This window comes from Homalodisca vitripennis, chromosome 4 (assembly GCF_021130785.1).
Source record: "Homalodisca vitripennis isolate AUS2020 chromosome 4, UT_GWSS_2.1, whole genome shotgun sequence".
NCBI lineage: Eukaryota > Metazoa > Arthropoda > Insecta > Hemiptera > Cicadellidae > Homalodisca > Homalodisca vitripennis.
In genome coordinates this window covers 42,332,816-42,476,994 of record NC_060210.1, presented here as the reverse complement: position 1 = coordinate 42,476,994, position 144,179 = coordinate 42,332,816, and the positions used below count along the sequence as shown (strand labels likewise).

The window sequence follows — 144,179 nt, the reverse complement described above, 5'->3', positions numbered from 1 at the left end:
AACCTTCTACAGATCAAGACGAACAAATTTAAAAAAAAATTAGGCGAATCCGTCCAGCCGTTTGTGAGTGATGCTGTTACACACGAACAGTTTCATTTTTATTTTGTATTCTATTATTTTGTATCAAAATGTTTGGTCAAATTTTCAAACATTTGTATCTGGTTTGAAAATTTTTAAATTTTGAAAATAAAGTTTACTGTGCTGTTGGTAGAACACTTTTGCAAAAAGAGTTACGGGACAATGTTTATATGCGGCTTGATAAAAATACAAATACAATTTATAGGGAGATAAGAACTTTCCCAAAATAAAAGCATTTGCCTTATTATTTACAAAGATAATTATATTAATCTTTTAAATGTACATAAGTTTTCGAGTTTTATATAACTTCGTTACAAAAATACTTTCTGAAATGGCAGTTGAATTGAAATATGGCGATATTCAGAGATACACTGACATTGCGAGTGACATTGGAGTACTCAAAATAATTTAGTATATTGAAGGTAAAGGTTAGCAACTTGTAAAGGCGTGCCTTTGATCCGATTGTTTGCTTTATATGAGGAATATTAATAAACTATCAGAAACACTCTACAACTAATGATATAATGCTCGGTGGCTCACACTGGATTTAAAATTGTAACATAAAAATCTAAAAATACAGACTGAAGGTCGTTCGGACTAGCGTGCGTTCGGATTACTGTGGACACGGATTCAAAGTGGACAGTTATTGAACGTTTAAAATGTTGATTGTGGGTGACACCATAGTGTGTACTGGCTAGCGATAGTAACTAAAGATTATTTAGCAAGCAATTGGTATAAAGGTGCTAAAATTAACAGGATAGTCAACTTCTTAATTTTTTATTGTTGACATCAGTAACTATGGTTATGGAAAGTGAAACGTAATTTCATTCAAAATTTAAAGTCAGACCAAGCTACTGTAATAATTTCAAAACTGCACTTCAATAATCATCATTTTAAATAAAAACAGTGGATCAATGTATTATCAAGTAAAATTTCATGCCTACAACTTTAAATCTTGTTTAAACAAGAATGTCATTCTCAATAGTCATAATCTTCAGTAGGAAACAAAACTATGATTAAATCCGTACCGGCTGCCACAATGCCTTCCAAGGACCAAGTCATCAGTGGGAACAGAAGTTTTGAAGGATAAAATTCTCCGAATCCTTGTCGGTGACCAGGATATCTTCCTAAGTACCTGAAACCGTAAGTTTAAATAACGTTTTCTGAAAACTAATAGTTGAATTATTTTGCTAGCTGTCTGGATTTCATTACAAGAACCTAAACTCAAAAGTATGAAAAATTTTAGTGGAAGAAAATAGTTGTTGTGGATTGTCACAGCAAAATTCCTGGTTGACGGTCTTAGATCTCAAGCTGGACCTGAAATTCTCCGAGGCGGAACAACTCTGATGGACTGCTACAGCAAAATTCTTGTCGACAGTCTAGATGTCAAGTCTGGACTTGAAATTCTCCGAGGCGGAACAACTCTGATGGACTGCCACAGCAAAAATTCCTTGTCGGCGGTCTAGATGTCAAGCTGGAACCTGAAATTCTCCGGGGCGGAACAACTCTGATGGACTGCCACAGCAAAATTCCTTGCCGACGGTCTAGATGTCAAGCCTGGACTCTGAAATTCTCCGAGGCGGAACAATTGTGATGGACTGTCACAGCAAAATTCCTTGTCGACGGTCTAGATGTCAAGCCTGGACCTGAAATTCTCCGAGGCGGAACAACCCTGATGGACTGCTACAGCAAAAATTCCTTGTCGACGGTCTAGATGTCAAGCCTGGACCTTGAAATTCTCCGAGGCGGAACAACCCTGATGGGACTGCCACAGCAAAATTCCTTGTCGACAGTCTAGATGTCAAGTCTGGACCTGAAATTCTCCGAGGCGGAACAACTCTGATGGACTGCCACAGCAAAATTCCTTGTCGGCGGTCTAGATGTCAAGTCTGGACCTGAAATTCTCCGGGGCGGAACAACTCTGATGGACTGCCACAGCAAAATTCCTTGTCGAGCGGTCTAGATGTCAAGCCTGGACCTGAATTCTCCGTGGCGGAACAACTCTGATGGACTGCCACAGCAAAATTCCTTGTCGGCGGTCTAGATGTCAAGTCTGGACCTGAAATTCTCCGAGGCGGAACAACCCTGATGGACTGCTACAGCAAAATTCCTTGTCGACAGTCTAGATGTCAAGTCTGGACCTTGAAATTCTCCGAGGCGGAACAACTCTGATGGACTGCCACAGCAAAATTTCCTTGTCGACAGTCTAGATGTCAAGTCTGGACCTGAAATTCTCCGAGGCGGAACAACTCTGATGGACTGCCACAGCAAAATTCCTTGTCGGCGGTCTAGATGTCACGCCTGGACCTGAAATTCTCCGGGGCGGAACAACTCCTGATGGACTGCCACAGCAAAATTCCTTGCCGACGGTCTAGATGTCAAGTCTGGACCTGAAATTCTCCGAGGCGGAACAACCCTGATGGACTGCTACAGCAAAATTCCTTGTCGACAGTCTAGATGTCAAGTCTGGACTTGAAATTCTCCGAGGCGGAACAACTCTGATGGACTGCCACAGCAAAAAATTCCTTGCCGACGGTCTAGATGTCAAGCCTGGACCTGAAATTCTCCGAGGCGGAACAACCCTGATGGACTGCTACAGCAAAATTCCTTGTCGACAGTCTAGATGTCAAGTCTGGACTTGAAATATTCTCCGAGGCGGAACAACTCTGATGGACTGCCACAGCAAAAATTTCCTTGTCGACAGTCTAGATGTCAAGTCTGGACCTGAAATTCTCCGAGGCGGAACAACTCTGATGGACTGCCACAGCAAAAATTCCTTGTCGGCGGTCTAGATGTCAAGCCTGGACCTGAAATTCTCCGGGGCGGAACAACTCTGATGGACTGCCACAGCAAAATTCCTTGTCGGCGGTCTAGATTTCAAGCCTGGACCTGAAATTCTCCGAGGCGGAACAACTCTGATGGACTGCCACAGCAAAATTCCTTGTCGGCGGTCTAGATGTCAAGCCTGGACCTGAAATTCTCCGAGGCAGAACAACTCTGATGGACTGCCACAGCAAAATTCCTTGTCGGCGGTCTAGATGTCAAGCCTGGACCTAAAATTCTCCGAGGCGGAACCACTCTGATGGATTTCCACTGCAAAATTCCTTGTCGACCACAATTTCTTATCAAAGATCTAGATGAGTAGCCTGGACATTAAAGATCTCAGTGGAAGAAATCAAATTTTACGGATTGCAACAACACAGTTCCCTGTCAACGGTCGAGATGGCAAGCCATGACCTGAAATTACTAGTTGAAGAAAATAATTCTTATAAATAGAAATACCGCCATTCCTTCTTATTGGCTTGAATGCCATTGTAGGATCTGACATTTCTCTTGAATTTATGAATTGATCCAACTTACAGTAGTTACAAATTCTATAACAGCTTAGTAGTCTCAGGTACTGTCTGTACTTGGGGGGGGTGGCGGAGGGTCAATTGTGAAATAAAGTTGTAAATGAATATGAAAATATTTCTTTTTATTTCAATGAACGATAAAAATCCTTAGTAATAGTTTAAAAAGATAACACACTATTGTGAATGAGCTGGTTTTAATGTTCAATAAAACTTACAAAACATTCTTATTCTGGCTGCTTTTCACAAAGCTAAAATTGGCTGCATCTTATAATTTTGTCTTTTAGGAGACTTAAAAAACTCTATTGCACTTAAAGAAATACTGTAAAATATATAATCTCCTTTTCACCTATAACAAAAATTATGCAGTGTTCAATAATATTTATCGTCACTGTGTTAAATAGAAGAAAAGAAATAAAAGAACCATTTTTCACTTTTATATTTCAGGGGATTTAATACCGTCTTCAGGAAGTTTTAAATTAAGTTAATACAAATCTGTAAAACGTAAACAAGAATCATGAAATGATAAATTTAAACACAGTGCATAACATTTGATAAAGTCCAGCTGACGTAAAATTTTTCTTATTTAATCTTGTTTCGAACAGTTGATTTTTAGAAAGGATGGAATAAAACTTTTAATTTTTGACAAATTTTTAATCTTTAACAATAATTTAAATTTATGTCTTTAAAAATTTGTATTAAATTTAGACCAAATGGGTTTTTTTTTGTCTTCAACATGATTTAATGAGTTTGCTCTACGTGCTTTTAGTTTTAATCTGTTGTAATTTTCATCAGGGAATGGTGGTAGTTGGTGTATTCCTTTTAATGTAAAACACTCTTGTTTATGTTCTAGACCATGTCTTGCTAATGGTTTTTCTTTATTTTTTATGGAATATATCAAAACCTATGCCCTGTCATACGGATTCATAAATGGTTAGATGTTTGGCCAATGTATTGTATGGAGCATTTACTTGCAATTTATTTGGTATATTAGATTTTTAGAATTACAGTCATTGTTGTCAATTATAGGATGGCTTTATATGAAAAAATATATATCAAAGGGAGATGTTGCGGCAAGCCAATCAACCTTTTCACCAAAACTACTTCCTTTTAATATTAGTATTTTTAAATAATTTGTTTAACTATTTTGCTACCAGGCAAACTTATTTATAGAAAGGTGTGTCTCTGATGTTAAATTTCCAAAAATATACATGTACGTATATTTTATATACGTAAACTCGAGACCGGTTGCAATAAAACTATTGCATTGTCTGCTAACGACACCATTTTGAGGAAGGAACACCTCACCCCGAGCCTTTACCTGAGACTACCTCACTGTTGTTTCTGTAGTTGTAGTTAGAATATTTAAGTTTCATTCCATTGATATTTGACCATAGATTTAATTTAAACTGTTTAAAACTATCCAATGCAAACAAAACCTCTTTTAACAACTTATACATGTAATTAACAAATCGATTACATGGTATAGTTGATACGCTAAATATTCTACAGTTACACGATGGGATTAGCTACTGAGTGGTAAGAAAGAAAGTTTTGATATCAGATGATGTATATAGTGTCGACTACAGTAACTCACCTAGACTTATAAATGAACTCAATCAGATATAATACAAATAACATACGGGTAGTGGAGCGCACAGAATTTCAAGTACGTATATGTTACAATATACCTAATATATTACGCTCAGCCGAAAAAATGAGTATACATGCGCCCAAAATGGAGCTCCTTCTTGTCTATGTATAAATAAAGATTCATATAAAATTTAAAGCACACAAAAAAGACATTTTAAGAAATATCTTGCGGATGGATAGGGTACTTTTGTGTTACCATGCCACATCTAAAAAATGTCATATGACTGTACACAGTGTTTGCTTACAAATTTATTTCTTCTGCGATTTTCCCGTCACTGTACGGTTAACCGCAATAGCAATTTTAAAAGTGATCACTATAAATCAGTAACCATATATAAGTCAATTCGTTTTCGATATATTGTGCGGTCATACAGACATACAGAAATTAAATCTTTCGTCCTTCTCAGATGAGTGGCTTCGGCACTGTCAATCAAATTCCTCATAGTGCATGTTTGGAGTTGTAGTTGTCAAAATTTAGTATTAGTGTTTTCATTTGTTTGCAATGTTTTCATTTTAACTTTAATTTGAACGTTGGGTACTGTTTGATTAACCATTTAATAATAATTAGAAACCTCAACCTGTTTCCGACAGAAGTAGAAATATGAATGACAGTTACATTATTTCAGTTTATGTACATGAGTGAAATATATTTTAATACATAAACAAGAAATGGGAATCATAACTAGAAATGTATGTCTTAAAAATATTTCTTATATTTTATAAATACAACTGTTTACCAGACTTTAAATCTAGTTCAATAATATATACGTATAATAAACAAAAATATTTAGATATAATACTTATACAAAGTATTTACCCTTATATCAGATGTTAGGACTAAACTCGGCACAGACGCAGCGCCTTCATGCCTACCGGGCTAGGAGTTGACTGATTGACCCTGTTTCGTTTGAAAGTGCTTGTTTGGGACGGAGGGGCGTTGAGACAACGATCAGTTGAGTTAAACGCCCTAGATGTCTTATTTGAGGTTAGATGCATTATAGGGTCTTTGAGTCAACGACCCCTTAATACATATATTTCAACTTATTCTGAAACTAGGTTGTTGATTCTACGAACCTTTTTCTACTTTTCAACTTTTAATTTATATTTGGGCCGTTGATACAAAGATCCGTAGTGTAAACGGCCCAATTTAATGAATTAGATAAAAAATATAGAAAAAGGGTCGTTGTGTCAACGAAACCACTTGTAGTTCTATTCTTATATTCGGTATATGGGTCGTTGTGACAAAGAACCATTGGATTGAACTTTTAGTTTTCTTAGTAAATCAGGTCGTTGTCACAACGCTTCGTAGAGTAAAAGACCCTCTGTTATTTGTTATTTTTTCAGAAAGGGTCGTTGAGTCAAACGATTAGTAGTGTAAAAGACCCAACACTGATATTGCAAATATAAAAATAGGGTCGTTGAGACAACGATTCGTAGAGTAAAAGAGCTGCCCCCCTTAGAATGCCCATTGATCACGGATGATAGAACATGCGTTTAAGACATTTAGCCTTTGTTGCAATACAGAGAAGAGATTGTATAGAATGGACTCGTATCTAAATCACACTTCTATTGGTTTTAGTCCATATTGTTTGGTTTCAGGGCTACAATCACAGTCTTTCATTGAATTTTCACACTGGCTATTTTCATATGGATTGTATGGACTAGTTCTGCTTGTAGCAACACTATTTGATACTAGAAACATTTTCAGCTCAAATAATATGAATGACCAACCTATATAAGAATACATTCACTCAGCAGGTGTACCAAACAGTGTGAATGGGTCTTGAGATGTCTGATGACAGTTTGTGTTGAAATATCTGTAAAGAGGAAGATGAAGATAGATAGAGATGAAGATAGAGATGAAGATAGAGAATGCATCTTTGTAGTTAGTGCTCTCAGCAATGTTGCAGTAGACATTTAGAGCTTCATGATTTCTTGAAATGATTTTAATAAAATCAAACATACTTAATAATTGAAGTTGGAAACAGTGTCATCAAAGGTGAATTTTAAGACGTGTAAAGGCAATAAGGCCAAAATGTTTCATTCTTAGGAATTCAAGAAAGCATATCTCTTAATATTCCACAGTGCATGGATCCCTCCCTGATATTACTTTTGAACATACTTCGTTAAAATGGTCATTTCAGGCCAGACCTAATCAATGTGTACCTGTATTCCCGAAAATGTAGTGGTTTCTGCATCTTTAAAAACTACAATGTCCCCAAATTTATGTTTCGTCATATTTGATTAAGAAAGAATTTATTTGGCGATATTCGATTTTGAAATCAAAACTAGCACGAGGCTAGTTTTGATACTGATACGAGGCTAAGATGTACTAACTTTGATTGATATTCCAGTGAACTGAACACTGTGGTCTTTGTCTTGCAAATAAGACAAGAGCCATCTGTGTGGCACACCATGTATATTATTCTAATTAGAGGAGCAGTTTTTTCATGATACACACAGATAAAAGCTTTAGCCAAGTCATATTTCATAACGTCTTAGGTCCAACCATTTATTAAAAAAATCATGACTATGTAGTTCCTGAAATTTGTGAGTAGGCTTAATACACTATAAGCTTTTCACTGCATTATAATGCAGTAAAAAGCTTATATCTACATTATTTATTGCTCGATTTTTATTATCTAGATATTAAAATGTCTGTACTTTAATTTAGAAACTACGGTATAACAATATATTATATCAAAATAGTAATGATTTATTATTACAGGATTTACATGTAACCAATATCTTAAAAACCATTCAAGATACTACACTATTATTTATTATTTATTTATTTATTTATTTATTTATTTATTCAAACAATTTTACATGACAGCTACAGAAACATGTTCCAAAACAGCTATCTTAACTAAGTTACAATATATAGACATAAATAGTAATGTACAAGTTATAATGAAAATAATATTCTGACAGTCACGTTAAAAAATAACCAAAAGCATATTTTTATCTAAACTTAAACTAATTCTATGAATAACTCTAAACTCAATTAGTTAAACTAAACAGGAATATCAATATAACTAATCTAAATCAAAAAGGTTGCTACATTTCATTAAAAATACACTTAACTTATCATTAAAAACATCTAGATCGGAAGCATAACAATTTAATAATCTCAATATTTTGTATAAAGGAAAGTTAAAATGTGACAGTGTTTTACACCTTGGTAAGGAAAACAAATTAAATGTTCTTATACTTCGTCCAGGTACATATAAATGAATGTTCTCTAATAAAAACCTGCTATCGATAGAACCATTTAAAACTTTGTGTGTTAAGGATGCTAATGAAAGTTTTCTTCTCAGAGACAGTTTAGGGGCAGCAAAAATGTTTCTCAAATCGGAAGTAGGAAAATCAAAGGGACATGAACGAGAAAATCTTTTGAAATATAAATATCTTAGAAATTTGTTCTGGAGAATTTCTATTTTATCACAATCAGACTTGGTTATTGAATCCCACACTACCGCACAGTATTCCAATTTGCTTCTGATTAAAGTTTGGTACAACCTTATTATGGCTTCTGTATCTTGGAAAGACCTAGTATTTCTTTTAACAAACCCTAACAGCTTATAAGATTCAGCTATCAAGCTATATACGTGATCATTAAAAGTAAGAGTGGAATCAAAGATTATGCCCAAGTCCTTTATTGTATTGACTGACTTTAACGGAGTACTTCCAATATGATATAAATTATTGATAGAAACATTTCTCCGAGAGTATGACATAGCAAAACATTTCTGGACATTGAGATATAATTTATTAAATAAACACCAGGAACTAAGTTGATCAATTGAGATTTGTAACAGTTGTGTATCTAATGTACTGTTTATTGGTTTGAATATTTTTAAATCGTCAGCAAACAACAAACACTTGCAGTCAGAGAAGCAGTCTGGTAGATCATTAATAAAAATTAAGAAAAGAAGAGGCCCCAAATTTGAGCCCTGGGGCACACCCGAAGAACTGTGAAATATTGAAGATCTAGTACCAGAAATTGAGACATACTAAGGTCGATTTTTTAGATATGAAGCCATCAAACTGCAAGCCCTCATTGAGAACCCCAAATTTAATAATTTATTTAACAGAATATCATGGTTAACTTTGTCAAATGCCTTAGAAAAATCTGTATATATTACATCCAGCCTACCCCCAACATCGAGTTCAGAAGAAATATTAAAAGAAAATTCTATTAGATTAGTCGCGGAAGACCGTTTAGGAAGAAAACCATGTTGCTCAGGGCGAATTTTACTCCTAATCGCATTGAAAATTTGTTTAAATAAAAGTAGTTCATAGACCTTAGCAAATGAATTTAATAAAGAGATAGGCCTATAATTTTCTATTTTATCTTTATCGCCAGATTTAAAAATAGGAGTCACCTTTGCTTCCTTCCATCTGTGCGGAAATACACAGGACGAAAGCGATAAATTAAACAAAAAACATAAAGGTTCAGCTAATACTTCACCACAACCCTTTACAACATACGCTGGTATACCGTCAGGTCCCGATGACTTTTTTGATTTCATTTCTTTTATTGCAATACGTACTTCTGATGGAGTAAAAGGTGATATTTGAAAGTTATCCACAGATGAAGACTCACAACTTAACTGGTATTTGGAAGGAGAACTATCATACACAGAAGAAAAATAACCTGAAAATGCATTTGGAATTTCCTTATTACTGATAGTATTACCCTCACAAGTCATACTCTTAAGTGTACCAATATCAAAGCCACTTCTGCTATTTATTGTCTTAAAATAATTCCAAAAATTTTTAACATTAGTTTTAATGCTATTTTCAACGTTACGTATATAATTTCTATGGGCAAGTCTAATATTTTCTTTAATACGTTTCCTTAATTGCTTAAATAATTCGTCATGATACTTTGAGTACTTTCTCTTTTTGGATAATTTATTTTTCATTTTTAAGTCATGTTTAATTTCAGACGTAAACCAAACTGGATATTTACTTTTTACTACAAAGCTTTTCTGGGGACAGTACTATCGACACAAGAGAAGAAAACTTTATAGAAAAAATCTAAACAGTCATCCACACAAGTAAGACTATACATTTCAAACCAATTAATGTCTCTCAGTCTACAATACAAGTCAAAAAAATTCGCATCCTTAAAAACATAATATTTCTTTGGCAGACAAACATTTGTAAATTTAAATTGGCTACAATCACTCATAAAAGATATAGATAGTGGAGGGTGATAAGTATCTGGTGCCAACAGGGGAGACTCACTTTTTTCAACTTTAACATCCTTTAAGTTACTTAAAACTAAATCTAATGTAAAATTATCACAATTACGTATGTTATTAAAGGAGTTCAAATTATATTCACACAGGAGTGTATTAATTACTCCGGCTGAGGATCTAGCAACAGAGAAGTCAAAATTTGTACCGTTTATTCTAGGAATATTAAAATCACCCAGAATTATGAAACCATCATATTTAATATTCAAATTATCATATGAATTACAATAGTTAGTGTAAAGATGAGCTGAGCGACCGGGAGGAATATACAGTAAGCTCACAAGAACCGTGCCTTGCGGCGGCGGCAGTGTCAGCCGAACCAAGAGCAAGTCAAGGTCGTCCGCTATCAGTGGGTGAGTCATCAACACAGCTGAGACGCGCCGGTGCACTGCCAACAATACTCCTCCTCCCCGCTCTTTGCCTGTCGCCATCTGATCCCTATCCTTACAAAAAACTTCATATCTTGCATCAAAGATTTCAGAACTACTTATACCGGGTTCGAGCCATGTTTCAGTTAATGCTATTAAGTCAAAATCCTCACCTAGTATAGATTCATAAAACTCAAAAGTTTTCGTTCTCATGCCACGCACATTTTGATAGTAAATATTTAAACTATGCTGATTTTCCATTTGTAATCAAATAAAACTAAATATGCCTTCATTACTATTAAATTAGAATAATAATCAATGACGAAAAAATTAAATAAACTCAAAGTACTGTTGTATAGTAGATCAAACCGTACAGACTTACGTACATTAACTTTAAATTTACAAACATATATATATTTTATTGAAATTATATATATATATATATATATATATATAAATTAAACTACAAACAAGTAACATTAACAAAGCGAAACAATATATTTTGACAGAGTAAAATTCAGATTAACCCACAAACAAATCTAAGACCCCTTTGCCTCCCTACCAACCAGTCCAGCCAGCTCGTCCTCATTGTTAATCACAATCACCCTACTAGCCTTATCATCCGATTTTCTGACTTTCACCCGACCAGCCCTATCCACCCAAACATATTTATAACTAAAGTCATTTTTTAACTTACGGGCCTTCGCAAATAGTACCCTTCTTGCTGGTGCCAAGGACAGGTTGATGTACACTGGAGAGTCCTGCTGATAGCCAGACAGGTGTCTGGTGGAGAAAAGTTGAGAAAATGTCACTAGCATTCCAGAACAATTTTTCCTTCTCAACAATAAATCCTTAATCATTGAATTTAAAAATTTCAACAGCCATCATTTTAGAACGAAATGGCGTACCCAGCTGACTAATGGAAGTGTCGAAGATATTATTTATAATATTCATTTTTGTTCCAAGTCTGAACATGTTTCAGTATTTTATTTTCCAGTTCTTGGTAATATACACGCTATATATATGTAATTTCAATAAACATTGAATCGCAAAAAGTACTTGCTCCACCGGAACTCGGATCTCTCACTTGCCAGGTGAATGTGCTACCATTATACCACAGAGCCCTCACTTTTTACGATTCAATTATTTTGTATTTGGCCGTATCTGTCACATATGCGTTTAAATAACCAAACTAACATATGATCGGAAGACCAAATACCTGTCAAATGACTTTTATTTACATTAAATTTGTATAAATGGCAATAGCCTTATTTAATTTCAATAAACATTGAATCGCAAAAAGTACCATATGTATATGTATATATATATATATGGGGTCACCAAAATGATGGGAATCTGCTGATATTCAATTTTACATTGAACTTTTCTGTTAATTCCATAACAGCTATGCTATTGAACAATTTAAAACATTATTTTGTAATATTTTAAAAATTTTCATACGACATAAAAAGAGGTTTGAATACAGAGAATACAAATATTTAAGCATCCTCGAACCTGAAAAAACATTATTTGGCTTGAAAACTGTTTTTTTCTATTAAACAACATAAATCATAAAAAAACTTTAAAGGTTACCAAAAAAGCTCACATGTCACTTTGGAATGTTTATTTTAACAAAATGTGAATAAATGCACATTGACAAATTTACAAGTTCTAGTTAAGTCACTCATGGCCATATGTTTCTACTTTTATATATTTTGGTAGTTGTATTGCACCATTAAAAGACTACAGGTATAATCAAAGTTGAATACTTACACTTAACTTAAGCAGAGAAAGAAATCACAATTTTTAACATAGAGGTATTACTATAATATTTATGATAAATCTACATTATTAACTAAGACAATATGGAAGACATTTTTCAGTCGTGCATTTGAAAAGTGTTAGTAATTTATAATGATTCAAATAAAATATTTGCTGTTTTGTGTAATGAACTTGCATATGAGAAAAGTGTATTAAAATTTAATGAACATTGTATTAATATTTACAAATACATATTTAGAAATACATTGTGAGGGTTAAGAAATAATTCACAATTGTCCATGAATATCCAGCCTTTGTTAAATAACTTTTTAATTAGTGTAATAAATTTGTGTAGGAACATATTTTCTTGAACATTAGGATTCAAAGCCAGGAACTTGTATAAAATAAAAAACAAATACAATTATTATCATAATTTAAATGCATCTTGTTCAAAGAGTCAGCCAGTTTCTAAAACATATTTTGTTTACAACAATTTGTGAAATAAGAAAAAAAATGTAGTAAATTATATGGCACATTTATTAATGAATAATGAATAAAGTGAATAATGTACCACTAAATAGCTACATTATCTTGTATGAACGACCTGCTTCCCTTTTTTTCCTGTTATACAATACAGTTAATATTTTTTTTAAATACATATGTGAGCAAAGAGTGCCAGTAGACCATTTGGCTAGGGTATCTATCACCTTAGTCTGGAGCCTATTCCAATATTATTACTCCTTTTGAGGAACACGTTGATAACCATGACACTCAAAAGTGTAACAAAGTATATCTAGTAGGTAAATTTTATGGTGACTATATAACAGATTGATAACATAAGCAATAATTATGGTACATTCAAAAATACAACAATAGCACCGAGAATGAAATAATTGCAATGTAACGAAAACTATTATTTTGCTAGTTACCACTTTAATTCAGTTTATATTTTTCACATCTGGTACACAACATAAGAAAAACTATTTTTATAACAAATGTGATTGCTTCATAACAAAACGTGATGCTTAAATACGTAAAAGTGCTGTTTTCTTCAATAATCTAATTTATAAATCATTACTAGGAGCAGAAAAATGCAGTTTATAAAACCATGCATACAAATGAAAATAAATGCATATAAGTTAAATCAATTATTTATAGAAACATAATACATATATACACGATTTTATATAAATAAGCATCAAAACTATTGCACGTAATCAATGATTAATGTATCATTGTATATTACATTTCTTAAATTTAAAAATGTTACGATTTGTAATAGTCATAATTTATTATTCAAAGCTGTCCAGAAAATACATTCTGTTTCGCATTATTTCCTAATATGTTGTTTAACAGAAATTTATTGTTAATGAAATAAAATTGTCTACAGTAAAACTGCTTTCACGAATGTTGAAAACTTGATGAGCAGTTGTTTTTTTTTATCTAGTTTTATTAAAATTTATTAACACTGTGCAAAATGTTCATAAAATTTCAATACAGTATTTGAATCATACACTGCCCAACTAATCAAATGCTTCTATACATCTCAAAGCCCTAATTGTGCTTTTGAATTCAGGCGTAGCAGCAATACAGGCAGTTCTTATTTTAACAACATATTTTGCACACATTATGCTATAAACTCAAAGATATATGATCCTACGACAGCAAGTTCTCATGGTGTGATGAAGTTTACACAACATGGCTGATCAGCTTTCCTATTCCGCTTATCTCACTCTCAATCACATCTCCAGGCTAAACACAACAAACAATTGTCAACAAATATTAAAAAATTCAATTTATTACTAAGACAGGTTGAATAAAAGTGTATGTGCATTTTTATTCACATTACTCTCCCTATATTGTAAAACACAGCAAACACGATTTAATTCAGTATCTAGCACTGACTATTAAGTTCACTATTATTACTTACAGTAGCAAATTATTAATTAAGCATATTGACTACAGATCTCAAGTGAAACTAATCATGTGATCCATGTTATTGCTTTTTGAAGTCTTGGTTACTTACCATTTATATCATCATAGTACGAGATCACCATTAGCAATGTCAAATCTTCATTATTTTGTTTTAAAAAATAAAGTAAACTAAAACCTCAAGACTTTTGATTTTGATTAGCTAAATTATAAGTTGTACAAAAACTAAGTGTACATTATTATGTTACATATTGTAAACTAAATTCAAATATTTCAGAAAATTTCAATATTTTTAGAAAACCATCTCATTTGAAACTTGTTGCCTCAAAAACTGCTGTTCCTTTGGAGCTAGAATAACTAATATCAATGGATATTATGTTTTCCTCAAAGAACATTGTTTGTGTAAAATTTGACGGTTTCAGCTCTTAATTCTTGGTTTATGCACTCAGTAAATAATGCCGTTTGGACAAATGAACAAAACAACAGAAGCCATATTTTGTGAACACCAATTGTAGTAGAAGCTTTGTTTATTTTTATCAATAAGGAAATTGTCAATACATTGTTAGTAACGTACTGGTAAGTCTCTTTTTCACTAAAAAAGTCATACCAGTCTCCTTATCCTCTGGATATACTCTTCCTCACGATATATTTTTTCTCATTAAGGTGTTTAGGGTATTTAGATATAAAAAATAAGAAAAACTTCAGTTATGAAAATGACACACATGCCATATGACTTTTAACGTGTTTGGTGAATATTTATTCAATTCAAGTCACATGAACATGTGTATACATAGCCTATGCCAGATATCCGGTGATGCCAATTACATAATATTCTCTCTCCCTGTAAAAACAATGAATTGACACATCTAGGGTTAAATAATTATTTCAAAATATCTCTCTGTATAAATTCTAAGGTAAATAATATTTTCAAAGCATACAAATATGAATCTAAAAAAACTGTGTGATGGTTTGAAGACAAAAATAGATTTTGAATAGCAAAACCATAAAAAGGAAACTAACCGCCAAAAATTGCTGAGGGTTGCTGTAGAGCCCCACACCTCCAGGTGTTCCTGTCAATATCAGATCTCCTGGCAACAGTGTCACACAGCTGCAACACATTTTCAGTACATCACAAAAGCTCTCAACATCATTCAAATAAAACAGTGTCACAATTTAAAAAAATCAATCTAATTGATCAAATATCGTATTATTTGAACGGTAACAAAAATTCATCAAAGTGAGACATCAACCTTGAAAGTAAATTTTCAAACCTATTACTTGTAAATGAAAACTTTTCAATCTTTTCCTTAGTCAAATGAGTTCTAAACTATTAATATTATTAACTATTCTTAAATTGAAAGATATTATTATTATTCTAACTTAATAACAACATTACTGTCTGCACACTACAGTGTACTACAGCAGTGTATAGTAGCAGCATGCTTTTATTTTTAAGGTGTTCAAATCACTCTTTGAAATACTCTTTAAGTCTTAAAACATTTTTGAATTTCTTTGCTATCAGTAAATTTATGTATATCAAACACTTTAATAAATTTACAATTCTTAACATAAGTGTTATGTTTAACTATAGGCATTTAAAATATAATATCAAAACTAACTGTATTTATTTTTATTTAAAATTAATCGTAGTTTTAGATTTTTAAATTACAAAACATAAAACGTTTCGAAACGATCTATGTTAATAATTACTGTTTATTTTTATCATTTAATGCGGTAAATGTGTAACATTTTGTTATTAAATGTTTAAAGACTTCCTAAATAAATAGAAAAATTGTCATTTAATACATGAATTACAATGTTGAAAAATTATTGTTGAGAGAGAGGGGGAAGAGGTAGGGAAGGAAGGTTATGAGGGTGAGAGGGGGGAGGGAGGGAGAGTTTCTGAAGACACTATTAACAAGATTATTATACGCCTAGGAAAGAATAGTGAAGATGAATCATCGTATAGATAATGGCAGTTCATCAGATAAAGAGAGACCAATTCGTCTTGAGATAGCTGGTGACATGGAAGAAGATGACACCGACTTAGTTCAGTCGGTATTTGAGGATGACAACTAAGTTAGGTAAACTGTTAATAGCATAATGACTGATATAGTCCCAAAAATATCATTTATGAAAGTTTATCAGTTTTCCTAAGTGTTTAAAAATAAAGGCAATTGATATTTATTGTCTGTTAATTTTATTTGCTTATATTTTTACTACTTTTAGCAATCTATAAAATAAAAACGTGAGCGGTTTCCATACAAAACTAAATTCTTTGCATTTTATCCCACATTTTAAACATTTATAGTATGATATTTTACTGTGTCTTTTTTAAACGACAAATCAGTGTATAGATACAATATCTATAAACAGAAATTATTTTCAGTTCAGTGGCTATTCAGTCGTGATAGTGAGAGGTTACTGTCGCTGTTGTTGTACAATAGTAGTTTTAAAATATGTGACTCAATTAAAAATCCTTTGGGTTGTGAAGTGCGGTCAGTAATATGGATTTTGTTGGCTAGGCAAAATAAACCAATTGGAATTTATCGCCAACCCTGTGAACTTTATGGGAACTATGTGATTACTGAAGGTGGAGCGTGTCATTAATACATTAGGTTTAAAAATGGGTGAATTAATGTGTATGAAGACGAAAAAAATGGACGGTTAAGCATTGTGACCGATGAAATTGTTTATAAAATAAATGAGAAGATTAAAGAAGACACCTGATTTACAGTAACAGAACTCTCACTTAGTTTTCCTCAAATTTTGCGCAAGATGGGTACCAACCACACATGGCAAATTGGCCCTTAGAAGTCCAGGATGCTTTTAAGTGGGAGGTCTTTCCACATCCCCCTTACAGTACAGATCTTGCACCCAGTGACTACTGTTTCCAGCAATGAAGACCTGGCTTGCGACGCAGCGCTTGGATAACAACGTGGAACTGCGAGAGGGTGTGACTACCTAGTTGAAGTCTTAGGCGCCAGAATTTTATAACACTGGAATTTCAAAACTAGTTTACCGCTATAATAAGTGCCTAAAATTGTATAAAAACTGTTTTGAAAAATAGTATTTTAGTGTTGTTACTCTCAAATATACAATTTTCTTCTTGTAGTACTTTATTTTTTGTTTATATCAAAACGTAATCTACTTTCTGGATAGCCCTTTATGGATGGCAAATATGTGTAATACTATAAAAAATTATTCTTGTCACAAATAAATATTAAACAGTAAGATATTTTTTTAGTAGTTGAACAAATTTATAACTTTAGTGAGTTTAGTGTTTGTAGTAAAATATAAACTTATATACATGAATATGAAAGGCTATTGTATGAGTATATACAGGGTGTATATTATGTCTGGAAACACCCAAATATATCCTTTAATAATTTAAATATAAATTTGAAAACCTCTTACAATCGTGATAGAGATTGGGCATCTACTTTTTGGAACAATGTTTTGTTATGTCACACCAACGGGGGACGTCCTGCCGAGGGTATCGTGAATATTCTTAATGGAAGCCTATACCTTGTTGATACATAATTTTAAAGGCAATAGCTTACTGAATTGAATGCCACAAACCGCATCTCAAAGGAATTATTCTATCAGAAAATAGAGCATTTTTAGTATTGAAAATTTACTGATGTTCAACAATGTAATTTTAACATGGTTCTTGCCACAAAATGTGTTACACTAATTTTTTAGCATTTTTTTTAAATGTTCAATTAAATAAAACAAAAATTTCATTTTAAGCTGGTTCTATTAGCACAAATTTGCCAGTTTTTATTACAGTACAATTATGGAAATACTTATGTTTTGATTTCTTATTACAAATAAAAAATAATGTATGCTGTTAGAAAGTCTTACAACAAACGTTTTACCTGCATTTGGTGTCAAAGCAATTGTTCGAACTGTGTTCCTTCTACGGTTTGACAATGAGCCAATCTTGTGTAAAATGATTCGACAGAGTTGCCTAACATTTCTTCAGTTATCAAAGCAATCTCCCTCTATAATCCTGTTTCTTAGGTCTTCCAAATTATGAGGCTTTCTTCTATAAACATTGCAATTTAAATGACCCCATAGGAAATAATCGATTGGTGACAAATCCGGAGATCTTGGGGGCCATTCGATTTCTCCTCTTCGGCCAATCCATTTATGAGGAAACCTTAAATCCAAATACTCTCTTACCTGTCTCCCATAATGGGGTGGAGCACCATCCTGCTGAAACCATACATTATCAAAGTATTCTCCTGATGCAATTTGAATAGCTGGGATTATTTCATTTTGGAGCATATTGTAGTAAAGTTCGGCATTTAAATTTCCATTGATGAAAAAAGGGTCCAACAATTTTGTTACCTAAAATTCCACACCATAACGTTCAGTTTTTGTGGTTGCTGTGAATGGGACTCAGTAATCCAATGTGGGTTTTTCACTAGCCCAGTAACGGCAATTGTGCCTGTTAACATTGCCATTTAGGAAAAAAGTTGCCTCATCAGAAAATAGTATGTTGGTCAGAAAAATCTCTATTGTCATTACATTTGCGCATCACAAGTTCACAAAACTCAACTCTTCTGTCGTAATCATCCTCACTTAACTGTTGGACTAAATGAACTTTAAATGGTTTGTATTTATTAATTTTCAAAATCTTACTCACAGACATAGGGTGCATATCATGTTGCTGTGCAGCTTTTCTGAGCGATGTATGTGGGTGTTCAATAAATGTTTTGCAAAACATCTAGTGGCATGTTCTTCATCTGTTGCAGATTGTATCCTACCCGACTTTGGCCGATTACGTACACTCCCTGTCATTTCAAAACGCTCAATAGTTTTTGATATTGTTGAAACACTTATGGGATTCCTTTCTGGGAAAGTGTCATTAAACAAATTACAAACTTCCCGATAAGATCTTTGACGATCGCCATATCCTCGCATCATCAAACAGAGTAATTCGTTCTCTTTCAGACAATTCCATTAAAATGCCAAATAAAAACTGAACTACTGTAATTAGATAACTTGTTGACAGCAATGCTTCAGAGACACTGATTAACTCGACAGGAATGATATGACCTTTGTCCATTTGTAATTCCCAAGCTTAGACCTGTCTAGTGAAAGCTCCATGCTCAACAAACTGAAACCTGTAGACCAGATGATTAATAAACACAATAATGTTTCTCATAGGCTAGTGACCTTTGTCTCTTTAAACCTTCCTGCTGACTGGAAAACACACCAAGTACAGATTCATAAGTAATCAGAGAAAGTGACTCATAAGTTTATATTCATTGTAATAAAAACTGGTAAATTTGTACTAATGAAACCAGCTTAAAAATAAATTGTTTATTTTATTTTAATTGAACATTTAAAAAATGCTAAAAAATTAGTGTAACACATTTTGTGGCAAGAACCATGTTAAAATTACATTGTTGAACATCAGTAAATTTTCAATACTAAAAATGCTCTATTTTCTGATAGAATAATTCCTTTGAGATGCGGTTTGTGGCATTCAATTCAGTAAGCTATTACCTTTAAAATTATGTATCACAAGGTATAGGCTTCCATTAAGAATATTCACGATACCCTCGGCAGGACGTCCCCCGTTGGTGTGACATAACAAAACATTGTTTCCAAAAAGTAGATGCCCAATCTCTATCACGATTGTAAGAGGTTTCAAATTTATATTTAAATTATTAAAGGATATATTTGGGTGTTTCCAGACATAATATACACCCTGTATATTAAAAGCACTATAAAAGCATCAATGACATTTTTATCTTATCAAAAAGAACATTTTAAGCACTGTTTAAGCATGTACTCACTGAGACAAGTAGGCTATGAGATCCTCCACAGAATGGATAAGATCATTGGTGTTGGAATTCTGCTTGACACTCCCATTGATGGAGCACTTGATAGTTTTGTCATTGGGAGCTCCAAACGCTTCCTTGACAACCACTGCAGGGCCCAGTGGACAGAAAGTGTCCATGCTTTTGGCAAATAACCACTGGCCATTGTTCTTCTTGGGTGTCTGCCAGTCCCTTGCTGAGATATCCTGGGCGATGGTATAGCCGAACACGTACTTAAGTGCATCACTTGCCTGGACATTGCGGCACTTTTGCCCGATCACTACAGTAAGCTCTACTTCCCAGTCCAGTTTCTGAAAATAATATTATATAGTGATTAAAATTGTTTAAACTTTTTGAGAAGATTTGCAAGCAAGCAGAATAAAAAAAATACTTCATTTTTTAATGTGAAACAATATATATTTATATAAACTTCAATTTACCTTATATACAATATGTGTATGGTGTGTAATCTCATTCAGTACCTTGAAGAAAAATATAATGCGAATTTCAGGACAATATAAAAGAGCAAAGTAGTGGTAACATGCACACACAGCAAGTGAGAGACCCGGGTTCAAGTCCCGGCGGAGGAAGTACTTTTGTGATTCAATCTTTATTGAAAATTATATCAGGCTATATCTGCTTATACAAATTGTAATGAATGTTAAAAGTTGTTTGACAGGTATTTAGATTTCTGATCATATGTTAGTTTACTTATTTAAACACATATATGACAGAAACTGTCAAATACAAAATAATTGAATCGTAAAAAGTAAGGGCTCTGTGGTGCAATGGTAACATGGTCGCCCGGCAAGTGAGATACCCAATTTTGAGTCCCGACTGAGCAAATACTTTTTGTGATTCAATCTTACATATATATCAAATTCAGATTTCTCACTTGTTGTAGGAGCATTTTAATACTACCAGTCTCTTTTTTATTGCATTAAAATTCACAATACATTTTTCTTCAAGGGACTGTGAATGAGATTACACACCATTCATATATTGTATACAGGGTAAATTTAAAGTTTTCTTTCACTATTTAGGATGTTTTATATTGTAGCTTTACTCTCTCCAAATACCATGTACCTGTAAATCCCATTGCAAAAGTGTAGATTTTGTTATACTTACAATATCAATAAATTGCATATTGAATTTGTAATAAAACCGTTACATTATGAGTTTTAATCTTGCTGGCTAATCTGAACAGCACAGTCATTTTTTTAAATTTTGGATAAAGTATATTATGTTAATTTTTTATCTATTTAAAATTATTTAAAAATACAAACCAATGTGGAGATGTGTAATTTGTATAACTAGCATATGAAATGTAGGTGTAGTGCAACACACAAACCATTTTAGTTGTTATGCATAACTGCAAAAATCTGTAAAACACAACTTGACTAATTATTTCCATCTTTTAAGTTAGTAAATAATTACTGTTGCCCTACAACTAATATTAATAAAACAATCAAAACAAACATATTTTAAGTTATTTTTCAAAATGGGGGCTTTGGAGGTAGAGATAAAACTGTGCAAAATAGAAATTCACATAAAATGATTTTTAATATGCACAAGAATCAGTGATAATAAATACTTCTTTAAGCATATAGCCTGTTTTGGTGCCCAATTCCATAAATTTTTGTTCATTAAATTATTTATTATTTTTTAATAATATAAATGATCTTTATTGTGAAAGGAATTACTGTCTTCTGGTGTAACTTCTTTAGGAAATAACTACTAAGCAACTATAGACAGTTTTTCATGAGGAAGTGATACCCTCATTAATTATTAGGCTTAGTGATGTCCTACACAGAGAGGCCAGCTATCAGTGCAATGACATTAACATGTTATCTTATCAAGGCACTGTCATAGCCCTAGTCAACACCACTGAAAACTTGCAGTAGTACATGCTAACAGAAAGAATTTATATTGTCTTTATTGTAGTATGATGAAAATATGTTTACATAACACTGCTCTAAGTGATCCTGTCAAAACAAAATAAAATGTCTTTTACTTATGAATGAGTATACTCTTCTATTATATAAAAATGAAACTGTTCGTGTGTAACAGCATCACTCACAAACGGCTGGACGGATTCGCCTAATTTTTTTTTTAATTTGTTCGTCTTGATCTGTAGAAGGTTATAGGATACTTTTTATCCCTTTCCCGATTCAGGATTCCGCCCCACTGGTTACAGAAATACCCGTAAGAAATGCATTGCAGCAAACATATGTTATTAAGTGAAAGAGTCTTTTCAAATTTTTAATCAGCTGTTCTTTGTAAACATATATAATGCGACAAAAAATATATTTATATATAATTTAATTACTACACTTATAGTTTTAAAGCATAGAGTAAGCTTAAGAGAAACGACAAATTTTGTTTAAACTGTTTCTGCAATCACTGTTAAACATAGACTTTACTATCCAGATAATACAATTCAAATTTGACGTAAAAATTCACCTTTAACTGCAATATTTATTTAATATAAACCATGCTCATGCTTGATCAGAAGAGCAATGCAGATATCATAATTACTATCTTACGTTGGCTACAAATATAAAGAATGTTATAAAATCAACCTTAGTTGTTTTTTTTTGACAGAAGTATCAGGAATGTGGTACATACCTTCATAATGCGCCCAAGAAGCTCACGAAGGAACGACTATCAATTATCTCAGCAATGTTTAGAATGTGATAGAAAATGAATAAGTGAATATAGTGTACTGTTTTCAACGGGAAATTGCGTGCGAAGCCGCGGGAAACTTATTGAAATGCGCAGCGAAGCGCGCCAGGTCCGCTAGTATTACTTATTTTCAATTAGGTAGTCCAGTGTTTTGTAACCATTGGTTGATCAGATTGATTTAAATCTTTATAATTTATAATTTCGTTTATAAAATTGGAGGAGAAACTCAAACTAAGAGACTCAATTCTAAAATATAACAAAAACACAATTAAATTTATATAGCTTGTAAAAAAGCTTTAGAATACATCAACATACAAAAATTAACCTTAGAATACTTTACTACAACATTTTGAGGTTGAATTTGACATACATATGGACATAAACAATTTAAATCTTCAATATTGGTTATAAAAGACAGATTTTCTAGTGAGATAAATTAAAAAATCTTCAGGTTTTGATTGGCAACACATCTTATGTTTCCTCAAGGTACGTCAATGGAGATTATTCATTTTATGTTGTTTTTGTTTCAATGACACAGGACACCTCCTGTGGCACGACCTATATCTTCTTAATCAACTGTTATTACCTGGTCAAATTGTTGTAGACATGCTTTAACAATAATCGTACAGTTGTACTAAGTGATTTGATTAATAATAAATAGAACAAAGAAAAACAACTTAGAAAAGTAATAAAAATCCAATACAAACAGCCGACAGGAAAAAATGAGTATTGTTTCTAAGTAAGAAATATTATGATAAGGAAAGTATCACAACAGCATAGTTAAGTCTGTGTAAAACTCGTAACTACTACACGCTTTGAATTTTAGCTTAGTTTATTATTGACTGTAACAAATGAGTACACATTTCTATTCTTTGTAGTAACAATGAACAGGACCTAAATCAACACACATGACACATATTTATTATTGCACTACCTTTCCATTACCTTTCCACTTTTAAATGATCCACTAAATACCACAGTGAACATTTAATTTAAAACACTTTTATATAAATTAACTTTAAGTTGAAAATGGTTCCTAATCTTAAGGGTGTTTCTGTACTGGCAATAATGTAAAAACAACAAAAAATCATTCTCTTGGTTAAGGTTTTAGGTGGAAATTGTCGGGATCAGTGATTTTTTTATATAAGTGTACCAGACCCATTTTCATTTTTTGTCTTCACTATTTTAAAAAAATCACTTGATTTATGTTTATTTTATGCTCTATGAGGCATTTATTATTGAATAGCTTTAAAGAGTTAAAAAATCATTTATACTACAATAACACTCAAATTGTAATATGCATAAGTCCCTACTCATGGCGGGAAAAAATGAGTCGTAAATTACGCTTTGCCACTTTTAGGATTAAAGTCGCACTACAACAGAAAAAAAAAACAAACAAGATGGTGTCATGTTTAACTAAAAACCTATTCATATAATGAGGCCCGACAAGTAATGTGTATAATGCACTACATATAATTCCACAAACTACAGAGGAAAGAAAGCAAGATTTAAACATTATCCAAATAAACGCAGCCATTGACAATAAAACATTATCTCTACACAACATGGCAAGGGCAGACATACCTCCCACTAAAATAACACACTATTTCAAAACCTCAATAAACTGCATCTGCACTAATCTGAATATATGAGGATTGTTTGGACAGTATGTTGCAAAGGCATTGGATCGCCGAAAAGCTGGAAATGAGGTGCGATCTAAGTGGCGCTGTGTGGCTAAGTTCAGTGCGTATCTGGCAGTATCAAGTGAAGGTTATACCACTTGCTATAAACAAGTGTTAAAAATGGCTACAGCAATAAACTCTCACTCTAACTGTGAAGTAGATAACGTCATGAAATGTGACTGAGAAACTTGGGCACCTTAAATTTTGTGCCTGACAGTTACTCTTGACTGAAGAACTCAAAACAAAGAGAATAAGACGAATCCAAAATTTTTTATCTGGTACTATGAATTAGTTACACATTTCTTACCCACATAGTCACTTATGAAGGATGAAACCTGGATTTCTTATGTATATGTCAAACAAAAAGACAACCAATGTAGTAGGGTCACACCTCATAGCAACAAAACTGCTATGGTCAAACCTACAATGAAATATATACACCTAGACATTGTTAAAAATTGTGACCAGATGGTTTTTGGCCAAAATGTATACCCATTTTTTCTATACATTCGTTATATAAAATTGTTTCCATGTGTATTACTGTACACATGCAAAGGCAGCAGAATTTTATTCAATAAGTATTGAAAGGCTTATACCTAGATATGATAAGGGCTTAAATGTAAATTGTAACAATGTTGAAAAAAGTTTAAGAGTTGTTCTTTAAGTGTACATAAAAAAAGCTATAAAAGATAAATTTATTTTATTTATCAAACTTATTTTCCAAACGACCTTTGTATTACTAAAATGTAATAAAAACTGTAATGTCAAACTAAACAGCCAAATCATGTAAAATTCCACTTCCAGACCAATATTAAGAGTCTCAAGTGCTTCATATGTACTCCAATCACAAAAACCTACAAGAAAAAAGCGTCACTTCATTCAGGAAGAGGACTGGGGACATGTCATTTATGAAACACAATTAATAGAAGAATATTATAATATATTATGAACAAATAACAATACAATACTGTATGTTCTACGAAAAACAAGCCTTAAACGAAAACACTTTCTAGAAGCTATACTGTTAAAATTTCAGGGACTAAAATGATTGTATTTGATACAGTTCAGATTGTTAAGGGAAAATGCAATGTTAAGAATGTCATATAATAATAATTACTATCACTAAAAAAGTAATAACATTTCTTTCAATCTCAATTTTTTTTAACACTATAGTTTGAATTCGCAACATTTTAAGTAGACAAATATACAGTACCATATTTATTAATTACATTTTATTTAATGAAAGGAAAAAGAAATATGAAAACAAGTAAATAAAACAGGAATAAAATTATGATAACATTTCAATAAACTAAATGGTTTCAATTTTTTATTTATGGTTTACCATGTTTAAAACTATACACCATTATGATTTAAGAACTAAATTTGGAAATGTGTTAGTCCAAGATAACTTTTGGAGAATAATATTTTTATAAATTATGATTATGTCCTTTGCGAGAACTTTCTCTATTTTTATTGGGTTTTCATATTTACAAATTATTAGTACTATACAATAAAACAGTATATATTGTTTTAAAACTAAACATTTTTTTTAATTAGCAGCATTGGTTGAATCAAACACTAACATTAATAATCTGGTAGAGATAAATAGAAACTTTTTGCAGCTGCTTAGTTCTTATCACTCTAGTTTTTTTACTGATAATAGAAATATATCACTTTGTTTACTCTATTAAGTTTCATTTAGAATTCTGTAAGATTACTAAACTCTCCTCAGTTGAAATGAAGACGGAGTTTGGAATTATATTTAGGAATATATTTAATTTTATTAATGAGAAAACAAAGTCACATGAAAAAGACAATAATCTAAGACACATATGGAACACATTTGATGGATAACCTGAATAATTTATGAACATAAGTTGTATGACATACGAGATTGTATTACAACGTAATACTTAGTCTTAAGAAATTTTATATTTCTGAATCTGCAAATAAATTTCTAAATTTGTAAAAATTTACATTAATAGGGTACAAAAATTATTTCTATTTTTTCACTGCACTTGCTCTTGAAATTTCTAACTTGTTTAATACAAAAATTGTTATACAATCATATCATGTAATAACTAATTACGTTTGTAAATTCTAGGTAACTCTAGAAAAATAATGTTACAGTAATACATATTGGAAAAATGTGATATAACGAATGTATAGAAAAAAATGTATACCCAATGTCCAAAAATCATCTGGTAACAATTTTTAACATTGTCTAGGTATATATATTTCATTGTAGGGTTAAAATTACTATTTATAGCTGTTAAGTAACTTTTTTAAATTCAACATATGTCTTATTATTTTACACCTGAAAAAAGGATACATTACAATACTCAAATATTATGTTCTTTTTAACAATGGCAAATGTCTGAAATTCTTTTATTCTTTCAAATAATACATCATTATTATAAAATGTTATCAAAAACAAAGAAAATGTGATTATTTAACTCCTTAATGGTTATTTTAGGTACCTTAAATAATGTTGTTTTGTTGAATTTTATTTTTACTGAGATATGTTTAGAGAGTTTAGATATATACTATTAAATTTTTAGAAAAATTTTTGTTTCTTTTTTCAAATTTTTCAATTGTTTATATAATGTTCCATTGTTATTTTCACTATATGTGTCTATGTAATCATCATGTACACAAAGCCAGTCTATTTGTCCATTAGATATTTCCAAGATACAATAAATACTAGAAATAAAACCATAAAATACTCCAGAATGGGTGACATGCAACAACACATGGTAGCTGTCTGTGGTAGCTGTCTTCACTGTGTGAGTACAGTAAAATCACCAAGGTGCGAACACTCATGACAGAGCTGCAAGAATTGCTGACATCTAATAGAAAACATCAGAACTACATGCACAACGTACGGATGTCATGGAAAAGCTTCTTGCGTAGTATTACGGCAGACAACAGAATAAAAAAGAAACAATAAAGCATTGCGTATTATTATGTCAGTAGCACAATTTAACACAATCGCTATGAACATAATATTATACCTTAAAGGATAAAACATGGTATAAAAACTATGATTGTTTTCAGAAAAATCTTTAAAATAATAATTGTGTATTATTTAGTTTACATAATAAAACTAATATTTAATCATCTATTTGATCGCCATAACATTTGTTAAAGTTTTGAAAATTTTCATCAATTTATACCAGCATAATTATATGCATGAATGACAAAGGAGCAATAAAACAGAATGTACGTACATATTTGAATTACTTTTTATCTATTTAACTTAAAAATGTGAATCTGCTCATTAATTAGGACTTAGAGATCTACTTTTCTGTGCTATTACTCATTTTCTGAGGGAGAGCAGAGTTTATGAAAAGTTTTAAAAGCATAGTTTAACTGCCAAATCATTTTACATCATAAAATCATTATATACCAAATATATACAGCTTTTAAAGAATTGCAGCCATTTAAAGTTCTTTGTTTGAAGTTTATTTTTGACGATGGAAGGATTGTGAAGGAAACAGGATTTTTTCGGACATTTGCCATCGTTCAGTGAAACAAAAAATCAGTAACACTACATTTCGAGATCTGCAATCTGATCTCTTCTTCAGGTAAATAACTAACCTAATACATAAATACAAACATTGTTAAAATAAACAAATCATATCAAAGCGTTGTGGCACGCCTGAGTCAGGAATCACAACCACCCTGTTGTGTGTCAACTTCACTAACTCTAAAACAAGCACTTAATACAAAACTATACACAACATTATTCATTAAAACTGAGCTACAGAATACATGTCACAATATGTTTGCATTCGTCTACCAACCACCTACAACTGACTTAGGCATCCCACAACGCTTTGGTATGATTTTTAAGCGGCCCATACACTAGACGTGCATTGCACGCCGTGCAGTTTTTTATACTGGCACGCCGTGCTTGGCATGGCACTTTGTGCCTCACACACTGACAGTTTAGTCAGTCCCGTGACGTGCTAGAAGTTGGTTGTGGTATTGTGATATTGTGTAGTATTGTCGTGCTGTGATATTTTACTACTATGCCTCTTATATTTTACTACTAAACATAAAGCGTTAACAGTATTGTTGATTGGTGCGATTCATGACGATAGCAAAGTGAAGAAGAGAAGAAGACAATTATGGACGAAAAATTGGTTAAAAGAGAGAGAAATGTATTCTGATATGAGACTACTGAAAGACTTACGTGAAAATCATAAAAATGATTACAGGATCTACTTGCGAATGGATGACGAAACATTTAGTTATGTGTTGAAAAGGTTAGGCCACGCATCGAAAGACAAGACACTAGATCTGAGAAAAGCTATAACGGCGAAACAACGGTTAGTTGCCACGAAAAATTTTTGTGTCAGCAGTCGACGTGATAAATATAGGAGAGTATTTGCCGCGAGAGAACGAAAAATAACCTCAAAAGACACTACACTCTGAGCACGTAGCGCGGGACTGGTCCACACACTTGCAGGATGGCACGGCAGCAGGTGGCACGGCACGCCGAAAATCAAACCGATCTTGATTGCCATCGTGCCATGCAATGCACGGCGTGCTTAGCACGGAGACCTCCACACACTGGCACGTTTCTTCCAATTTTGGCACGGCGTGCATTGCACGTCTAGTGTATGGGCCGCTTTAGAGATGAACAATATAGCATAATAGAATCATCAAGTTATATTTGGTTCAAACTTACCAGAAAAGTGAATTAAAATTGAACTTTGTCAATAACTTTAATTGAAATTTGGAAATTTTTAAATTTTTAAATTAAGTTATTAATTAATTGGAACTGTTTTATTGTGAATTGTTAATTGGTAATTAATTGAACTTTAATAATTGTTTGAGAGAGTTGTAATCTGAATTGCAGAGACTTGAAAGTTAAGGTTCAACTAGTGAAAAGAAGTTTAAATTTTTATTTTTGAATTTTGAGTGAACTTAGAAGTGAACATTTTTATTTTAGTTATTTCCAAGTGGTATTTGATTTTTATTTTAAACTGTATTATTTTATTTTAGAAGAGAGCTCTGATTTTAGTTTGATATATTGTATTAATATTTTTATTTCTTGCCAAAGGAACTTTTAAATTTACCAAACGGTTTGTCAATTCTTTGTGGAAAATAGAGTGATGAAAATTCTGAAACTTTGGACTTATTAATTTGCCAGTTTAAAACAAATCCATTATTTTAATTTAGAACTGTGATTTTTATTTAAGACAAACCAGATAATATTTAATAGTTTAAAAATCTAGTAATAAATTGTACTGAATATTCACTCGGAGCTTACAAATAAAAAAATATTTTATATCGTCTTGGATGTCTAAATATTAATATCTACAATCAAAGTCGTTATAGTTGCTAAATTTTAAGTACAACTCTCAACTAAGCCGTGCATGAATTAAAAAAAAAAATTCATTTACATGATTGAAACTGTACTGGAGCGAGTGGTATTTATAAAAAATAAAACTTGACTAAAAACATGTGTAGAATCCATTTTTCAAAGTCAATTATGAGTACAAGGAAAGAAAATAAAAGCTGTAGCAAAAATCTAATGATGAAACACTCTTAACACCTTATGTAATTATAAATATTTCACCATTTTTATGTTATCATACAGAATATAGTACAAAATATTAGATTGGTTATAAAATGTAATTTTAGTTTTCAATGGAAATACCAATTTTTCAGAAACATAATTATTTTTTACAATGTTCATATGTACACAATACGTATATTTACGTGGAGTATATTAGTGTAAACTTAGGGCATAACCAAATAAACAGACCAATTTCAAGAAAATGAGACATACTGAACACACTGATATGGTTTTTTTTAATTGCAGTAATTTTATTTCCTACTTAAAACCATATTTCTGCAAAAACCAAACATAAAAAACTCGCTTCATAATTTAATTTGTTTTACATTATTTTTATCCCACTTAATGTTACTTTTATGGCTAAAGTAGTGCACTACCTTATAAACTGTAAACATTAACTTGAATACTACGAAAAAGATCTCAAAGTAACTAAAAATATAAGTAGATTTCACTAGCCATAAAACTGAATGTATACAAAACTGAAATTAGCATGACAATATGTTAATGAAAATCATAAAAAGATTAGCTGAAATAGTAAGTGTTGCGCACTGTCCACGGTCCTTTAGGTGTAGACAAACTGCAAACATTCTTCTACATTATGAAAGACAAATTTTAACTTTGAGTCAAATAAACAGAGTCAAATAAAAAATTACTGCAATTCAAACAACCATTATCCTTCATGAGTTGAAGTCTTGTAAAGAAGAAATAAAGAACTTGAACACTGTCATAAACAGTACTGGAACAAGATAAATGAAACTTTACAATACAAAGTAGCTGATTTACAAGCTCAAAGTTTCCAGATGCTTAAACTGTTATCCAGTCCTTAAAAAATACTACAGGTAACAAAATGGCAGCAGAAAGTGCATAAAACCCAACATTATAAGTCAAGCAACATACAAATATTAAACAAGGTAATAAGAGAGCCTGACTTCATCTCCGAGAATCGTTACAAGCTGTTGCAAAATGACTGTGCATCTGACGACTCTGAAATTGAGGATTTTACTGATAAACCTAGTACTCCACTTAACTCTAAATTGAGACAAGCTTCCAACTTAGAGAAGCAAGAAACTAAAAGAATTCTCTGAAATAAAGGAAAAAACTCTCCATAGTCATAAAAGGACAGAAACTAAAAAAAAGCCTAAAATGCTCATATGTGCTGACAGTCATGGTCGTGACTTAGCTTTTCATTTGAACAAATGTCAAGATTCATTTGAAAGCGGTTGGTTTTTGTGAGGCCTGGAGGTTTTGGCTGGGCAAGTATTAAACTACAAAAACATTGACGGAGAGGACCTGAGTTCTGAGGATGTTCTTGTTATTGCATGTGGGTCTAACGACATAGCTCATAATGAAGCTGAGAAATCAATAACTTTGATCAATGAATCTTTAAATAAATATAAAAAAAAACAGAATAGTCTTAGTTGATTTTCCTGTTAGATATGACTTGAAAGATTGGTCCCTGCATAAACCAAGAAATTAAATCATCTAACGAATCACTGGAGGCTTTGAGTAAAAAATATTCTAGTGTGTCTTTGGTGAAAATTAGTACAGCTAACAGACAATTACACACTCAGCACGGTTTTTACATTTAAATTACAGGGGGAAACAATGGCTAGCTAGAAGTATCTACAAAGTACTACATGAAAGCACTGAGCCTCAAGTCCCGTTGACCAGAAGTGCATGCAACACTCCGGTGGACAGAGTTGAAATCACCTTCAACACAAAATGAAAGTAAAGGTTATGTAGAGCACCCACTGCTGCACGATGTATCTGACTCCATCGAGATGACCTGTGTCACTGTCCTTACTCCAAGCTCAGAGTCACTGGAAGGTGTAGTAATGAAACAGAAATCACAGAGTGAGTTTTTCCAGTGTACTTATTGATGGTGAATCCAGTTCTTTAAACCGGGAGGTTTTGACCCCTTTAATACAGAAATGACTCAACGGCTTAGTTTTGTAGATGTTGATAACGTAGCTTCAGCCAGTGCAAACAAGTTCCGAAGTAAAATTCAACACAATCTACCGAGGTTACCTGGTAACGTTATAAATTAACAGGCCTAATTTTTAAACTATTATTTTGGAATGTTTGCAGTATTTCCAACAAGCTTCCTTTTATTGACATTCTAAATAACCAATACATGACTGATGTACTTTGTATTGCGGAACACTGGTTATCCTCATCAGACATGAAGAGCTTGGTGATACCTGGATATGAAGTTGCTGATTTCTTTGCAAGAGAGAAACATTCTCACGGTGGGGATTTTTTATTGTGTGTTAAAAGTGTACTGAAGTCATCAAATTTGACAAATTATCTTGTTTCTCGGAAGAACTTACCTGTGAGTTAGCAGCGATTGTATTGCCTACTTTCAACACAGTAGTGGTAGCTTTTTATAGATCTCCAGCAAGTAGCTTTTGTCTATTTTATGATAAACTCCATGATATTTTTTCCCTACTGAATTGGCAAAAAAATGAACCTAATTATTGCTGGTGATTTTAATGTAAACTTTCTCAGTAACCATGTGGAAACAAAAGAACTCCTCAACTTGATCAATAGCTTTGGACTTAATATCACTGTCTCCAGAAATAACTAGACCAGGGCTTGGTGATAGTGAAACCTTGGGTAGCTGTATAGACAATCTACTGACTACTGTTCACCCAGACAGAGTACACTCGTCCAGTAATTCACACGCTGGCTTCCGATCATCTGGCCATCCTCTTCGAGGCGTTCTTGGAGTATAAAATGCCACAGACTGTCTCAGAAAAGTCAATAATTAGACCCATTTGTGCCATTGGTACCTCATTTTTTTGTTATCATATCTTAAGCTTATAAATTGGAATGATGTATAAAACCGTTTGAATCTGATATAAATTCTAAGTTCAAGCTCTTTTCTAGATCTGTTTATGTGGGCACTAAACTGTTCTATGCCTCTTAAGACTAAAAAACTTAAAAGTAAGAATATTAATGTTTCCTGGTACCATGATAGCCTAGTTAAAATAAAATCTGAATTAGATAAGCTACATTATATAATTAATAACACCAACTCAGAGAGTAACATTGAATTCAAAACTAGGTACAAGAAACTTAAAACAGTGTATAAGAATGAAATCCGAAAGGCCAAACTTAATTATAATAATGGTGTAATTGACAAAGCTGTAAATAAGAGTAGAGCTGCTTGGGGTTTAATAAATCAAACAGCCAGACCTAATAGTAAATCAGTGATTTCTTCTGTGACACTGGAACCCAATAGTTTTTAATAATTACTTTGTTTGTTCAGTTTGAAGATACATGTAATAATATCCCCCCACTAGTGATAATACATTTTCTTTTTATCTTAACAGGTATTCCAACTTGACCCTTCCATATGTTGATTTTAATTTTATTGAATTTAAAGTTGAAGATGTCTATGCAGCTATAATTAGTTTTAAATAACAGTACATGCTTAGACTGTTTTTGGTGTAAATGCTTCCAATCTTGAAATTATGTGCTGCCTATATTTGTGAAGTATTAACTTACCTATTTAATGAATGTATTAAGTCTGGCATTTTTCCTGATGTATTGAAAGTTAATAAAGTTATTCCTGTACATAAGAAGGGGCCTAAAGATCAAATCTGTAACTATAGACCGATTTCGATAATTCCAGTTGTGTCAAAGGTTTTGGAACGCCTACTTCACAAGCAGGTAGTTTATTATCTGGAAACAAATGGGTTAATTAGTAACTGTCAGTTTGGGTTTTCGGGCTAAACGGAGCACTACTGATGCAGTTCAGTCTTTTGTAAATGACTGTTTTGAGGTTTGGAACTGAAAAATGCTGTTAATTTTAGATCTTATGACCTTTCCAAGGCCTTTGACACGGTCGAACCATAGGGATCCTAATAAGTAAGTTGAGCTACTATGGTTTCAGTCAACTTGCTGTAAATTTTTTCAAGTCATATCTCTCCAATAGGAGTCAATATGTTTACTTAAATGGTTCTATTTCTGAAACTCGCCCTGTTAATTATGGGAGTTCCACAAGGCTCCATTTTAGGTCCAACTCTATTTATTGCATATATAAATGACTTGCCTTCTAATCTGGGCGAGAGCGGTGTAAGCACTTATTTATTTGCTGATGACCTGGGGCCTTACAGTCAGCTCTAAATCAGACTTGAATGTAAAAGTATCGTTGTTCTAAGACTTCGATTATAAACGATTGGTGTGCAGCTAACAAGTTATGTGTTAATAACAAAAAAATCCAGGATTTACAAATAACACTAGCTCATAGGCCCAATGAAAATGATTTCAGTCTCAAGTTTCTTGGAGTACACATCCAGTCTAATCTTAAATGGCAAACTCACATTGATTATGCTGCTTCAAAGATTGCTCGGGGCATTTTCTTAATTAGATCTCTAAAGGTGTTATTTCCTCAAACCTTCAGCTGCAGATATACTATGCTTATGTCCACAGTTGTCTAACCTATGGGATTGTTTTGTGGGGTTACTCACAAGCTGCAAGCAAGCTATTTATTCTACAAAAAAGAGCTGTAAGGCTGCTATGTAAATGTAGGAAACCGCGAACACTGTAAACCTCTTTTTATAAAACTTAATATTTTAACACTGCCTTCTATTTATATATTATATGTGCTCCTGTATGTAAAAGAATAATTTTAACTACCTCTCTAACCATAGTAAAATATCCATAGTTACTATACACGTAATAGAAATAACCTAGTATTAAACAAAATGTAATTTTTTCAAGCACCCCAATCCAGTTTTAAGTATCAAGGAATTAAGCTGTACAATGCATTGCCTTAGTTATAAAAGACTTAAGTAGAACTAATTTTAAAGAACTGTGTAAAAAAATTGTTACTCAAATCTGCCTGTACAGTGTCAATGATTTTTATACTGTATTAAGAGAAAATTTAGAATAGACTATTTTAGCCTAATATTTGACGTTGTTATATGTATGTACATTGCATCTTGACAATAAATGATTTGATTTGATTTGAAATGCAACTCAATAAACTGTAACAAAATATCTGATTTTCATTACATTTGGCATACAAGAAAGCTTTCCCATTATTTGAACATTTTTGATTTTTAAGAGTTTCAAATTGAATGATTATGTGTTCCTAAAATATAATAGTTCAATAGCAAAATGTTTTAAAATGTTTAATGGTGATATCTAGTGATTTTCGTTATTTTTTTCTAATTATATTGCATTAAACGGTGAAAAAGATACACTACATCTGCACTGCAGTTCACTGGTAAAAAAAGGTTTCATGAGTACTTATAAATACTCATTTGAAACCACAGGGATCCACATAATGTCCAATTTGTCCTTCTACGAACTCTCTGATAATAAATTGTAAAATAGTTTTTATAATCATTTTTATTATCAAGCCTCAACAAACAGGTGGCACTGTCAGTTAGTACAAACAAACAAACAATATGTTTGTCATCAACTGCCATTTTCCCCCTGTTCTCTGTATGGTTTTAAAACTCAAACTGAAGCTTACAATTACAATAAATAATTTTCATATTTGCATAGCATCAACTGCAATACAGAACGATACATGTTAACACTAGAATCAAAATTATGTATTTAAACTGCATGCTAAGGTGTATCTAACAATTAATAATTATATAAGCTATTCAGTTCTTTGAGTTAGTAACTAAATACAGTACTACAGCCAGGCCCGTATTTAGGCATGTGCTATTCTGTGCTTACGCACAGGGTGGCAAGATTTGAAGGGGGGGAAAATGTTAAATTATATCTTTCATGTTCATGATCAAATATTTATAAAGAATTAAAATAATTATGATGTTATGTTTTATTACTCTTGAGCCATGTCGTTACAAGGTTGTTTGAATGATGGCAGCGCACATGTACATGTACACTACTGTACATATATCATTATACACTAAAGAAACTAGTATTTATTACTTTTTGATTTAGTTATAAGATAACACTAGTCAATGTGAGTGAACTAATCAAATTAACTTACGTTATTTTATTTATTCATTCATTCCAACAGGAAACTCCACTTATAATGTAAATAAAATAATTAGTCAAGCAAAATGAAGAAGAACCTAATATTCAAGAAAAATCATTGGAATAAATAACTTTAACAGAACTATAATAATGACTAAATTAAGTGACCATGTAGCTTAACTATCACAAAATAAGCAACGAATAATAGAGGCAATGAAATATATAACAATATAATTCATAGTACAATAAAACAGAGAAATTAAAATGTAACAATATGGTAAAAATAGAAGATAAACTTAACAATAACAAGCTATGAAAAATGCAATAAAGTTATAACAATAATTGGATAACAAAAAGTAGTAATGGTTCATCACAAAAATGTAAACAAGAATAATACAAATGTAAATCAAACAATCAGTTACTTGATGATTCTGTGCCCCTGTGTAGATGCAGTTAATAAGGCCTGCATCCAAAATTTGCATCGCAAGATCTCTGCAGCGATATTATATGATATTAAATAAATTGCTTTGTATTTTAGTATACAGTTTAGTAAATAAGCAATCTAACTCTTAATTTGATTATCTAATGTATTATTAATATTTTGAATAAATACAAACTCTCAGGGAAAAATTATATAAGCAAAATACTGTGTGGGAGAGAGAATTATGGAACACCTCCCAGAAAAAAGGCTCCGCGCATACTCCTTAGGAAAATGTATTCTGAAAATGACATTTTACACTGTTTTAGTGCTTAAAATTTAGTATTTTTTTCTACTCAGTGGTCTTTATAGCATTCATATGAAGAGGTTGAAGGAAAATACAGAATCAATTGATTTAGCAATCAAGAAATTACAACAGTCAAGAAATAAATTAAAGTTTGTGACCAAAACCAAACAAAACTTAATGTTTGTGTATTGAATGAACCACATAATATGTAATACATTTTTTAATAAATAAATAACGAGTTATGTATTAAAAGTAAATTTTGATTTTGGTCAATTTTCCTGATTTTAATACCATTATTCCAGAGCCAAGGTGGTACAAACACATTCCTTTGCATCCTCCTGCTGGCACCCATGATTTGTAGTCATAGATATGTTTACAGGTGTACTATTTATAAAAGATCATGACATCATTTAGTTAACTATTTCTAGATGGTTTTAAGTCAAGACTTGACAACATTATTATTCTTAAATTAATTGTGGCAGTTATATCACTTTATGTTTGGAGCCTGATTTCATATCACAGACTGGCCTGATTTCATAACAATAGGATTGCAACATAAATCTTATTCTAGAGACAATGTGTAGTAAAAGTTTAAGTTTGAAACTAACAATTAAGATATGAGTACAAGGAGAAAAATAAATCCCAGACATAAAATCACAACTCCATATCAATAGTCTATATCCCTAAATATGTATTTTGCTTGTCATGACTTTGTGCCTTTTCTTTTATTAATTAATATAATTCACAACTTCTGATAGCTCATAAAATTAAGGAGTAATAAATGAACAAAAATAAAAGTTAAAAATAACTACTCCTTATAATATTAAATTCAAATTTTATATTAGTAATAAAAAATAAATTAAAACTGAATCAATTTTTAATGAGAAATTGAAGAAAATACTTTCTAAAGCTACATTTCATGACTGCAGAGTTATATTTTTTAATTGTTACATATCCTAGATATTTTCAAGAGAAATATAAATAGTAATATTTTCAAAAATTGGCATTTGTGTACAGGCATGACAAAAAATTACCCTTATAAACAATTACCGTTTCCAAAAAACTAAGAATATACATTTGTATATTTTTTCTTGATGAACTTGTGGTTATTTTGTATGTCTCAAAAATTAAATAACTTGCCACCAATAAAGGAAGGGAAAACTTAGAAATTTACTATGCACCTCCAAAAAAATGTAATTTATCTTTTTAATTTTTTTTATAAATAAAAATTGTTACTCAAATTAATGGGCAAAAGCCTTTGTATAAAACACATTATTTGGGTGAGGCATACATTTCGTTGTTGTTAAAACAGACTCACACAGTGCTGAAAACAGAGTGAGCCTTTGAATGTTCACATTTGCACCAAACCCAGATTACACTTTAACCCAAAATTAAAAATTAGTTTCTTTTGAAATAAATAAAGGGAATATTGATGGAAATCTGGTTTATGTCATTTTATTAAATGTCTAATGGAGCAAATGGTAAAAATTATCAAAATAATTTGAACAAAAGTTTAGTTTTACGAACGAAACACGGTTTTTTATTTAAGTAAACAGCAAAGATCGCACATTAAACAGTCAGAAGATATTTACAACGTAATATCTAAATGCTAAATTTCACAAAATTGGGATCATTGGTGGGATCTCTAACAGTGATTATGGATGGATAAAGAGCCTATATTATAGCGTTTTATTACAAAATCAATTTTCCTTACTATGGGTTATCCAAACTACAACTCTCACAAATGGATTTTGTCCATTTCAATTTAATCTACACTTTGTATGTGGAAGAAAGTAATAATAAATCCAACAAGAAAAATAATAATATGCAAACTAAAGTGGCTGTATTTTCTTCTTGGCAATACTTTCCATTTCAAAACTCACGTCTTCCCTTGAATTTACACTTATCTCAATATCAATATAAAGCACAAGAGCTTTAAAAATATAAACATGATTGTTTGATGATTAATTCATACTCTGTTTCTGAGAAGAAGGGAGATGATTACTAGGAAACAATAGATTGATCAAGGAAAGTTCAACTGCCAGGAAAACATATTCACTTATAGTTAATTCATGGAATTTCCGCAATCTGGCTATGATGTAATTCATCTATAGTTAATTCATGGGATTTCCACAATCTGGATATGATGTAATAAGCTGAGAAATGTTTGCTGTTATTATATATGTCACATAACTAATTACTTCATTTATTCAACTGACAAATTTTAATTTCCATCTAGAGAATTAATTTAGATTCAGTACATTTTAAAATGTTTATGACAAAACAAATCAATCACAAAACACACTACATTCTCCATTTTTAGCATTTTTCATGAGTTACACAGCACATGCTACAATGATAGTGGAGTGCCAACTATAACACACTTTATTTATAGTTAGACCTTCAGCTTTCTGGTCAGAGATTTCGTGACCAGAAACCTCAACCTTAACTTGTAAGCATTTTGATTCCATCAATCTCATGATTTCCATTAATTTGAAAGCATCAGAGATTTCAAAATAATGGCACACCACTTTAATCAGTACTTCACCAACATTGCTGATAATACCTTGAGGTCTGCTGGCCACGTTTCAAATCGATCTATATCTGTGCCTTCTGTCAAACAGAACTATAATGGCCATATAAGTCTAAATGAGCTCTTAACAACTAATGAGCTTCAGCTAAATAAGATTACTTCTAGGATTATTAAATTTTGCAAAGAGGAACTTCTATTACTGCTTGAGTATGAAACCAATTTATCAACTTTTTCAGGGATTTACCCTCCAGTCTGAAAATGGCTAAAGTCATTCCGATTCACAACAAGGATGACACAGGACTTTAACTTTAAGCCAATATCTTTGATTTCAACCTTCTAAAAGATTATTGAGAGAATTGTTGTATCAAGGCTCTTTCGACATTTTGATATCAATGGTCTGCTTACTGAGAGTCAGCTGTGAGTCAGTTTGTGAAGGCAGGTCGACAGTGACAGGTTTAGGACAGGTTTAGAAGATCTGGTTGAAGAAATAATCAACAGCATTGAAGATGGCCAAAGTGACACAGGATTCAGATTCAGATTCAGATAATTCTTTATTCATAGGTATTACAGTCAATACATTGAATAGTGTCATTAACTTAAAAGTATTCAACATTTCTTAAAATTAGGCTAATTTTACTTTATTGCATTTATAATTCCTTAAAAGAGTATAATACTTTGATTGTTAGGTAATCCTTAAGTATTTTTTTAAACTTATTGAATGATGGTTCAGCCTTAATATGTTCTGGAATTTTGTTAAAAAATTTAATTCCTGCATACTGAGGTTTCTTGCAAAAAAATGCCGAATGATGAGTGGGAATGGCAAAATCTTTACTTTGTCTGGTGTTATACATGTGAAAATCACTATTAAATATTTGATCATGATATCTTTGTTTTAAAGATACAATTACTTCGTAAACATAAAGGCCATAAACTGTAAGAATGTTTAATTTTGAAAAGTGTTCTTTAACTGAGGTTTTTGGTTTCAGGTTCTGAATAATTCTAATAGACTTTTTTTTGCATTTTCAGAATAGAATCAAGATTTTTTTGGCTAGTTGCACCATATAAGGAGATTCCAAAACTGATAATTGAATGAATGTAAGAAAAATATATGATTTTCAGTGTATTATGATCACATAGGTGTCTTAATTTGCTCAATGCATAAACACCAGATGATATTTTTGACATAACCTTCTGGACATGTGCGTCCCAGCTGAGGCTATGGTCCAGTTTCAAACCTAGAAAGTTTGTTTCATTTACTTGATTAATTTCAAAATCACCTGTACAGATTTTTGGATCAGATTTATTTTTAATGTTTCTTTTTTGAAAGGAGATGAGATTAGTCTTTTCAAGACTAAGCAATAAGTTATTTTTGGTAAAGTATTGTGAAAGGTCTGTTAATATTTTATGCAATTTAATTTCTATATCATTCCAGGAAGGTTCATTTATATTAATACTTGTGTCATCTGCATATAAGCAAATGCCACTTGAACAACAGAGTTCTGGAAAATCTGTTAAATAGCAAACAAATAGTATTGGTCCTAAAATTGATCCCTGAGGGACGCCATGTTTTATGAGTTTTGCATTCAACACACAGGAATATTCTTAGGTCTCAGCAAAGCTTTTAATTGCTTGAGCCATGATCTAATTCTGTCAAAGCTGAGTTATCTATGAATTCATGGAACAGCACTTCAGTGGTTTGCCAGTTATCTGGAAGGCAAATCTTAAATCGTGGAACTAACCAACTAAATCAAAGGTGAAACATACAAGACAATATCTACTCCACTACCTGTCTCTAGAGGTGTCCCTCAGGGATGAGTGTTGGGGCCAATTTTATTTATATTATTTCATTCATATTTACCATCATGTACGTTCCCCTCCTCTCTCCCTCTCCGTCCTTAAGCTAGTTTAATAATAAAAATATACAACTTAATTTTGAAAAAAAAACCAATTGGTTTCCATAACATAAAAATTAAGTAAGCAACCAAGAGTTGTGGTTTGATTTAGAAGTAAATAACCATAACATTGAACTATTAAAATACACAACATTTTTGATTAATGAAAATTTATTGTGGGATAAGCGCATCCATATTTTGCTTAAAAGATATCCACACGCTTATTTGCACCCAGGTCAATGGCCAAACTCTATTCTCTAGATACACTAAAATGTATTTATTATGCTCACATTCACTGACAAATATTTTTAGAAGTTACACTATATGGAGTAACAAACAATAAAAACTTAACAAGTATTCTTCGTTTACAAAACAAAAAAAAGCAATTTGCATAATTAGTAATCTGAATAAACTGGAATCCGTTAAGAATTTATTTGCAGAATTAATTAGATACCATGACAGTGTTCAGGTTATATGTCTTAGAGACCATAATTGCTGCAAAAATCAATGGTGACCAACTTGACAACCTGCCAAAATTAGAGACTCATCATAGTTATTTCACAATAAATATAAACAAATTAACAATAGAAACATTCTCTAGACATTTACAATAAAATAAATCAACCTCAGCAGGTATAAAAACTTATATCTAAAATTCTAAATGACATTCTCTCAATTGAAAATTTAAACTGTTTAAAAAACATTTAAAGAATTACTTAACTGGAAAAGCTATATACTCATTTGATGAATTTCTGGAACGAATTTTCAAAGTTTAATATATTTTCAATCAATTAATCATTTTTATAATAAGAACAGACAAGGATAGACAAGTTGGATAGTTACATTATCTACATAGGATTCATTTATTTCTTAGGTTAGTTTAAATTATGTCATTCTATATTATTGTACAAATTATGAATAAAGTATATTTGAATTGCATGTTTAGACAATCCTTACTGTCCATAAAATTACAGTATTCTTTCAAAATCATCACAAATATGCTCACCTTGGTATTTGGAGGATGTGTGACCTTGCCATTAGGACTGACAATGGTGCTAGGGAACTTGTTGAAGAAGAAAGGTTCAACTGGATAGGGCTTCTTTTGTTCATCACAGTGTGCTTTATAGTTAAGTCCTACACAGAGTATCTTGTCTGGTCGTGTAACCGGAGCAAGCAACTCCACCTCAGACAGTTGGTTAGTTGACTTTCCTTCCCCAACAATCCTATAACAAATTCAGGGTTAACATGTAGGGATAACTAACAAGAGACCACTCACACACTGGACATGTTCTAGGATAAAGAGACTAAAGCTATTCAGAATAAATGAGGAAGAAATGTAACAACATGCAATAGACATATTTAAATACACCCCACAAGATACGTTACATTTCATTTTCGTATTTTGTAAATTTTAATTTCCATTGTCGAATTAAGCTATTGTAAATTGAACGGTATTCAAGGCTCCTAACACAGCCCTCGGCTACTTAATGTTAAGCTTTTAATACAAAAATTAAAAATTTTAAACTGTGATAAAATAATTACATTCTTGAAATATTTGAACACAGTTTGAAATATAAAACACAGATGTGAATTATCACACTGTGTAAGCCTAAGAACTAAGATTACAGTAATCTGCTTTATCTCGAGAAACAGATTATTTTTCTACTCAGTCTTGAAATGGTATTTTACATTTTGGGGTTAGAACATCCAAAAGGATAAATAATTACTCACTTAACATCTAAGAATGCAAGCAACGTGTAAAATTTTAACTTTGTACACATAAACCTTCAGTAAGCGTAAGCAATAAGTAAACATTTAGCTTTTCTTTTCATATTCTAGCAATTGATTTTCTTTCCTGCCTCTAGAAAAGCAACATTTTTAACACACTACATAAGACTAACACACATTCCATCTATCTTAGTCTGTATAAATCTTTTAATTTAATTTTCATATATGAAGCCTCAATAGGCGTAAACATTTTTCACTATCATTTTTTTCTAAAGGTTTGGTTCTATCATTCTGTAAAGACCAGTTTTACTAAAAATTCTGGGTAGGGTACGATAAGCGGACCCGGTTTTTTATATTGAAGAATGTAATCATCGATACCTAATATTCGCATCTCAAATCCTAGACTACCAATCGATATAAAAGTATATATAGTCCTCAATAACAAACATGTTTTAAATTAAAATGTGAATTTAATATTAACAGTGTTCAAACCAATTATTATAACCAAAATTAGGAAAACTGAAGACTGCTCCTCTCACAGTTACATTTGTTTCTTTCCCAAAAATTCCACATAATGGGTTTTTTGGTACGAGTTCTACACGTTGAAGCCACGAAAAATATGTCTTATCATTTTTCAAAACAATGTCATGTTGTTTTCTAAAATTGACTGCCATTTTTAATAATCAAATGTTACTTATGTAAAATTGAAATATTACCTTATGTGTATTATTTGAAAGTGTTTACAGCTGTCGATATAGATTATTTAAGTTAATTGTTCAAAATAATTCATTAGTATCGATTGATTATATCGATAATTATGATTAGGTAATATCGTTTGCCAATTTCAATATAAAAAACCGGGTCCGCTTATCGTACCCTACCCAAACATCTAAGTATGAGTATATCGTAAACTTTTTTTGTGCTTCTTAAATCTCCAGAGGTGGTACAGTTCTTAAAATCTGATTGTTTCTAAAAGTTAAATTTACAATTTCTTTTGGTTATCAAAACCCCTATTTAGTTTCTTAAATTATTAGAGTTGGTAGTGATTATTTGTGTCTACAAAACTTTCATCTTTGTTACAGAGCAGTTAGCAACCCAACGTGAATTGTAAACAAGCAAGTGCTAAGCACTTCTCGACCTGCTGACTGGGACCATTTCTTCTGACAAAAATTTATTAAATGTAAAATAATACACAAATAAACACATGCTTGGACAAATCTTAAATTAACACTATTTTGAAACATCATGTTTTTATTTGCTTCATCAGTCATTCCATTGAAAAGGAATCCTAGATATAAAATTTAAATATTGTTTTATACTTTTAGTTTTAGTGTTATTGGTAAGAGAAAATCTGAGCTGGCAGAATCAATAATCTATTTTTATAATTATTTTTGTTTTTATATATTTTATGTACTGTTAATTAACATGTTCCTGTTAGCCTCTTCTCATTTGAAGTTATAGGTGGTTTTGAAAAAAATAAAAGAAGAAGAACACCTTGATCAGCTGTTTAGTGACATTTGGAGGGAAACCCTTGTTAAGTGTACTCTTCAGTTACATATTAGTTTTAATCAAGTTGATGATAAGAAACTTGGAAATTTATCTAGTTGTAAAGGCCAGAAGTCCTTCCTGTCCATAACAGTAAAAGTAAGAAAGTTTGTTTATTTGAATAATATTAAATGAAACATTTAATTAAACAATGCATTTTGTGTTAACAATCTAAATTAACATCAAAATGTAAAATTGTTTTTACTTTCCATTTATATTACATTTTTTTAAATATCCCGTCGGTGACACTTTTTCATTATTATAGTTTGGTAAAGCTTTCAAAGTATTTACCTTTACAATAAACTTTTTTACTGCAACCAATAATTTTATATATGCCTAGGCCTACCTCTAAGAAATTTATTTGTTTTTAGATATGACTTCAAATATAGAGAAACATGCTATGGAAAAAACTAGACAGCGAGTTTAAAAATGCAGCAATACATTGAACTTTATCAGCAAGTTTGGAATAATCACTTGAAGACAGATGCAGAAGAAACAAAAAAAGGCTAATAAGAAAGAAGAATTAATGGCAGGTAGGTCAACAAAATCAGGTAAAATTGGGGTACAATTAAAGTGTTTAAAGGAAACCAAAATAAAAAGACAATATAGGCAGAAACAGAATACAAAGACAAACCAGCCCAATGAATTTGATGAATATATGTCACCTTTCCTAAGTCAAGTTGTTAGTTCAAGAGAAACATTTATGGTACTCAGAAATGAAGAAGCAGATACAGATTCTGAAGAAGAAAACCAATTAAAACTCTTAGCTAGACCTGTGTCTAAAGATGAAATTAAGACAGGACAGTTTGTTCTTATAGAATACTAGCAGTGGTGGGCGGAGGCTTTCATGATCAGACCATCTAGAATTTGATCTTTTATTGATAGGTACTACCTCAAGTCAAGGGATGTATTTCATATGTTGCCATCAATGCAGAGCACCACCAAAGATGCTGCTGTAGCTCACACTGATGGCTAGAGGCACTTGTGTCAGGCCGATATGCACTTTTATTCTCAGAAAGTCAAAATTTAAAAAAGTCTGTTATTTGGGTCATACTCCCCTAGTTTTAAGCATTATTGTAATTTTACTTAGGGATTAAAAGATGGTGTAACGACTGACATCAGCAGCAACCAATACAAGGTTGACTCACGATCACAACAAAACCACGTAATGCCCAGCACAGATGTAAAACAAGGAAGTACTGTACTGCGCCGCACAAGAAATGTAGTCCAACTTTTAATATTCTAAAAGTTCACCATTTGTCATTGTCATCCCTTGAAATCTTATATTATTTTGTTCAGAAGGACGATAGCAATAAGTTAATAAATGCGAAACTTGTATTTTGCCACTTGAGCCATTAATTTGACATTTACCAATATATCTATAAGATATTCAGTTTTATAATTTTGGTGTAGGCTACTTACCTTTTGGCTTTCTCTAAAAGTGATGGTCCATTTTCCAGGAACTGAACTAAGTTGTTAGGAATTGAAGAATCAACAGCACTTATGTCAATAACATCCCCCTCCTGAGTAAGTTGCACTCCTAACCTTTGAGGACCTCCTTTAAGACATCTGAATTGTACAAAACGCATTCTCAGAGGATTATTAGACACCGAAAATTGCCTTTTCAAATTTACTGAATTATTTATGCACTTCAGAATTTGCCCAGGATGAGATTGTGTGGCTGGTAATCTATGAATAGAAAATCTTGAGTACTTCCCACATGAAACAAAAAATCTTGAGGATACTATTTTTATTGCCATTTTGGATTTTTAACCAAGAGCTAAGTCGATTAAAATGATAAAATCACAATATCTAACCGATAGTAGATTACAAGCACACTTATTAGTTTCAACAATCTCGCTATTCAATTTAATTTCTTAACCTTTTTCTTTGTATCTAAATGTTGTGTGTCCACTTAATATAAAAATTAAATTGACTGTCAGAATAATTGCACAATTTACTAAACTGTTGAGGTATGCAATAAATGGGTAAAACTCATTATAATAACCTGCTAACCTATTAAGTTAATAAAAATAACAAGCAGGCGAAGCGGCAGAGCGGGTTATACAACAGACGACACTACAATTAACCACGGACAACCAACACTACACTGACGCTGACGCCAACTGCAACTTTACTGCTGTCTGCTACAGCTACAGTGTAGTAGTGAGCGCGCTACCCGACTGAGACACAAACTAAAGAACTACATTATTGACGATGAAGTTGATAAGAACGGTAAGACGAAGTAACTTTTTGTTCACATGTCTTAACGATATTTACAAGTCCACGATTAAATATGGCAAAGAGAACTGAGCTACTATTCTTTCAGATAGAATAAGTATATGGTGGAACAGAGGCGGGCTCATAATTAAATTAGGAGGGGAGTGGGACACATGTAGGGACTCCATGATCCATATTTGTAGGGATTATTCCATATTTTAAAATGTAGTATATACTCCAACACAACCTTTTAAATAAAAAAATATTATGTTTACAACTGGGTTACTTTTGACGTGCACTTTTCAAATACAATTACGTTACGTTATTAATTAATTACGTTAGAAACTATAGTATTGTTTTATACAGTAAATATCGTATCCAACACATTTCCATTACGGGTAGATTTTATTATGCTTATGAGGTTTTATAGCAAATGTTTTCCATCTTATAGCTTAAACTTTTTAGTGATAGTCACTAAGAATATTTACATATATAGGAATGTGCACCAAACGCAGTGACATTTTCTGTTAGTGTCCTGGGCTTTATCAAATCGCGTTAAAACTAAGAAAAGTTGTGGCTAATCGCATATTTGTTAGGTTATCAGTGTTCACATTTATTAAATTTTGCTATGAATATACAAAATAATCATTAATATTGATAGATGTTAGATCTCAATTGAATAAACACTTTCAGAATTTCCAAGGCACGGTAAGCCATGGTACGTAGTAAATCACATTTTAGTGTATTATATTGCTGCATTATTCACCTTAGTGAAAATATTACGTGCAATTGCAATTATATGAACTTAATTGAATAGGTACCATATCAACGCATCTTACTATAAAATTCCTTAAATTTATGTACGTAAATAAAGATATAAAGGTAGAGTCCAATTACTAAGCCAATAAAATTGAAAATGATTAATTTTACCGCACTCCTAGCCCTTTCGAATACTATTATCCAATCTGAACGGGTAGAATTTACAGTATGAGTTTAATATTAACAATTTAATATAAATAAATAACTTAATTAGATGAGCTACAGCTCTTAAAATAGCAATAAATATAACACCTGTTAGACCAATTTAAACATACAGTAAATCTCACATACACTGGTTCACTAATACGGTACCTACACAGCCCGCGACAGAGATAATGTGACCTTGTAATATAAGTTGCGAGCGATAACATTTTGCCTCTTAATCGATAAAAAAAGTAGAACGTAACATAAAAATGAACAGTTCGAACTGAATTATATCATTGGTATACAAAATAACATTTATGGCATCAAAAACATTAGGATAAAAATTCTATTTTACATAATAAAACTTTATGAACGCTCTAGTAACTTATCTCATTAAGTTAATATTTATAATGCGCATCTCCAACTTACCTAGTAGATGTATTTCCAAAAGAATCTAACGTTTCTAGATCCGCATGATAGTGAAAGATAGTAACGATATACTTAAAATTTTCAATAATGTCATCACTGATGGGACTGTCAAAATTCATCTTCTGTCTGTCTGTATGGCTACCTGTCTATCCGCCTGTTTGACGCAAGACGTCTCAAGAACGATATCTATAGAATATAAATTTTGGGTCGACGAGGAATTTTTATTCGCAAACGATGCAAACATTTGTGGCTTTCTTTCATACAACTGTTATCAATTCAAGGACACTGCCTTGAAAGCATTAATCATGGTACCTAGTTGTTATTACTAACTTATGCATGTCACAACGCTCTGGTATTATTTGTTTATTTTAAACAACATTGTAGGTTATGTGTTATGTTAGCTATTCACATGAAGATGATCTCAAAACGTAGTGTTACTGATTATTGTATCACTGAACGATGGTAAATGTCCGGAAAATCCTGTTCCATTTACAATCCTTCCATCGTCAAAAACAAACTTTAAATAAAGATGTCCGTGTTGTCAGTTCAGACAGCTACTAATAAACATTCAAGTAAACATTTTTGGAAATCTAACTACATGTTTAGACTGTATTTCTTCAAGGTTTATAAAGTTCAGTGAGTGTACTAAAAATGTGTTTTTAAACCCCAAACCGACCTCAGAATCTAACGTCTATCTTACAAAAAGCAGATAGGATGGTAAATCGATTTTAATTTGTATAGTTATTGCTCAAATTGTAATACAAAATTTGATGTAATTTGAAGTATGCAACGGAACAGAAAAGGTCTTTTAACTAATTACATTTTAGTTAAATTATTATGTTACAAAATGTTTTGTAATGGATTCTATAGGCAATTTTAAGGAACATGTATTTAACAAGTTAAATGTATATTTTACTGTTTTTGGTCGCCTAATAATGGGAAGAATGATTGTAAAATATGAGAAGAATAAATCATTCGGTATTTAAATTACGATCTTTGAAGTCGGTTACTCCGTTCTTTTGGCGTCGTTTGTATTGCTAGCGCAGAACGAAGAACATTCCTCGAGGTGTGTGCATTTCTCTGGTAATCTTCAGAATTTTCAAAATTAATTATTTAAGATTGCAGGTAATTGTTCACAGTACATTCGAAATGCCTCCTCTATGAAGCATAAGGACTTACTTCAATTAAGGAGTTTATTTAGAGAATACCCGGGACATTTTTGGCTAATTCAAACAGTGTTTTCGGACAGTACAGTACATTCCTTATCGGAGAGTCAACTTTTAACACAGTGACTGAAATCAAGACTTTCTAAGGACGTGCAATACTTATTGGAGGACATTCCTTATTAAAAAAATAATTTTCACTTAAATTTTCAATAAAAGTACGATATTTAAATTTTACATTTAAGTTACAGGGTGTCTTCAAACGAAGCACTCCAATCATGCCCTTACGTAAATGTTAATTTATTTCACATCTGTTAGTTTCTTATCTATATAATGTAACTATATATATTCAGAAATGAAGATCATAGTGTATTGATGAAGATTATTAACACGCTTTTGTTTGTCTACAAAACCCAGAGCATAAAAGAAGATATGACATAAACCAATACATTTTGTATCACATAGAGACTTAATTTAACTATGCAAAACTCACACCATGCATCAAAGAGTAGAAATATTAATAAATCATAATTATCATTACATAACCGAGTATAATAAAATATTAATGTTAATTAATAAATCTCAAGACATATTGCACTACTACTAACATTAACCAGCAGTTATAAGTAAATTATGAATAGGATATTGTAACCGTCCTGAGAAGTTAGCCATTGTAGGTTACCACTCTGGTAATGGGCACTGTTGAGAATAGACTGAGTTCTGAGACTGGTTATTGTAATTATTCTGAGCACTGAGTTAGGTTTCACTATATTTTTCTACTTTAAATTATTTTATATTTCATGTAAGCAATATGCGTTAGTCGCAATAATATATGAATAGCACCCCGGCGCGGACGTCATATGCCCTCACTAGGGAATGTAGTTACTTGTTTTCTGTGAGTGTCCATGACTAATATTAATAATACTTTATATTTTCCTATGATTCTTTTGCAATACCTGCTAGTAAATAGCCAAATAACCAAATTTTCCACCAAGATTTACAAAACCTAAACTGCTTAATATAAAACGTAAAAGTATCAATTAAAAAAGGGGTTAATTGAATTTATATTACACGTATAAAAATTCTCCAAGAGGAATCTTTTTTAGCCAGTAATTTTCAACATAAAATCTTATTTGATTTAGCCTCTCTCGCATTGTATCGATGCAAAATAAACGCTTCAGTATTGCGTTCCGCTATTAGGAACCACTTCTTAGGTTGACAAACATTGGTATTCTTTATAAACGATGAACACGATATAACATTTATTATTAAAAGTCAGGCCCGTGGTCACTGTTTTGAAGAATTCAACTTGTTGACAAAATGAGGAATAGGGCTGACCCCAACATTGATCCCTGAGGAACCCTACAGGACATTTTCACGGTGCTTGACTGTCGCAATCTGTACGTATTGTTCTCTGTCTGTAAGATAAAATGAAAGCCATCATGTGGCAAACCCCGAACACTGCTTGTCCGTAACTGGTGCAATGGTGTTTAATGATGCACACAATCAAATATTCTTGAAAGGTTAGTCGATTTGTTTTTCCTGAACCCGAACTGTTCAGGACACAGCACTTCGAAAAGACCAAGAAGTTTTGCACATTATGCGAAGATATAGCTTTTTAAAAAAAGTGTACTGAAAACAAGAAAAGTAAAACTCGAACGATAGTTGCTTGATATGCAAGGATCGTATGTTTTGAATTTGTGAAATTGGTTATAAGATTGGTAAACAAGACAAGGATAAATTTTCAGAAAGACTATAAATCATTACAAAAGATAAATGTATAGATAATGAAGAAATTGTTTGTTAATCTTACGGAGATCTCTTAAAGTCTAGTGGAGGTTTGAAGATTAATGGCATGGTACAAACAGGTACGACGGAATTCATCTAAGATGTTGCGGATAAGTTATTTACACCAATACTTTATAATTATGATGTTCAGGCTGAGTTTTGGAAATTTTGCTTCGCAAAACGATTACATCAGATGAAATTATTAGGTAGTACAAATTGTAAAAAATATGAGTGATATTGAGTAATCGATTAATCACGTATTCGATAAATGTACTGGGTATTTCAAAAACTAACAAATGTGTTTGAAACATTAAAAAAAGCACATTTCGTAACTCTACCACATTTTCAACCCTTCCTCAATCGGATAATTATCAATTCATACATACACAGTGACCCAAAAGTCAACGATATATTAAAAGGGTTGATAGGCTAGCCAATGAGAAACCCAAACAAAACATGACTATGAAAAACAAAAATGGAAGACACTGAATCACTATCAGTTAACTAATCATGAACAGGTAATGTTTGTATAGAAAAGTGACTATTGTAGCTCCACTGTCAATTACAGTTATTATTTTTCATAATTTGTTTTTTTAATATACCGTAGTTTAGTTTGTTAACTACAATATATTTTGTGTGTGCCAAACACAACAACAGTTGGTCGTATATTGCGGAATCCTAATATTATATGTATATATTTAATATTATATATATATATATATATAGTTTATAAAATATAAATAAATTATTTAATGAAAAATTTTTAAATCGGGTATTTTATTCCACTAAAACGGTGGTCTGAATCACATTAGTTAAGGGGATGATAGTTTATTATCTATTTTGACGCAACAGAAACAGCACGGAACTTTGAAAAAAATGGTTCATCAAAAACAGCATTGTTGCATCTATTATTCTATAATCCAGTAGATTTACCTGTAGCAATTGATTAGTTAAATTAAACTGATGCGCAGCGGAAACTGTTTCGGGAAAACAACAGTTAAAACCATCACTTAAAACAACTCAACTAGTGACAATCATTATTTTTTGGGAGCCGGACCTGGGCCTTAAATCATGAAACCACATGTAACGTGTCTTCAAAATGTAATTATTGATTCCAGTTTGTGGTCACAGTTTTTACTTTAACTTTTATTCAATAAATAATGAGTTAATAAAAATGTACTTTTAGACCTTTAATATATATGACACTTTTAAAACACATATTCTGTCAAACATATTCGGTAAGTGCATCACAATTCAAACCCAATTTACCTCAGAAAATTAGAACAAGCTGGTGTGCAACAACATTGGTTTTAAAGAGCAAAATTCCACATGGACTCAACATCAGATAACTTAGCAAAAAACGTCTAAATTTGAAATCAACGTATAGAAGAATTATTTAGTTCATGTCATCTGTATTTATTATCATATATTCACTATTTATTTACTTTTGTTTGTATTATGTTCTCTTATATTTTATACAATTTTATGCCCCTGAAGACGGGTTTTACCGAAATATAGTGCCAATTTTTTAAAAACAATTTTATTTGTACAGTTATTCACTAAAAGTAATAGCATGCTAACATACATATAAATGGTCTAAAAAGTACATTTTTACTAATAAATTATTTATTTCATAAAAATTAAAGTAAGTAATGAGACTACAAACTTGAATCAATAATTAAATTTTGAAGACAAATTACATATGGTTTCATGTTTTAAGTTCCAGGCCCTGCACCCGAAAAACAATGATTGTCACTAGTTGAGTTGTTTATTTGTTTTCAAGCAGTCTGTCTGTCACTTTGGTTGTGCTATGATTGTAACCGAAATTTTCTTTTTACTTTGCATACAATCAAGTGTTGACGAAACATATGCCGATAACTTAATTATTGGACTAAATAGAATGTGAATTAAAAAATAATTTAGTTTATAATTTATGTGAACAACGTAATCATTTATAGACGAACAGTGTTTAAGGTTAATATAACCTTAGTATTTAAAACCATTTTAGCTTAAATAATTCCATTTTAAAATGAAACAGTATATTGATAATTAACTATGTTCTTGAATTAGCCATTTGTTAGTGTTGTGTGATACATTTATATAATACTCTCGTGGAATTGATTGTGCTTATAACATGTATGGCAGTTTGTGAGTATTATGTTTAAACAAGACCTAAGACAAGGAAAATGTCAAACTTGAAAAGTAATAAAGTCAGTAGCTACACACAAGTTGAACCAGAGTTTGTGGATAGATCTCCAGATATCAGAAGCATTATTGGTCAAGAGAATAGTGATGAAGATTACTTGTCTAATCGTTTACAAGAAATAAATTTAAGAGAAGAAAGCAAGGGCATTAGGCCACCATTGGTAGGTCAAGCTTCTTCTTCATCGAATGATAGTGTCTCCTTACCATTTGAAAGAAAAATAAGTGATCTGGAAAGTAGTCATACTGAAAAAAGTAGCCCAGCTAATCAAGTAAAAACTGATACGTTTTTGAATCCTAATGTTGAGGTCGAACAAAGTAATTTGAATTTTATTAGAAGTACATATGTATCAACTCCATATATGTTTACTCGTGATGACTTTATGAGTCAGCGGCCCCCAGAAGGATCATCAGACCAACTAGGAACTGTAATTCAGCCCTCTGATAATTTTGACTTTCCAAGAGTAAGATCATCATCATCAGTTTCAAGTGTGGCGTCTGGCAGGCCTCTAGAATGGGATAGTGGTGCGGATGTAGGTTATAACCAAATTTGTAATATTGGAAAAAATGATCCTGGCATGAGTACTATTGAAAGGATTGCTCTTGGCTGTGGCACAAATTTGTTAGCAAGATCAGATCCTGAAGGAACAACTGGACCAAGTAGGCAACCTCAAACTGCTGTTTATAAGGCAATCTCCTCTAAGAATCAAGGTAGACCTAACAATAAACTAGGATTTCCTAATGCTGAATCAACACCTGTAGGTACATGTGTTACTAGCAATGTTAGTCCTGATAACATTAGTGAAGGTGTAATATCACCTATAGTATATGACGCTACAAATAAAGTACTTAAGGATAGGGATATTTATCCCTCTTCTGCTTCTGAAGGTGAGCATTTTGAAAATCAAATATCACCATCAATATCTCACAAAAATTCTAAATCAAAGATTCCTCTGTTTCCAGAAATAATTAATTCTTTACTGCTGTTACCAACACAAGAAGCTCAGAACCAATCAGAACTTGTCCCAAATAATGTATATCAAGGTAGTGTTCAACTAAGAAAAGAGGATGTTAAGATAAAAAATGCAAACACAGTAATTAAGAATAATAAAACTGAACTGCTTAATTTCAATTCCAAATTAAAACAACAGTCTTCATATATACCTCATGAAAACAATGCAATTTTTGATTGTGAAAATAAAAAATTAAGTTCATCTTTAGAAAATATACATTTAATTAAGGATACATCCGAGGGTAAAACTCATTCAAAAACATTGCCAAGAAGCCAAAGTCAAATTGCTATATGTACTGACATGTTAGTTCATGGGAATATTGAAACTGCAAATTCTATCAACATTCCAAAATATAATATGGCTTTACACAGTTTGGTTCAGTATAACAAATCAGCATCTTCATCATCAATTTCAACTGTTGTACACAGAAGAGATTCCCCTAAGCACATGTTTGTGCAGACATCAGTTTTGAAACATGAGTCAGTTGGTGTTCAAGTAAGTGAAGGTAAATATTCTACCAGGCATAGTGTTATTGAGACTGAGGACATTGACACCCCACATTTGCATAAATTGAACTTGCTGGACCACTATCCTCAGAAAAGTAACTATTTCCATTTTGACTCAAAAAACGAGAACAACAATTCTTTACCTAACTATATCATTGCATCAAAAAGAAATAAATCTAATGAACCAATGGTTCATTCTCATGATGGAGTTATGTGTAAGGGTGCTCACAAAAAAGTTCCATGCTTAGAAAAATTGAATAGGAAGCCTTCAGAACATGTAAATTCAGATTTTGGTTTTATGCCTAGTAATTTTAATGTTGCTTCAAACACTCACATTGATGGAAATCGGTCTCCTGTTCATGATACATATGAGACTAATAATAAGAAATCAGCTTTCTGTGCAAATACTATGGACAGTGTTGCAAGTAGTATAAAAAGTGGGTGTTGGACTGACAAACAGTCCTCTGTAACTGTCGAAGATAGAGTAAACAGCTTTGAATATTTACCAGGTCCTGTTTATGAAAATAATGAAAGGCAACAAATAATAGATTCCCGTGGAACTTCTTCAGTTTCTCTTCATGATCAATTGTCCAACAATGAAACACCTGATGAACAAAGTAAAACATGGAACAGTTCTGCTAGTGTGTCAAGCACGTTGGAAAAAGACGTCCAGAGGGGTGTAGAAATAATTTCTGATTTTGTAAAAGGATCATGTGCAAATAATACAGCAATGAAAAAAAAATTAATTAGAAGAGTTGTTGAAAAATTGATTTCAAAAAATTACTCAGATGATAAATTTAAACCTGTGGAGTTGCAGAACAATATACCCTGGGTTCCTTCAAAACCACCCCATCCTATTGAAAGAAATGGAAGGGAAACAAGGAGATCTGTGAATAGATCAAAAGTTCCTTGTGAATTTTCTTCAAGATCAGAAAAAAGCGGAAGCACAAATTTATCATCTGAATGTTTTATACCTCGACCTGCAGCTAGCAGTACTTTCCTACCATCATCTCTCAGAGATAATTCAGGTACGTTTATAGGTATACTCAGAGAACATTTAAAACATAAAACTATCTGCCAAAATTTTGATATTTTCTGTAAATTGAGTTCAGATGTGTCACCCAAATTATGAATGCTATTTGTTCCGTGACCACTTGGTACTATCATGCAATAAGTTCTCTTGTAATATAGTTAGTTAAAGTACCATATTTTTAATAAAAGACAAATTTATAAATATAAATTAAATTGCCTATTCAAATTTTGGTCAAAGCTTGTGCCTCGTCAAATTTGGAATTTTATTTTGTCTATAGAAACAAACTTTTATTAGATTACCTGGTGCCAGGTTGTCTGGGAGCATTAATCAGCATACCACCGTGTCCAACTACACATTGTACATTGTATTACCTCTACAATGACTTAAATTATAGGTTACGTATCATATAGTTTTGATCTCAGCATAACCAAACTAAATAAACTGGATACCAATGAGTATCAAAGGACCCACCAAAATGTAATGAAAGTCTTACAAACCAATTTAACATAGTAACTTCATAATATGTTTACTAGTTTATGTTACATGATAAAATGCCATTTGATTATACTTAGTTTATTTACAAATTTGTTTACTCTACGATTTATTGCTGTCATTACTGTTACCCATAAGACCTGATATAAAAGTGCTAAATTTTTTTAATTATGACATTCTTAATAATTAATAATGCTGTCAGAAGATACTCACTCATAAGGAACAGCAAGAGTAAGGTTTTTGGAAGTCTTTGCAACTTTTTGTAGTATACAATTATAAGAGCTATGGGGCAGTAATTATCTACCTGTTTAGCTGGTTTTCCAGGCTTCAGCACTGGTACTATATTAGACCTTTTATAAGCTTTAGGCAAAGAGGCAGTAATCAAAATGATGTTATTGCTTTGAAGAAGCCTCCCTCCATCAAACTATTGGACCCGAATGTTTTGAAAATTTCATATTTCGTCTACACATGCAGTTTTACTTGTTTGTAAAACACTAACAACATCAAGCTCTTTGTGAGTAAACGGCCTGAAGATTTCAACTGGAACATAATGCGATTTTTTAATTTCATTAAATGTGTAGAAAACAGGCCTATCTGACGGCTGTCATTTGGGCCTGGTTAATGTGTTTGCTGTTGTGAGTTTTTGCAGCAGAGACCAAGCCTTATGGCTACTGTGAGTAAAGTTCATGTTTTCTAATGTTGAGACCCAATTTTCTTTTCTGACATCATCAATCAGTAGGTCTGCTTTGTCAGAATTTCCACTGGTATTAAATTCAGCGTAAATATCTTCACACTTCTTGCTTCATCTTGGTATGTAGTCCTCCTCTATACCCTCTTGTTTTGTGTATTTTAGCTGTGAATAAATCATATTCCTTAACTAATACAAGAATGAATCAGATAACCCTCCTCCAACCTGGATTAAAGGTTGGTTTCTCAATCTGCTGAAACACCAGAAACAATAAATTTATTGTTTAGTGAACAAAATAAAAGGAAGAAAAGATGGAAAAGGTTTTGGCAAAAAATTGGTTTGAGAACAGGAAATAGTAGAAATAGTGACATTGCTCTTTTAAGAACCCTAAGACAAATTTTTAAAACCCAGACAAATTCAAGAACTATCTTAAGCTGAAAGTATTCGTTGTTACCTTCGTAGTTTGGCGAAGCTCCTCGTTATGAAGTAAGTCACTCTCCTGATGTATCCGATAACCACTGCAGAGTACTTTCTAGCTACTCTGAGACTGTAGTGCGCATGTGTGGACTACAGATATACCTTCATGATGGTAGGTGATCAATTGCTGTTCAACGAGCAACAATGTTGCCTAATGTATAGGAAGCTTAACACATGTAACCACTTTGAAATTTCCTTGTCCAATGCTTGCCACAAACGTATACTCTGGAATCATTTGTGCAGTTATAAAGATCAAATGCATGCATTTTATGAATTACAAGAATATCAACATTTTCCTCTAGTAATAATTTGCTAATTACTCACACTCCGTCCTGCTTAAACTTGCTTAACACTAAGTTGACACATGTTAATTGAAAATCTCAGTTTTTAAACACATTATTATTTAAAATAACATTCTAGTAAAGCAATTTGTGACCAGAACAATCCATTGTAATATTTGCACATTATGTATTAAAATATAAATTACATAAAATAATTCATGTTAAAAAATGTTTTTTATACATTCATTACTTTGTTATATATTAGCCTACTTACCTTGGATTTGGATGAAACATGAACTAATTTTTTATGTTACAGTTTTTTTGAAAAGTTAGAAAAAGTGGAAACATAAATAAAGGTATAATTGTTACCTATTCAGTTAATATACTTAAATTTATAACCTAGTTTGTCATTTGTTGCAGTTAAGGAAAGTAATTCTTGTACAACAGAAACGACACCAGAAAACACACCCAAAAACAGGAAACCACCACATGCAGTGGATGCTAATGTCAAGATTCTTGAAAACGGATCTGTTTCAAAGGAATATGTGGATTCTTCCTCAAGTAAACAATCGCGCAATAGAAACTATAGAGGATTATCAACAAAAACTGAAAAATTAACTGAAGAAAAACAAAAAAGTAAGCATATAGTGTTAATTATCAAGAATGATTTAGTTGAATAGATAATAAATTTCGTTCTATAATGCCTATTGAATATTTCTTTATTGTACATCTATTTTAATATGTACGAATAGATTTGTTTTAAAGTCGACAAACACTATAAACAGAAGTGTTATTTATAAGATGGTGATTTTGGTAACATTCCAATAGTTGAAAACTTACTTTTAGCATGTTTTTCTTCTGTGTTACAAAGAGTGAAAGAGTGGACCTACATAATTCCAAAGGAAAGAATAGGATGTACACTAGGTAAAGTAAACTATTTTAACTATCTTTAACAATTTGTACACCAAATAAAATTTAACTTTGTCATCTAAACACTAAATTAACTTAAAAAATAACTTTCTTTCTTGCTTAAAGCTATCTTTTATTTTATTTTAGGCTTAAAAAGAACAAGAGAACTTTAGTTATTATGTTCACTGTTATGTATTATGTTTAAATCTATAAGTTTATTGGTCAAAAACACACACCATAAGTAGACGAATATTTGATTATCTTGATTTGCTTCTGTTGCAGTTTCTCTTAAATTTTCCAACAGCTTACGATGACGTTTCAGTCATGTGTGGAATAATTGTTTTTATAATACTTAAAAATATGTATCTCTCAAGATGTGATAAGACTCACATATACTTAATGTTTCATTCCAGGCGGTTTGTACATTTTAGAGATTTTAGCCTTCTCAATGGAGTTATTTATAGTATTGCTGATCTATAAAATAAAAAGGCACATCCTATCCTAATAATATTATAAATATGAAAGTGCCTTTGTTTGTTTGTTTTGCTTTCATGCGTAAACTACTCAACTGATTGTACTGAAATTTTACATGGACATTCTAAGGGTCCCAGGGATGAATATTGGTCTATTCTTATTTCAAAAATCCCTCTGGGCTATGCCCCACTGGTCATCAAATAAGTGAAAAGTCCTATCTTAGTCTCTAAAGTTCTGAAATATCAATTGAAAGAGCCTGTAAAATGTAATTAAATGTTCTGTGTAAACATTGTTTTGTGACAGCACAACCATGTGTTTGATTAATTTAACCACTGTTTTCAATTTGTTTGTACTGTGTAAATTGTCTAAGGAGTAACCATTAGTTTACACACTGTTTTTAGATTTCAGCGATTAGGTAAGTATTCATCTACCTTAAGAAATGTCCTAAAACATAAGATGGTTGGAGTTTGTTTCCTAAGACTCCCTTTGAAGCAGTCGGCTATACTAGATCCAGTTCACTAGACTGTGCTTTTGAACTAATGTACAAATTCCAGCTCTAAATCTTCTAAAATATTAAAAATATTTTTCAGTTTCAGTTTTTTTCAGTCACTTGAACTCATAGTGCCCATACAGGTGCAAAACCTACAGATTTGCGAGTGAAGCCGTGGGTAACTGCTAGTAAGATATATTTATAACAAAGCATTATATACAAACACAGGTGCCTAATCCTTTTGAATGAGATTGACAGTATATTATTGTCTAAGTAACTATGCTGGTCAGTATTGAACCCAAGATTCTTTCATAGTGGCAGTGATTGTAAGAGGAATGGATTAGGGGTCATTCACAACAGTGTGCAGCACTGCCTCTGCACATTGTTCATTTTAACATATCTCACAATATAAGGTTTAGACATGCTACAATCCACTGCCTTTATTTTATTGTCAATATAATCACATTGTACTAGTTCTACAATCAGCTAAATAACCAATTACGCTTATTGTGGCATTTGGTAATATCCGTATTGGCTTATTTTAATTAGTTGTGTACAAGTAAAGTAAGTGTCGCAAATACGTAGGAATGTGGATATATACGGGGTTTCTGAAAAACAATGCCCAGGTTTTGAATGACCTTTACTTAAAAACTATTCAAAATAACTAAACGATTTAAACATCAAATTAAAGTTTAAAAAACTAAGTTTTGTTTTTTGTGTAGCATAGGAGGAAATGCTTACCTTGGCATTCACAGAACAGCTGCACGGTGGCAGTCCGCTATTGATATGGTGCAAAAGGCAGCACATTATAGTTTATAGTTCGCAGAATTTAAATCGTTTGTTAGTGTGCAGCACCAGTTTTGAGTTTCGTATCAAGGTCAAAATTCGCCACTGGTTTAACCAGTTTCGTGACACAGGAAGTGTGTTGAAAGGACATTTAATTGGTCGGCCCAAAAAAAGTGATGCAAAATCTACATTTCACACAAGTGGTTTTGTTAATCGTCACAATTGTCGGATATGGGGTTCACAATGTACAATTTTGAGATTCACAACATCACTTGTTTCTGGCTGGCCAGTTGAATATCCTTTCAACACTGTGCACATGTGTGTAGAACACAGCCGCCAAGAACGCTACAAGCTTTTAACAAAATTGATGTTTTTGCTTATTATTTCTTTTTGCAAGAAACAGAAAATAAATTAATATATCTCAAAAAGGGAATAAAAAAAAAATATGTCTAGATGCATGCTAATTATATCTGGCCAAATTTTCTTCAGCCCTGTAAGGGTTAATTTTGACAAATAGTAAATATAGATGTTCATGACTATGTACAGGATCATCCTCCAATGGACGTAGTGATTCAGGGGCCCTGGCACAATACCTCAGTATGGAGCGGGAGATACAATTGTTTTCAATTCGTTCAGAAATAGAACGTCTCAGTAATCTTAAAGAGTAAGTAAGTTACTTATACTAAAAACTGTACAACTGCAGGAAAATAATTTGCATTTATTTTATAGATTATTATTCAGCAAATATTTTAAAGCTTACAGATTTGTGATTGACAAGCAAACCTAAAACTAATTTGTTGTTAAGCCATGAATCTTCTTACAACATTTGAATTGGGTCCACACACTGTAAATTTATCATAATAAATTATAAAAAAAATGTAGAAGAAAATAATCCTTGAAAGGACCAAATTCATATTTGTAAACAGTTTTCATGCTGGATAGCATTAAATTAGCCATAATCAAAACATTTGTTATGCTCATATTTGCACACCATAATGGTTTAAAAATAATCCAAGACGATGGTAAATAATGTAGGACTACTTAAATTTAAACGGATGTGATTGAATACTAATTGATTTTCTGGAGAAGTTCTGTATAAATTCATTACTAATACTGAATTAATCTTGAATCTGTAGTATATTCCATTTTGGTTAGTTAGCCAGTCAAACCATATAGGTTGGTGCTATGTTCGACTAGAATCAGCCAAGTTGAATTGCCTTAAGAGTCTCCAGAATTTGAGGGAATCAATAATAAGAAAATTTATAACGTTAGTATTATAGTTGTCAATAGATTACCATTTTTTGATTTGTATAAAAGCTTTTAAGAACAAATGTTTTCTCAAAATCATACGTGTATTCCATCAGTTTACTAAATCTATAAGGTTGTCTAACATAATCAGACTTTATTCTATTATCTGAAAATAATTTTATTTAAGGATTTAAAAATCTTTGTGTGAAGATTGTCTAAAATTTAGTAACTTATTGTTTAATTCTACAGATATTATAAAAAATAATATAAACTATTTTATAAAAGCACACGTCTTAGATCATCCTATGTAAATCCTTTTTCACAGATTTTGGCATTTTGAGATTTTTAAATATTTATATTTTTAAGGCATTTTCTAAAAAATCAGTTGACCATACAGTGAGGCTCCGGAAAATAATAAAATTGTTACAGATGTGTATGACTTTGGAAAAGTTATTTAAATTCAGTTTCAAATTATCTATCTGGCAAAATGTATCTACTTACTTCAAGAAAGTCATGAAAACTATATTGCATAGATGTACTGTTATAAAGTAGTTTAAAGAGTAAAGTAGAAATATAGTAATGTATAATAATTTTAATTTACAATTTTTTTACTAATATACTTTTTAATAGATTACTATTAATGCTGATTATTTTAATCAGTATTTCATTCATTTTTATTTATCATGAAAAGTAACGATAAGTAGAGCAGCTCTGTGCGCGGCAAATAAACTAGGCAGTACCGGGTGACAGTACTGTTAAAAACTCAGCACTTAAAGGATAAAACAATTTTTTTATTAAAAGTTATGGAACTTTTAAAATATTATATAACGTTTTGCATGAAGTCCTAAGTTTCTAATTAGAAACAAATGGTAATAATGGTACACTAACAGTGTTGTACTTAATAAATTTGTCAATTCAGATTTTATAGGTTAGCATAATTACCAAATAATGCTATTCTTAGTTTTACCTGCAATGTCTTGATATGGAAATATTTTTCTACTTAAAAAACCATCCAGATTTGCTTCCAAAAATTTCGTGTCATTTTAAATGTTTCAAATTTCTCCATTTGAAAATGGTTAAATTTGTAGCCTATTATTATAAACATTATTCTCGTTATGGGTTGTTTGAATATTGTAAATATTTCTTTTGGAAAAATTTGTACTTTGTGTTGAAACCAATTACACATATCAAAGACAGATTGCTGTACAGAATATTCTAAATCAGGGTATTTGTTTTCTGTTTGAAGATAGATTGTATCGTCAGCAAATAGAACAATTTTTTATTTAAAATTAAGAAGTAAATCATTTATAAATAATCCAATCTCCCTCCAAAACAGTGTAAAATACTTCACCTCATTTTGACTTTGTGATATCTCAATTTCAGATAAGTATGAAACAATAAATTAGAAACTTCTTTAAAACTGTAACATTCCAGTTTTTCCGTAAGAGGTCATGATTCTAACTGACAAAGACTTAGAAGTCACAGGGGTAAACATTCACAGAAACAACAGCACAATCCAAGTAATTGGAGTATACAGGTCCCCAAACGGAGATGAAAAACAATTTCTTTTCCAAATTTGAAAAACTTCTGACTGACATGACAAGGAGGGGATCGAAAATTTATCGTCATGGGAGATTTTTAACATTGATGTCCTAGATATCGATAGTCCCTTGACGAAACATTTCGCTGAACTTGTTGGGGTCCTTCGGTCTTGTCTGTTCAATAGACACACCAACAAGGATTTACCGGCACTTCAGCGACTGCGATAGATAACATCATATCAAACTTGACTGACCTCCGGGTGTCTGTGATCAACACAGCCATCTCAGACCACTATGGCCAACAGGCCATTGTCAGTGGTCTCAAAACCAGCACGGGACCCAATCATACAAACAAACAATCAGAAACACAAAGCCCTCAAACATTGCTCTTCTAAAACTCTTTTCTTTCGAGAGAGAGTTGGAACTGCCTAAATTTTTAGAGATCCCGTTGAATTACAATTCAAAAAACTTTGAAGACACTTTTTATTTTCCATCTGAAAACGTGAGCTGTCCCCTAAAAAACAATCCATCAAAAGGGCTACAATACAAAAATGTGTGAATGGATTACAAGAGGCATTTTGGTTTCAAGGGAGAAATTACGTTTTTACTCTGAAATCAACAAGCACTCGAGTGACGAGGCTTTCAAAATTTTTTTTTACAAATTACAAGCGGATTTATAAAAAGGTGATCAGAGCTGCAAAAGCATATGACGTCACCAAAAAAAATTGCTCACGTTCAAACAATTTTTCAAAATACGGCATGGGCTATCATTAAAAATAAAAGTCCCACCCAACTGAAAGACAAATTGAGCTTCAGATTGGAAAACGATCAAGTCAGCGATGCAGCCAAAATCGCGGACGCTTTCAATAATTTTTTTTGCCTTGGTTGGTGCTGACCAAGGATTCAGTCCAAAGCAGCATTCAGCCACATTCCACTTTGGTAAGGAGCCAGCAGCTTCTATGGCTCTGGCTCCTACTACAGAAGAGGAAATTGCCAGAGTGATAAGAGATCTTCCTTCAAAAAAAATCAAACGATTTAAATCATGTTTCAATGTGGCTTCTTAAGCAATGTGCACAGCACCTGTTCAGGCCGCTTGAACATTTGATAAATCTCTCTCTCCGCTCAGGAATATTTCCATCCTCTCTGAAAAAAAAGCCAAAATCACCCCGATATTCAAAAAAGGTGACCCCAAAATTAGTTCAAAATTATCGTCCCATCTCAATTTTACCAAGTTTTCAGTAAAGTTTTTTGAAAAGATCTTCCTCAGTCGACTCTTGAATTTTTTGGAAAAAACACAAACTTACTATCATCAAACCCAGTTTCGGTTTTCCGAAATGGGAAGTCGACAATAGACGCAGTCGTTGGGCTGGTCGAGATGATAGTAGAAGGAATTGAAAGTCATAGAGACACACTTAGTGTGTTTCTTGACTTATCTAAAAGCATTTTGACTGCGTTGATCACAACACCCTAATTCACAGACTGGAGTATTACGGGGATACGAGGAGTGCCACTCTTGTGGCTTGAATCGTATCTCAGTAATAGAAAACACAATTCGTAAAAAAATTTCTGACGTACGGTCGGAGGGGGGTGAGCTGGGTTGTGGTGTTCCTCAGGGCTCCATTCTCAGTCCGCTACTCTTCCTATTGTATGTCAACGATGCTGGCTCATCTTTGCACCAAGGACGAATAGTCCAGTATGCCGATGACACGACTCTCTGTTTCAAAGAAAAAATCAAACACACAACTTGAAATGACAACATTCACTGAGCTCAACAACTTAATTCAACATTTCAATGAGCTCAATCTTTAAAACAAACCCGTCAAAATCGGTGTTTTGTTCAATTTCGTTTGCGGCCGACCGTCTCTGATCAAAGTCCTATAGTGATGTTGGAGGAGACTGAGATCGAAGAAGTCTACTCGACTAAATTCCTTGGAATACACCTTGATCGAGGGATTGACATGGGATAGTCATGTAGACAACGTTTGTTCAAAATTGTCCTCAGGCATTTATGTTTTGAGGCAGCTATCCAAATACTGCCCAACTCAGGTACTGATGACGGCGTACTATGGATTGATATACCCCCACCTGTCATACGGAGTGGTCTTGTGGGGAGGCTGTGCAAATACACATTTCTCTAGAGTGTTTACACTCCAAAAAAAAGCCGTTCGAACAATTGCAAAACTACAATGGAGAGAGTCGTGCAGACCAGCATTCAGAAAACTGAAAACTGTTGACATTACCTGCCTCTACATTCTAGAGACGTCTATGTTTTTCAAGTCAAAATGCAATCTCATCAGAGGTAGTGATATACACTCATATGAGACTAGAGGCAGGGACAACTACCGAACTGGGAGACACAGGACGGTAGTACATGAGCGCTTGCCTTCTCAGGCAGGAGCTCAGTTTGTCAACAAACTGCCAAATTTCATAAAAAGTGCCGCAATGCCTAAGGCATTTAAAACTCGTCTGAAAAAGTGCATTGCTCTCAGAAGCTTTTTACAATACAGACGAGTTCATGGGCACATGTTTGGGTGACCACATAATTGGCTGACTGACGCTGGTGCTAGAGTGGGAAAATTCGAATAAATGAGCAGTAGGATGGATGGAATTAATTGTATGTACGAAAGTAACCTAGATGTAATGTATGAATCCAAAATTTTAGCTTATTTTCTTCTTTGACAATTGCTATAACATGTACATGTTCTAAAGCAATAAAATTATTATTATTATTATTATTTACACAAAGGTCTTGTGTAAATCACAGATGACATCAAGCACCCTCCATGATTCATCAAAAACCTCTTACACTTATGAAAGAAGGTCAAAAATTGCCATTTTTGTAGACTTTCCTCTCTGAAAACCAAATTGTTTGGGGCAAATAAGGTTGTTTTATTTCAAGTATGTTGCTATTGATTGTACACAGTCTTCTCTGTAACCTTGTAAAAAACTGGAAGAAGTACTATAGGCCGATCGATAACATTCTATTTCTCCAGTGGTACTTGTCTTAAGTAATGGTTTTACAGCTGCATATTTAATTTTTAATTCCCTCAAAATTTATTGTTTTTAAAATTATATAAAACAATATGACATTTGGATATCAGATATTAATAAATCATTATCAATTAGGGAACAAACAATGTCAATGTTGTTTATTACATTTATTCAACACTCCACATACCCATGTTGCTGTCAGCACAGAACTTCTACTACATCAACATTGATTTCAGTTTCTAGTACTGATCCAAACTTATTTATCATAGAAGTTAGTATTATGTATTGCTCTTCTTTTTTACACCTGTTTGCGTATAGTTACATTGTATAGTGTGTTAAAAAGGTTTTTGTTGTAAAGGATAAAAATAAAATTTGCTGAATTAAATTAAAACCTTTTTTAGTATGCATATTTAACCATTTTTTTTTTTTTTTAACTTAGGTTGCTGGAAAAACAAGAAGATCTAAAAAAAGGTATACAAATTTTAAAATCAAGACAAAGATCACCCAAAAAATCGGTTTTGAAAGACAGAAACACTAACAGGTAAGTATTTTTACCTTTATTTTAATTAAAATCTCAGAGCACACTGGAGTTAATTTAACCCTGAGCTGACAGTGGCGGGATATCCTAAGCTAAAAGTTGTCATTTAACTGGCATTGATGTGAGGTCTGATTAAGTACTTTCATATTACATAACTTGGATTAGTAAATATTATCCAATTATGATAAAATGTGTATGGTTACAAAGAGGAAGAATCAAACTTCTTATGAATACTAGCAATATTTTTGTTTTATTTTCCACTATAGGTGTGGTTTCAGCTGGTTGTTATAACAGCTGTTACAACATTTTTTTCTTGTATTGTTGAAAGATATTGTTTCAAGATTGATTTAATTTAATTGTTAGCGATTGGTTGAATAATAGTTCCAAGTTTCAAACAACCTTTATTCATTTAATATTGTAAATTTCATTACAAATGAATTTCGTCATCAATACATTTTACTGAGTCAAATTAACCCTTTCAGTGCCTATGTCCGGGTTACCGAACCTTTTAAAAATATGCCTAAAGTGATTTTTACTGATAGGCTTAAATCTGAATTTACCTGCTCCATTAAAAAATATATCTAGAAATGTTATTGTATTCTGTATCGGTTTTAGAAAAATTTCGCTATCCACAAGATTAATACATATAATAACCTTTAAATAGGTTGCTTATTACTTATTACTTTTATAAATTTCTTTATTTCTTGTGGTTCTTCCTAAATTATGTAATTGAATTGTATTTTTTTCTGTAAGCTCAAGTCTTATTAAACCAGTGCAGTTTGCTAGTATTTTGTTATCTAGTTCTAACTAAGAGAAAGCACAGATAAAAACAATGAATAAAGCTGCTGTAAAAGTACTGATGTCATTGTGTAGTGCAAAATTACAATCATCCTCCACAACAATACTATGATGTTTATTGTGTTTTCCCTATTTATGGAAAGTCTGGTTTAAACTTCAAACAATGCTCCAAATCCAACTTGTTATACATAATTGTGTCATAAATAAGCACATTAAAATAATATTTCGTTTGAGCTTTTTTTATCCCTTGTTTATTTGTATACTTCAGTTTAGCCTGAAATAATTATTTGTTATATATGAAAGTACTACACGTAGACAAGTATTCAAATCAAGGTTCATAACTTGATAAGCTGGGATGCTGAACATTTGGTTAATGTCATAATGAAATGGAAAAAAAGTAGATAACAAATTTAACTTAGTAAAAGGAGTTTTGATGAAAAATGTGTCCAAAAAATCTATTACTATGTCCGTACAATTTTGAATAGCATATTTACATACAGCATTCCAATTTTAGCATATTTGATTCTCCGTCATAAAAAAAATACAAGTTCAGGTTTACAATTTTTCTAGGTATGTTGGAGGTAAAGCAGAGTCTAGAATACCAGAAGGGATGAGGAAAGACCCTAGCTCTAAATCACAGGATTTACACAAGCCAACATTAAGTAGTTGGTTAGAAGATGTTATGGCAGACTCCAAATCAAATTCTACTGTACCTTCAGCTGTTTCAACAAATGTATGTTCATCGCCTTTATTTTCTACAATTAAATTAAGTGTTGTACCATTCGTAATGGGTTTGACTAACTGTAACATTTCAAATATCTAAATTAATCCCAGGTAACCAAACTGACTCCAAGTACCCGAAAATGTCCCAAGTATCTGAACCAACTCTATGTGTCTGAAATCATTTACTTCTCTGATCTTGAGTCGGGTAGAACAATAGCCACAATACTGAAAAATTCTATCACAGATATTTGGTAATAGTTCTATGTTTAATCATGTTTCTAAAGATTATGTATGTACTCGGGGACGGGATTAAGACAATCAGTTCTGTATAACATTGATTTTTTTTATTTTTAGATGAAGTTTTGGAACTTTATTGTTGATTTGATTGTGTTTTTAACTAGTGTGTCAAATATGTTACCCATCATAAGTTTACTATTGAAATATAGGCTCTGAATTTGCTGGAAAGGTTAATCTGCAGTTATTGTACTTTTTCAGTTAGACTTAGATTGTAATTTTAATATAAATATATGAGTTTGCAACTACAGTAAACACATATCATTTCTATTACAAAGAAATGATTATTATATAACTAACTAGTAAGTAACATACATTTTATAGATTTTATCAGTCATAATACTTATTAAATAATTCTTCTATCAACAAATTCAAAAATTTAACTTTTAAAACTTGCAATTGATTGCATTACTATTATGCTATCAAACTGAGGGAATTTTTGTTCACTTATTCCCTAAAATAGTAATACTGCACCTTAATGTTCTTGCAATGTAACTATTACTGTACATAACATTTGTATTAGCTATAGACTTTATAATTTAATATTTTACAGGACTTGGAAGGCTGGACCTCTCATCATTATAAAAATGAAAACGATGAAAACATAAAATCATGTATGAAAAGAAAAAGTAATCATAAAGTTCAGAAAAGTAACAAAGGAGTTTGTCCAGACGATAAACAAAGTAAAGCTATCTATGACGAACCTTATAGAGGAAGGACAGAGGGGGTGAAACAGCCCAGATACCCGTCTACACCTTACCGCCCAAGAAACAAGACTCGCCTGGATGATAGTATCTTCATAACGGACAAAGGTAATGGCAATTACAGATTTATCTCGCTACGTTACATCACATTAGTGTTCTTCAAAGATTAGTTACAATTGTTCAATTCAGTTACTTTTGTCAATGTAACCTACGATCGTATTAATAAATACTCAATATTGCATAAGTTTAATTGTGGTAAATAAAAATTACAAGCACCTCTTTTAGATGAAAAAATTAGGACTTGCTACATTGCTTCCAAAATAGATTAATAATGAAATAAAATTGTATCTAAAGGTGGGCTAAATGATTCTAATGTTCTTTATAATTTTGCCTACAAACTTAATCAATTAAAAAAAACTTTAAAATTGACTTCCCTTTACATTGATGTTGACTCACACTCGCGGTGTCAGCATTAGAAGGACTATATTATAACTTATATCCATTTCCAACTGGCCAATAAGACATTATCACAGGTAAATTACTTTACTATTTAAAAATTTACTTTATACTACATTCAAAATAGATGTCTCACATGAAAGGGCTAATTTATAATACCAAAAATGTAAATTTAACTTACCGAGAACTTGCTCGGACATTTTTTATATATATACAGGGTGTTTACAAAAGGCTGTCACAAACTTCTGTGAGCAACAAACATTTTGTCTTTTCATAGACATCAGGTGTTTAACATAGGTTAAAAATCTTTTAAGCTATACCAACTATTTTTAAATTTTTATAAGAATTTCTGTACCGGTACTTTTTCTAACAGAATCCGTCAACACATAAGCGAGCACAACCACTTTAAAGATACGCTTGCACAAGCCTTGAACAACAACTAACTGATAACTCTAAACTGTGATATATTTGAAGGATTCGTTGAAACAAGTACCGTTGGAATTGTAATGAAATTCCTCAAATAGTTGGTATGTAGTACATATTTTATTACTACATAGATTTTTTAATTTAACTATAAATATTTTTAAGACGCCATTTTGCTAATATTATAAATATAACACAATTATTTGTTTTTATTTTCCTCATATCCATTCAAACCTACGTGCCAAATTTGGATCCCTTAGCTTAAATAGTTCTAGATATATTAGTTTTTTAATTTTAAAATTACAAAATGGTGGCTAGCGGCTAAACAACACATTTATCGACCTATATGTATCAGTCACTTTTTGCTTGGAATGATTACTATCACCCACAGAAGTATGTGACACGCTTTTGTGAATACACTGTATATATATATATAAAATACTACAACGATAAAGCTCAGTAAAAGAAAGGGGCTTTATTTGATTTACTGTATTTACTTTCATATTTGAATCATCAGCGTACAGGCAAAGGTTCTTTGCAATATGTAAGACAGTATCAATGGCATGTTCAGAGGAAAAGTTTCCAAAAAAATAACAGTTGAGTTTGTTTTTGGAACAGTACATGAAAAATATGTTCTGAATATCATTTGACAATACAATTTGACAGTGCAATTGATTTGCAAACACTCAGCAAGTTCCTGTATAGCTAGTTTATTAACTCATATTGATAATTTAATATTTTTCTCCTGGAATCTTCCCCATGAATACGAATTTGTATATTATAAAGCCACTATTAAAAAAGGGTAAAGCTGGGAAGGCTGAAAACTTTTGTCCGATAGCTCTGCTTCCTGCTTTCTCTAAAGTAATAAAATCATGGATTATTTGTAAAAAATAATATTACATATCAATATGAAATATTCATGAATTTATTAGCAATAAAATTGTCAGTAAATAATGTAGATATATGCTTTTAACTCTAGAAGTAGTGGTAGTTTTTCCCCAGTTGTCCGGCCATTTTATTGTTTTGTACCCGTACTTTACAAATTTTGTAAAAAATAAATTGCTAGTTTAGTTTTGAGCTTCCTCGTCGTCGACAAACATGGCTTCAGATTCCATGAGTTGTGTGTGCAACAGTATTAGATTCCAGATGCTGCATTAAGAGGAAGGTGAATTAGAGCTAAACTCGACTATTTTAAGATGTGTGGTAGGAGTGTTCTATTCTTTGCTTAGTCTGTCAATATTGGAAGTGTTTCTTGAATATGAAAGTTGTCTAGAATAACCTTAGTCTTGTGGGTGCTCGATATGTTTGAGCTTAATATTGTTAAAACTTTGTTAAAATATTGAAAACCATAAAATATTTGGCAGAAAAGATTTGTTCACTGCTTGTTTTGACATAACAAAGTGTTTGTTCAGCGAAGAGAGAAGAATTGGACTCAGTTTTGTTATTACAAGTGCAAAAGGATCAATAGAAAACATTTAAAAAAATAGAAGGAAGAAATGTACATACATTTTTGTATTTTCTATTGTCATCAAATAAAATTAAAAGTGTATAAAAAATATTACAATACTTCATATAGATAAACATATAGTCTTAGGTAGAGTGTTTTAAAAATCACATAAATAATGGTATATAGTAATTCTACAAATGATTTATAATCCAATTTATATTATAAATTCAAAAGTTTATGAAGAATGATGTTAGCATTTTTTATATTCAATTACACCAAATCTACTGGACTAGTTAATTTTTGCATATTAATGTTTGCATGTTTCTTAGATATAAGAGTAAAAAAATAGACATATTTTTATTCCACAATAATACTTTTATAAAATATTACTCTAGAATTTTGTATTTGTTTGAATAAAATACCATCTGCTATAGTGTGGTGCAAATAGTTATGGCAGAAGTATTATTTAACTTTTACCATATATTGCAGCAGTGACAAATTCAAACCATTTAGTTTATTATAGATACTTGAGATTAGTTTCCTTTGGCTTTGTGGGATGATGTATAAAGGGTGTTCACAAAAGGATGTCACAATGTTCTGTGGGTAATAGTACTCATAATTTAAAACACAAAATATCATATAAACATACAGTGACCTATATTTATATGACAACCACAGAAGTTTTTAAACACCCTGTATACAGTAGATGAAGGAAAAAGATTTGGAGGAACAGGTACTAATATAACTTAATGAACCATTCTTTCTTTGATTACCATTTGAGAAAATACATGATCATAATAAGTTCTTGACCATTGTAAATGGAATCAAAAAACAATGTACCAGACAAAAAAAGCTTTTTTAAAGTAGAAAATCATTGAGAAGGTAGTGATTCCATTGTTCATTAAAGAAACATAGGATACTGATTGGGTGTATAAATATATATATATATATATATATATATATATATATATATATATATATACCTCAACTGTGGTGATGGAAATGTAATTTATTTGAACCAGAAATGCTCTTACAAACGCAATGATAATAATAACCAGTTGCAATTTTGCTTGACATATGATCCTTTTAACCATAAACACTGGAAGACAACCATAAACACTGGAAGACAACCATAAACACTGGAATACCTACTTGTTACACACCTATTCCCATTTAAAATCATCAGAGGATTCCATAACATTACGTTATAAATATTTTCCAGAAAGACTAGGAACTTTATTATTCCAAACTAGACTAACATATTTCAAGTGTTACTGATATCATTAGAGCTTATCTATAAAATATCATATAATGTTGTAGAGATATTTAATTTCACTGGTACTTGTAAAAATGTATGCATGCTCCATGCTCCGCCTTTAGGGCTTTAAAATACTGCTCTTTAAACTTAAAGTCAAATTATTCGAAAGTGGACCAGGTGATTGGAATATCTTCCAATGACTATTATTAATAACAGTAGTGTTAGGCATATAATTTATAAAGTATATATCTATTATGTCCCAATTGCTCAGCAGGAAGCAGTGAAGCTGAAGGTAACTGTTAGTATAATACATGTGTACTTGATATATGAACAACACAAGTGAAACAAAACACCAGTTAATTTTAGAGGTAAAGAACATTAAGACATGTACAATTGTTAGTAAACAAGTCTGAAATTGTGCAACACTACTAGTTTGAAAATTAACAGATAAAGTGACATAAGTAAAATGTTGTGTAGAGAAATTTTTAAACATTACCTAATCAAAACTTCATACACCTTAGACCACCATAAAAAGAAATCAGGCCACTCTGTTAATTAAATCTATCTAGCGACAAGCCAAAGATTTATATGGTTACCTTCAGATAAAGAATCAGAAAACAGAATGAAAAAAGTGACACCAGCGTCTTATCTTCCTCTTTCACCTCATCATTTTCCTACATAATACTGAAAATCTATTCTATAGTGTTAAACTACTTATGGTTTGACAGGCATCACAAAGAAGAATGTGGAAACTGAGACCCTGGATACAGTGGGTGTGCAAACTTCGGATTCTATACAACAATTGCCAGTGGTTCACCCAAACTGGTTCAGACACAAACACAAACAGTCCCAGAACTGTAGTGACAGGGGTAAGACTCATCAACAGGAGAAGCAGAAAGCCCCTATTGGCTACTGTATAACCTTCGAGCCTTCACCCAGACCACCGGACAAGCTAATTAATGTAAGTATTCAATTGCAAGTCAAAACAGTTTTAGAGTCATGTTTATTGATAAATCCGTTTTAAGGAGAGTTTTGAATCTATTTTTCCTTTATCAGATCATTTAGTGTTGTTTTTTTAAATCCACTGTATTGTTGATTGTTGTATCAATTCCACAGGGACAAAATGTATTTTTACAATTTTTTAACATGTTCTCATTAGTTAAAGATCTCTCTAATTATTATTTACAAAGTTTTATATTTTTCTCTTATCAGTAATGTATAATCAAATTGTTTAGAGCTAAAAGAAAATGAACTGTAACGTGATCTTATCCTCACTTCATTTTTGGTAATTTCTATAAACATTTTACTTGTTAGGAGCCGCAGCCTCTGAAAGAAGTACGTATTCCAGTTCCAATGAGTGAACCAAAACAGAGGCCACCGAGACATCTAAGAGCGGGAGTCAATAGACGAGAATGTGAGAGTGCGAGAGAAGTGAGGGTGGAGAGTGACAGTGGCACAGAGACTGCCACCAGTCAGAGTGATAGTGACAAACAGCCTATTTCTAAGGTGAGTCAGTCATCTTTCCATTGATTGTAATATAAATGTAAAAAAGTGGTGTTGAGGTAGATTCTTTTATCAATTTATTGCGCTCCCATGTTTAAATCTAGAAAACACGAGGGGTGAGACATGCCTTGATACAGTAGTATAGTTTCTATGTAAAACAAAGTTCTGTAACTTGTAATATTATTGAACCTATTATATAAAACCACACAGTTTATGCAAATTTTCACACAATTGGTGCTACAAACTCAGGTATAAAAAAAGTATGTCAACCAAAACCATTAGAACGATAACGCCATATGCTATTGAGAATTTTAGGGAACATTTGATTCAAGTTGACTGGTCACAGCTAAAACGTTTTACGCACGTAGATGCATGATTTGATTATTTCAACTTTGTTTTGACAAGCACTTGTAATGTGTGCTGTCTTTTAAAAAATATTAAGTTAGATAATAGTTACAATACTAATAGGTTAAGTAGTAAATGGTATACAAAATAATTGGAATATATTAGGAAAATAGTACTTGTATTACATGATAAGCTTAAGAACAGTAAGGCTGCAGTTCATGAACCACAATGTAAAAACGTGTACACAAGAGCAAAAAGTCTGTATAGATCTAAAATTTAAAAAAAGAGAAAACATTATTCAACGAGAAATATACTATGAATCCAATAAATAAATGTAAAGATGCATGAAAAATAATTAACTCAGAAAAAGTTTCAAGAAAAAAATCATGAAACTTATATTGACCCTATTACTTTTAATAACTTCTTTACAAATTCAGCTTCTCATATAATCAATACTTCTAACCAGAACAATGACAATAAGCCTACTCTTGAATATTTAGAGAAATACGTAATAAATAATCATTTTAAATGGAAACAATTTTTAAATTAGTTATGTTTTATATTGTACATCTAGGGCAAGCACCTCAAAAAATGAGGATTATTATGGGTTTTCCAATGCAATTATGAAAGACATCATAGATGTAATATTAGAGCCAGTAACCTACTTATTTAACCCTCTAATTGGTAAGGGACGTCTGAGACGTTCTATTTACGCCGCCGTGACGTGGCAAGCGACGTCTTAGAAGTCGCTTCACATTGCCGCTTATTGCTAGGCAACCGATAATTATTTTTACGCCTAGTTTGCACAGTTGCGTTCACCACTAAATTTCAAATACATTTCATATAGTATCATCAACATCACGATGAAATAATCAATGGTACTAACTGAAAAAATCCTTGTGGCAAAACTAGCTGAGTAGGCCTACGTGACTGTTTCGTTTCTCTTGGCTTGTAATGGTCGTTTGTTTGTTGTTTGTGTTTTAGAATATTTTACAATGGATGTCAATCTAGGAAGTAGTAGTATACGTGATATATTACAAGGTGAAGAAAGTTTAGGTAGTTCAGATGAAGAAAGTGATTTTCCTGTTGAAGAGATACCCGATAATATTTCATTAGCAGATATTGTAAGTGAATCAAGTGAAAGTGAATCAAGTGATAGCGAATCAAGTTTATCTGATTCTAGTGTACCCCTCATACAAAGAATTCTACGACAACGTAATTGGGTACGAGTGTTTCCTCCAGAACCAAATAAAAATATTGAAGCTAAATTCAGAGTGAGACATCCAGGTGTCAGAAATTGTCCACCTAGAAACTTAGGTAGGCCTATTGATTATTTTTATCTATTTTTTACTGACTTCATTTGGAATCTCATTACCAATGAAACCAACTTTTATGCTGCTAAAAAGATAAGAGATAAAAGAAATTCTGGTGAAATCCGACAGTTTTCTAGGCTGAAAGATTGGGTACATATTTTGGTAAATGAAATGAAATGAATCAAAGAGTGTGCATCATTTGTGCGAAAGACCCTAATGTGGAAAGAAAAAGAAGTGTTTATTGGTGTCCAGGGTGTACTGCGGTATTCACCCTCTTTGTTACCCTAAACTCCAGCACTTTTATAGGCCTTACACAACAGAGAGGAAAAGGCAAGCAACTTCTAGCGATTCTGACTAGAGAAAGTGTTTTTTCTTGATTCAGTTTTTCCCATATAACTTTTTCAGTGTTGTAAATAGATAAAATGTTATTGAAGGTTTTTTTGTTTAGAATTAAATTGTGAATAAAGGTTGCATTTAACATAATCTCCTAGGAATGACATTTTTAAAGTTACAGAACGTAAAAATGAAAAGTTTGGTGGAGAAAAAAACGTTTTTTCGAACATTTGTGTGGATATCATAAAAAAAGGTTAAGGTATGTAAAAGATAACTATACTATGTTATTCTGTAGTTTATTACGAAAAAATTGATATATAACAAGCATTGCTCATATTGGAATTTGCATTTTATTTTTAAATTATAAGATAGTTCTGCTTGACTCTGAAAAATAGCCCGCCATTCCAGCAACATATTACCGCCACTTAGAGGGTTAACAAGATGCTAGAACAAGGAACATTTCCTCAGGCATTAAAAATAAGAAAAGTAGTTCCAATTTTTAACAAAGGGGTAGGACTAACCTCTCTAGTTATCAACCAATCTCCTTACTTCCAATTCTTAGTAAAAAATTTGAGTTTTTTATCAAAGAACAATTGTATAACTTTTTTGTTGTAAATAATCTTTTTTTGTCCTGACCAATTTGGTTTTTTTCCCTAAGTTTAAACACAGTAAAAGCAGTTGAAACTGTAATAGAACAGGTTATTTTGTATTTTGAAAATAAAGTAATTGCATCTACTACCTTAATTGGCTTAAGTAAAGCTTTTGGTTGTATTCCTCATGTTCTGCTCTTAAAAAAGCTACATTTTCACAGCATAAAAAAATAATGAATTAAGTTTATTTTCATAATATTTACAAAATAGGTGGTGGTTGGTCTCACAAAATAAAGATGTGCCTGGTTTCCAAAATGTTTTACTAGGAGTACCATGAGGCTCAGTACTCTGTCCTTTCAACCTGGACACTAAGCTTACCTGGAAAAATCACACAGATATTCTTTGTACCCGTTTATCCAGAGTAATTTTTCTGTTAAAAAAACTCAAAACTTGTACTAGCCTCACATTGCTATTAAAAGCGTACTTTGCACTTTTCCACTCACATCTTCTGTATGGAACTCTCCTCTGGGGTAATTCAACTGGTGCTAAGGAGGTTTTTTCTATGCCAAAAGAGAGCTTTACGCACAATTTTCAATATAGCCTTTAGTGACTCATGTAAACCTTTTTTTAAAGAACATAATATTCTTACTGTACCTTGTATGTTTATATTTCAAAGTTTAATGTTTGTTAAAGAAAATCTTGAAACACTTAGTCTTAGAAACTCTAGTCATGATTATTCCACCAGATATCGAGACCTTATTGACTTAGAATACGCTAGGCTAACTAAGACCCAGCACACATACTTTTATGTTGGTGTAAAATTATTTAATAAGCTACCTTTAACGGCCAAAGATGTTCCTTGCACAAAATTTAAAAATGCTTTGCTCAAATGGTTAAGACAAAAAGCTTTTTATACAGTAGACGAAATGCTTTCTTGTAATGTAGACAATTTATTCTTTTAGTTTTTATGCTTTGTGACTTGTACTATTTACCATAAGTATGTAGTATGTATTGTTTTATTCTTTAATGTTGGTGTTATACTGTGTATATGTATAAAACCATCTGATGACATTGTCAATGCAGTTATTGTGGGCCGACAATAAAGATTCTTGATTCTTGATTCTTTCTGTTTGTTGTAGCGAGAAATGATTTTTCATTTTATATGCTTAGTAGTTCTGTGCTATATGTAGATGATACAACCATTTTAAATAGCAATAAAAGTCTGAAAACTTAAATTTTAGAACAAGATCAGACAATGGCAGAAGCTATTGAGTGGTATAAAGCTCACCTCTTGGTAGTAAATAATAGTAAAACTGAAAATTTAATTTTTACTCTTGATGGAAACTGTGTCCTTAATAGTTAATATACAGAACCTGTTAAGCTATTAGGATTATACATGGATAATCGATTAAATTGGGATGCTTTCTAAGTTTCCTATGTAAATCATTAGCTAGGGTTACAAACCTTATCAGGAAACTAAAGTACAGTATAAACAATAAAATATTATTGAAAAAGAAAAATTTTCCAAAATTTTTGTATTTGCATTTTTACACCATATGTTATTTTAATATTAATTGTAACAAACAATATGTAAATATTTATTTGTGGAGTTGCCTGAAGATGAAACCTTTGGTTTCGAAAGGCCTCGTCCAAAAAATAAACAATTTGGAAAAGTAGTGTTTTTATTAACATTTAGTAATATTTAATAAAATATTGATCATAGTATATTATGCCCTTTTCGATTCCGATCCAAGGTATATAACACTGAGGAAACAGCACTAGTGCTAAAACTGCTTTCATTTGCCAAAAGAAAGTAATTATAATTATTGCTAATGATGGCAAGTTCCTTGCGTCCCAACTTTAAAACATTTTGAATTATAACCCCTTTATCCCTGTATATGTATTATATTTTACATTGTATAAAAGAAAAATTAGATAGTTTTATTAGTAGACAAGAAATACATTACTACTGCATTAAAAACAAATATATATTTGAATAGATGAATGTTCGATTGAAGAAAACCAAAGGCACTTTTATCCTAATGAGGATTAAACTGTGTAATAAACTTCCTGAAATAGCATGGCATGTGTCCATTACTTAAATGAATAAACAGGTAAATTGTAGTATCACAATATAAAGGAATACAACATTTTCCAATATCACTTTTTATTTTGTGCAAGGCCTTTCTGAATCAAAGATTCCATCATCAGGCACTTCACAAATTATCAAATGTTTATATTGGAAAATGTTGTATTCCTTTATATTAGTGATACTACAATAAACCGTTTTTCCAATGCTCCAAGATTCTACAAACAAGTAAATGTTTAGTTATTTAACGGATGACATCAGGTTGGTTCGGGTGAGCTGCAGTACTACTTACTGCGCAATCGACCGTCATATGTGAGCAGAGCCGAGGACCGGCGGCGGTGTATTGCCCAGATGCAGTATCTGCGAGAATTGCGGGATCATAGCAAGCGCCGTCTCCTAAGTCTCACAGAACCTCAGACAGCACCCCTTCCACCACCAGGTAATGCACGTTTTAAACAGTTCGGATTGCCTGGGCACATACGAGTCGAAGGAGTTGTCTACTTTGACAGGTGTGCCACAGGGATCCGTTCTCGGACCTATACTTTTTCTCTTATTTGTGAATGATATCCCTACAGCTGTAAATATGGGTAACTTATGTCTTTTTGCTGATGACACATCCTTCAGCATTTCCAATGGAAACAGAGAGCGACTAGAAACTGATATATTTATTCAGAGTAGTTCTTTGTTGCAATGGCTGGAAAAAAACCAACTTCATGTAAATGTAAAGAAGACAAAACTTGTTGAATTCTATTTAAGATCGTCTCGAACAGATGCAAACTCTTCTGATATAGTCATTGGCGACTTTCGTCTTAATCCTAGTCCCAGCGCTGATTTTCTGGGTCTGGTAATTGATTGTATTTGTCCTTTCACAATCACATCGACAAAGTAATTAAAAAATTAAGCAGCAGTCTGTTCATCTTACGAAGATTGGCTACTTTCTCTAGTAAAGATGTTTTTGCTGACAGCTTACTATGGGTGCTTCTACACTTACATGAGTTATGGCTTGATCATATGGGGTCATGAATCCACTAAGACTAAAGCCTTGTTTACCCTCCAGAAGAAAGCCATAAGAGTGATATGTGGACTCAATCGTTCTCAGTCATGTAGAGGTTTTTTTAGACAAAATAAATTGTTGACGTTTCCTAGTCTATATATACTGGAATGTTTGACATTTGTCTTTAAAAACAAACACCTTTTTCCAGTACAACAGTCAAATTATAATCTCCGCGGTACAAATTCCTTAACTCTTCCAAAACATTCAACAACATTCTTTGAAAAACAAACCCTTTACTCTTGCATAAAATTTTTCAATAACTTGCCATCTGGGTTCAAGGAGGCCAACACTTCAATATCATTTAGAAGGAAGATAAAGTGCTTGTTATCTGAAAAGGAATATTATAGTACTAATTGTTTTCTAATTGATAAGGACCTTTAGTTATTTTAGAAACTAGGCTAGTTCATTTTCAATGTACACTGACGATTGTTATGCATGTAAATGTCTTCAACAATAAAAATAATTTGATTTGATTTGATTTGATTTGATTAAAAGATTAACTGTAGAACAGAAGTACTGAAATGCAAAATCTGTTGACGCAGTTTGAATTAATTGACTTTTATAGAAATTACTTTGATGAATACTGTCCTATAATGTAACCTCAGAGTTACAACATTCTATTAAACATGTAATCATAACATTTTACTTTAACTTTTGAAGTAAAATTGTTGAGTTATCATGTTGAAGTTTGAACTTATATTGGCTTCTTCTTATAATCGGTACATTGAACACTCAAAACCATCAATATAATACACTTTTTATTGTTGTCAAAAGGACTCACGAAATAAAAAATGTAACTACAAATAATGAAGCTATGATGGGAGGGTTGATTTAATATGAATATTGAGTTAAGCTCCATTTCACTTGCTACTTATTGTAGTTTGTGGAATCTGACTCTGGTACAGATTGACTCCAGCATCGGACTTTAGATGTTGCACTAAGCAGAAGGTGAAATGGATCTTAACTCAATAATTGTATCAATAAACTTATAATATTGGTTGTGATTTTTCAATGTAGTGTTTATGATTGCGTTAGGATTATTAAAATAATTGTTATGTGAGCATTTTAAGATCGTTCGTGTTAGGTTTGGAGTGACCGTTGGTGTAACCAGACTGAGAACTAAAGTTCATCAGCTACAATTTCTTCCATTTTAGAACCCATAGGTATGAAATGTGTCTGTTAGAGATGTAGTTCATAACAATCAACTTAAATTTTTTTGTTCACATTTTTGAGAATTGTAATCTGTTATTAGATGTGAAGCGGGTGTTCAGCCAGCAGACGATGCGCCGCCAGACGGAACGCAAGTACAGACAGCTGACAGAAGTGAGAGAGAGACAGCAGGATACCAAGAGGAAGGAGAGCTACCGCACCAACAGGCTTATGGCTGAGATATTCAAAAAGGTAATGAAACCACTACAAGGCTTGTAACTAGCCTTTCAAGGATCAAAATGCATTTAAAAATTTTGAAGCTATTTCCTTTTTTCAGCTGTTTTGGTGTACTTCTTATTAATACATCAGATTTGTTATTATATTTTTAGCTTTCTTCAATTAATTTTAATTTAATTTATGTACAATATTATGATGATTGTATTCATGTAGTCACTTGATCCTTAGTAACAATGTAACTTATCTGCAGTTTAGGCAGAATAATGGCTCCTGATTAAATAATATAGCATGCAAGCTGTATTCAACAGGTTAAACTTGCTTAAACCAATGAAGAATGGGAGGCATCCTTGGGTAGAGAAAGGGAAGGGACAGTAGTATGCTGTAACCTACCAGCGTCTATTGCTGGTTTTTCGGCTTTATAATGAAAAAAACACCCAATATATAGCATTGAAAGAATTCAAACTCAAACTCTGTATTGTCATTAAATAACGTAAATTTTACAATAATAATGTAAGTGTAATATCACATAGTATGGTCATAAATTATAAACAAATGTAAAGTTCTATATCATAATTTCATCAAATAAGTTGAATAATGATAAAAAATAATTAATAAGAAACCACAAATAACACCAATGGAACAAAATCAATAACAACAAACATCTATAAAAATAACAAACAAAGGTTTAAATAACCAAAATATTTTATATTCCATGTATAAATCTAAATAATTTAGGTATTGATGTCACAGTCTAGAAATAATTAAAATAAATATAATTATTTATGATAAACGTTTAAGTGATTATGGCATTTTTATAAACCAATGACATATCTAACAATCTAATAGTTATATACCTTTTGAATCATACTGTATTGTAATTAGGGCCAGTAATTTAATTGTTAGGTTATCACTTATTATAATAAAATGAAGTTTTAACTTATGATATCAATTATATTTTTCAGAAAAGTCAATTGATTCAAGTATATATTTTGTTTCAGAAATTGCAGAAACGAGTTTTGAAAGGAGAAGTGAATCTTTCTAATAGTGTCAGTGTTATCTCTAGTCTATAGGTCTAGGTGTTGTCACTACTGGCCTTTGGGCTTTCAGTTGTTTTAATAAGTGAAACTCGAAAAACAGAATGCATTATATTAATAAATCTTTTTTTAGTTTTATAATTGATTATATTTATTATTTTATTTACTTGATTGATCAATTTATCTTCTTGTGTTATTTTGAGTTACAGATCTATAATAATTATTCTATAGTCTAATTTAAACATTGACTGTGGCAGCTACCCTACAGTGCAGAATCAGATTAATACTTAATAATTGGTCTTACTTAGTATACAGTTGCAGTGAAGGTGTTAGATATTACTTCACATTATGCAAACATTTGCAGAAAGAGAAAAACAACCTATTTTGTCCCTATTGTTCAGATACAGTAGTATATAAAATTAAAATAGACGTGAAAAAATATTACCATAGTAATAAGCGAAATTATATGTACGTTAGAAATCCAAATGTCCAAACTACAGTCCTTAGGATCACTAATTATCTGGATCGCTTGAAGAAACAAAATTATGTTTAAATGATCTAATTATCTTGTGAACTACGAATATTAAGGAGGCTGTGTGGGAGAGGATCTATTATAATGAGAATGCAGTTAGTAGTTGCACACCACTTTACGATGACTCATAATCCTACTGTCATTATCTGCTACTGCAACTGCTGGTGGGCTTGATATATAGAATTGTAGACTTTTTCATTATTGCCCTTAATCTTCTTTGTACTTATTTGTTTATGGGTATTTAGCTTTGTTTTACATTGACGAAAGATGTCTTCAAAAAGAAATGTGTCATTTTCTTAGTTGGAAGACAAAATGTTAATGTTAAATAGGTAGATGGATGTCAGGTGAACAGTAGCTGATATGTTTGACAGGGAAACACTGGGAACATCAATGATTTCCATACTAATAAAAACAAGTACTTGGTTTTAAACTTTGTGCCTATTCTTTATATTAATAATATGGAATTTGTTTGTTGTTGATCAGTAAATTTAGAATTCGAGAGAAAATTGTAACAGTGTTACATATACTGTAATGTATCCTATGATTAAGATCAATCTATTATTTGCAGAATCGTATTATTGAAGAATACTAATTGGCCACTTATCACAGTCACATTTGAATTAGCACAGTTTTGTGTAATTTTCACATAATTTAGTTAAAACTGGTTAATTCTTGTAATTAGTCCATAAATTTGTATAGTATATTAATTGATTTCATGTGAGTAAAATTTGGTGAATGAAAGACAATGAGGTTTACACCTATTCAGCACATGTCAGGACAGTTGGATTTTTTTCTGAATTTCATTAGTCACACTATTCCTTTTGTAGTAAAACATCACTTATCACAAAATATTCTCTTATAATTTACATTTTCAAATACATAATTTCGTACGGGTATATGATTAATTATCAAGAAACTGATTGAAAAGTTACTAGAATAATAAATATTCCATGGCGAGAAACCAGAAGAAGCAACCACTATGGCAGATGATTGTTTATATGGCAGCCCCACAATCGTGCTCAAATTCTTGAATGCGCTCCTTGAGCTCCTGTTGCAGCAGACGCCACTTCAGTTGTTTTAACTCTCGAAGTGCTAACATCGCAGTGTGTGCTTGTCCGTAATTGGTGATATTTTGCAATTTATTTTATACAGCAATAGACTAGAAAAACAGACCTCCAAAATCTGTCTTTATCCTTTCCTAAATGCTGTCGCTAGATAAATAATTTTAGCTTTGCATATCTCCAGCTGGAATCGCTGTTGCTTGCAGAAGTCACTCTTTACATGAGTTAATTTGTTGTTAGGTATTATAATCGATAATAAATTAAACTTTAAGGAGCACATCCAATCACTGGTAAGCAAATCCCTAAAAGACCTTGACATCCTGAGGTCACTGGCTTGTGGGAGGCTAGGTGTCCACCCGCAGCTTCTAACAAAGGTATATAAAAGTGTAATTAAATCTAAGCTGGAGTATGGTTGCTTTATTTTTGGTCATGCCCCAAAAGTCAACCTTAAAAGCCTACAAATAGTCCAAAACCATGCTTTAAGATGCATTCTCGGAGCTATGAAATCTTCCCCAACTAATACTCTGCATGCAGAGGCAGCATTACCTCCCTTACATATAAGGAGAGAATCCTTAACAGAGGAAATATTGTTTAAAACACTAAGTAATCCACAACACCCATGCTATGTGAATATAAGATATTTACATGCAGTAGCTTATCATCATAAGTACTGGGTCAAAAAAACCAAACCTCTATACATGGAACTGGTGAACACAGTAGATAATCTGGCGAATCTAAACAATATTGCAGTAAGTGATTCAAATCTTTTAGAATTCGTTGATAGCCCCCTACTGCTTAAGAACTTAAAAATATCATTTGAACTAGAGATTGATGACACAGTTGGGAAAAAATCATTACTCCCACCAGAAGCCATTAAAGCATTATTTCTAGAATTAATGAGAAAGAAATATGAAAACTATCTAAGAATTTACACTGATGGCTCACGAAGCAAGGATGGCACAGGCTCTGCCGTGTATATACAGGACTTAAAAATAGAATACAAATATAAACTTCCAAACCAGGCATCCAGCTATTCCGCAGAACTGTATGCCATAAAGAAAGCTGTTGAAATAGCAAACGAACAAAATTATGATAACATTGTAGTAAGTTCTGACTCAAAAGCTGCTATACTAGCCATAAAGGCAGCAAGTTCAGCAGATTATGAAGAAAATCTGGCATCAGCCATTACAATCTGCATGATGAGAGGTAATAAATACTTCACTTTTCAATGGGTACCAAGTCATGTGGGGATAGGTCCCAATGAACATGTAGATAGGCTGGCAAAAGAGGCAACCCAAGCAGGTGAAGAACCAACAGATTTTAAAGTGTCATTGGAAGATTTTGTTGGCGCAATTAAACAATCACTACTTGCCCCTGATAGCCCCTCCCCGTGGTATAATAATTACAAACTGAGTAGAAATAAAATAGTAACGATAAATAGACTAAGAATTGGACATGCTTGGGTTAATGAAACCCTATTTAAGATAAATTGTTATTTCACTCCGTTATGCCTCAAATGCAATGCAGGTTCCATAGAAAGTCTTCAACATTTAATCTTTGATTGTGTGCAATATAACGACTTCAGACATGAATTGCTCACTAAACTGAAAGGGAAGAAAATAGATCCGCCTTATATATTGAAAGATCTTTTAACGAGCTTTGATATGGAAATAATACTGGAAATTGTAAGTATTCTTAAATCTATAAATAAGGTAATATTAAAAAAAAAAAACATACTAACATAACTTAAGTCTTGAAAGTGACCTGTCTTAAGAACATGAATATCTTCACCATGGGTTATAACAAAATGTTCTCTCCAGGGCCCATTTCCTGTTTCTGGACTAGGAAGCCGCCTGAAGGGTCTCTGGCGTGAAGCATTCTATCCTTGGAGTTGTTTGCACAACCGTTCCTATTTAATCCTACACACATCAAATACCTTCCTTAAAGAAATTCCCCCAACTTCTTTCAAAGTAACACAACAAACAATAGGAAGTATTAACAATAGACTTAAGGTTGTGACTTAATTGGTTGTGACTAAAACTAACAAATAAAAACAAAAAATAGAAAACAAAACAGAAAACACCCACAACACTGAGAACACCAAGAACAACCTTGTCTCCAAGCATACAACCCTCGTGGATACTGTGTGCAATAGTGAACTTACTGTGTGTAAAAAGTGTAAACTGGTCATACATACAAGAATCGAGGTTCCATGCTCAAAGTAAGCAGAACCTGCTGAAATTCAGCAAACAAGAAGAAGGAAGGAAGGAATGATAACTAAAGTATGTAGCTTTGACTTTCCTTTAGAGTTTTATTTAAATTTTTAGCTGTTTTTAATAATAATGCAAGTCAGAAATATGTAAAATATAGAGAATTTTTTACTGCTATAAAACTCACCTGTAGAGTATTGACTTTGCTTGAATTTTTTTAGTTTTTCATTGTGTACAAACAGCATATTTATGTTCCTGTAATTTTTTAAAATATGTCAATGTGCAATTAGTATGTACATATATAAATAATGTATATTATTATATATATTTTATTACAAATCATATATTTAATTTTCTATAAATTTATATTTTTTATGTGTTTTGAACTTTTATTTAAGTGAGTTTAGTAGAGAGCTATGATGTAGCTTTTGCTACGATATATGATATTTTGTAAACTTTTATGTACTTATTATTTTATGTACTTATTATTTTATGTACTTATCTAATTTTAACATATGCTTGCAATAAGTCCTAAAACCGTGCATCACTACTAGCTACAAACATTTAAATCAACCATTGTTTGAATTGTTGTAGTAATTCTATATCTACCTCTGTGTAACACATACAAATGTAACTTATCCTGGCCCTTTCAGAGGGCAGCTTTACCTAAAGATGTGCATTTTTATGTAAGGATAGTAGACTACTCATTTAACTTTCTACATTATTAACCTTACCATCAAAAAAGTATTTTTAATGGAAAGTTACAATTAGATTTCATACATATACAATTAAAAGAGAACCAATGAATAATAATAAATTAAGAGTAAAATGTAAACTTGTTTCACTCCTTAGAAAAAGCACACAAACTTACTGTAGTGAAACTGTGTTTTAGGATACTACCTGTGAATGTATTTGTCTGAAACTTATTTTGTATACCATACAACAAACACTCTAAATATAACATATACATCATTTTTCTCACTGAAGAACATAGAAACATGTTTTGTTTAGTTATTTTTCTTTACTTTCTACATAATGTTTTAATGCTTCAAGAACTATGTGAAAACAATTTTTGCATCTCCCAGGCTCTGGGGCTCAGCTCATTTCCGATGATTCATTTTTTTTAATTTTGAAGGTTTTCCTTTGCCCCATGGTAAATATGCAATGTAATATCTTACTCCCCTGATTACCCCTTTAATAGGGTACCAGGACCCCTTTTATAAGGATTAGCAGATTTTGACAATGCTTACATATTTCTACATTCTCGTTTTTGTATAATTAGTACAAATACTTATACCACCGACATGACTAATGCATGTTGGGCATAGTTTTCAACACTCCTAAAGTAATACAGTAAGTTGGGATGAGAATTTGTATGGAAATATATCATATATTATATATACTTGAACCTTGTCAAAGAAGAACCCCCTTATATATATATATATATATATATATATATATATATATATATATATATATATAAATCAAATACACATGTTACTATATTTTAGTTTAAAAAAATATAATGTATAACATGGAAATGCCAAATATGGGAAGAATTACTTAATGTTGCCAAATAGCCAATGTTTTAAGTATTGAGAGTTGTAATTTTAAACAAATATGTTCAAACCCATTCTTCCCATACTTGAATGATCATCAGTCTTCCCATATGTAAAAACGATGAAAACCTGTAAAAATTACTTTTTATAAAATAAAAATATACATCTCTTTTTATTATCCAAACTTAGGCCGTCAGCTAAGTTACCAATGCTGTCCATGCGGCGCAATGACATATTTTCATACTCCGAAATTGTTAAAGAAGTAAATATTATGTGATCGTAATAAAATTCATATGGTTGCAAAGCGGAAGAATAAAACTTCTCAAGTATCAGGTTTTTAACACAAAGTGTGTGCTCAGTAATTTTACGGAACTCCGAATCTAGCGAATAATGTGTTATCGATGTTTTTAATTTTAGCATATTGCCCAACCGCACTAATTTTACGTCGTAATCGCGTATTACATAAATAATTGTGTTGTCAGTACCACATATCTCCACTAGAACGCGTGCGCTGTATTACACTATTTCTTATTTGACAGCAGAAATGCGGATCGCTGAAATCATTTCGTGATCAAACCAACTAGAATTTCGATTTGTTATCTTTTTTTTTCCTTTGCCTAAAAGGCGGTCTGGTTTAAATAACCATGAGACCTCGATGTACACTATTGTCCATTTGTTCATCATAGTTTTGATTGTTATAATACATACACCTAATCATCATCCATTCACATATATATATATACACACATCACAGATATTATTTACAAAAAAATATAACAGCACAAAGGTAAAAAATGGATTTTGTCTTCTCTGCCAGGGGCCAATCAAGCAGTATCCTCCTAACCCGAAAGGGTGGGCCACGGATAGAAGAACCCTGGGATTGGTTTCACATATATATCTTAAAAAGTGTTAGTATTGTTTATATTTTTTATAGTCTTTTATTGATGGAAAATAAAAATTTATTTCTTTCTATATAAATTTGGTGATCCTCCATGCTCATAATTTCTCTTAAGCCTGTAGAAAAATTTTGACCGAGTGTTTTGGTCTTTTTTTAACAATTTCTCTCTTTCACAATAATATTTCGGACATTTCATTAAAATGTGTTCAAGCGTTTCATCTGAACCTAATGTACAATTTAGGCATAGTGGAGTGAAATAACATTTAATTCCATGTAAGCAGGTGTTTACATTCGCATGGCCTAACCTAATTCTAACTATATTTACAATTTCATTTCTAGTATAGTTTGTTGCCTTAAACCATGGTTCCCTTGAAAAGGCTTTTTTGACACTTATGTACCATTGTGCTTTGTTACTTGTATTAAGACTATTTGTCATTGTCCTTATATTCCTTGTATTCTGATACGATTTGAAATCTGCCATGGTTGTGTAAAATGCTCTAACATTATTTACATTGTGGGCTGAGGACTTGGCTAATTTATCAACAACTTCATTACCTCTTATTCCCATATGTCCTGGGACCCATTGTATAATGTACGTATTCGTGTTATTGTCTAGTATTTCTTTAATTATGTCATTATCTTTTACCATGCCAAACTTTGTATTTTCAATAGCTTTGATAACGGATTGGCAGTCAGAGCATATAACTACCTCAGTGTTCTTCAGTGATTGGGTGTGCTGTACAGTTTTATAGATAGCTATACTTCAGCTGTGTAGCTTGAAGTAATATTGTTAAGTTTAAAATTTAGTCTGGTGTCAGTACATGGAATATAAATCGCATCTCCTGTGCCATTATCTGTTTTAGACCCATCTGTATAAATAATAAATTTTTCTTTGTAGGTTATGTTTACCATTTCTTGCCATTCATTTTGTAATAAGACATTATTAACGTTTTTATCTACTTTTCTATTATTTACTAGAATATTGCAGTTTACATTAAAGTTAATTAGCTCTAAGGGTAGTATTAATTCATGTGCAGCTGTAAATTTGACATAATGGTTTTCAGTTGGGTTGATGTGCTGTGCTGTGTTAATTGTTGAAATGTACAATGTTTTTTTCTTTTTTCTCCAGTAAGGGTGATTATCGGTATCTATTTTCATATGGAGATAACTTAAGTTTTCATATCCTGGATGGTTGGGGTGAGTCATAATTTTATAAACAATTCTCTCTGCAAGTGTTATTCTTCTTATGTTTAAGGGAATTACCGCACATTCCGCTTGAAGTCATATAACTGGAGAGGTCCTAAAAACTCCTGTGGCTATTTTTAGAGCTTGGTTTTGTACTACTTCTAGTTTATTGAGTATATTCCTTGGGGCATGGCCATATAAAAAAGAACAATAGTCAAGCTTAGCTCTAATTAGGCCTTTGTATATCGCAAGTATGAAGTGGGGATTTGCTCCATTTCTGTTACATGCTAACATCTTTAAAATATTAATATATTTCAGACATTGTGTATGCAATTGTTCAATGTGCGGTTTAAATGATAGTTTATTATCTAAGGTAACACCTAGAATTTTTACCTTATCGGCTACTGTGATCATTTGTCTGTTTACGTAAAAATTGTTATCTAATAGGTAATATCGCAATGGATGTTTTTTATTCATCGCCAGCAGTGACTCGAGCAAACAGTGGCTTTCATTTCATTAGTATACCCTAATCCAGTCCTCAGAGGAGTAGTTTTTATATCAATGGAAGTTTTCCCAAATAATCTTGCCTTATCAGGCAAACCTAATCTGGCTGCATTATACAAACCAATCAGCCTTCTACCAAAAGTTCCAATTTTTTGAAGATATATCCCTTAAGCTTTAATGATTAATGATAACTAAAAAAAATAATATACAAGACCATCAGTCTGTGTTCAGGCAAAGGAATTCAATAACTGAACAGTGCATATGGTGGCGCTAATTATAATAAGACACGAAACATACATACAAAGGTTTTGTTTTGCTGCACTTCTTGGTGTACGTCAAGCCCTTGACAAGGTATGAGCATCAGGTGCTGTTGTTTATAATCAAAGAAATTTTATCACTCATATTATATCAAAACCAACAAAATATACATGTTCAGGTCACATTGACGACATCAAGTAGAACAGGATAGCACATTAGGCCCTTTTTATATACACATTGTATTTATGTCTGATATTCCAACCAATTCAGAAACAATATCAGTGACGTTTCCTGATTATAAAGCGAGCAGTGTTTGCCTCTCGTTGTGACCAAGTTATAAATTCAGACACATTAAATGATTTACTGAATACAATATCTGATTAGCTTAACTAGGCTATTAAAGAATTTTAAAAAAGGCGAATAAAACCATGTCTGTCTACATCTCCTTTATCCTCAAACCGAGGAATTTCCCACCTGTAAGACCGCTTTTATACTGTATTAGAAAACAAATGCTCCTCAGTATTTTACAAATGAAGGGATTTCAGAGTGCAGTTAAATATATGCATATGCATTCTTGATAATTACAATTATATTCGTAGTCTAAGAGCAAAGTTATCAGACAACATAGTCTAGACAACAGATATTCATCCAGTTACATTTAATAAAAATGATAAAACTGTAGTATTGTATTGAATACGGCGAGAGAAACGTCTCAAATAATATTTGAAAGAATTGTACCGCATACTATTCTTAAAAATCTTTAGTAGCCTTGACTCTTAGAGGTAGGCTGAATTACATTATTAGACACTCTGGGTAATAGCTAATTTTAAATGATCTAACACTGTTGAATCAAGGTTAATACTAAAAGTACTGTTCTACGGCCAGTACTAGTTTAACTGCAGTAACCATAAGTGACCCAATTGCTGAGGAATTATAAGCATAAAATAAAAGGTTGTATTTAATATCCCGAAGCCTTTCTTCAGTGCTTTAAAAAACATATTATGCTAAATATCAGGCATGAATAAAATCCAAACATGGATACAAATATAAAGCATCTCTTGAACCGCTTAGACGAAAGATGGATTTTGAGTAGCTCTCATTTGGACATATAAAAATATAAATGCAATATTAGTTTAAACAGCTCAGTTTTACAACACTTAATTTAAGTCAATAGTCGTAACACTTCAAGTATTTAGAAATACACTGACTGGGTTGAACCTCCAACCCATAAATACAATACAATATAAATGACCTAAGTATTCCAATACTCTTGTTCCGTGTGTTCATTTTCGGTCCATACAATACCCAGGAAAAACGTTTGCTCTAATGGAAGGGCTGCAAACTTTAAAACTTCTTATTGGTTACCTACACTGGTGAATGAACTTGTTTAGCTATGTATAAGTACTACCGCTGTATCTCAAATTTAGGCCGAATCAGATATATGCTAATAGCGAATGTATAATAGCTAAAATATATAGGCTTACAGATACATTGCCATATACATACATAAATTGAGTATTACGTTTCGAGGATTGAAATCTACCCATTTCCTTAAGGGGAGCAGACTACTTTAAAATTTAATTTTTATGAGTTTTCTGTTCTTGGTATTACTGGAAAGATTGAAGTTTCCTCTTTAAAATGATATATAACATGATATGGTTTGAAATTGGCTTATTTGCAAAAAAAATATTTTTGTAAGGGCTTGCAACAAATTTCTTCTATCGAAAACACCGCGCAAAAAACATAATTCACATAATGTACCATATTGTGGTAAATATATTGAACTGCTTTTATTTGAGTGTCTTTGGAATAAGCTGTTCTAAGCATGTTGAGTCAATGAAAGTGACTAGTTAGTAAATAGCAACTTTTAGGTTATAAATTAAAAAATTAAAAAAGTCCAATCAGATGGGAAGAGGATTGGTGGACAAGGCCGTCTAACAGGGCATGCTATAGACACCATACAAATCTTTTATGGCCTAGCTATCAGACGGAATGCCACGAAAGGTGTTGAATCTATGAAAACTGGAATATGGGCTGAACATTTCTATTTTGGCTCCACCGACGAAACACCTGAACACGGATTATGCCCGAAAGATAATACTTGGTGTAAGTTCAAAAAATCAAAACTAGATGGTACTGAATACAAACATTCAGCGCATACTCACCTTCCCTCTGCAGTTCTTGAAGAAATAAAACCTATTTTTAGGGACTTGGCCAATCCTGTCCTACTTGCCAAATGTGCACAATACGCAAAATATCAGCGAACCGCTCAACAATATTATATGGAGCAGACTACCAAAAAAAGTATTTGTAAGACTAGGAACCCTTGAACTAGGTGTGTACGAGGCAATAGCAGGGTACAACAAGGGAAACATTACAAAGTGCCATATGTTCAAGCAAATGGCTGGTGAAACCTGTGTTTCAGCGATGAAAATGTTTGATGTCCGAAGAATAAAAAAAAGCAGAAAAGTCAATACAAGAACTCCAAAAGAAGTGTAGGCAGCAAACTACCCTATAAAGAAGGAGGTTAGAAGATGAGTTTGAGGAAAATAAAGATCCTGGCAACCCAGCCTACAGCCTAGGACACTATTAAATTTGTTTCTGTAATTTTCCGTAAGTTGCATTTGTTTCATTTTAAGGTACAATTTTTTCCAAAACCACTTGACTTAGAGAGCTGAAAATTGGTACATCTATAGATGTCACTGTTTTACACAAGTGGACATGTTAAGTGTTAGAGAGGGCTTCTTAGCCCTAACTTCGCCTGGTAAAATAAGACATTCTTTACTTTTTTTACATGTGGAAAGTTTTATACTTTTCTTCATTTTTGTTTTGTACAACTTTTTCCTCTAAAAATTTGAAGTTTTTTACATTCAAACGAAAAAATAACCTTTTTTAAATTTTGGTAAAATATTACAAATTGTACATGTCCACATATGTAAAAAGGTGCATTCTATTAGTGTGCTAAATTGCAACTCTCTAAGTCAAGTGGTTCATGAGAAACATGTACCTATTATAAGTTAACATGTACAAGATAGAGTTTTTCAAAGTGGACTGCTCCCCGTGACCAAATCCCTGGTGTGTAAGGTTAAAACTGGTGTGACACACAAAACTTAAAACTAGTAAGTACGTAATAAGTTTATCACTACGCTTATAGTTTTAATTCATATTAAAAATTTTTATTGCTAATAAACTTATCCAAAATATATAAACCGTACCAAAAAACCATAGTGATATTGGGTTCAGACGTATGTGAGAACCATGATAATAGGAAATAAAAAAAAACAGTAAAAAATAAAATATGTATTCTATTAAATTGTACCTAAAAACAGACATTGTTATAGAAAAAATAAAGAATAGAAAGTACATGTGAAAAATTGGTTTTTGTTGTGTACAATATAAAGCATACATCAAGAACATAGTCATAGATTCAACAATGCAGATCAAACTTTGTCTGCCGCGCGTTCGTCATCTGGAACATTACTCTATGGTCTGTACCCGGTAACATAACCTAAAATATTATTTGTTTGTGTGCGTGATTTCTCTCAGTGTTTTCACGTGATAGTTGATGGTTTGGAATGTAATATTCCTTCTGTTCAATAATTAAATTTTACATTGTTTTTTTTGTGAAACTTAATTTAAGGTAAGAGTTTACATTTTAAAAGGCATGAATTAGGTTTCAACCGAAATACACACGATTAAAAGTCATATTTTATTGACATTAACCTCTTTCAATATATAGATGGACCTAGGCTAAGGGGAAACATACATTTTAGAAAATATACTTTGGTCTAACTAGTTAGTTCATTTCATGATTTTTTTTTATTTCCCTACATTGAGGGATATTGTTTACTTTAGCCATTTTACCTATAACCATTTAAAACCACTTTTCCGACAAAACTGACCATATATTCCATCCATAGAAAGAAGGAGTATCCGGACCTAGTTCCTAACTAAATTCTAACTTAGTGCATCATCTTAACCCATACAAAAGATAGGTTGGGTTGCTATTTACTTTAGCAGCTTCAATTATAAGGATCTCAAATCACATCATAATCTCAAAATACCCAAGACAGAATTTTTAGGTGATGGTGCTGCATAATTGCACAATAACTGATAATATGCTTAAATTTTTAGGTTAGATATTTTAGGTTATATCTTGAGTAGTCCAACAATCTAGGAAATTGGTGTTCCTGGGTGGGGAAATAACAAGGTAAGGAGGGGTAGGAAAGAGGTGGAGGGGATAATCAACATCAACAAAACCAACAGAGTTGAAGAAACAGGCCAACAAAGTAGAAGAAATTTTAGATGTCTGATAATTTTTTCAACAACTTCTACCTCTATATCGATGTTTATTTCGGTGTACTCTCCTCTGCACTTGTTTCTAGACATTTTTGCACCATTTTATACCAATACACTTTTACGTTGAGTATCTTGTTATTGATTAGTTATTTTCAGCTATTTCGTGATTGGTCAGACTTTATGCGTTGTACATTCCAAAATAAATACATTGTGATTTTTGTTTTCACGTCACCATTAGCCGTTTTGTATGGTCGTCTTTTCAAGTGCAGTCAAGTTTTGTGGTTTATAACTGATGAATGGAATAAATTCTTCATTATATTCAACAAGCTGATTACCCTCACTGGCATTGTACAAAAGTTCATGTATTTCATCACAATGTATATGGTCCTGTTTACTGAAACTTATTGTCAAGCAGTAAAAATACTCAAAACAGAGACAACAACAAAATCATACATTGCTGAACAGTACCAGATAGATGGGTGGCTACTGCGCATGACACTGTCCGCAGTTCCATCCAATATTGCTGTGATTGTTTTGCACCAACCAATAAACAGACCCATGCTAGCAGTCGACAACAGCAGAGTCGGAGAGCACAGCGCTGCTCCAGTGCTGAGTACCACACCATGCTACTGAATAAGCTGTGATGGCACCTGCCCCAACAACACTTCTCAAATAACAATCTCTCGTTACCCTGCAGTAATTACTCTCATCATAAAACCTTTGTCATTATGAAAAAAAACTTATTTCATTTAAACATGAAATACTTACTGGTATGTCTTTACTCATTTGGACATAGTACATAGATGACGTACCGGTAAGTTGCTACTACTTTCCCAGTGAAACTCATACTCTTCAAAAGGTTAATTACATTTCTTAGCTGCAGTATAATAACACTGGAATAATCGGTAATATTGAATCATCAATATTCATGAGTAAAGCATCCTTGACATAACTACTTAAACCAAATTACGTTATAGACATTTCAAATTAAGTATAAAAAGTAATATGGTGAATAAAAGACAATCTAGACTATACTTGTATACATAAATATAACAAATGAAACAGTATATTATTGACTTCCTTTTTACTATTTTGAAGGATAAACGTGTCCGACACAAATAAAACATGTACATAACTATTATATATGCTGCTATTACAGATGGGCAGTATTAGTGTGAGTAACAGGTAATTCAGTGGTAATCTATTAACGGGATATTGTACAACATGATATGACGTCGGAGATGTTGGATGATCTGGGACGTGATCTGAGATGGGGAAAATGCCAATCGGAAACACCCTTGGTCATCAGTGCGGGCTTGAGTGCCGCCAGGCGCCACCCCGCACTTCTGTTAAAATAAAAAAAAACATCCCTCAAGTACACGAATTCAAGCTCAGATCACGTGAGTGCTTGTAAAGGTTATCTTTAACTTTTTATATTTATAATACGTATGTATAGCCTAATAATAAATAGTAGATAAGGACATTGCAGTACCCAATAATAGTGTTGTATAGTGAAAATTTGAATTTACCCGTTTATAATTTTATCAGTCTATGTTACATCGTAGTGAGTTAGTTAAATTTTTGTATGCTAACATGTACCACGGTAATAGGTTACTGGAACGTTATACCTCAACACGTTATTTTGTTATAGGTTATTAACAAACAACAGTATTTCCTGTCTCTAGCGGCTATTACTAAAATAGGGTCAGTCCATTTCAAATCACCCAATAAAAATAAAATTTGTTGCTCAACATTTTTTAATTTGCCTAATTTTTTTATTATGAGTTCCCTATGGGTAGACAATCACAAAACACTATTTGAAAAAATTTTTACAAGCCATAGTTTTTTCCTGGCGGCCATTTTTAAAATGGCGGTTTTGCAGATTTTAGTAAAATACGCGGTTTGTGAAAATTTTAATTGCCAAGCTATTTTTAAAGATATCAGAATAATCCAAAAACCAGTGTGTTCAGCATAAAATGATCTTCAATTTGACATTATAATAATGTTTCTTTTGTGCAAGAAAGTCAGTCAAACTTGTTCTGCAAAATCTCGGAAGAAAATCATCAATTGTTACTTTTTAAGACCATAAAAGTTTAAGAAGGAAAAGAGACTCACTACTAATATTTTATTTTCTTTGTTGAAAACTAATATAACTACCTACTGAAAAAGTTTTAGCCCTAAGAATGCTCTCCTTTTTTTTTCTAGAGCTTTTCAAAAATGGCCCGAAAGCCTAATTAATGTCAATTTTCTAGGGTTAATAACTAAAAAGGGACTGAATGAAAATAAATGAAAATTTTACAGAATGTTCTTTATACAAATAGGAATGTCTCATAAAAAAATTATGACTGAGACTTAACTACATTTAGAGATATACAGCATCGAATTTCAGTTAAAAGCGCTACCCTTTTTCTGGCTTGTGCGGTACCAAGTTAGTAAACAAGGGCTTGTTTAAATTCATTAATGTTAACAATAAAACTTATATTTAATGCTCAAAACATTATATTCCTTATTTAAACCTACTTAGGATTTACAATAAAAATTATTTAAATAAAACCAGAAAAATAATGGTATAAATAAACAATACTCATAACCACAAAATAGCACTTGCGCACTTTAGGAAAAATAATTTTGCTTAGATCTATTATACTGTCAAAATGTATATGCATTATAATTTATGTTCTAAAAATATAATATTTTCAAATACATTTTATAAAATACATGATGTAAAAATATGTGTTAGTAACTGAGGAATATTTTAAAATAGTAACTCATAATCTTACACAGTGAGAACAATAGGTATGAATCATAATTCTTCAACTTAACTTACTGATACAATTTTGTACTACACTTGTATACAGTATCCACATAATGTTGTTCTTCTGTGCATTTTAGATTTAAAACATTGGTTTCAATTACTTGTTGGCTGCAATTTTCATCAGCGAATTTAAATAAAGATAATATTTCATTACATAGTTTCTCATTTATGTTATGTGTCCTACCAGACACGGTTGTTAGTTCCAGTGGAGTCACCTTTCGCACTATTTTCTTAGCAGGCACCCAGGCAGTGTCATTTTTGGAAAGCTGGAAGGCAGTTTTTGGTCCAGAAGGGTGAAAGAAATGCACCAATACATCATTGTTGACTTCATTTTTTGTCTTCGATTTTACCAAGCCACCACTTGTCATCATAGATACAAGCAACATAGTCATTACTCGTAAAAGATGATACATTTGTGAAAAGTATCAATGTTTGATGATCATCAAAGTTTGAGCCTGCAGAAGTAACAAAACATCTTATTTGGTTGCCACTTATGGGGATGTATCTGTGATAGCTTCTTGTTCCTTTCACTGGTAAACAGCATTTCAAATCTCTTGGTAAGTTTTGTTTCCATTTGCTTGATTTCGGCTGAAGGAACAAAAATGTACTGAACTCCAGTAATATTTTCTCAAAAAACATTTGAACATATCTTGTGGAGTCAGGATATGTTCAGTGTAAGGTCTTTTAAGTGAAGCTCGTGTAACTTCTCGTTTCGTGGTTCCCCCAATACCATCGCAAGAATTCTTCCCGTGTGATGAGGCAAAGAAATTCCATTCTGCTTTTAAACCGAAATCATTTTTGTGTAGGCAGACATTAATGAAGTTTTTCTTATTTTTGTACTGGCTGCTTGCTCCATCGCTAAAGTAAATTACCATTTCAAAAATTAGGGTTTATCTTCTTTATTTCACTAATTAGGTGATGTTGAAATATGTACAGTCGTGGTATTGTGATCAAGATGGTCACTAATTTTTCTGGTTTTTAAATAATTTTTATTGTAAATCCTAAGTAGGTTTAAATAAGGAATATAATGTTTTGAGCATTAAATATAAGTTTATTGTTAACATAATGATTTAAAACAAGCCCTTGTTTGCTAACTTGGTACCGCACAAGCCAGAAAAAGGGTAGCGCTTTTTAACTGAAATTCGATGCTGTATATCTCTAAATGTAGTTAAGTCTCAGTCATAATTTTTTTATGAGATATTCCTATTTGTATAAAGAACATTCTGTAAAAGTTTCATTTATTTTCATTCAGTCCCTTTTTAGTTATTAACCCTAGAAAATTGACATTATTAGGCTTTCGGCCATTTTTGAAAAGCTCTAGAAAAAAAAGGAGAGCATTCTCAGGGCTAAAAACTTTTTCAGTAGTTAGTTATATTAGTTTTCAACAAAGAAATAAAATATTAATAGTGAGTCTCTTTTCCTTCTTAAACTTTTATGGTCTTAAAAAGTAACAATTGATAATTTTCTTCCGAGATTTTTGCTGAACAAGTTTGACTGACTTTCTTGCACAAAAGAAACATTATTTATAATGTCAAATTGAAGTTCATTTTTATGCTGACCACACCGGTTTTTGGATTATTCTGATATCTTTAAAAAATAGCTTGGCAATTAAACTTTTCGCAAACCGCGATTTTACTAAAATCTGCAAAACCGCCATTTTTAAAAATGGCCGCTAGGAAAAAAACTACGGCTTGTAAAATTTTTTCAATAGTGTTTTGTGATTGTCTACCCATAGGGAACTCATAATAAAAAAATTAGGCAAATTAAAAATGTTGAGCAACATGACCTGGGTGATTTGAAATGAATTGACCCAATATCATACAAATTATTTAACTTTGTTTGAATTCATTTAGAACAATAATGTCAAACTGAATTAAAGGTTATAGACTTTAAGATTGTGTATTATAGTGAAGCTATATTTTTGTATTGTCACAAACATTTACGCATTTTAGATTATAGAAAATAATACAACTGTGTTTATACTAGGTTTGAGCAGCGTAGTACTTATAATTACTTAACAGAGTAAACATATCTGACAGCATTTAAATTGTTCTAATCGTGATTCGATATTGTAAATAATTCGAGTGTTGGGTGCTTATATATTGCAGCTGATTTGTTTGTGTATTATATTGTAGCTAAGCTCTGTAATGTGTAATTTTTTTTGTAGTGTGCTCTTCTCTGTAACAAGTTATTATGACTGTTGATTTAAAAAGAAATATGAAGAGAACAAGTGTATTCAAAAAACGAGTAACAAAGAAAAAAACTCGATCTGTTCCTTCATTGATAGCTAAGAACAAAAAAGCTCTAGAAAAACTGAACCCTAAAGAATCATCTGAAGAAAGTGATGTTTCCAGTGTCATCTCAGAAGTAAATGGAGCAAGTGATAGTGATGAAATAACTGGAGCACCAAATACCAAAGATGCACATGGTAAGTTTAAAACAGCTGTTTTTAACTCTACAAACCTTTGCTGTTTATAACTGCATAACATGTTCTAAATAAATGAGTTACTCTACAGAAAATTGTATAATAATTTATGTGGTAAATATTAATACAGTTTTATGAATTGTTGTTATTATATTGTCTACTATGTACCAGGCGTCCTGAGTGGAAAGTTGAGACATTTTCAATAAAGTGATTTTATTAGGCTGGAAATATATTTATTATTTTAGGCAAAAGCCTTGAATGGTAATACTGATATTTTTACGTATAGACAAATTCTTTTAGTTGTTTTGTCAATTGGTTTTTATATCTAATGTATTTAAGAATTGCAGGTGTAGGCCCATTGGAGTTACTCCAAGAAAATGGAACTATTGGACTCCATAGAATTAACTTAATATATTATTATGTTAGTTCAATGAACTAGAGTATTTTATGCACATACAATGCAATAAAGAGTCTAAGAATCTAGAAACAAAACTTAATCAAATCTTTCTTTTAAAATGTGCAAGTAGTGAGAAAATTTCTCATTCAATTAAGCTGATTGATGGAATGTGTTTCACATATCTCTATATAATTGTAAAAAAGCTGACTTATACCATTGTGTTCTAGTCAATTGCCTTTCCAAGGAACTTGATATTGGAAAGTTGCAATTATGTTGTGTCTTCTCTTTTTGTTAATAAACGTTATGAATAGTATGATATATATGGGGTATTTGTTTTGAAAAAGACAGACTCGTAATAAAGTCCTCCAATTTGTGTTTCTTGGTAGAATCATAAATAAGACTGCACACTTATTACCTGATTGTTGTTCTGATGACATTGGTATAACCGGTACCAGTCACATGAACATGTAGCTCAAGTATTCAAAGACAAACTCTTCCAAGTTGTTATTCTCCAGGAAGGAATTAAATTATTATTACTATCATTTCTGTCACTTTTTACTTTCCAATAATGATCTCTCAAGTTCTGATTCTTAAATAAAACATACCAGCTGCCATTTACAAACAAAACTGGGAAATCAGAACAAAATATACACATTTAAGCTAATTGTCCCAGATGATTTGTGTATTTCTGTGAAAACAACAAAATCCCAAACATAGCTGAGATTATTCAAATATATATATATAATTTGTTCAGAAATAAACCAGTTACTGCTAAACAGTGTAAGTGCGTTTATTGCTAAACGCTGACTTGAGGATTCAGTATGAATGTGTTTTGGCCTCTGGTTCACTGAACAGAAAGATGTACACACTGTGCCTTTTGCCTGCAACTTATAAAACTATAACTTTCTTGAGACAAAATGAACGTTATTTAGTCAAATGATTTTTTTTTCATCCAAAATATATACAGTATACCGTTTAACATATAAACATTATAAATATATACCATTTATATGTTTATTTTAATTTACTATATTTCATGGTGAATAACAATAAGTGGAATATGTTAAAACTTAAGTAAGAAAATAGTTTTTTTTAGTGAAGTTCTGCAAATTAAATCAATTGTGTTTGGGATTTCAGTATCTAGATACCTTATAAAGGTTTATTGTGGTATTTGTAGGGTACTTTAAAAAGAATGTAGAGGATCGATACAGTTAAGAACTAGAACAAATTTAAGCTACCAATTATATAAATATAATCCTACTGACTAAGGCTATAACTAAAATAAAAATTTGTATTCTTTGTTTGATGGTTTAAAAAAAATTTTAACCTTCTCACCTTGAGTATATTCCTGCACGACTAAGGTTATGTTGAAAGTAAACATTTTATTCTGTGTATTTTTTTTTTCAATATTCTCTCCTTGAGTAAAATACAGTATGTAAAAAATCAAGTTTTGGTTAACATTTGTTGACTGAAGATTGCTCTCCAGAGCAAAACGGAAATATTTCAAGAAATTAATTGTGTTAGCAATGTTTTATTGCGGTGTGAACCAGAAGACCAATGTTAATTATGATGCCGGCCACGTAACCATGTAAAATTTTGTGTTCACCTTCTTAAATTATCCAAACATTTAAAGGACAATTTTCTTGTTTTACTGTAGACTTACTTACCTTAAAGTTCACCTAATTTATGAATTTTATCTTTAGACAAATAATATCTGGGAGTAAAAAAAAAAAATATATTTTTCAATGAGTGATTTGGTTGCTTTGTATTATTGTATTAATTACGTAGTTGGAAAAGCAAATCATGTGAAAACTAACCTCATTAATATGTTTCAACCAACAGATGATGAAGTCTCAAGCTCAGATGAAGATGCCGGCCAGGATGATGAGGAAGACTTATTTGACGATAAGCAACACAAGAAGTCCCTGGCCAACTTAAAGAAAACTGATCCAGAGTTTTATCAGTTTCTGGAAGAAAACGATAAGAAACTTTTACAATTTGATGTGTCAGATAGTGAATCGGGATCAGAAATTGATGATAATGAAAAAGTACACAAGCCACCAGAACAGCTTGAGGTATGTAATTGAAATAAATATTTCAAGAAAATAATATCATGCCAAGTGTTAAACATTGTTTTTATTTTGTAAACCAGATAAAACAAAAAGAAGAACATTTATTAAATCAACACTCAGAAGTAACACAACCTAGATATTTCAATTGTAGTAATTACAGTTTTACCCTTATATTTATTAATTTGTATAATTCAAATTTTGAAACATCACTGTCATTTTATTTACAAACAAGAAATATTTTAGTTGAAACTAATATTAAAAACCAGTTAAATTGTGTTATTATCAGAAAGTTAGTAAATTCTGAAAAACAGAGGAAAAACAGTAGGCATAATTGAATTACATCACAATTTTATTGTTACTTGCATTAATTTTTCTTATTTTCTGGAGTGTCATAAAATAATATAGAAATAATCTCATGTAAATACTGAGGAAAGTGTTGTTTATATTTTTCTTAGCATTGTGGAAGTGATAACATATATGTAGGTATTTAAATGAATAGCATTCTTGGTATCCAAGTATCCAATACATTAACTACAAACATTGATAATCAATAGGCCATATTTTAGAAATTAGCTACTAATAAACTAACATGTCACAGACTACATAGGTTTTCCAGCAATGCAACTCATAAATAAAAAATGGTCTAAACTACTCCAGTCCAAGAAACACCCTTTAGTGTGCGTGTGTATGTTATGTATTGATTTGACATGCTGTAGAATTGAGTAAGACTAACTTTAACTAGTAGGGTTTCTTCATCTGCGATATAGGAGTAAGACGATCAATATTTTCACGGATAGTCAGGCACGGATAGATGGCGCTGGAGTGTGTTCAAATCCAAACTTTTCTGGGATTGCTATCAAGTCGTTTCTTCCCTTGCCAGAATCAACAATGTGAATGTTTGTTGGGTTCCTGGTCATAAGGGGATCCCTGGGAATGAAAGAGTTGATGACCTGGCCAACCGGGGCTCAGCGTCAATTATGACAGACCCTCAACCGTTCTGCGGTATTCCAAGGTGTGAATCCTTTGGGGCTGTCTCGAAATGGGTTTGTGCTGAACACGAGAGAAGGTGGAGGTTGCATCCGGGCATGAGAATGAGCAGAATGGTATTTCAGTCGCCTTCCTTCAGAGTGGCGTCTGACCTTCTCTCACGAAATAGATCAATGTCTTCTCGGGTTATAGGTCTGATCACAGGATATGGTCACCTGAGGAAGCATCGTCACTGCTGAAATCATAGACTGGTAGGCCTCATGGTGTGCTTCCGGGGTGCGCAAAAGGCCCTTGAGGCTTAAGTGCATGGCAAGGCCGCCCCATAGAAGAAGAAGAAGACTCTTTCTTGAGTCAAGTTGAGCCAATTCACCTTGCTATAGTTGACCAATAGATTTTGCTGGAAATATCAGTTTATTAGTAGGTTTATTTTGATGCTACTAGAGTTATATTATATCTTAAATATTTGTGTCACAAAAGATAGCATTGCGTGTCAACTCTATACAATTTATTTATTTTATTAAGTTATTATCAGTTATTTTTAAAATTGTTTCTATGTTAATTAATTTTAAGTTCAACATTAATATTTTGGTTGGCTTTATGATTTAATTGTTTAACAAATTTTTAATTTTGTATAATATCCTTTAACACGTTGTATAGGTGGATAGTGATGAAGAAGACTTCACAGAAGGGGATGCTTGGACAGGAGCCCCGGGTGTGCTAGTGACTCTTAGCAGTGTATCTGAATGGCAAGAAGAGCTGCGATCTAATCCGTAAGCATAATTTTGTTCAGAATGGTTATGTCTTATACTTTTAGCCTTGGCAGTCCACTAAGTGTAAGCCTTACCTGATGTCTCGCAGAGCTCAGGTGAAATTATAGCTGGTTGTCTTCTCAGCTTGGCGGACAATGCGACATGGCTGGCTGTGTTCGTAGTCTCCTCTTGGTGATTGTGCCACTGTTTACAACACTCTGACTCGGTTTTAAGTGGCAGTAACTTTCAGCTTAGACCCTTTGAATGAATGTGGTTTAAATGCAATTTTTAAATACTTACAGTACAATGTTTTAATTGATTTAAGTTTACAATTGTTTTTTGATTGGTCTGTATTCTTTTTTTTAAGTATGAATTATATGCAATTTAAGGTATGGTTTTACCTAATTTAAAAAGATATTATTTTGTAAAATCAAAATCAAATTATTAGTCTCAATTAGGTCTCTAATACCAACAGAATGTAAATTAATTTCCTATATCGATGTTTTGCTCCACCAAATTCACAGCATTTTTTTATTTTAATTCTGGATCAACTACTTTCATCAAGAAAACTTGTTAGAAAAAGGTGTTAATCAGATACTTTGTTCCTTCCACATAGCTTTCAATTCTTTTATTCATTCTTTTCCATAAGGTTATGTCAGAAAATGAATTTTATTTATTGTATACCCAACACAAAATCAAGTAGATCAATGAAACATTATTCTGTAAAAAAGTATACCTTACAATTATACAAAATTCATACTTCTCCACTAATTTTCAAGCATTATGTTGAAGTCAGACAATTTAGAAGATTAATCCTTTCAGCCGGGAAAAATTAACTAAATTAGATTGAGTTATATTTAGTTATATTAATTAATTCATATTAAATTAATAAACCAATTAAAATGATTTTCTGTTTTGATTTATTCAGTTTTAAATCATTGGGTTTTAATTTTAAAATATATGTTTATTTTACAACTGTAAGGTAAATGTTTTTGAGTCTGTTAAATCTGTTTTGTGGTTTTCAATGATGGTTTGTTTCTATATTAGTATGTTTTATACTAAAAGTGTATTGAAAATGCCTATTTCATTGTATATATGATCACCGGCTATAAATTATCTTATGTCTTATGTCTTACAGATCAGTTTCTCTTGTAACACAAGTAGTACAGGTGTTCCAAGCAGCATTGCAGACAGTTTCAGGAGATGAGGCTGGTGAACAAAGGGAATTCAGAGTTGAAGGAAGTTCAGGTATATATAATTTGAGAATTGTTAAAAATATCTGATATTGAATGATACCAGGATGGTGAGTCACTCTTTGTCAAAGAGGCCTAATCTCCAAAATCCCTCTTTCACAAGTAGTGTCTTTCAACTCACCCTCCATTTCAAAATACATCATCTTCCAGTGGTTTGGAATAGCTTTTGTTAGTCGTAGGATGTAACATTTAATTTCAAAGTTTCTTGAACTACAGTTTTTCTATATAAAATTTAAACTTTGGAAAGTATAGTCAGGACATTAAGGAATCCACTAAAGTAGTTATAATCTGTACTGTATTACAAATGTGGGACAAGATCTGATTACTGGATTATTGCATAGTGAGAGATTCTACATATGATCCAACTGAATGTTATTTTTATACAATGATCAGAGGCAGATTAAGATTTTGAGATGGAGTAGATCAGTAATGTATCTTTTTGCTTCAAATAGGCTACTTATTTAAATTATTATTTATTACAAATAGTGAGATTTCTGATATATTTCGATCAACACTAAATACTGATTGAAGTGTACCAAATAACTGTCATTTATCTATTTATTATTTTTTGTTAGATATTTAAAAAATAAATAGAAATTTAAACAGGATTAATTATAAGTGTATAGCAGTTGAATTATTCTATATTTTAAATGTTAATGTTGTTATAATTGGTTGGCAGTGTTTAATGCTGTGGTACAATTGTGTGTGGTGGAACTGCAGCCAGCTCTGCTCAAGCTGCTCAACTTGCGAGCCCATAACCTTGCTAATGCCCAACCTGCCAAGAGTAAGAGATGGAACAAGATCAAACATATCATGAAGAACTATCTCACTGATCTCCTAAAGGTATTGTGATATAATGGAAAATATTTGATTTAACACATTCACTGCTGCCCGAATATGTGCAGTCTTTCCCCATGAGCTGCACTCTTGATTAGTATTTATACATGATATATTTATATAATATCATGTATATATATTAGCTATGTCATTCTCACAATATATATACATTGATATATGATGGACGCACATGTGCGTCCATAGCACATGACCTAGAATTGTCATTGTCATATGCTGAAAGCGCACTTGTGCGTCCATGTTTATTTCACCATGACTACCAAAATTTTGTCTTTGGATATTCTATTATTAGCCAGTTTATGTAACAACTAATTACGATTGATAAAATTTTTGGTCAATAATGTAATTTTGTTCTCTTATGAACAAAATCGTGGTATAGATTTTGTAAAATACGCGTAGTTTGACAAATGGAAAATCATTCTATAATTTACAAAAATGTATTTTATATATTTACAGTAAAATATATGTACAACAAATCCTTGAATTTGACATCTGAATTTAGGAACTGGCGCTTCATTTGTGATATTCCGTAAAACATGCCAAACATAGTCCGGGATAGCCGGGACAAGCTAGGCAGTGATAAATTGTATCCATCCTTTTGCCCTTGGATTTGCAGTTCCTACACTTCTTCCTCATCGTTTTACCATTATTTCCTGAAATTAAAGAGTTTATGCAACATGCTATAAAAATGCTATCAAAGTTATGAACAAAATGGGTTTATTTTCAGTAATATGGTACATGGTAATATGGTACTAATTTGCTTATTGCTAATTGTAAATTATATAAATGTATCTTACCTGTTTGGCATTTAGATGGGAAATGATCCTTTTCCTTGGGGCTTAGAGCTAAAGCTAAGCGGGGTTTATTGGCCAATAGAGCTTTGATAACAACGAGTCTGTAATCATACATAGTCATTTTTGTTCCAATAGCATATTTATTGCAAAGCAAATATCCATTTATTATAATCATCTGCAGGTAGTGTACAAAATGCTTTTTGTACCAACGTAATGTTTTATGCTGACAGGGATAGTAGGCCATCAATTGATCCTTTCTATCTACCCCTGACATGTATGTATTGTATTTAATTATGGGCAAAGGGTTTTGCACTCTAGCTCCACGTTTGTTTGTTGTATCAGTAAGTTCATTGCTGTGTTCAGTAGAAATATACATCACTGTCCTCTTGTCTTGCCATTTTCCTACCATAACATGGTCCTCGGAGTACTGAGCAATGGTTTCTCCTTTCCGCAACTTCTTCTTTATAACATCCAGAGGGTTCTGTTGCCGGTTTGCTTGCAAGGTTCCTGTGCAGTATATGCCCTTTTCTAGAAGAGATTTTGACAGGTCATGGGAATTGTAGAAATTGTCCATGTAAATTGCATGGCCATTGTTTTCTTTCCCCTCTACCAAGTGCTTCACCACTTTACTAGTATGACCTTAACCACCCAATTCGTCTTGTTGACCAGTATAAATCAGAGTGTTGAGGACGAGTCCATTTCGTTCAGTGAGGGTATAAATTTTTATACCATACTTGTGGTGTTTATTTTTTATGTACTGTCTAAAAAACAAACGTCCTCGCCACAGTACCATAGCCTCGTCTAGGCTAAGTCCTTTCCTGGATAGTACACATTTTTCATTTTGTCATTAAAATGATCAACAATCATTCGAATCTTGAAAAGCCGGTCATCATTTTCTTCATTGTTGTTGCAGAAATGTAAGCAACGCAAAATTATCAAGAAACGATCACGACTCATGTAGTCAGGAATGATATTTTTGAACAATTGATCTGTTTTCCAATAATCATTTATACGTGGAATGATGATATTTCCCATGTGAAGGCGTAATCCTAGGAAAACCTTGAATTCATTGATTGTCAAGTCCTTCCATTTATTTATACGGGAATGTACTGCCTAGTCTGCATTAGTGAAAAAAACTTCAGAGGCATAATTGTTTGTCATGTCAATAATCTTTTGCATGAAATCCTCATCTGTTATCAAATTAAAATAATCAATAGGTGTGCCATCCCCTGGCAAAGATACAAGTAGTTCATTTGGTCTGGTATGGTGTAAATTAACAAGATTGATTTGCTCATTCCATTTTACCTGAGATAGCCTATCCGCACGTCTAGACCTAGGCCTAGGCCTTACAGGTTGATTTTCATTTTGGTTCTCATCACAAGCCTCATCTTGTATGTCATCATTAGTGTTAACATTACCAATATCAGGCTCTAAAATCTCTGATTCAATTTGTGGATCTTCAAAAACCAAATGTTCAAAGTTTGTTTGCTCAAAATCATCTTCAGATTCACTGTTTGAGTCTTGTTCTGGCACATATTCATCTTCATTCTCTGAGTAAAAATCTTCATCGGAATCCACATACAACTCGTCCAATTCACTCACTGTAAGATTGTTTACATCAATGTACTTATTCACTGTACGAGATCGTTTGGGCCCGGTAGACGGACCCGCTTCTTCATCACTCATTTTCAATATTTGTACTGACACTGAATTATAAGCAAACTGCAAACGAATCACACAGTAGCACAGCCAACAACCTAACCAACAAGTTTGCATTACCCATAATCCCACGAAACTGTCAGCTGGATATGAAAATGGTGGACAACCACGATACTGCATGAAGCGCGCAAGTGCGCCTGCAGCACATCGGGCGAGCATACGCCAAGCGCGCATGTGCGTCCGCAGCAGTGAACGTGTTAAAGAATGTCTCTAGTAATTACAGTTACTTTTGATTAGAAATAACTGATACAAATTTTAATTAAAATCTGCTGCAAGCATAAGGAATAACGATACAATAAATTATCTCAGTAAGGACCACTTTTACCGCATTTAAAACTAGAAAAAGTAAAAAGTGTTTTGTAATGCATCCTAAAAACACTTCTCAAACTTTTTCCTGTAAACATTGTTTTGGATTTTAGTTTTCAAGATATTAATTACGCGTAAGTCTTAGAAAATTATTTCAATCACCTAGTGAAAGAAATGCTGAAACAAGTTCAAACTTAGTACAAAAATTGATCTTATAAATATCTAGCTAAATTTTTTGACCAGTTAGGTTTGCATTTTCGTTACAATATGGCGGTCAATCAAACTTAAAAATTAAAAATTAATATTTATGAGCATGGGGAAAAATTGTTCCCGTACAATTTTAGTTGGTATCTTGTATTTCTAAAACAAATTATGTCAAAAAATCTACTTGCTTCTTTCAAGTGAGCTGCAACTTATTTTGTAAGACAAATAGTCTCCATAATTCATTTATTTTACAACAACCCCATAAGGCAATACGTTATGGCAATTGAGGACTTCTATGACAGTTGAAGACATATAGGCCATTTTTAATTCAGTTGTGCCATATTTAATACTAATAATCGTAACAAAAGCCATTTTATTGATTGATACAACAACATTAAGTTGTGTCACCAATGTCAATAAAGTTTTAATACAACAATCTTTAGGTTTATAGATATTTTCCTACTAATAAGCTATTATTAAAAACTAAATAACATTATGAATAACCTTGGAGATATCCAAATAATTTTAGATAAAGAATATTTAAAATTTATAAAATGTTAATCTTAAATATAGAATTCAATTATATATTCAAATGGAGCGGTTCGCATGAGCGAAAGCGAGCTGGCCATTCGCAGCTGACAGCGGTGTGTCACAGCCCCGGTAACATGGTAGTGTGTAGGGGAGCATTAGATGGTTCACACGAGTTACCAGTCATCGCAGTTGATCACCGAAACTTGTGGGCACACTAATCTTTCTTGAAATATGTATGTTGGTGAATTCAACTGGAGAAGGTGTCCATGGATGGACAACTGCCCGCCAGTTGGTCTTGTGGAGTTGCAAACAATGGGTGAGCATTGGTACTTTCACACAGTGGTGCCAATGTCAGTATCTAGTGCTAAAACATGCTATGAGCATGTGTAGTGACCCAAAAATCTGAACTTTTGGCGTCTGTCACCAGTTTTTGCTACTTAACTCAGCTTTAATATAGGTGTTTGAGTGTAGGTCTGTTGTAGAATCAAGAAACAAGTTAATATTGCACAGTTGTTTGTTTGGGACATATTATGATAATATTTTTAATGTGGCATCTTCCCTAAGCCTGAGTGCAGTAGCAATAAGTAAAACTGACTTGATAGAATATAGAACTCAAGATGGGATGAACTCAAAACTCTTTTGCCATTCTTCAATCTCTTCTGCGTTACCTTATAGCACTGAACAGTGAAACATTGTAAAAAATCAAAATTGTTCTTCATTCATGTTTTTCATCAAGATTCAACTTCACAACAATGAGGTGTAGAAGGAGAACTTGAATCACAGTAGAACGCTGAAATTTGAGTTAGCCACCTGAAAGGAACCTGCGATTAGGTTTACATCACAAACTGTTGGTGTTTTCCAGTGTTTCATCAGCGTTTTGTGGTCTGTGTGAGTGGAGCGTTTTGCTCTAAATTGAGTGGAGTTGGAGTCTAAAGCCGCCGTGATCAGGCTTGCGCAGTTCTCGCTTGTGTAAACAGCTCCTTCGGGCCGATGGATAGTAAGAGTTGTGGTATGATACAAGCAGAAAATATTGTGTCCTTTTATGCTCATTATTAAGCAATGGTAAATGTTCAAAGCAAACTGCCCTCTGCTTTGTCATAGCTGAGGCCTAAAATGAATTATTTTTTAGACAAACATTTCTATTCTTCCATGAACTATCAACATCATTAGTGTAATAAAGAAAAGTTTTTAATAATTTCACCATTCTCCCAGGTTAGAGTCGTGTCAACACCTCAGATTTGTCACTCCAACACCATAATTATTGTTTTTTTATCGTTAACGTTGTTTATAAAACAATTTAAGTATGAAATTACAATTTTTTACAGTGAAAGAGCCACAAATTTGATAATTGAGATTGAGTGGAAATCCCGCATGAGAAACATTGTGCACGACTTTGAGTCCATAAATGTTTTAGTTCTAAATAATTTAATGATTTTTCTCTAAATGTACATAAGTAGTATCATTTAGTTAATTTGTAACTAAGAGTATTAAAATTTGTATAAGGTATTAAATTTATTGTGTTCTCTGTCATTTACAGTTGCTTGGAGCTGTGAGCTCAGCAAACATATTGACAGTGCTGTTAAAACATTTGCACCAAATGATAGTTTTCCTTGGTTTCTACCACTCGCTAGTGAAGACTGCTCTCAAACAGCTGGTGGCACTGTGGTCATCATCTGCTGAAGAGACTGTTCGTGTGGTGGCTTTTCTGTGCATCCTGCGGATCACCACTAACCAGCAGAAGTCACTGCTGGATTCAGTACTGAAGGTTGGCTTTAATACAGAACTAATATGAATACAGTAGTATAGGATGTTTCTGTTCAAAATAATTAACTGTTATACAGCTTTGGTAAGGTAGCAATTATTAGAATTCATTTTTTGGCCCTGGACTGTGATATTTATTACTATTATGGATTACTTAGTTAATCCAAATTTCTTAAACCAGTGGCCAGTTTAGCCCCTAGGGAATCTGCAAGCTGCAATTGCTGTTAAAAGTTTTGGATACATTTTCAAGATGTGGTTAATACGTTGTCTGTGGCAGACGCTTTAGTACACCTGGTTTGGTGTTAGATTACTTACGACCACTCAGTATAGAGCCATAGTGAAGGTGTTAACCACATGTATTTTAGCTAGACAATTATTGTGAAGTAATATGTTGACTGCAGCAGATGCCATATTGTGCATGCTGTGATGTTAGACTACCTAAGATCTTAAGCATAGAGTCACAAAGAAGGTGCGACAAACATTTCTCATACTTGTGCTAGGATTTCAATGAATAGTCGAATTGATCCCGTAAAATTTATTTTATAATAGTTTCATATATTTTTGCATAGTAATCTAAATTCAGTATAACAATTTAGAGTGAATTGTAGGTAACTCTTTATTTTGTTAATATGACAAATTATAAAACAGTTTTGATGTTTAATATGTTTAATACTGTTAAGTAAAGCTTGCATTGTTAACAAAATAAAAATCAGTATTCCTGAATGTCAGGTAGAAGAGAAAAAAAACTTACCTTCTTACTCTACATACTTTTCTGAAACACAATATCAAATTCAACTTTAACAATGTGTATATGAGCAGTTGCAAATTGATGAGGCCTGCTGGAGTTGGGTGGATTATGCAAGGCATTTATTTGGTGAATATTCCTGTATTCGTCTGCTTGGGCAGAATAAAACTTGCTATGAGGAGGCACCTCAGCAAATATACAAAGTTGTCAGTGAAAAAGTGATGACAGGGAGCTTGGAACAAATTATAGATGATAATACACCAAATACAATGAATCCCCATAGAAAATACCTTAATTTGATATTAAATGGAAAAATGATTTGTTTTTGCAACACAGAGCTGATAATTACGTATGTGTAATGCTTCCAGGAAAAGATTGAATAATTAATTAAGAACGATTCTAATAAGTTCAAGATTGGTTATATTTATGAGTTTTAGTCCTAAACACTGGTGATACCAACCAATCTTGATTGTTCTGGATGGTAAAAATGTCACTGGACTTCCATGGTTTTCTCAAAAGTGAATACTCCAATTTGGTTTGGGTCTACACTGGACAAGAACTGGAAGACACTGAATAGTACTCAGAAAGATGTCTTGGACTTCAGTAGCGGCCAAGTATTTCTAGAAGCATTCATAGAGTTTATGAGAGGCTGCATTTACCACAATCCTCTCCCATTAGCAATCAATACATATAGTGTTCCTCAGATATAGAAAGAGGAGAATCTAATGTTTGGGAGTTGTGTAGTGTGAGTTAGCTGGTGGAGAGATAGGAGATCTTAATTTTTACTACATTAATGCTCAGTGCATTAGTTTTAGCAATGTAAATTAAACTTTGACTTGGGTGAACCTAAAAGAGTCTGCTTATCCTTCCAGAAGGCTAAAATTTTTTATGTTAATGATCAGTACCGTAACCTTTGGTACATGAAGCACGGTTTGATATTTGCCATAGGTTGTTGATATCTAGTCTAGATAAGAACATTTTGCAGGTCGTACTGCTACCAAAGTTTCTCAGGTTGGATGTGAACAGATTCATCCAAGTGCGTATAGTGTGGATAAATTGGTTTGGTGTAAGTATATGTTTTATGATTGCCCAGCAACATGCACCAGTTATGATTTCCATTGTTACTAATTGTGGTGAGGTTGTAAACGTTGCCAAAACCACTAAATAAGAATACTGGATATATTATTAACAAAGATAAATGTCTCGTGTGATTATGAAGAATGATAAACAGAATCTTTAGTGTTTAGTGTTTGGACTTTAGTGTAATGACTAAAATTCTGATTTAACAAAAGTAAATATTATTGGATATAACATTTTGTAAAACAAACCAATTAACCCTTTGCACTCCGACGTCCGAAATATCGGACAACGTTGTTTAGGCCAAAACCTCGGACGTCCGACATTTCGGACGTTTGCTGTTTAGGCCAAAACCTCGGACGTCCGAAATGTCGGACGTTTGGTAAATCCTTTACACTGGCTTTATAAATTATCCAAATGCGGTAAATTTGCGATATACGCAATCTGGATAGTTGTTGGATGTAAAAAACGTAGTAAATTTGTATACTCTATAGCGGTGATTTTGCAGTTTTACATTGAGTTGTAGAGGTTTGTCAACCATTTTAGTCAGCTGATTTGATCCCAACTTCAACAGCTGATCTCTTCATTGTTTTGTTTAGTCTGATAAGTTATTTCAGTCAATAAGGTTATGTTGACGATCTGAGTGATATTTTTGTCAGTAACATATCAGATTCGGAATCATCTGACAATGCCAAAAGTGAAAGTGAGGGAGGTATTACAGTACTTTGGGATTATACCGACCACACCCAGACATGAATCGTTATTTGCCATTTTGCTTCTACTGATTACTAGATTAGCATAGAACAATATTTCTTCAATATAAAACAGGAATTGTCTTATCGCAAACCCCTCCCCAACCTCAGACATAGGTCAAAGTCGAGCAGTCTAGTAGATAACGTGATTGCAGAGTCCCGCCGCGAGGCCTGCCGTAATCAGGATTCTGGAGAAAGATAAGATAACAGCGACAAAAATACCGATCACAATACCTGGAAATGCTTGTTGATTGATGGAATGTTAGTTCTATTACTCAACTACATCGTTTTATAACGTTCTAAGTTCATTGAAAAAGGTTTAAGCGTTGGGGGCATATAATGGAATCTGACCCCATTGATAATCGTTGTAAGTTTGTAATTTTGTAATTAAAAGTGTTGTTTTTTCGTTCTATCAGGTTTTGTTTCTATAAATTTATATTTTTGTGTTCTTCATATTGATGCGGGTCGGTATAATCCCAAAGTACCGGTATTACGGGCATAAAAAGGTATAAAAAAGTAAATATTCAATCATTTGACAAAAAACTCACTATTTGGGGAAATTGTCGGAAATTACAAAACTGCCTACAACATTTTTGTCTATAGAGGTAAGTTTATGAAATTTTATGTGAATGTTTACAATTATGTAAAGAACCTAGAAATAATAGTAGTTTATATAATGTCAATGCATTTTTTTCAGTTATAACAGCCAAAAGTTAACTGTTGTAAAAAATTTTGCAAAAGAATTTTTTTTTATAAGTGAAAAAAGGTATTAAAAATAATGTAATTACAAATATATATTTTTTACAATATAGAATTTTATGACAAATAAAACAAAACCAAAATTATAACTCTAACTGCTAAAATAAAAAAAGTTACAACTTTTTAACAAAACCTTTACAAAATTGATAAAAAGGGCTCCGAGGTTTTCGCCAGTACTTTTTCAATAGAGGCCCGAGTTTTTGGTAGTGACCAAAAATTTTACTCTCGAGTGCAAAAGGTTAACATCTGATTTAGTATGTGTTCACTATTTGATTACTATCTAAAGTAGTATAATTTTTTGCACCAGATGATGTATGTGGCTTACATCAGCAACAGCAAGTTTATGTCTGTCGCTACACTGCCCAACATTTCATTCATGAGACGGTCTCTGGCAGAGATGTTTTGTCTGGACATGAGTGTGTCGTATCAGCACACTTTCCTTTACATCAGACAACTAGCAATTCATCTACGCAATGCAATCACTGTGCACAAAAAGGTATTGTATTTTTACCAGCATTATATTTTAGGTTAATAGTTTATTGTTCTAAAGTGACTTGTGGCAGACTTGTCAAAAACAGGTGTTGGAAGAAATTATTTTCTCTTTATCTATATTAATTTTTTATCGGCATTACAATAAATAGCATTTTAAGTAAATAGAAAATTACTTTTATTACAAGTGGTTTTCATTATAACTAGTTTATAAAACAACACAATATCAATAACTAATCTAAAATTACCTTAAAACCAAATTGTGCAAACACATATGTTCATTTAAATGAAATTATTTGTCATAAAAGATTTTTTTTATGATATTTAAAACTGTAACTAGATAAACTGGTGATGTTCTCGGAGAGGTCATTAACCATTTTAATCCAAAGTAAGAGAAGCTTCTCCTCCCCTCAAAAGCCTCATTCTGCAAAAGTGAAGCTGATGGTCATGGTGGGTGCTGCGCTGGGGGACCTGGTCTCTATTTAACAATATATCACTCAGGTATTGCAGCTCTCTTAGAGCCAAGACCTTATGAGTCATTTAGTTAGTTAACACCCTGCAAACTGTCTCTATGGATAGTCATATTTTCTTTATTTTTACATGAGTACAGAGGTGAAATTAGGGCCACATTCAGCCCTTTCTTACATTTAATCTCAACAAAATCAAACTACGAAACAAATAGATGAATACGGTAAAAAAATGTATCAGCTTAAATCTATTTATATTTTTAAATTATTTTAAATACAAAATAATTGAATCGGAAAATGTGAGCGCTGTGTGGTGTAATGGTAGCACATTCACCCGGCAAGTGAGAGATCCGGGTTCGACTCCCGGCGGAGCGAGTACTTTTTGCGATTCAATGTTTATTGAAATTAAATAAGGCAATTGCCATTTATACAATTTAATGTATATATTAATTTGTATAAGCTGAACTTAAAATGATCCCTTTTAATCATAATGTTTTCTTTACTGTAGTGAGTAAGTAATTTTATGATACACCAACAGTGAACCCAGTCTTCAAACAGCATTCTCCTATAATAAGATAGTATTTAATTTTTAATTAAAAACCAGTTTGGTTTTTTTTTTAAATTATTGTGTGGTCAAACAGAGAATTCTTGTAACTGTATTGTGTGGCAAACTTTCGCCCAGAGCGATCTGAAGTCTTGAGTAATTTACAGTACTTATGTACTTCCTTGCCATCTCTGATCATTAAACTTTTTTTGTGCATGATTATTTTAAAAGTATAAAAGTAAGGCAGAGTGAGCAAACAAAGGCTTGCATGATTGTACTTTGACAAATAAAGCATGTAAATAATTTGTAGTTTTTAAATCTGAATAGATTATTCAAAAATATTGAGAGACTATAATGTTTCCTCTTGGAAACATTCTATTTATGTCTAATATGTTTTATTAACTCTTCGTACGCCACTAATAAATCCATTAACTTTCCTATAACGGTAATGCAAGTAAGAAAATTTTGTTTCTAAAAATTCAAAGCTAATTTTATTATAAAAGGTAAAAGCCTAAAAGTACAAAACAGGGCATTTTACTTAAAATTAGGTATTTATTGATAAAAATAAAAAAAACTATTTACAAAACTGTTGTTTAAAATAAATTTTTAATTTCATTGTAATATATAATGAAACTGAAAAGTTAAATTACATTTTACTATGAAACAAGATAAATATTTCAAACTAATCACAACACTACCTCATAATCAAGAATAATAACGAGATACGTTGTACACGCGCACTTGTAAAAATAAAAAGTAAAGAATGTCTTATTTTACCAGGCGAAGTTAGGGCTAAGAAGCCCTCTCTAACACTTAACCTGGGGACCAACGGCTTAAAGGTGACTTCCGAACCACCACCAATGGCCGGGCAGGCGGGCCGCTTGCAAGGACAGGATCGCTCATCGGTCACCTATCCAAGCAGCGGCCACGCTCGACGTTGCTTGATCTGATTATCTTGCGATAACAGCCGTATCCGCTACACTGCGCCATTGGCAACCAACTCGTGACAACCCAGAAAGTAGTAATACTCGTCACAGATATGTTTGGTTATGGCTCTGTAGGAGACGCAGAATTGATGAGCAGGCAGTCGGAGTTAGACAAAGGGCGCTCCTGTTCCCTTGCTGCTGAGTGAAGGTCGTTTATAAATACTTCCTTGGCAACCGCGATAAGCACAAAACATGCACTGGGCATTTGGAAGGCCTTTTGTGAACTAACAAAACTCTCCTCTCTCTCTCTCTCTCTCTCTCTCTCTCTCTCTCTCTCTCTCTCTTCTGTTGTTTATCCCTCTGATAAACAAGGATTCATAAGAGTATGTGACATAATCTATAAATTGGATATAACTGTATTTGGAGTTTTGGTCAAAGTCGACCTTTCTAATATATCCATCTACGGCGTGGGAAGGGTTAAGGTATAAATGTACAAATTATTTTATTCCTGTAATTTAAAACTTTTTACTATTTCGTTCAATGATGTTAGTTTCGATGTTTACTCTTTGGTGCAGGCTTTTAAACTCTAATACATTTTAATATCTTGCGTATAATTTACTTACATAATGATAATAATCAATGATTAAAATTATAAACTTATGCTGAGTTATTAATTAAGCTAAATAATGAGTCTGTTCATCCAAACTTCATCATAATTATGAATTTGTCAGTTTTATGTTTTGTTCTGAACTTTTATTTACTAATAAAATATTTTAACAGGAGAGCATCCAAGCTGTGTGTAATTGGCAATACATGAACTCACTTAGGCTGTGGGTGGACCTGATCTGTACAGTCAGTGAGAATAGTCCACTGCGAGCCCTCCTGTACCCTCTTGTCCAGGTGATAGTGGGCTGTGTGAAGCTGGTGGCTACAGCTCAGTACATGCCGCTTCGTTTCCACTGCTGCCAACTGCTTACAAGGCTTTCAAAAGAAACAGGCACTTACATACCTGTCTTACCTTTTATTGTTGAGGTTAGTATTGTATTAAATAACTTGTCTTCCAATAACATGGTTTATGTTTAAAAAAATATTGTTTCGAAACCACAATGAATATTACAATGTAATAGATTAAACATTAAGTTAAATGAATAGTGTATCGTTTATGCAGATTATTTTGATGAAGCATTGTTATAAATATTCCTTCTCTCTTGACAAGAGGAAACCATGTTGACTTCCATTTAGCATATAATAATATATTTTAACAATAATATTAATTGTGTAGGAAACCCTAAAGATATACAAAATATTTTTTTTCAGTCATTAACACTCATAGACTTCAATAAGAAACATCAGAAAGTGTCAATGAAGCCAATGGATTTCACTTGCATCTTGCGGATGTCAAAGGCTGGACTGGGCGAGAATGGATTTAGAGATGCTATTGTGGAGCAGGTTTATCAACTGTTGATAGAGTATTGTGCTGCAGAGAGCCACCGCATCAGCTTTCCAGACATTATTGTGCCCAGTGTTGTACAAGTAAGAACAAGTTTTAAAATTTTTTAATTTCCATATTGTGCTTATTGAATGTATAGCCTTATTTGAAAACGTTCGTAATAAATATGAATAAAATCACTGAATTAAATTATGGGTTTTCACTTGTAAAGTCAACAATGTTACAACTTAATCAACTTTATTTATTTGAAGTAAATTACTATAAATCTTTGCTAGATAATCTAGAACAGTATTTGTTGAAAGATCTTATGCTATCTGTTATACTGTCTTTTGTTTGGTATTAGTTGCTAACCAGTGGGCAGAGAGACTTGACTTCTTGGTAATAAAAGTAAATTCTGTAAGTTTGTCAAAATGGCAATACGTGATTTTATTTAATTGACGTACCTTGACTGAGTTTAACTGTACAACTGGCAGTCACCTGATTATCAGTCGATATTAATGTTTCTGTAGTGGCAGTCGCCTGAAAATCAGTTGATTTGACATGTGCCCATTTGACATCTGTTATAATCAATACACGAACTAAACTGCAATGATTCATATACCACTGGAATCAGAAATAGTTGCTGATTTGATCGATGTATTTTGTTTTGTTTTGTATGCCATGATTTAAGTTTGACATATTGAAAACAAGAGTTGTTTGTGAACAGTCGGCCATTGTTGTTGTATTGTTACCCGGTCGCGTTATTCTTGTCCATCTAAAACGTAAGTTTATTACATGAAATAAGTGTTTTTATGTAATAAGTATGTTTATTTATGCGTATAAATTCTCGTAGATTGTGTTTTATCAGTTTATTTTGTGATGTTATGAAGAAATATATGTGAAAAAATATATTAGTGAGCTTTTGTATTCTAGGCTATGTGCAGTGTTGTGATAGTTTTAGTTAGCTTTAGGATCATTTTCATATGCGATGATCATGATATAAAGCTTCTTTATTTATTTTTATAGGCTTACTTTTAACGTATTTTATGAATTTTTCGAGTAATAATTAAGGTTATGATGAATTTTATAACACAGTCGTATCCATAGCAACGAATTTAGCCGTATTGTACTTTCTTCAGTTTAGAGTATTTCATAATTGTTTTAATAAAAAAATTGTAGTAAACTATACATTTTCTAAAACTATAAAAAATTTTCAACATTTTGGGTATTTTGGAAATATTTTTTTTCACACAATATGTCTTTTATAGGTGCACTCCCACCACTTTTACATACCTTTTTTTTATTTTTTGAAAACAAACTTAGTAAAAAAGTGATAAATTTCTTATATATTGGGATTTTTATTTTCATAAATAAAAAGTAAATTTTCTTGTGAAAACAATGATATATAATACATATAGGTTTATAATCAAATTATATTTTTAAAAAATTAAAAACCGATACTACTGCAAAACACCTCAAAATGGCCTGCCACTTGAGGACATTTCAACTGCCAGCTCGAGGGTTAATGATACATAAATATGTATATTTTTTGGATTCCTTGTCCATTACAATTGACAAGTTTAATATCAAAATCCCTCTGATAAACAAGGATTAGTATGTGAAGGTCTTCAACTGTTCTATTGTCTCTGGTCCCCTGCTTCTTAATGGATGGCTCTTTGTCCCTTTTTAAAGTGGGTACGTGGGAGCCCTACTTTAAATACACTTAACATTGTATGCTTATTAGTACTACAATCCCATTTTAATCATGTTTTACTGAACTACTCCAAACTACTCAGTATAATTTACAGTATGCCAAAGTATAAAAGTGTTACCAAATTTTTGTTAATGGTAAATAATTTAAGTAAACAACATGATTTCTCTTGTTGTAATGTGTCATAACATATTTTACCCTATCTCTCTTTATATAAAACCTGCTTGTTTTTGTTTTTAACTCTAAAAACGTCGACCAATCTATTTCGTGTTGTTCGTGTAACTTCCAAAGTTCAATCGGCACCGAAAGTGTTGATTCGTACTGTACTAGTAAAGCATACTTTCCGGTCAAAGATCTTTAAATTATACATAAATCAAAAGCCTGTGAGTTGTTTTAATATTTAGTGAGCTTTGATTTACTTTTATCCTGTTACTAGTTGCCAATTGTGTGGGTTTCCCAGATGTGATTTTATTGTCAAGCTCTGAACAGCAGGGACTGTTGTTTGTAAACAAATTATTTTGCTCTTTGTTCAAAAGTTTTTTTTATTTAAATTGAGCAAAGTTTTATCATACACAGTTGACTATAACAACCTCAGAATGGGTGATCCTTGTAGATCGTGCTATTGACATTTTATGGAATCTGACTGACTTTATTGGGTCTGTAGTAGAAGTGTTGTTTCTTGTTTCCTTTTTTGTTTTCTGTTAATTTTGAAGTAAAAAACTGACTTTTACATGCTGTTTTACATTAACTAACTTAATAAGAAAGGTAGGACAAGCACATTCATTTCTATAAGAGTCAATTGTATTATGCTTACTTCATTGCGTTGCTTAGTAACTGAAAATGGGTACATTTTTGGTACTTTGTGCTTTTCTCTGTAAACATAAAAATTATTATCATTTTTATTTCTGAATACCATAGCACTATATATTTATGTATTCACAACTAAACTTCCTATAATTTGGTTATATTAGACTTTTGAAACATCTTATATCTTATTATAATGTGAATAATTTTATGTAATATTTTTTTCAGATGTCAAATAATAAATATAATATATATTATAGAAAATATATAATTTTTATTTTTACTTTAAAATTGTTTAGTTTTATTCTCTGATTCATTTTTATTTAAAAGTTTTTCATTAAAAAAAAAACAAAAAATGAAATCAACTCAATATTTTATTACTTTTTTTGTTTATGCGTTTCATTAATTTTTCTATCCAAAACTGCACAAAGTTTTTTAAATGGAAAACCAGTTTTAATTGGAGTATGTAATTTTAGCACAATAACAAAACAATCAGAATTTAATTAGATTTTTACACTTTTGTATGATTGTATGAGCCTTGTTGTCTGGGAGATGAGATAAAACGGTTACATTCAATAGTAATTATTAAAATGATAATTAAAATAAACTATTTACATTACATTCATTTACTTTTTATAATTCACTTTTGTGTCAGTCTTTGATATCTCAATATCACTGACCAAGTATCTCTACTTCTGAAGTACACAAATTGTCTTATTCTATGAGGTAGCGGAAGAACTAAAAACTCATTCAACAACTAATTAACAGTTAAACATTAAACATTCAGAACATGATACATGTAATGTAAGCATAACATTTAAGTGACAAAAATTGAGTGTACAGCAAAATGTAAACAACAAAACAAGCCATTATAGATGAGCCGGTTTGAAAGCGACCTATTAAGTGAACAGTGCAGGGGGAGGGAGAGTGAGATAGAGAGATGTGGAGAGGGAGCGCAGACTCACTTCCCCCTCCACATTCCTTACCAACCACTCCTCAGTCGCCACTTTATTATGTATGTGTTACATAACAGCTGTTTTACAAACCTATTAATAATAAAAACAGCTGTTAACAATAAACATTTGTTTAAATACTTCTTAATTATACTAACATATTAAATAGATGCAAGGCACTATTCTTAACATAAATAATAATATTTGTTATTACGTAACAACGATAATAACAAAACATAGCGTGATGCTCCAAAACATCGTCACAGGGGAGCAGAGCACCAGCAAGAAATAGATCAAGCAGTGAAAGAGGGCGAGGTGGTATGCGTGGTCAAGCTCCTGCTTTCCCCCCCCCCACCCCTATGTGCAAGAAGTTTTCGCGCAGGTCGCTTTCAATGCAGCTCATCTATAGTTGTGGTTCCATTGTGCGAACTTAACGAATCGAAACGGAATAATTGCTTATAAGTACCCATGAGGGCACAATACTGCAATCCTGCGGCAAAACAAACGTATACTTCATATTTAGCGTCTAGAAAGAGCATAACGAGTGACGCTCAGGCAAGTAAAGTTAAAAATCTTTTTTTATTTCTGACTTTAAATTGGATAATGATGGTTTTAAATACATTAAGTAAAAATTGTTTCATACAAATTTGTCAACAATTTATTTGTCTCCTTTTGTAAAATCTCAAAATGTATCTTATTGAGAAGACAAGATGTATCATCTGTGTATGGAATAAAATTATATGGTAACTATGAGGGGAGATTGTTAATGTAAATTAAAAAAACAACAATGGCTGCAGAATGTATCTCTAAGGAACAACACTCTTTATTGGACCCCACCTAGAATTAAATGTATGTTAGGTTCTGTACATCACAGTTCTTTGCTTACAATCTGAAATGTATGAGGATATAATTTTAAAGCATGCCAGAAATACCAAATTGCTTAAGTTTATTATTAGTAATGTATGGTCCATACAGTCAAATGCCTTTGATAGGTCACATAAAATACCAACTGTTTACTGTGCTCCATCCAAGTACTCTGAAACTATTAATCAGACTTGTTAATAGAAGTTCAGAGTTAGAATGTTTCCTGAATCCAAATTGTTGTGGTGTCAATAAATTTGTTTGTCTCTAAAAAATGAACAAGTTTACTGTGAATAACATTCAAATATCTTTGAAATTTTGCTCAAAATAGATATTAGGTAGATATTTGCAGTGGCTTCCTAATCTCAAACTTGGGAATAGGACTTATTTAAGAAAATTATTAGCTTTTCAGGAAAAATTATTTTTTTATAAATATATTGATTTATTATTTTTAAAAGGATAGAATAAATTGTGTAATATTGTAAGAAGAATTTTTATAACTAATGGAGATTTCATCCTGACCATACAAGAAGGTAGTGTTTTTTAGAGTAGACCTATTTAAACAGTTTCGTTTTCTGTAACTACTGAATTCAAATGTATAACTACTCTTGAGAATGAAGAAGAGTGGATAATTTTGTTAGAGACTTTAGGTATATTTAAAATATTATGTATAGTACTTAAATAATAATTTAAAGTTTCAGAAATATTTGAAAAGACATATTTTATAATATTTGTGTTATATTTCTATATCTCAAAAGGAACTGGGTTAAGAATAGTCCAGGGAGAGACACCACATGTCTTTTATAGAGGGTTTAATTTGTATGTGGTGTGGCTATATATTGTTTTATTTAAAATTTGCCAAATGTTTAGATTATTGGAACAGATATTGCTTAACACAGAGAAACTATTTAAGCAAATAATTGCTATATATTTATTTTTTATTAATATGATCTTTTTTATTATTAATAGGTATAGCTGAATGTCGCATTACAGAACAACGTTGTCTTGAGTATATATCTGCATTACAGTTTAAAATGATTTGTAATTTTTCTTTGGTAGTTGAGAAGCTTTGTGAAGGATTGTCGTACTAGCAAGTATAGCCAGAAGATACGACAGGCACTGGCCAAGATTGAAGAAAGTGGGCGACATGTGGAGGCGGAGAGACGTAAGGTGGCCCTGCACCTCGGTGATGTGAAGGCAGTGGCAGCATGGGAGACTGGTCTGCGCACTCGAGGGACTCCACTTGCTAACTTCCACCAGAGCTGGCAGAAGGTGCACCAGCGACAGGTTGCCAAGAGAGTCACTGACAATGACAAGGTGTGCTTAATGTATTTCTGATATAAGGTACATTTGGTAGTTATTAGTTCATATTTAAAATAAGATTTAAAAATATAATGTTTAAGGCAGTCATCTAAACTGTTAAATAAACAAGTCGGCAGTTTAGTAGTTACAAAAATGTTAACTTCTTTACAATTTACCAAGATCAAAAAGATAAAAGAATTTTAGTGTATTTCTTACAGTAAACAAGAATAACTTTGATAATTGCACCCTCAATAACTTAAAATCTTATATGTAAAATATTTTCCAATCACACAGAATTTTTCGTAACAGTCCATGTTAATTTCATCGCTACAACTCAATTTTAGTTACAATTACCTTGATAAGTCAGAATTTGTTTTCTAAAAGGTTCATTCATCCTTTATAACTGAAAGATTAGCTATGTGTACCTCATTAACCCTTTGGCTGTTCACCAACTTCTAGAATCTTTTCCTACAGTGTTTTAGCTTGGGTTATAACCAAAACTGTTCAATTCAAAATGACCTTTTTGCAGGGTTTTGTTCATAAAAAAATAATGATATTTGCTTGAAATTAGTTTTGTATTTTAGCCTATAAACATGCATTTAAGAAAAAAGTACTTGTAAAAGTAATATACCTATATAATAAAAATGTTTAAAAATAAAAAATATGTTTATTAATTATACTTAATTTTAGAGATATAAAATATATTTTATTTTTCCTATTGATAATAAAATATCATAAAAGTACTTATAATTATGAACAGATCCTGAATATGTTTAATAATTTGGATAAGATATGCCCAAGTTATATAAAAAACAATAACGTACATGAATTTGAGTAAATTTTTCATTCATAACATATAAAGTCCTATACATGTAATCAAGTATAAAATTTAAAATAAAAAAGTGTTGTGTAGAGAATTCAATTCTCTATAATTGATATATAGATACACTAATTTAGTGAAAAAAAAAAAAAAATGTTACCAGTACTTTATTGTGCAACAACGATAAAACGATTCTTTGGAAAAACTTATTGCCAGTTCTGATAATAATCCGTAACTGGATAATATATTAAGTCAATACATTATTATTCATAAAATTAGTATTATAGCCAACTCTATTATCCCACATGTTAAATATTTTCATACTTTTATTGAGAAGTATCCACTCACCATTATTGTGACATCTAGCAAATATTTTAACCGTTTTAAGACTGACACATTTTTGTGATGTGTTAAAACAACCATCCACCTAAAGGGGTATATTGTTCTACTGAAAAAACGCCAAGGCATTTTCAGATTGGGAGTAGAGTTTTACAGAAAAGATCATATCATTGTCGTTTCTGGTTGAAAATTAACAATTCTTTTTTTATTCTGTTCACTACTAATTAATCTTTCACTACTGATCTTCCAAGGAAAAAATATGTATCTACTTAAAAAAAATAAATAAAAAAATTAAGCATATTTTTATGTTTGACACAACATAATAAATACTAAACTTAATATTACACTATATTCACATACAGTCATAAATACACAATACATAGTCTATGTACCAATTTTGAAGTGCCTACCTGTATTAGATGTGGCCGATCTCTTAAAAGTTAATAGTGTTCATGATTTACATCAAAGCCTTCTGAAATGTCCTCCTGTCTTTCTTATTGAGTCTCTCATCATCAAAATGAAAGTGAAAAGCAATAGAAATTTAAATTAACACATAAAAACTTAATAAAATAAGTTATTGAACAATATTTGCAATTACATAGTCTAAATTTAAAATAAACAATGGTGTTCACCAATCATAGAGGGTGTATACCTCTTTTGCACTTCTTAAAATTATATCTGCTCCTTTTTCTGGAGCCACCAGCAGCTGTGCTGGTATTATTAGCGTGTTTTCACTGGTTGGGGATCTTTCACGTTTTCTTATACTCATAGTGTACTTATTTGTAGACGAAGCAGTAAAAAAAAACTAACTTAAGAATACAAAATATATTAACTTCGTAGCAGCCAAAGCAGTACAAGTTAACCTCAACCTATGCAAAAAGTTGTTTACGTCAGAGTAGCAACTGCATAGAGGTTAAAAAAAATTAAATCAAACTGATTTATCACATGCAATTTGGTACAAGAATCTTGAGTTTCATGGCATTTTGAACTATAGCTAGCCAGTAATATATAGAACTTGTTGATGGATATTTATTAAGGCCATTGGCCGTGAATGTGGGTTTGGCAGTGGGGGTATATTGCGGCCATTGGCCTTAAAAGGGTCATGATTTTGCTAAATGATTCATTGAAGCAAAATTAAAAAAAAATTTAGTAGTACTTATTTTTTACCTGTTTTATGTTTAGCTTGGAGATTTCAAGCTCCCACAGATAAAGCGTCCTGCAGCCAAAAAAGAAGCAGCTCCCACTCCCTCTGGTCCTGTAGAGCTATTCCCTTCAGATTCAGACAGCGACAATCTGGGCTTTGGGTGAGTAGATCCTCTTTTGTTATTGAAGCATTAATTGTATGCTTGTGTTCAACTAATTATAGCAAAACTAAAAAAAACCACCTATATATTATTGGATTTAAAATAAAAAAATTTTCGTTTTGATTAACATTTTATGGACTTTTAGGGCTGAGGAAGAAAATACAAAGAAGAAAAGAGTAAAGAGGATTAAGAAGAATAAGTCTATGCCTAAGAAACAAGAGAAAATCAAAGAAGAAGATTCAGGTAGTGATCAAGTTGAGGATATTGTTGAAGAGTTGAGATTATCAGATTTAGAATAAGCTATTGTACTGAAAATAAATCTTTTATTTTGTTAAACTTGTTCTTTTCTTAATATAATACTGTACCTACTTTGCTGAATGTACAATTTTACAAATTCTACTACTACCAGTAGTAATATTAACCCTTTGTACTCTATATATTTGAATACCTGAAGCATGTCAATCCCCTCCAATAACAGTGTACAGTTGTTTAGCGCTCTAGTAAAGAATATAAATACTACATTTTGTTTATACATTATATTCACACAGAATTTATTCTCACTTTACCAAACACATCAGATTCATCCAACTTCTCATAGTCAATATTTTTGTTTTACATACTCATCTAGACAAATAGTTGTAAAAACGAGTCAAATATTAGATAAACCTACTTCATATATTTTGGTTTAAAAATTAAGTAAGAAAAGTCTTTCAGCATCTTTTTGAAGTTCCATTGGGTGCTAAGGTCTGCAGGTAAGACAAATGATTAAAACAAAATCCTGAAAATGAAAAATTCTATGTGGAATGCAAGGACTATACTATTGCTCTCTGCAAAGTTGCAAGCAATTCACATAAATTCCATGAGGCTCCATCATATGTTACAATAATATACTGCAATATTTGTTGCACATGTTACATCATGCATTTGTCCACTCTCAATGTCTGTCTAAGCTGGATAAATAAGTTTTGTGTGAAACTGATATAACGGACATAAGCAATTTAATTCATTAGTCGACCTGACACACGCGGGCCTGAGAATGTGGCTTTGTTGGTAATACTCAGAAGTATTAGATCTGAGGCTGGATTTTGTTGGTTTACCAGTCACTAACTGTCAGACTAAAAGAATGTATTCTGATCCTGAGTGATGTGTGTTTTAACTAGTATATAGTGTAATTACTTAGTTTACAAAATGCATTGTGGTTGGTGAGAAATTATTGTATTTGTGATCAAGAATAATTCCTAGGTACTGTAACACACGTTCAATTATATCACAGTTGAGTGGCTCAACTACTGTGAGATATAACTTTCCCCCAAGAGTTCTAAAAATAAATAAAATATTAATATTACATCAATCCAACTTGTGTTATATGCAGCAGTTGTTAAATGTTTTACCTTGAATTAGGCCTATCTAATTAATACAAATTCAGACATAGTGAGATTATTCTATAGTACCGGGTGTTCTGTGTTCTTCAAATTCACCCCCAAAATCAAGTTCTAGTTACGCCACTGTCACAGTTGAAGTTAACCCTTTCCGGGCCAGGCGGCAATATATTGCCGCCATAGATCGCGTTTGAAAAGTACCAGGCGGCAATATATTGCCGTCGGTGACATACGCGAAAAGCGCCAGGCGGCAATATATAATCGCCTTCATATTCGTCGTTTTCTTAAATAAATACAACGTCAAATGATTAAAGTTTTATGTTTTTTTTATTCCCTGGTATATTTGTAGATAATTAATATGAATATCATTTTATTTTGGAGGTCTATGCATTTTTATTTCGTAATAATTGTCACGTGACATTATCAGCTGACTCGATCTATTGTTGTTAATTCTTTATGCTTTAGTGTAATCGTACTATTGTATGCTGAATTCTTCTTCATTATTTTATTTTGTGGTTGTAAATATTAGTAGTGTTAGTAGTTACGTGCTTAGCTATTGTGTGAAGTAGTTACAATGACTGACAATTTGCGATCTCACGGGAGTGAAATTGTAAGTAGAATATTTGTAAATAGAAAAAGTGTAAATAAATTTCAAATAAAATTGTGTAAATATTTCTTGGTAAATAGTGTTTTTAACTGTATTGTAACTGTTTATGGATCCTACAATCATCTGTTTGTAGAATATTTGTAAATAGAAAAAGTGTAAATAAATTTCAAATAAAATTGTGTAAATATTTCTTGGTAAATAGTGTTTTTAACTGTATTGTAACTGTTTATGGATCCTACAATCATCTGTTTACCATAATGTGAATATTTATTTTGTTTCTTGCAGTGTAAGAGTCAGTTGCTTTATCACTTGTTGCGAAGTACAATTATGCATATTTTTACAAAATGTGTCCATAAAAAATTTATTTATGAGAGAAATAACACAAAATGTTGTATGGTTGTTCCTTTCTAAATGTACAATATAATAAAATAGCTTCCCACGGTAAAATTATTTTTCCTTTTTTAGTTATTTAAAAAAACAAATAAAAAAATAAAAAAAATTTTATGTAATCTATTAAAACATTATTTTTTAAAAGTTTAAGTTACTTAAAACTACATCTATATATTTTTTTGTTGATAGTATATATCCATACGAGTAATTTAGTGCAACTTTTGGGTAATTCTCTAATTTTTATGAAAAGTTATAAATTTTAATCTAAGAGACTGCAAAATCGCCAATTTTAGCCTGGCACTTTTTACTAGTCATAAGGGGATATGATATGTGAAAAAATTTTGTAACATCTCATATTTGGTCCTGGCCCTGAAAGGGTTAAACAACCCAAAAACAACTAAAAACAAAAACTACTAACCAACAACAAACAACTAAAAATAAACAACTATAAACAACGCTATAAACAACTGAAAATTGACAAATATGTCAAGACTATTTTTCTTTTCCTTGGGGCGGCCTACTGCCATGCACTTAAGCCTCAAGGGCTTTTTGCGCACCGGAAACACACCATGAGGTCTACGAGTCTATGATTTCAGCAGTTCCACAAACCGCTGAAAACAACCTATCAGGTCCTCCTGGGGAAATTCACCACCCTTGTCCAAACTACCAAAGATGGCATACCGCTCCCTTGCTATTGAAGGGCAGTCAAAGAGCAAGTGTTCAGCAGTTTCATTCTGCTCATCACAGATTCTGCAGAGCGGATTCTCCTGAAGCATGCCGACTCTGTGAAGATGCTTCCCGAGAAGACATTGATCTATTTAATGAGAGAAGGTCCAACGCCACTCTGGAGGAAGGCGACTGTAATACCAATTTTCAAGCCCGGATGCAACCTCCACCTTCTCTCATGCTCCGCACGAACCCATTTCGAGACAGCCCTAAAGGATTCACACCTTGAAACACCGCAGAACTGTTGAGGGCCCGTCATAATTGACGCTGAGCCTCGGTTGGCCAGGGCATCAGCTCTTTCGTTCCCAGGGATCCCACCATGACCAGGAACCCAACAAACGGTCACATTGTTGATTCTGGCAAGGGAGGAAACGGCTTGATAGCAATCCCAAACTAGTTTGGATTTGATCACACAAGAGTCCAGCACCAAGAGTGTGCTGCCTGACTGTCCGTAAAAATATTAATCGTCTTGCTCCTATATCGCAGACGAAGATTCTCACGAGCACATTCCATAATGGCTGCGACCTCCGCCTGAAAAATTGTTGGATACGAACCCATAGGGACCACCAGCTCCCTACATGATGTCATTCCCACTGTTCCAGCGCCTGTGCCGCTTTTTGTTTTAGAGCCATCTGTGAACCATTCAAGCTCTGCTGGTGGAAGATATTTCCTTCCCTCCGACCAATCATCCCTAGAGGGTATAACAATCCTAAAGGGTTTGTCAAAGGAAAACTTTTGTGGCATCTGATCAGAGATCATATGCAGAGCATCCTCCTGAATCAGGATGCTAATTGTACAGTGCCCACTGCTGCAGCCCGACCAGAGTCCCATCTGCAGAAGACAGTAGGCACTCCTTCCTGGCCATAGGCCGAATAACGATGTCCAGGGGGGCGAGGTTGAGACAACAGTCTAGAGCTGCAGCTGGCGCACTAGGAAAAGCCCCAGCGATAGCAAGGCAGGCCATCCTTTGGATACCCGCCAGACGAGCTACACCATCTTGGCCTCCCGTTTTTGGCCACCAAACAACAGCTCCATACATTAGTGCAAGTCTGACTACGGAAACATAAAGCCAGTACAAGAGCCTCGGCTTTAGTCCCCAGGACCCACCTATCACGTGTCTGCATTGCATTAGAGACCATTTCCCTTGGCGATGACCCTTTCTAAATGAGGTCTTTAGAACCCTATCTAGGATCACACCTAGGTACTTGACCTCGGACTTCAGCTCAATGGAAGAGCCTCTGAATAGAAATGAACCTACGCGCTCCATCTGTCGCCTCCTGGTAAAGGCAACCACAGCAGCTTTGGTGGGGTTGACAGTGAGGCCCACCTCATCGCACCAATTTCCCACCATGTTCAGAGCAACATTGGTCAGTTCCGTGACTGTTGTGTTGAACTTGCCACTCACAAGAATCACAATATCATCTGCATATCCCTGTGCAAAGACACCGCTACTATTCAAAGAAATTAGCAGGTCGTCCACAACTAGGTTCCACAGGAGAGGAGAAAGGACGCCACCCTGCGGGCAGCCCCTCATAGTCCTCGCACTAACACTTGCTCCCATGAGGGTTGTAACAACCACCCTGTCCGTGAGCAAGGTCCTTATCCAGTCACATATTTGACCATCAATACCACATCTTGAGACCGCATTGATAATCGCCCGAGTGGCTGTGTTGTCAAAGGCTCCTTCGATGTTCAGAAAGACACCTATGGCTACCTCCTTTGCTGCCAGCGTCTCAGTCCTGCATACCAATTGATGCAGGGCCGAATCGCATGACCTTCCTGGAGCGTAGGCATGCTGATTAGGATGTCAAGACTATTACACTAGCAGACACTTATTATAGCAGTGTTAATTTTCCAATTTTAAACAATCGGATTGTTATTTTAAAACATCCTGAAGAAATCGAATAAAATGTGTAACAATGTTAAATTGTTATAAAATAGCTTTCAGGATTCAAAGGGGAAATTGCATTAAAATGTAACTATTCAACACTATATTTTAAACTACTGCAACTCATTTATTGAATAAAACCAAATATTATTACACTTATGAAACCAACACTTGAACCAACAAATATTGGAATAAAATCTATGCTATTTTTATTTCATACAAAATTGTCTTTTTTTAATTGAAACAATCTTTGATATTTTAAATTAGTTTAATATGTTAAACATTGAAATGTGAGTTGTAAATATCAAACACAAGAATAAATAAAGATGGTAGAATTATAATTATTTAGTTTTAGTTTAGTTGCAATAAAACCTATTAATATTACTTCAGATAGAGTTTGTAAAATATAAGTTTTGTTGAATAGGTTTACGTAGTACTTGTAACACTGGTCACTTTCCATAAAGAACATCAGGCAGAACGCAACACTTTGAGAATATTCATGATCTGCTCATGTAGTGTGGTACCTAGGAAAAAATGAGCATATTTTTTTGCTTGGTGCATGTATTGAACATAACACTCACAAAGATCCTCTTTCTCCACATCACTTACTTCTGGTGAGGTCATTGGTTCCTTAGTAGTTGCTATTGAATCATCTCGTTCAATTTCTTGTGTCCCATCTCCAGCGCTTGCTAGTTTCTGATCCCTAGAGTTTGCTAGTGACCGGTCTCTAGTTTTGGCTTTTGATCGTCTTAGTCGGGGAAATCCAAAAAGTCGACTTGTACTTCTACTAGGCTTCTCTGACTCACGAGGTTTATTTTTTGCTTTACCTCGTGACACACTTCGGCTTGAAAACACTCTAAAAATATTGCTAGATTTCTTTTTCTCAACTTTTGGTGATTTACTGGTTTGTCTAATCACTTTTTTACGTTCCGCTCCTGTTTTACTTTTAGAAGATTTAAGGGTTTCAGATTTCTTCAACTGATTATCTTTGTTGTATTGAGTTAAAGTGGGTTCTGTGCTTTGTAAAAAGGAAGGACGATTCATGGATTTCTCATCCTCTTTGATGGATCTCGATTTACCTCTCGATGCCAATGTACTCTGTCGACTAGCAGTCTTCATATTAATGTCAGGTTTCTGAGATGATTTAGATCTTGAAAAATTTACCAAAGCAGAAGCAATACCCCTCAGTGAGGAATTTGATCTGGGTGGTGGTGGCCACGGTTCATTTTCGGATAAATCCTGAACAGCAGTAATCTTTTCCCCTGCAATATAAGTAGGCTCTCTAATTAATTCTTTTTTCTGATCTTGATCTTCTTCACTTATTATTCCAATATCCTCTAACACTCTGGAAGATCTCAGATTACCTTGACTATCTCTTTTACTTCGCTTTGTTAAGATAGGAGCTGCAGAACTACCTATAGATTCTTTACTTTTGATCTTTGCTACAACTTCTTTACTTTTTAATGATGCAAGTTTTTGTGTTTCTAACATGTTTGGAGTAATACTGATTCTTTTCTTTAAAGTTTCTGTGTCTCTTTTTACAGTATCAGTTCTAGACATTGTTGGGCTAACTTTTCTCGCAATTTCACTCTGTTTAATTACAGACATTTTTCTTGATGAAATCTTAGGAGATTTGTTTAATAACCTGCTGTCTTGGTGAGCCAATGTTTGTTGTACTGTTAAATCTTGTGAATTTGTTGTTTGTTTTTGTAGAGCATGGTCCAAGCTTCTGAAATGTTGTAAAGGATCAATAGGGATCATACTATTTTTGTGAGAATTGCTGGTAGTTTTTGGTGTTGTGGCTGAAGATCGCCTTTGTCGTTCACCATTTTTTATACTAGTTGTAGAAGCTTGTGAAACTACTATAGGAATAGTTATTTCTTGTGATTGTTTATTTCTAATTTTGGAGTCAACTCTACTTTTTCTATCTTCACTATTTGTTTTAAGGAATGCTGGTGCTTGTAAAATGTTATGAAATTGATCTTCTTGTTTATTTTCATTTATAGTACTAAGCCGTGTTATTGCAGATGCTTCTTTCACTTCAATTGATCTCCTGTCCGGTTCAAGATGACTTGCTACTGCCACTGAACCTCGTTTCCTACCTAACATAGTACTCTGCCTGTGTTCAGTAGATTGTCTTACTGATGGTGCATGTTTATCTAACATAGTACTCTGCCTGTGTTCAGTAGATTGTCTTACTGATGGTGCATGTTTATCTAACATAGTACTCTGCCTGTGTTCAGTAGATTGTCTTACTGATGGTGCATGTTTATCTAACATAGTACTCTGCCTGTGTTCAGTAGATTGTCTTACTGATGGTGCATGTTTATCTAACATTGTACTCTGCCTGTGTTCAGTAGATTGTCTTATTGGTGATGCACGTTCATTTCTAACTGGGGATTCAACTATGGAAGGCTTTTTAATTGATGTTGTGGTACTGTTCCGCATTTCCCTAAATCCTTTTTTTGTTGACATTTTATTAAAAATTGAAGATTTAATTGGATGCTTCACTGAACTTGACTTTCTTTTTTCTAAATGTTTATTTGGCCCTGTCATGCTGCTTCGGAGTTTTTCTGAAGTGTTATCATTTACTTTAATATAATCTTTGGTAACTGGATAGTCATCATGGAGGGGATCCTCAATTTCTTTATGTTCAAATGGGTTCAAATTTGGTGTTGATTTTCTGTTATCAGTATTTTTATCAACATCAACAATCACCTGGTAAGATAATTCAGTGACTTTTCTATTTCCCCTTGTATTAGTCAGAAAATTTGGTTTTGTACTTTCGGTATCAAATTCGGCATGATCAAACACTGAGCCAAGTATTGAACCTGCATATTGCAATCCAGATGGTATTTCAGGTGGTTTTTTATTGAGAGATACCTTGTTTTTCTCTGAACTGTCTCCGTATTTTGTAAAAATATTTTTTTGGTCTTGTAGGTTAGCAGCAAAAATCTGTATATTTCCCAACTGGGCTGGAGTTAACACTTCTGGTTGGACATTCTTACTAGCTGATACAGAGTTATCATCAATTGATTTATCCATAACTAAAACAGGCAAATAGACTGTATCTGATCCAATGCTTCCAGAATTTGTGTCTTTAAATGCCAAAATAGGATACTCATGAGTTTTAACCTCAATTTCGGATAGTTGTGATGTGCCTTCCGTGATATCATTATTTCCTTTAAAAACGGCTTTATGTTGGTTTGCTTCTTGATATGCATATATTTGATAATCTTTTCCTCTTTTTTGGGGACTTGGCTGTCTTTTATTCTTTTTTTCAAAGAGGCCCCCAGGTTTTTCTGCTCTTTTATGTTTACCTGGACTTTTGTCTCTTGATTTGGTTAATTCAAAGTATTTTTTATAGTCATATTCCTTTTCTGGCACAGTATAATAATAGCTTTCATAATCTATGCTCCTCCTTGGTGAGTGAGATCTCCTACCTTTATCCGTATACTCAATATCCTCATACTCCAACGGATACTGGATATATTTGTCAGGTGTTGATGTTAGCTTTGATCTTCGTTTCTTACTATATTCTTCTGGACTAAAATAATCGTATTCTCTTCTATCACGTGAGCGATAGCCACGTCCATGTCGTCTGGGTCCATATCTGTTTACAGACTCTTCACTCTTGCTTGGTGGTGCTTTGAAATGTCCAGGTTTACCTCTTGTTTCATCATAAGAAATAGCAGATGTTGTATAATCGTCATAAGTGTAAGAGTCCTCACCACGTCCATGATTGAAATCATATTTGTCAAAAAACTTAGTATCATAAGTATCACTTGTATAATAATCATCAAAATAATTCCTTCTTTTCGTTTTATATTCATAGTCTGGTCTAGTTTCATTACTCTCTGTTGTGTAGAAAATGTCTTGACTAGTAAAATCTGAACCAGTTGTTGTTCCATAATTTTCTTTGTCTTTAGTTGCTTTACTCTTTTTGAAATCTGATACCCTCTTAGCCATTTACTCTAACTTCTGTTCCAAAACCAAAACTATATAAATGCCAGTTTACTTTTATAGAAGAAGTGGTGTGTTCATGTGGTGCTGGTCTGAAACATAGACCAAACCCTTAGTAGATACATAAAAGCTACAAATATTATTTCAGTATCATGATGGACATTTTATGGGTTTATATGAGTTTAAATTTGAACCGACTGCCCAGCAGTTTCCATTCAACATTTCCCCAACAAATGTATTCAAAGAACCAAAACGGTTTGTAAAGAAAAAAATGAAATTACCAGATTTTAATATAAATGTGATATTAGTGTTTATTATGCTTTTTTATATGGGGCATTGAGCAGAGGTTCATTAAGCGGATCTAATCATCATACCCTTATAAATTTTTATTCCAAACCTCTCTGGCATTAACAACAAGGGGAAACTAGCCATAAGAAAGTTAACCTAACTGATAAAGAAAAACTTTTCTTAAGTCTAGTAAGAAAGCTGTCTGCAACATAAGGTTAAGCATACACAAATATTAAAAATAAATTAATGGGTGGCGATGAACGTGCTCAAGTCATGGTTAACAACATAATAAGTTGTATATTATAAACGAAGGCATATACCTGTGGGTTCAGAATGACTGGAAAAAATACGAACCATGTCACTGAACAAAACAAGTGCACTCTGAACAACACATCCACACCCACAAGAGATTATAAAAGACTGGTCTTATTACATTGCGGTGGTCATCTCCTGAGTCTGTAAAATAGGTCTTGGATCCGTAATTATTAAGGTGACAGTTCTTTAGCCATCTGAGTGGCCTTGTCCCTAACACAGCAAGCTTTAATGCTTAGTCAACTTGGACATATAATGAGTTAAATTATATTATTCAGTTTTGCCGTGAACACATAGTTACTTACACAATTAAATCCAATAAATTACAATTACCATTCTTCGATTGAATTAACGAGTCCAATCCTAATCGACACTTGACAACCTGTTTTATGGAAACTCAATCCTAGAAATAATTTATCGGCCAGTCCCATTTCTCCTGTTCGTCCCATTAATAATTCACACCATATTCATATGCTGCCCAAAATAATTGTGTCTTGTACTAATATTCATCACCTCAAAGTGACGCTGGACCTGCCCAAACACTGATTGGTGGTTCATACTGCGTGTGGTTTGGTCACCTCAAACTATGACCACACTCCCTGGTGGTCACCGAGGCAACTTGGAAAATTCAAACTTGAAAGAAAGATAAGGGACTGCAATAATCTGTTACTGTCTGATAATCCGGGCGGGATGAACGGTGCAACATACATTATTATTTATGCTCTAAATCTGGTGTACCTAAATAAACTTAGATGACCCTACCTTTAATTAATGAAACTGCTAATAGCAAGGTATGGAAATAGTAACAAAGATAATTTCCATCTGCTACCATGTGTCACTAATCTTTATAATTATATATATTTCTTGTGTTCGTGTGTATGTGACTGAACTCCTAAACGACTGGACCGATTTTGACGAAATTTTGTGAGTGTTTTCAATGGAATTTGAGAACGGTTTAGATTCACAATTTGGTCCAATTTAAATTGTTTATTTAATCAATATTTAATTTATAAACTGTTATTGATTTTGGAATGTTTTACCTTCGATCCGGCAGACTGCGCTACCACACGTAATACAAAGTAAACTGATACTTAACAGATGTTAATACTTTCAGCTGCAGTTCATCAAAGAGGCAGAAAAATTTTGTTTACATTTAAAATTTAGAAAATTATTATTGTAATGTAATGCAGATTGCATAGAAGAAGTTATTGCCTAATTTCAAATTTAGATTACACCAATGATCAATAACCTATCTAATGCAATGAAAATACTATTAAACGTTGTTATAAAAACCAGTAAATGTCTGCACATAAGGTAATCGAATTTGGTTGGATCGAAGGTAAATGAAAAAAGCCGAAAAAAGATGCTTTATGATCGAAATAGGTTTTTGTTGATACATTTTCTTGATCAGAGCACAAGGCAAACACCACAATAATACTGGAAATATCTTAGACAGAAAATTAATTTTAACAGACCGAATTTGATTCTTTATAACCTAATTAGTTTATTGAAATTCATCCATATAAATTAATTGTACTGAATAACTTATCAACACCTAGCAAAAACCACGAAAGATAGACATTAGTATTTAGAATGTGATAGAAAAAGAATACGTGAATATAGTGTATTGTTTTTCAACAGGAAATTGCGAGTGAAGCCGCGGGCAACTGCTAGTTACTCATATAATTCTGTCTACCGATAATAGATAGGGTTTTGGCCTGAACTCCTTTATTAGAAGAGTTTGATTAGGCTGCCTTATCCTTTCCAGCTTTTGCCATTTTGTTTTACATTGAATGTTCGGGAGAGGGGGTGGGCTCAGAAAGTGTCTGATATAGTACGGTAGAAGAGTGCCTTCAGATGATTTTCTATTGACTTTGTTGGTTTCAATTGATTCTTGTAGATACTTTTTCATTGAACCTCGTCTCGTTGTGACCAGAAGAGTGCACATTTCCAGAGGATCAATTATTTACTGTGGATCCACCACCAGATTTCCTCTAGCCAGACCAAACCAGCTTCGATGAGAATATTGTTAACTGATAATTTATATATGATTCTGAAAGTTCCCCAACTATAAACTTGAACCTAGCGATCTATATACCCTGACACCCTGCCTACTCTAGACATTAGCAGCACAATGACCTGACACAACCTCCGCTCTCCACTTACCTATCGTTGGCAGGAATCAGCCTACCAGAACCTGTCCAGGAGTATTTCAGATAGGAGGCTCCCAATGTTAAAGCTATGACTAATTGGTCGGCCCAAGTGGCTACTGTGTTCGCTGCCCCTGATAGACTACACGCCAAATTTAAATCTATAGTGGCACTCGCCATATATTGTATAGTTGATCTAGTAAATAAATATTACTTATATTTTTTAATTTTTTTGTTTTTACTGGTAGAGGGGGCTCTGCACCAGAGCCCTTGTGGATGATATATGACCTTTCATAGTGAATCTATCATAAATATTTTTCATGAAATACTAATAGCACTTCAAATGATTACTAAACAAATAATGCTTACTAGCTGAAATATGCAGAGTTAGCCATTGCACCGAAAAAATTCATGTGTGGATGGACTTGTAATGGATTACATACTTGATACCTTGTATTATCATCAGATAATAGCTGTTCAGCTCTTCCTATTTTCTACTATGTTCCGAAAATCAATAGAGTATCTAGGACCTAAAATTTATAATAGATTGCTGATTATTTAAAAACTAGCCATTCCCTTTCATCTTTTAAAAATAAGCTTAAAGACTTCCTTGTAAAAAACTGCTTTTATTCACTCTCTGATTTTTTTTCCCCACTCATCCATATCTGTAAAACATCAGAGTACTGACATTTTTAATCTGTTGCTTAGTTTCAATTAGTCAGATTTATTATCACGATAATATAAACACATTTTTAGATTACGTTTAGCATTTAGTTGCATTATGTATAGCAGTACTGACTATTCATGATACATGTAAATGTCCTTGAAAATAAATGATTTTGACTATAACTGAATTAAATGTAGGATTACTTGGTCATATGTTAACAATAACCACAAAATTCCACAAGTTAATTAGAATAAGTTATATTCTTGAGTAACATACCTGAATGTTTATGTAAGTAAAATAATTAGGTATTCACATAATTGTATTCACATTACCTCTAGGGTTTTTATTTTACATTTGTTTTTTTATGTGAATAAAACTACAAAAATTTTGACTAGGCCATGGTTTTGGGAACACACTAATAGGAGTAGGAAATGTAATGTTGTGACAGATGTTTCAGCTCACATATGTCTAATAAAATTGACAAGAATGTTAAAATATACACTTCTTTGTCTAAATACAGTTTGCATTTAAAAATATCTTTAAGCAATTATAAAACCAGGCGTGTGTACAAAAATTACCCTCTCTTTTTTAAATTTGCTCTCTATTGTCTTATACAATTTTTGAAGATTACGTATTAAGCCAATTCATTTTCTTATCATAAATATCTATACAAAGCTAAATATCTGCAAGATTGTTTTCTCGTGTCTGCTTACAATAAACATTTTAGTGGAATTTCTTTCAGGATTAAGACTTAATAAGCAATCATTAATAAGAAATGCAAAAATTGAGATAATGACTAATGACATATAATCTAATAACCATATTGAAAAACGAAATTAAACTATTTTTCTTGGACAGAAATTAATATAGCTACAGCACTCTGAAAACAAATCATTGGGAATATTTTTCTGGGAACCATTGGCTTTCCTCATTCTATTGAGATGTATTTAATCAGTTACATATATTCAACATTTAATTTTTTAATCTAGTTAGATTAAAAGAATCATACATTTTTGGTTCAGATATTCAGGTATACATGCAAATTTAAATTACTAGAACAATTATTTTTATTTCTTACAAATGAAACAGATAAATCGATAAATAAATGCCTTTTACTTTATGCGTTTCTCAGTACATAATAACTGGTTTGTAGAACAACAAACCATGTCAAACTTTACATGAAAAACAATCATGGCTTATAATAAGTGTTTTTTGGGAATAAAGTTTTGACTTCTGATCTTTCAAACACACCACAATATATTAATAAGTCAAATTTGAATTATTTTTGTGAAAAATTTATGTATTTATAGTAATTAACAACTCATTATATATTACTCAAAAGATAATTGTACATGATACAAAAATTTTAATCTGCAAAGCGTCAAAATGGGTTTTTAGTTAAGGCAAATGTGTGCCAACCGGGAGTTTCAAATTACAGTAATTAAAACTAAGCATGAGGTACAGTATTCACAGGTTTGAGCTGTATGTAAAAATGGGGTATTAGTTGAGACTCAAATGTGTGCCAACCAGGAGTAAATTTAGAGTAATTCAATCTTAGTATGAGGTACAGTATTCACAGGTTTGAGCTGTATATAAAAATGGGGTGTTAGTTGAGACTCAAATGTGTGCCAACCAGGAGTAAATTTACAGTAATTAAATCTTAGTATGAGGTACAGTATTCACAGGTTTGAGCTGTATGTAAAAATGGGGTGTTAGTTGAGACTCAAATGTGTGCCAACCAGGAGTAAATTTACAGTAATTAAATCTTAGTATGAGGTACAGTATTCACAGATTTGAGCTGTATGTAAAAATGGGGTGTTAGTTGAGACTCAAATGTATGCCAACCAGGAGTAAATTTAGAGTAATTAAATCTTAGTATGAGGTACAGTATTCACAGGTTTGAGCTGTATGTAAAAATGGGGTGTTAGTTGAGACTCAAATGTGTGCCAACCAGGAGTAAATTTACAGTAATTAAATCTTAGTATGAGGTACAGTATTCACAGATTTGAGCTGTATGTAAAAATGGGGTGTTAGTTGAGACTCAAATGTGTGCCAACCAGGAGTAAATTTACAGTAATTAAATCCTAGTATGAGGTACAGTATTCACAGATTTGAGCTGTATGTAAAAATGGGGTGTTAGTTGAGACTCAAATGTGTGCCAACCAGGAGTAAATTTACAGTAATTAAATCTTAGTATGAGGTACAGTATTCACAGATTTGAGCTGTATGTAAAAATGGGGTGTTAGTTGAGACTCAAATGTATGCCAACCAGGAGTAAATTTACAGTAATTAAATCTTAGTATGAGGTACAGTATTCACAGGTTTGAGCTGTATGTAAAAATGGGGTGTTAGTTGAGACTCAAATGTGTGCCAACCAGGAGTAAATTTACAGTAATTAAATCTTAGTATGAGGTACAGTATTCACAGGTTTGAGCTGTATGTAAAAATGGGGTGTTAGTTGAGACTCAAATGTGTGCCAACCAGGAGTAAATTTACAGTAATTAAAACTAAGCATGAGGTACAGCTAGCCGCTTGGTGAATGGCATGCGGCTGACGCATGCGCAAAGAAGCCTATACCCCTCTTCGCCCGGCCACGTGGTGCAGTACAGTCACAGGTCGCATTCGTTTCGTTCAGTCTGTCTTCTGCTGCATCGTTCTGTTTAGTAGTGTCTGACAATTGTGATTGTTTTGTTTATGTGCGACAGTACGTTGTATTATTTTAGCAATTAGTGATGGCTGATGAAGGCAACAACTATTTAGTTCAAAATTAGTGAATAAGGTTAAAAAGAGCCAAACTCGAGAAATAGTATCTAATGTAGCAAAATTTATGAAAGCCGAAGCCGATGCTGACCGGTTTTTGATTGACGTTAAGAAAGTTAATGCGAGAGTAAGTGCTGCCACTGGAGTTTCAGAAAGGACAGTGACAAGGATTAAAAGTAAAAGGAAAAAAGTAGAAGAATCTGGCACATCTTTCGAAACGCCAAATAAAAATAGAATCTTACCTAAAAGAGTGACGGGGTTAGACGACTTTAATTTGGGTGTTGTCAGGCGTATTGTGGATAATTTTTACCTCATTGAAAAACAACTTCCTACTCTAAAAGGTATACAAGAAAAAATGCGATCAGACATTAATTTTACAGGATCTAAAATCAGTGTAAGCCGCATCTTGCGACGAATGGGCTACAAGTGGAGGAAAACCAAAACAAACAAAAAGATATTAATGGAGACTCAAGATATTTCCTACAAAAGATTTGTGTTTTTGAAAAAGATTTCTCAATACAGAGCTGAGGAACGTGCAATTATTTATACAGATGAATCATATATTGATTCAACACACGTCTCCAAAAAAGGCTGGTCGGATGATTCCACAGCGGGTTTAGCTGTCCCGTTAAGCAAAGGAAACCGCCTGATATTTTTACATGCCGGGGGTGAGATGGGTTTTATAAAAGACTGCTTAGTTATGTGGCAGGCAAATCACAAAAAAGGAGACTACCATGATAATATGAATCATGAAAATTATAAAAAAATGGTTGACAGAAAAATTAATTCCAAACTTACCGCCTAGGAGCGTTCTAATAATTGACAACGCTTTCTATCACAATGTGGAAATTGATAAAATTCCTACTTCAAATTCAAGGAAATGTGATATGCAAGCATGGTTACTTGAAAAAAAATATTTCAAATTCACACGCTATGTTAAAGGTAGAACTTTATGAGATTATAAAAGCTAACAAACCAGCCTACAAAAGATATGTTATTGATGAGCTTTTAGGTGAAAAAGGACATGTAGTCCTTAGACTACCTCCTTATCATCCAGAACTAAATGCCATCGAATTTATCTGGGCTGAAATAAAAAATTGGGTTGGTGCTCACAATGTACGTATTAAAATGGATGAAGTCATAAAATTGGTAAATGATAAGTTTGAGTCTATAACGGTTAGTACATGGAAAAAAATATGAGAACATGTCAAGCAAAAGGAATTAGAATTTATAGGGAATCAAGGACTAATTGAAAATGTTATCAAATCTTTCGTTATCAATCTTGGTGAGGATTCAAGTGAAGAAGACGACTTCCTGGAATCTGAGGACAGCAATGCCGCAGACGGAAATATGTCTGGAATCGAAGAGCTGGGCGATTAAATTACATGGTATGATATTATTATTGTATCACATAAATAACTGTAAATGTAAGCAATGAAGTAAAACGCTTAATTTACACTTTTATAAGTGTTTGTTTGATGTTTTATTGTTTTTAAATATCACATTTAATTAGTAAGAATGTGCTGTAAAATACATGGTTAAAACTTTAAATCATTACAAGGGTTTGCTAATGAAAACCGGTAGGCTAAAAAAACCCTTTTATGTAATTGAAACTATTTCTAGAATTATGGCTGTAAACCCCCGTATCTAATAGTATGTTGAGTAAACAACAGTATACGTCAAATTATATTAAATTATCGCAGTTGTCAGAATTCATGCGTAAGCTTGACTATAAGGAGTTTGGAACGGGCAAAGAACAGAGTGGACTGTACATACGTCTTACCGAGACGGCACGGGAGGGGAAATGTAGGGGGAGAAGTC

At 32.4% G+C, this 144,179-nt stretch overlaps 4 protein-coding genes across 8 annotated transcripts; 2 read left to right on the top strand and 2 right to left on the bottom strand.

Annotated features, from left to right (window-relative positions):
• Positions 1 to 12,325: 12,325 nt before the first annotated feature.
• Positions 12,326 to 47,953, bottom strand: LOC124359208 (fumarylacetoacetate hydrolase domain-containing protein 2A-like). 3 transcript variants are annotated; one of them, XM_046811769.1, is made up of 6 exons: positions 47,882 to 47,953; positions 46,013 to 46,279; positions 42,324 to 42,540; positions 20,223 to 20,557; positions 15,430 to 15,517; positions 12,326 to 14,229 (listed from the first exon to the last, which is right to left on the bottom strand). In XM_046811769.1, the coding sequence occupies exons 2-6, from the start codon at positions 46,177 to 46,179 to the stop codon at positions 14,167 to 14,169; spliced, it is 870 nt and encodes a 289-aa protein (XP_046667725.1). In that variant the 5' UTR covers positions 46,180 to 46,279; positions 47,882 to 47,953; the 3' UTR covers positions 12,326 to 14,166. The 3 variants fall into 3 exon arrangements, with proteins under 3 accessions (XP_046667725.1, XP_046667726.1, XP_046667724.1); XM_046811770.1 differs by having other exon boundaries at positions 47,905 to 47,921; XM_046811768.1 differs by lacking the exon at positions 47,882 to 47,953 and having other exon boundaries at positions 46,013 to 46,880.
• A 4,971-nt stretch (positions 47,954 to 52,924) lies between these two features.
• LOC124359207 lies at positions 52,925 to 82,713 on the top strand. Its single transcript, XM_046811766.1, has 11 exons — positions 52,925 to 55,902; positions 58,266 to 58,481; positions 61,051 to 61,168; positions 66,724 to 66,825; positions 68,191 to 68,353; positions 69,191 to 69,449; positions 73,654 to 73,886; positions 74,240 to 74,431; positions 79,360 to 79,537; positions 81,405 to 81,553; positions 82,537 to 82,713. Exons 1-11 carry the CDS (start codon positions 53,340 to 53,342, stop codon positions 82,606 to 82,608), a joined length of 4,245 nt encoding a protein of 1,414 aa, XP_046667722.1. The 5' UTR covers positions 52,925 to 53,339; the 3' UTR covers positions 82,609 to 82,713.
• An 11,559-nt stretch (positions 82,714 to 94,272) lies between these two features.
• LOC124359206 (nucleolar complex protein 2 homolog) lies at positions 94,273 to 127,564 on the top strand. Its single transcript, XM_046811765.1, has 13 exons — positions 94,273 to 94,419; positions 100,061 to 100,321; positions 102,558 to 102,790; positions 104,432 to 104,544; positions 105,662 to 105,771; positions 106,456 to 106,619; positions 111,723 to 111,950; positions 115,587 to 115,775; positions 118,486 to 118,737; positions 119,023 to 119,238; positions 124,523 to 124,780; positions 127,107 to 127,228; positions 127,374 to 127,564. The coding sequence occupies exons 2-13, from the start codon at positions 100,087 to 100,089 to the stop codon at positions 127,525 to 127,527; spliced, it is 2,274 nt and encodes a 757-aa protein (XP_046667721.1). The 5' UTR covers positions 94,273 to 94,419; positions 100,061 to 100,086; the 3' UTR covers positions 127,528 to 127,564.
• A 4,903-nt stretch (positions 127,565 to 132,467) lies between these two features.
• LOC124359204 lies at positions 132,468 to 140,031 on the bottom strand. Of its 3 annotated transcripts, none has more exons than XM_046811763.1 (3): positions 139,875 to 140,031; positions 134,395 to 136,273; positions 132,468 to 134,337 (listed from the first exon to the last, which is right to left on the bottom strand). In XM_046811763.1, exons 2-3 carry the CDS (start codon positions 136,185 to 136,187, stop codon positions 132,687 to 132,689), a joined length of 3,444 nt encoding a protein of 1,147 aa, XP_046667719.1. In that variant the 5' UTR covers positions 136,188 to 136,273; positions 139,875 to 140,031; the 3' UTR covers positions 132,468 to 132,686. The 3 variants fall into 3 exon arrangements, with proteins under 3 accessions (XP_046667719.1, XP_046667720.1, XP_046667718.1); XM_046811764.1 differs by having other exon boundaries at positions 134,452 to 136,273; XM_046811762.1 differs by having other exon boundaries at positions 132,468 to 136,273.
• Between the last annotated feature and the right edge of the window lie 4,148 nt (positions 140,032 to 144,179).

Excerpts from the sequence above, each read along its gene's own strand:
- LOC124359208 (XM_046811768.1), bottom strand. The coding sequence starts at position 46,350 with ATGGCAATAAAAATAGTATCCTCAAGATTTTTTGTTTCATGTGGGAAG. Across the intron at positions 20,558-42,323 it reads CACATCCTCCAAATACCAAG|AAACTGGACTGGGAAGTAGA; the intron begins GTGAGCATATTT and ends TATTATTTTCAG. Across the intron at positions 15,518-20,222 it reads CTCATAGCCTACTTGTCTCA|CTGTGTGACACTGTTGCCAG; the intron begins GTGAGTACATGC and ends AATGTGTTGCAG.
- LOC124359207 (XM_046811766.1), top strand. The coding sequence starts at position 53,340 with ATGTCAAACTTGAAAAGTAATAAAGTCAGTAGCTACACACAAGTTGAA. Across the intron at positions 66,826-68,190 it reads AAAGACAGAAACACTAACAG|GTATGTTGGAGGTAAAGCAG; the intron begins GTAAGTATTTTT and ends CAATTTTTCTAG. Across the intron at positions 69,450-73,653 it reads TATCTTCATAACGGACAAAG|GCATCACAAAGAAGAATGTG; the intron begins GTAATGGCAATT and ends ATGGTTTGACAG.
- LOC124359206 (XM_046811765.1), top strand. The coding sequence starts at position 100,087 with ATGACTGTTGATTTAAAAAGAAATATGAAGAGAACAAGTGTATTCAAA. Across the intron at positions 118,738-119,022 it reads TCTTACCTTTTATTGTTGAG|TCATTAACACTCATAGACTT; the intron begins GTTAGTATTGTA and ends ATTTTTTTTCAG. Across the intron at positions 119,239-124,522 it reads TTGTGCCCAGTGTTGTACAA|TTGAGAAGCTTTGTGAAGGA; the intron begins GTAAGAACAAGT and ends TTTCTTTGGTAG.
- LOC124359204 (XM_046811762.1), bottom strand. The coding sequence starts at position 136,187 with ATGGCTAAGAGGGTATCAGATTTCAAAAAGAGTAAAGCAACTAAAGAC.